This window comes from Mauremys reevesii, linkage group 7 (genome assembly GCF_016161935.1).
Source record: "Mauremys reevesii isolate NIE-2019 linkage group 7, ASM1616193v1, whole genome shotgun sequence".
Taxonomy (NCBI): Eukaryota; Metazoa; Chordata; order Testudines; family Geoemydidae; genus Mauremys; species Mauremys reevesii.
In genome coordinates this window covers 27,252,543-27,396,721 of record NC_052629.1, presented here as the reverse complement: position 1 = coordinate 27,396,721, position 144,179 = coordinate 27,252,543, and the positions used below count along the sequence as shown (strand labels likewise).

At 42.4% G+C, this 144,179-nt stretch overlaps 1 long non-coding RNA gene across 3 annotated transcripts; it reads right to left on the bottom strand.

Annotated features, from left to right (window-relative positions):
• Positions 1-36,604: 36,604 nt before the first annotated feature.
• LOC120409090 lies at positions 36,605-114,059 on the bottom strand. Of its 3 annotated transcripts, none has more exons than XR_005601116.1 (7): positions 114,021-114,059; positions 110,495-110,608; positions 96,898-96,941; positions 96,696-96,771; positions 83,367-83,530; positions 76,309-76,557; positions 36,605-36,985 (listed from the first exon to the last, which is right to left on the bottom strand). It is a non-coding gene; the product is annotated as an uncharacterized LOC120409090 (long non-coding RNA). The 3 variants fall into 3 exon arrangements; XR_005601115.1 differs by lacking the exon at positions 36,605-36,985 and adding an exon at positions 74,023-74,158; XR_005601117.1 differs by lacking the exons at positions 36,605-36,985; positions 83,367-83,530 and adding an exon at positions 74,023-74,158.
• Between the last annotated feature and the right edge of the window lie 30,120 nt (positions 114,060-144,179).

Here is a 144,179-nt window from a genome sequence, read left to right as displayed (position 1 = left end):
TGTTAAGTGAAACAAAGGCACAAGAAAGAATCTCACACTGTTTTTCCAAGAAACTGTAGGTAAAAAATTAGTGCAACAGTTAATCTGTAGCTGTAACGCATAAAGCACCAAGTTGTACTTGTTCATCAACAAGGTCCTTTTCCTAGTCTCTCCCCACCCCCCCATTTTCCTGACCTTGTTCTATGTGTGTGGTAAAAGTTACTCTTCTCTGAATCCATATATCACAGCTGCTGGCAATAACCACTTGACTAATGGTGAGCAAGGAGTCATACTTTCCCACAATGTACATATATGGAAAGCTGTTCGTACTGATATAGTACTATGACTCAATAGGGCATATGTCAACTCAAACTGTAGGAGCTGGGAATCTCAAAGAAAGGTTGAAAACAACCCTTCTGCCCAATGCCATTAAAAGAAAACACATGCTACTGGGTAAGAAATGTCTGTATTCTTCCAACAGGCATGTCCAGAGTTGGGAGTGCCAGATGTTTTCATCTGCTTTGATACAGAAGGAATAGGCAAGAATTTTATTTTATTTTTAGGCACATTCAGTAATATACAGAAGTAACATATTGCAAGCTCTTTTGTATTTGCTCCATGTTACAAGATATTGCACAGCCTATTGTTACCTAATTAAAATTAGCCATTTATTCTTTTTTTCTTAGAGGTCAAATACACAGCAGGTGTTTGGCACTTTAAATTGCCTTGATTTGTTTGAGCTCGCCACCTGGTGTCAAATTTACCATTATTCCCACTGCCATATGTGCTCACTGAGTAGCTGAGCTTAAACTCTGATGTTACATACCTGATTTCATCTGTAAGGGATCTTATTTCTTTTGCTGTCAGGGTACTTACACAACCTACTATGCAACAGTCAGATTTTGGTATTAAAATATTCATCTCAGTAAATGGTTTTCTATGAGGTTTTCCAAGTAAAATTTATTCTCAATGTTTTTGTACTCATTTTACTTATCTTTGCAAATAACAATATCGATCTAAAATATAAATAACCTATAATATGTAAACTACGTTTAAATTGAACTGAATAGGCCAATGTAAACCAGCAAAATTATGAAAACCTACGTGGCAACATTGAAGTCTATTGAACACTGGAACCCTCGTCTCCTGACCTTTTCAAAGCAGCCAAGAACAGCATGATGTATGTATTTTTAACGTTTATAAGGGAAGCAAGAGCACTGAGAGCTGCATTTGCATTTCAAAGCTGGAACCAATACAATCTACAGAGAAATCATAAAACAGAAGAAAAGAAGATGCCTTGGCACATGTGTGTTCTCTAAAACCATGCTACACCAAATGAAAAGAATGTTGACATTATACACCTCAACTCCTAGCCTGCCTGGATCAGGAGGAATGTTACTGTGGTTAACACTTAGCTTATATAGCTCTTTTCAACTAAAGATCTCAAAGTGTGTGTGTGGTGGGGGGGAGGCAGGCGGGGGTATTATTTTTGCCATTCTATAGAAGGGGAAGCTCAGACACAGAGGAGATTAAGTGACTTGCTCAAGGCACACAGTGAGCCAAGGGCAGAGGCAGGACTAGAACCCAGGTCTCATGATGAGCAGTCCAGTGCATTAAGCACTAGGATCCCTGAGAGTGCCTAAATAGCCAAAAGCCTGCCTTTAAGCACTGTTTTCCCGGTCATCCCTGTAACTTGCCAAACTGAATACAGTTGTGCAGACTTTGGAAGTCTGTATTACAGAGGCGTTACCAGATCAGTGCAGATTTATGCAGGTTTTCATTGCTTTAGATGCTCCTTCAATGTCTTTGGAATTCTTCAGATGTTTTGGCAGGCAGTTTGAAATGCAGAAGCCATAAGACAAGACACAGCCTGCTTTAGTTGTAGTGCTAGATATTGGGCCCTGCCAAGGCTACTTGGAGCCTCAAAGCTGCCCCAATACAGTGAATACCTCGGGTAGAGGCAACAGAGGGCATACCAGGGGCACGTTGGATTAACCCCTCAGGCTACTCTAATTTACACAGGGGCAGGACTGGCCCCTGGCAGCCCCAGGGATTCTGTGAGCACAAAGGCAGTGTTGAGTCCCGTGTGTGCCCCCTCTTGGGCCACATGGTCTGTAGAGCTGCCGGTCATTTTCCTTAGTGCTGTATCAGTATTCTATTATTAAGGTTGGTGAAAGGATGACTTATTTGAGTAGATGGAACTCCCTGCCTTACGAAATACCTCACTCTGGGCCAAATCTATTGCCAGTGAAGTATTCAGTCACTTGTCTTCAATGGAGACGCACCAGGAAGAATTTACTGAAGTTCAGAACTGGCAAAAATCCTTTACTTGCAGCTGGCTGTTCCAAGACACACACCTAGCTAAATAGCCAGGCAGGAGACCTACCCTTGATAGGGCATAATATAACCCACTAGTATCTGTGATCTTTCAGATTCTTACAGAAATAGCTGTTCGGCTCTTATGCTAATGTCTTGTTCTTAAAGGGCCCTCATTTCACTGCTAAAAAGCCAGGCGCACTGTTGCATTCCAGGCTGAGAAAGATATTCCAGGCTGTGTGCAAAGCACAGATGGGATAATTTCTTCTGATTAAAAACCAAGTCTCTGATTTTGTTCCAATTTTCTCTATCTTTCTCAGAAGAACTCAAAGGCCTTAATGATTTCTGGTCAGATAACCTAGCCATTTAGACAGATCCTCACTGAGCTGAAACAAAATTAGATTTTTATCCTCTGGAGCTCCATGTTACGGTCACAATAAAACTGTTGTACAAAAGAAAGAAACTAGCTACCCATTAAGCAATACATCTGTTACCAACATATGCTTACAGTCACTGGACCTCATTGTGGTCTGACATACACTAGTGTAACTGCACTGACTCAATGGAATTCTTTCCAGTTTACATTGTATCAGGTACTTTGTTATTTAAACACCACCTCAGGAAAAAAAAAAGTAATAATGGGCCAGATCCTCAGTCCTTTATGCTGGACTGGTGGCACAAAACAGACTAGTAGCCAACTTACACTGCTAAGGATTCCTATGGCATAGCCAACTCTATCCCATTCATCACTGTATACATATGGATGAAGGTAAGAACACTCTGGTGCACCAGCAATTCCCAGCTTCAAGAACATCCCCATGGGGCCGGTTAGTCAGTAGCATTTAAAGCAGGCTTCACTTGAACTCTCCAAGCTGCTTCTCAGACCAGATTGGTACTCAGTGATGAGGAGCAAGCAGATGCAAAAGTGGCTTACTGTGCCTTTTGTGAGCATCCCCACCCGAGCCACTCCTGAGAAACTGGTCCAATATAATGCAGAGGGGCTTTTTCCCAGTAGTTTAGACTGAAACTTTGGAAAGAAAGACTCTTGGCTATGTTTCCTCTTTGTTTATAAAGTATTTAATTTCTGTAAAAGTTTTCACAATTGCCCCAGAACATGTTACCAAACCCTGTATGTTAGAGGGCAAGCTGAAAGAATAACTAAAGTTATACTTTATTATAGTATATTACTCTAAAAATATTAGTATCAGCAGTATGGCAATAAATCGTTTAACAAGTATCCATTTCTGGCTGTTATGAGATAAGACTTTTACAAATTGTTTCATCTCGATTGACCTAAATAGAGCAGAAAATTACCATGACTACACTTACTTGAAATCATCCAGTGTGATCTGATTAAAGCAGGACATAAATTGATTCAAAGATAAAGAAAGGGCAGGGAAAACGAAGTGAGATTAACAGGAGAAGCAAATATTAAATAGGAAAGAAGGGCAAGATCCAGCCTGTCTCCAATGCTATATTAGAAAAATGCTGTAATAACAGTAGTGTAATAGCTGGAACTAGAATAGTTCTGCATAATTGTTATTACATATTAGGGATGAGGCTAGGCTGAAATATCTGTAACTCAGAATTACCATGTAGATAGCTAGAAGTCACTTGGCATACCAGTTAACTGACAAGAAGAGCTGTGCCAGCCTGCTAATTTTCCTTTCACAAGAATTTGATCCAAAGTGAAGTTTCTAATGGTGAACCCAGCTTTTAATTTCAGTGGTGGTGTTTTGCATTTACATTTCCCCACCTTTGCCTTCAACAGAAATTCTACCAGTCATGGAAACAGCTTTCTTGCCTTATGGAAATTGTTTCATTGTCATAGAAACTAACCAAATTGTGGAGACCGTCACAATTCTTATTTTGCTGGTTCTGCTACTGGTGAAAACATGATTTGTAAAACCTTGATAAAGAACTTTCAGGTCACTGTGGTATAATTGGGTAAAAATTATTCTTTCAGGATAGAAGGGAAAAACATGAGAAGAAGAGGAGATAGGAATAGACTGATGAGAAGAAATCGGTTTTCTAGTTTTTAATTGTGGACACAGACACCAAAATCACTAGAAAAAGTACTGTATGGCCCAGGGATGGGTTAAGTGACCCAATAGTTCATCTTCTCCAAAGAAGAATGGATTTTTAAAGGACTCCTGTAGCAACCCACTCTTAAAAGTGGCACACATTTGCAGATGGTGTGCTGCAGCACACCCACAGCTGTGTATTTCTCACAAACAGGTGTTTAATGTTGTTTTTCCAATTGGTCAGTCAAGTAGAATTTTTGTTGAGTCTGGAAATTCCCTGTTTGTTACAGAGGGAGAGCACTTCTCCTATTCGCAGCCTCTGAAGTGGAAATCAATGGCAAGCTTTTTCACCGTGGACCTAATGTACTGGGAAATGCTCCAGCAATGTGGACTGGTAACCAGAGAGAGCTGTACTATCCAGATGCTCATTTGCAGTTTGGCATCACAGAAGCGACATATTTGTTGCTAACATGGACAGTACCACAATCTCATTTCTGCTTGGGACTAGCACTAGGGTGTATTATAAAATCAGAAGCCAGGGCTAGCATCTATATTTTGCCATTCTCCCCACAAACAAAAATTCTTGTCCCATCTTCCACTTGCCAAAACCCCCAAACAAGTGAACTGACTCTCCTCCCACCATGGTCACACCCCATTATGCATTAATGTAAATGGACAGAACACTCCCAATTGTAAATAACAGTTTTAAAAACTGCTTGCAGGACCTATCTGTGAAAGTTTTACAGGGGTGGTGGTGGCGGGGCGGGGAGTGGTTTGTCCAGTTTTTTTAAACAGTCCCAAAGCAGGCTGGCCCTTGGAGGACTTAACAGGCCAGCTGAGCTAGGGAAAGGGACAGCAGGTTGAATACTTACATAGGCATTTCAGAAACCACACCCAGGTCTGCCATACAATAATACAGTCATGGTTGGCTTGTAGGCAGCCAAACCTAGTAGTCAGAGCCAGAGTCTGCATCATGAGGCACAAGTCAAGAGTTGGCTGGGTCAGGACACCGGGAAGTCAGAAGCAACAGAGAAACTGGAGATCAGAACCACGAGTCAGGGACCAGAGTAAGGCCGGATCAGGACACCAGGGGGTCAGAGGCAGGAGACAAACTGGGGATCAGAACCACAAGTCATACCAAGAGCCAAGCTGTCAGGATGCCAGGAAATTTGCTTTTCTCAGAGGGGCCCTCAGCTGGGAGAAACTGCCTGATTTTGACACACCTGCCCTGTTTCTACAAGGAGCACATGCTCCATTGCCTCCTTTTCATGAGGCCTATTACAGAATGACCATCTACTCCCTCAACATGTGATTCTTATCACTAGATTTTAGGGGTTGAGCGTGAAGTAATTTTGTCCTGTCTCTGTAATAATCCATACGCTTCTTCATATGGACTTGGGTTGATGCAGCAGGCAAAGGTTAAAGTCCAGCTGAGCTCTGCTTAGCCTAGGTGGGCAAAGTTAGTTTTAAGCCATGTGTATTCTCCCCTATCCTGGTATTACTCAAATTTATGTTCAGCAGGCCAAGGCCCTCAGGGCCATTCTATTTGCCAGGCATCACTGGAGTACAGCTGAAGGCACTTTTCCAGGGAGGGAATTGTTACAGGATGGCTAACCCTTTAAGAGGAGTTGGGCTCAGCCTCACCTGTGGGCTACCTCACAGCTGAGAGCAATCAAGTGATTATAAAAGCTAGCAAGTGGCTTAGTTGTGGGAGGAATGGCAAGAAGCAGCATTGATCATGTAGCAAATGGCGGGAGGGGAAATGGTCTCTGGATCCCAAGTCAGCAGACAAGACCAGGTTTATATGCAGAATTTATGTTGAACTGTTTTATTGTGTTGGAAGGATAAACTAAAGGAAAGGCTTGGCCGTAGTGTTAGTCCTTCCTGGGCTGGAGAAACAGGCCCACAATCTTACAGGAAGCCAAGCAAAGGAGTTGCTATAGCAGTCCTATGCTGCTCAATGATTTCTCTTTGCAGGGGAAAGCTTTCAGAAGACTGGGTTCACTGGCTTTGTGACTTCCAGATCAGCACCCATTTGAAATCCTATCAAGAAAGGCACCCTCACATCCATCAAACATGCCTGTCAGTCAACTCTGGATATTATTCTTGATTGAAATCTAGTACTTCATTGACTCCCTCATGATATTTGCAAAGTTGAAAAAGTGTATTGAGTACTGCAGCTACAGTTTGTTCACAGCTGATCCAAAATATCTGGTACAATGGCTTCCAAGGACCATTATTTGAAAGTAGCCATTGGGAATAAGTATCAAGACTAGCTGTCCCTTGATCACTTTATTGCAGTGGGAGAGATGTTCACGAGTAGCACGAATGAGATTACTTTCCTCATACCCTCTAGTGGATTTCAGATATAAATGCAGCTGCAGTCCAAATTATAATAATAGAGCAGTACATCATCACGTCACATTTTCACTTAGAACCTTTGAGGCATTAAAAAGTATTAAATAGACAACATCTGGCTCACTGGAGGCCAAAGGAAACAGCAACAGAGGCAGAGTGTCAGAGACACGGTGGATTTCAAAGCCTGTGTAACAGAAGATGCCTCATCATTACAGATCTTTTAAAAGATATTGTAATAGCAGATTAGAGCAGGGGTAACAAGGGCCACTCCGGTTTAACTCTGTGTGTGTGTGTGTGTGTGTGTGTGTATTTGCTAAACAAGGACAGCCACTCAAAAGCTTTTCTATGGGAGATGAAGGGTGTGTGTGTGTGTGTGGGAATCACTCTTATGAAGAAGTAAAAAATTATCAGCCACCAGTGAGCAAGGTAGAAATCTGGTCAACAATAAGGAATGTCTTCCAAAAAAAGGAGGGAGGAAAAGTCACAGAACCAAGGTGCCTTAGCACATGATTTTACAATGTCTTGCATCAAGAGATTAAAAACCCCTTCATCTATCATAAGAAGCTTTTTACTGCTACAACTTCCCTCTATCCTTGAATGGGACCAGAACGATAATTATGCCAATGCCACAGAAAGTTTCACAGCTGTGCTCCTCACCTAGACCAACTCTTTCAATTAACAATGCAAAAATATTCAGTAAACAATGGCCAGTAGATTCAGAAGAACACCACTAATGATAATAAATCAATATCAGGTGTCCTTTATTTGCACGTGACACTCCTCATAATTTAAGGAGGTTGTGTAGTTCATCGCTCTTATGTACGTTGTTTAGAGTGTATTATCTCAGTGGCAACAGAAGTATTTGACTGCACAGAGTGGCCATTTCCAGGACGTAATACAGAAGTTTGGCTTTCAGATAAACTTCACAAAATGGTTTCCCCACCTTTCTACATGACACCCATAGCTTCTATTATCATAACTGGACTAGTATTCTCTAATTTTAAGTTAGACAGGTGAAGCAGCAGGACCACCTCTTGTTACTATTACTATTCAATATGATTATTGAACCTTTGGGACCTTTGATAAGATGACAAAAAAATCTAAGACTTTGAAGTTAATAATATACAGCATAAGATTTCACTTCATGCTGATGAGCCTTATAGTTTACATTCCCAAACCAAGAAAATCAGTATATAAATAATGACAACATATGGAAAAAACAGTGTATGTTTAGGATATAAAATTAATCACACAAGATCAGACACTTACGTTGCCTCTCCACCTCTCCTTTGGGATTCATTTTCTATTTCAAACTGATACCATAGCTAGTAGATGGTATTAACCACCTTTATGCCATTTAGCGTTGTTGTTTACAATAGTATGGAACATAGAAAGATGGCAGAGCTGGCAAAAAGTGACTGTAAAGCTGCTGTAAGTCCCTGTTCTCTGGAGAAGACCCCTGATGCAGGGGATGGTGTTCACCAGCTCTGTCTCTCTCCCTCCAGAAGCCCACAGTGCTTCAAGAAACATTCTGGGAGTGCGGCAATTGTCACCAAGCAATTGCTTTCTCCTGGCTATTGCCCTACTGTTGGAGAAGTCCATAGGGGCTTTTGTAGCTGGGGAACAAATCTGGATGGCCAAACTGATGGTCCAGTAGCTCCAGGGTAGGGAGACATAGTGCCTTCCCTCCTGGGTCCCTTTGCTGGGCTCAGCACTGGTAGAGAGATGATTCTGAAGTGCACCCAGAAGCTCCAGCTAGTACTGAACCCAGCATCTGCCTTGTGAGTGGCATTCACTTGTATGACCACAAGACTTGCTAGTGCTCAAGTCTCTGCAGTGACTTCCTGCCTGCTTCTAGTGATATTCAAGGTGCTGGCAATGAACTTCAAAAGGCCTAAGTTTGGCTGAGACCATGATATGAAAGTCTCATATCATGACTCATTGGGGGAGTTCTGATGAGCTGGAGGCTCTTGCTACCTGTGATTAAGTCTGAATAGTGGCATATTTCTCTTTGTTGAGGGCTCCCAACTTTGGAATTCACTCCTGTTAGGAGCTGCCAGAATCCATGACTTGCAACTTTCAGAGTAAATATAAAGGCAATTTATTTTTGTTGGCAAATTTTTTAGGGGGGCGGAGGGAGGTTTGGGGGTGCTCAAACCACACTGAGCTATCCCTCCCCCCCATCTTGTTTCCCTTCCCTTTGTACCACAGGAAGCTGATTAGGGCAGAGAATCCATCCCTTTGATTAATGATCCACATTTATGATCTACTGGAAAAATCAAAGTTGGATAAAGACTCATGACTAAAGAGAACACATAGTACAGTAGAGTACTATTGTGGAGAGTCCAAAGCAGACAATGTGACATTGCATGTACAAGGTATGCATCTTAGCCTTTCTTCATTTTATCACCCTGTGTTCAAAGATTTTCCAGGGCAATGCAAAGAAATACACATGAGAAAATCCACCTCCATAATTGAAATACTTGTCATCAGTGTCCATGCCTATTCCTTGGTCTTTCTGTGGAGACTGAATTCTCCTCTGAACTCTATGGCTGGTCCTTTTTTCTATGACACCCATTACATGGATGATATAGGGATACTTGTACTCCCGGTTATCGGTCGTAACTGCTGTGTCTAAATAGAGAATCCCAGTCTCCAGGCTGTCAATTCAGTACCTTTATGAGATCTCTCTCACACATACTCTTACTCATTCCTCTGAAGAAAATATGTTGAGTACTCCTGTCTCACTTGTGTCCAGTTTGCCTTTCTATAGCCTCATCATGCGCTTTGATAGTCTATTCTGTTCATCATTAAGCTTTTCATGCTCTCTTCCACAATTGCTTTACCATTGAACCATGCTGCCTCTACTTTTCCCCTGACTGTTTATGTATATATTTTCCTTTACCCTAAATCCTGTTTGTTTTGTTTTCTTAATAGAAGTTCAATGACAAGCGTACGCAGGGGAGGATCTGACTGCAGCTGAACATCAGCAGATTTAGCATCTCAAACCATCCAATCAAATAGATGTAAAACAAAATTTACATTGCACGACTAAAAGCTTGTTGCTTGGCAAGGTTTGAGTTGAGAGAAAGACTAATCAGTGGAATGTTGCCCTGTGCTTTCCCACCATACTAGTTCATTTGTTTTGGCACTGACAATTTGTAAGAGGCTGGTTTATGGGTCTCTAGATCCAGCAGCTGCTGATCTACTACAGCACTTACATTAAAAAAGTTACTGGGAATGCATCCTAAAAAAACCTCTTCTGAAATTCCTTTGTTAGTTCTGCTGAATAGAGATTTAAAAAGTTGTATGGTGGATATTACTGTGTCCCCCATAATAAGGAATATACCTATCCTGACTGCCATGTTAAACTAAAAATCTGAATGTGCTAACTTTGCAGCTATTAATATTTCAGAAAAACAATTATTGGTTGTGCTGGGAATAATCAAATGTTCATGACTTTCAGGGTTGGCAATCCAAAAACCCAAGGGAAACAAAATATCAGGAACAAGTGCTTCCTTCAGGAAGCTAAATAATTTTGTCTTTTTTTTTATAAGGTGGTTTGCTGGATAAGCTTATAATAATGATTATTATATTTTACATGACTATAGTGCCTTTCAACCAGAAGGATCCACACTTGTAGACAGGCACTAAGTACATGCTTGTTAATATATTATTTAATAATATAATCATTTAACCTGCTGTTACATTGTAGCTACCCTTGGAAATAAAAAGTTGAAAAGTAAAGAATATTGGAGAACAGGAAACATGATTACCCAAATGAGAACTTGACCAGGATATAAAGGCTAAACATCTCTTCCCTTACAAAAAGGGCTATTGAGCGGTAAAGATCAGAGTTGTCAGGATTTCTCACCCAAACGATAGTGCCCATTAACATCATGATTGGGCCTAGGTTCAAGACTGACACCAAATGAAGAAACTCAACTCTTGAATCTCTAACATGGTTTTCTGACCCGAAACTTGCTTTGGAAATTTCCCATTCAAAAAAGGCCAAGGCAAAAGGCTGTTTAGCTTGTGAGATCTGATGTGGTAACAGCTTTAAGTGTTTTGGCTGTGGATGTAGGAAATTAAGGTTTATTAAGGAGAAAGGTGGGGGCATTTAGCCAATCTCAAATTGCTGTGGGGGACAAGAGAGAGAGAGAGAATTTGTTTTCTCAAGCTCTCTTGCTATCAGAATGAACAAGTGTTGGGAGAGTTACAGAGACTAAATTAGAATCCTGTGGCACCTTATAGACTAACAGACGTTTTTAACGTCTGTTAGTCTATAAGGTGCCACAGGATTCTTTGCTGCTTCTACAGAACCAGACTAACACGGCTACCCCTCTGATACAGAGACTAAATTGAAACTGGAAGCGGCATTTTGATAATATGGTGAAAGACAGCAAGATTTCCAGGAGAGCGAATCTTTGATGCAATAGAGACTGGGAAAAAATGGGTGAAATTCATCCCTGGTCTTCTACTGACTTTAGTGGAGAGAATCAAGAAGAGAATAAATATAGCAATGACATAGAATAGACTGGGTCAGAAGCACATATTGAAACAGGAAGAGACAGATAGAATGTGGAACAGCAAGTAAGAGATAAAGTGCGCCCTAAAGTGTCAATACACACTGCTTTGCATCCAAAATGATCTTGTGGTCTCCGTTCAGTTTCCACCAGACAAGTGAGCAAAAGCCACCAGTTGGCACTACTTCACAGCTTTCTTTTCAGTCTCCACAATGAAGCTAAGATCTGAATGAGAATGGAGACTGAACTATTCCCTCGTCCTCTCTGCAATCAGACAGCACAGAGAAATTTGCGCTATTGTTGTCTGTGCTGTATTTGTTTTGTGGATAAAGAGAAATTTCAGTGTATGGAGCTATCAGTCTAAAACCTTCCACAAGAATTACATTGATAGACAAGTAATAGGAAGAAAAAAAATGAAATAAGTCTGGTTTTGCTTTAAAAAACCATAAAAATCATCATTCATTTCCAAACATGTTGCTACATTCCTCTAACATAATTAGTTTTTGCTAGTAATAAATTCATTTTCTCATAAAAGAATGCTGTATGGTCAAATCTGGACAAAAATGTCCATTTTTTAAAAACAGGTTTAGTTAAAAAGCTGTTTTCCCCTAAAACAAATAGAAACTTTTTTTTTAAATTCCAGGAGCAAGCGTTTTCTAAACAAATGCATTTTTATCTTCTGAGTTTTCAGCCCAAACACTGGAGAGTTGCACATAGGAAGGTGAAAGAGAAATTAATAAACTGACCATAAAAATACTTCTTCCAGTTTAACTCTGCAAATTAAGAGAAGCTGAATTTTTGTGCTGTGTCATAATAAAAAAGGGCCAAAAATTCTGAGCTACTTCAATGTATTCATATCATGGCTTCAATAACAGTTTGGAAATGTATCAATATAGAATACAATCCTAAACCCAACGTACAAAGAAGACTAATTATTACAATATCCTCCCCAATTATTGCCCACTCACATAAGGAGTCCCTTTGATTTCACTAGGACTACTTGCATTGGTAATTCTTACTTACATCAGTAAGAGTTCATGATCAGATCCTTAGTTGTCAAAAATTAAGAGCAATTTGTTGCTTAAGTCTCACAGCTAAGGGTTGTACAGATTGTCAACTTCCCTTATATTACATTGAAAATAGTGGCATCTAAATCCTAGAAAGACTTTCAGAGAATGTACCTGGTCAAAGACATACATATATGTATGGAAGAGTTACAGAAGTGATAATGGGAGATAGTCAAGAATAAAAACTTGGTCGGTGTTTTCTCTCTCATAGGCCTACTTTTTTTTTAGATAATCATCATACTTAGAGAACTAAATTCTTGTTCTAGATAATGGTATCAAAAACTTCAGGGGGTTGTCTAACATTCAGTGCACTTCTTGAAAAGTCATTGCGCAGTTCTAAAATTTCAGTACACATCCACACTGGGTTGCCCACTGGCTACATTCTCTATCCAAGTTTTAGTTTCCAGTATTCTGAAACAGTTGGTTGTTTGGATGTATTAATATGAGACTACAATAAATAACTGCAATGGTGAATAGCAGTCTCATTTACAAAGTAAGGTTCCTAGCATGGAAAACATTATAAACCCTTGCAGATAGGGGCTGCAAGTCTTTACGTTAAGGTTTGTTAGTAAAGATGGTAATTGAAAGATGCCATTTAGTTGGAGCCGAAACATTTCATGGAGAAATATTGGTTTCTACAATATTTTTGTCAAAAAGAATTTTTTGGTCCATGACTCTCTGGTCACTCAGAGCGACACCCAGATTGAAGAGCTCAGGTTTTTAACCCAACCCCCACCTCCAGACAATTCAACAAATTCTATTTGCAAAGTTGTTTGAAAGGTTTTGTTTGCATTCCAGTACAGAACTAAAAACAAATGTTAAAAACTCAAATGTTGCCACAAAACAGAATTGTCATCCTCTGTCCAGCTCTATTTATTAAAACAGGAAGAAAATAATGACTACCTGGAGTGCGAATTAATATCTAATACATATGATCCCCATCACACACTTTTCTAGGAAAGGGATACTGCATGGTAGAGAGATCTGGGGTCTAATCTGAAGAGGTGCAGAGCACCCTTTACTCCCATTGAAATAAATTATAGTAGCTACTTAACAGCTCAAGATCAGGCCCTGGGATTAGCAGATGAATTCTGTTGGTTCCTTGTGGCGGGTCTTTTTACCCTAGAAAGAAAATGTAATCTTGGAGACTGTGATGGGTTCTCCCTGGGGAGCCACCAGGAACTTGGTTGCCACTGAGCCCTCTGACCCACCAGCCTGGGCTCCCACACACTGTGCTGCTGTGACAAGCTGCAAAGCCCTCCAAGCTTGCACTTTCACCAGCATTCACACAGAGAGGACCCCAGAACAGTACCGTCCTGCCTTAACCCCATATACTGGCCAGATTTGATGAACACCCTGTCCGCCTCTCCCTCATTATGAAGAGGAGCATGCACACTTGTGGTAACCAAGCTGAGATTTTCCCCAGACACCTTAGGGATTGTCTACACTGGCAATTTACAGTGCTGCAACTTTCTTGCTCAGGGGTGTGAAAAAACATCCCCCTGAGCACAGCAATTTCCAGTGTTGTGAAGCACCAGTGTAGACAGTGCACCAGTGCTGGGAGCCGCACTCCCGGCCCTGGGAGCTATGCCCCTCGTGGAGGTGGGTTTTTTAGAGCACTGGGAGAGCTCTCTCCCTGTGCTGCGCTGCATTCACACCAGGCACATTAAAGCACTGCCACAGCAGTGCGTTATCATTGCCAGTGTAGACTAGCCCTTAGTCAAACGCACACTGGTTTGGATTAAAACATAAAACAAGTTTATTAACTACAAAAGGATAGATTTTAAGTGATTATAAGTGATAGCAAATGGATCAAAGCAGATTGCCTAGTAAATAAAACTGCAAACTGATCTTAACATATTAGATAGGTAGGATATGAATTAACAAATTCTCACCCTGAGTGATAAACGGACTGGCAGATTCTTAAGGTATAAACTGCCCTGGCTTTGAAGATTGGGTTTTTCCCAGGTTTTCATATACTGGCTAGCAATCCCTTAGCCTTGGACCATCACTTCCCCCCGGTTCAGTCTTTATTTCTCAGGTGTCTTATTGTAGGGAGAGGTATCATCATGATGTCATTTCCCTCCTTTTATATATCTTCTTCCCACTTGCTGGAAAGCTCCTTTGCTATGACCTGGGTCAAACAGTTCCCATTGTGTAGTGCTATCTCTGAGAGGTTTCTATTGTACATAGTTCCTGGGATGATCCTTGTGCTTGTGTGCATTTCCTCAATAAGCTATTAACATCGTTTGGCCTTTTTACTGTTATACCTGAAAGGCTGCTTGTGGGTGTTTTCAACCTGACAACATGTTTGAGTAACACATACATAGCCAAACTTCATAATTTCACATACGAGGATAACACATGTAATCTGACAAGATATAATTTAGTAGATTAAGACTTTTAGAATGATACCTCACAAGACATACTTTGTACAAAACATATCCTAATTACATGACAGTGGTGAATATTGGGGTGCCAGAGAGTCACAGAGACTTCAAAGAAAAGTTCTGTAGCTGGGGTGGTACAGACTAAGGGGCTATTTTGGCTATAGCCTAATGACATAGAGAAAAGCTGAAGAAATGCCAAAGATCAGATGCTGGCCACATTCTTGCTAGGGACAAGATTAATGTTTGCTTTTTTTGCTGTATCCTTTTAACCGCTTCTTTCATTCTTCCTCTTCCAGTAAATAAATTGCTGTATCAGATAAACAAACTGACAGAAACCAAACCTAAAATAATATAACAATAATATCACATTCTTAAAATAGAAGTGTAACAGTTAAAAGAGAGCCTTCTGGTTTTGTAAAAATCGTTCACCACCATTCATGCTGAGGGACAAGGGTTATCACAAGTGTCACTGTTTATAACTTCTGAGTGGAAGAAATGTAGACTGTAGCCAAAAAAAAAAAGTGTATGAGTACATTTGACAGATTCATCCCCCCAGAGCAATCCCCTCCTGGCAAAGACCATCAGTGCAGCTTCTCTGTCTCATGCTTCTCCTCAGCAATTCAGCAGGTTGAACAGTAAATTAGCCCTCCAGCCAGGTCACGCTGAGAGTCTCACCCCATCTGGTGCAAGAACCTCTAAACTCACAAACAAAGGAATAGAAACTGTTCCCTCTTCCTGGGTTCAGTCCTAGGCGGACACTTCACCCCTCTACCCCCAGGCTCTGCAGCAGGGGCGGCTCTAGCCATTTCGCCACCCCAAGCACAGTGGCACGCCGCGGGGGGCGTTCTGCTGGTCGCTGATCCTGCGGCTCCGGTGGACCTCCCGCAGACGTGCCTGCGGAGGGTCCGCTCCCGTGGCTCTGGTGGACCTCCCGCAGGCGTGCCTGTGGATGCTCCACCGAAGCCACGGGATCAGCGGACCCTCCGCAGGCATGCCTGCAGGAGGTCCACCAGAGCCACCTGCCACCCTCCCGGTGACCGGCAGAGCGCCCCCCGCGGCATGCCGGCCCAAGCATGCACTTGGCATGCTGGGGCCTGGAGCCGCCCCTACTCTGCAGAGCTCTTTTCCTGTGCTGCTCAGTGCGCTCCCTTCCAGTACTCTCTTCCCAGAGGCCCAGCTCCTCCCAAGCTGCTGAACCCCAGGGATTCGTCCCTGGAGTCTTCTCTTCCCACAGTCCCCTTCATCCCCACTGTCCTGTCTCTTCCTGGCACTTACCTGCAGGCCCCTCTAGAGTGCTTTTCCATGCAATCAGAAAACTCTCAACTGCCTTTCTCCTAGGTCTTCCTTTAACTGAGCTCTCCCAGCCTTTCTAAGGAAAATCTGAATCCTTTCCAGGTAGACCTGATAATGGAGTTGCCCCTCCAGGTGCTAACAGGTGGGTTCATTAGGCTCTGAGACTCCCAATAACCCTTTTTCTGCCAGTGTGGGGTTTAAACACCTCACCATCACAGTACATAAATATTTGTTTCTTAATATTTTAGCTAAATTCTTGTTTATATTACGGTAGTGCCAACAGGGCCCAACTGAGAGTAGGGCCCCATTGTGGCAGGTGCTGTATAGACAGAATAAGGGAGAGTCTCTGTCCTGAGGACCTGGCAGTTTAAATTGACAAGCAGAGAAAGAGGAGGAGGGAAAGGGGAAAGTGAAGTGACTCGCTCTGCTGTTAAGCTGGAAACACAGCCTAGGCCTCAAGTCCCAGTCTGGTGCCCTATGCCCGCCCCAAGCTGTCGCTCAATCATTTTACTGGCTTTTCTGTATTGTGCACTTTTGTATTGTTTTCGTATCAGGGGATATACAATTTTTGTTGTCACACAGCTGCCCTACGTTGGGATAATCAGTGGTGAAGTATGGAATATTGGGGATCTGACCACTCCTGTATATCATCTCACTGAGTTCCCCAGATGCAGCTGAAGCCAGGAACCTCTTCTTTTAGAGTCTCCTCAACACTGAGCGGGCTCTTGAGAAACATTAATATAGCTTTTGGCTGCTTAATATTCCTCCCTGAGCTCTACTGGGCACAAAGGCCCACCCAGAAATGCTCATGAAGGGCACTATTATGCCTTGAAGGCACAGCCCCTAGAAAAGAACAGAGGGAATGCCTCCTGGAGCTCCTAGGTACATACTCTTTATAGGGTGCAGCTCATTCTCCCGGTGCAGCTGGCCAGGACTATCCCCAGCTCTGCTTTATAGCCTTGCTTCCTCCTGGCACACCTCTTTCGAAGTACTTTGAGAAATTCCTGCCTTGGCTGGCCCTTGTGCAGGCTGCGCAAGGTGGGGGACACTTCTTGCTCCCCCTTCCCTGCCACTGTACATCCTATTAAAGGCTAGGTAGAAAATTACCCTAAAGGGGGTTGTGTTGAGTAGGTCTGGCTGGGCCCTGTCTCTATCTGGATTGTCCCCCTCACCAAAACATTCTGGTTAAGGGGGTTTTCAGGGTTCCCTCCCCACTCTGAACTCTGGGGTACAGCTGTGGGGACCTGCATGAAAGACCCCCTAATCTTATATTCCACCAGCTTAGGTTAAAAACTTCCCCAAGGCACAAACAAATTCCTTTCCTTGTCCTTGGATGGTATTGCTGCCACCACCAAGTGATTTAAACAAACATTCAGGGAGGGGCCACTTGGAGCCCTATCCCTCCAAAAATATCCCCCCAAGCTCCTTCATCTCCTTTCCTGAGGAGGTTTGAGAATAAGATAATACCAACCAAATAGGCTAACAAGGTGAGCACAGACCAGACCCTTGGATTTTTAGGACACTAAAACCCAATCAGGTTCTTAAAAGAAGAACTTTATTATAAAAAAAAAAAAAGTAAAAGAAGCACCTCTGTAAAATCAGGCTGGAAGGTAATTTTACAGGGTAATAAAAAGACTTAAAATACAGAGGATTCCCCTCTAGGCTTAACTTTAAAGTTACAAAATAGGAATAAACCTCCCTCTTATCATAGGGAAAATTCACACACTAAAACAAAAGATAATCTAACGCATTTCCTTGCTATTACTTACAATTTCTGGAATTTTAGATGTATCATTTTAGTAGGAGCCGGATTACCTGCTTGGTCTCTCTCTGTCTCAAGAGAGAACACAAAGAGAGCACAAACAAAACCGTCCCCACCCCCCAGATTTGAAAGTATCTCCTTTCCTTATTGGTCCTTTTGGTCAGGTGCCAACCAGGTTATTTGAGCTTCTTAACCCCTTACAGGTAAAGGAGGAATTTTATGCTACCCTGAGCTGCATGTTTATGATAGTCATTGCAGAAAGGGTTTGATCACTTGTGCTCTTCCCTCCCTCCCTTTCAAGTGGTTCTAAGGATATCTGAAACCAGGAGAGACCTGGCAGCACTGATTTCCCCTACCTGGACTATTCCTCTGTGGGGGTGAGCTGGGCCCTTGATTTTATATTTATGTTTTAAATCACATTCCAATTAGAAAACACCTGTTCTAAAACGATCAAAGAGCCCAAGTGGCTGGGGAATGACCTGTATTGGCAGAATCATTTCCTATAGCTTAGTAGTTTGAGCAAAGGCATAAAATATTTGTAACCTTTTCTTGCCTAAAGAATTTCAGTGTCATGCTCTGATACTATTAAGTAGCATATGAAGTGTAATTTTCTAATAAGTTTTGTATTCCAGACCCTCAGTCCAATACCTTCCCAAAATGTTACAACTTCCAATTCCTGCCATGTACCCATAAAGGTGCCACAGTTAGGGCACCTCCTCTCTTCACATCCCTACTTGGGATATACCAAGTTTGCTAATCACTCCACCAGGGAAAGGAACAATCAGTCCTTGACTATCACCAACAATCCTTTTCACTAGCCAATAACGTACCAATACCCTTTCCTGGGGGTTTTTATACTTTATTTACACATACACTTTCCCATTAATATTCAGCCATAGAAACCAGGGATAAATTCTTAAATCCACAAGGGATTGGGATGCTTAAGTGTCCTCTCCCTTTCCTTGCCCAGTATTTTAGTTGGGGTTAAAACTCTAAATCTTGGACATATTTTACTTTGGGAGAGAAAAGATGTTTCTATTTGTATTGCAATACCTGTCCCATCTCTGCCAGAAGTATCACATTTTGGTTACTGTGGAGAGTGAAAAATACTTAATCTGCCTCGAGAGTCATTTATTTCTATTTTTAGAAGTACTTGAATTAGTTCTGTGTTGTGCAGCACACTTTACATGGCATTGTATTCGCATTTCCTAAATACAAGGCAAAGCTGATCCACTCCACATTCCTTGCTAATTTTAAACAGCTTCTTGATTGGCTAAGGGATGGAGGTGGGGGTCAGGGGAAATTTTAATTTATTAGTCTTTCACTTCTGAAGCCACTTGTTCAGATGTCTTGGGACACAAATGGAATCCCAAATGGGATACTCAGTTTGGATCCGGATGGATATTTAACTATCAGATTTTTCCACAATCAGCCATTTCTTCTCTGAAAAAGTCATTGTTGTGGGATATGAGGGGTGTTGGAGATCACCGGCACAGCTGTGTGAAGATTTAATGCTGCAACCCTGTGCTATACTTGGCTCTCCCTAGTCTCATCACCCAAACTAAGAACTAGGGCTGTCAAGTGATTAAATAAATTAATCCTGATTAATCGTGCAATTTAAAAAATTGTGATTAATTGTGCAATTAATCATGCTGTTAATAATAGCATACCATATATTTTTGGATGTTTTCTATATTTTCAAATATATTGATTTCAATTACAACACAGAATACAAAGTGTACAGTGTTCACTTTATATTTATTTTTTATTACAAATATTTGCACTGTAAAAAACAAATACTATTTTTCAATTCACCTAATACAAGTATTGTAGTACAATGTCTTTATCATGAAAGTTGACCTTGCAAATGTAGAATTATGTACAAAAAATAACTGCTTTCAAAAATAAAACAATGGAAAACTTTAGTGCCTATGAGTCCACTCAGTCCTACTTCTTGTTCAGCCAATTGCTCAGACAAACAAGTTTGGTTACAGTTACATGTGTCCATGCTGATGATGGGTTTTGCTTGATAACAATACAAAATAGTGCAGACCAATGCATGTTCATTTTCATCATCTGAGTCAGAGGCCACCAGCAGAAGGTTGATTTTTTTTTTTGGTGGTTCAGGTTCTGTAGTTTCCACATTGGAGTGTTGCTGTTTTAAGACTTCTGAAAGCATGCTCCACACCTCATCCCTCTCAGATTTTGGAAGGCACTTCAGATTCTTAAACCTTGGGTCGAGTGCTGTAGCTATCTTTAGAAATCTGACATTGGTACTTTCTTTGCGTTTTGTCAAATCTGCAGTGAAGGTATTCTTAAAGCAAACAACATGTGCTGGGTCATCATCTGAGACTGCTATAACATGAAATATGGCAGAATATTTGTAAAATAGACTAGGAAACATATAATTCTCCCCCACAGAATTCAGTCACAAATTTAATTAACACATTATTTTTAAAATGAGCATCATCAACATGGAAGCATGTCCTCTGGAGTGGGCCAAAGCATAAAGGAGCATTTGAATGTTTAGCTTATCTGGTACATAAATACCTTGCAATGCTGGCTACAAAAGTGCCATGCAAATGCCTGTTCTCACTTTCAGGTGACATTGTAAATTAGAAGCAGGCAGCATTATCTCCTGTAAATGTAAACAAACTTGTTTGCCTTAGAGGTTGGCTGAATAAGAAGTAGGACTGAGTGGACTTGTAGGCTCTAAAGTTTTAAATTGTTTTGTTTTGGATTGCAGTTATGTAACAAAAACTTTCTATACTTTTAAATTGCACTTTCACAATAAAGAGATTGCACTACTACAGTACTTATATGAGGTGAACTGAAAAAGACTATCTTTTATCATTTTACACTGAAAATATTTGTAATAAAAAATATAAAATGAGCACTATACACTTTGTATTCTGTGTTGTAACTGAAATAAATATATTTGAGAATGTAGAAAACATCCAAAAATATGTAGTACATTTCAGTTGGTAGTCTATTGTTTAATAGTGCGATTAAAACTGCAATTAATCGCAATTAATTTTTTTAATCACAATTAATTTTTTGAGTTAATCACATGAATAAACTGCAAGTAATCGACAGCCCTACTAAGAACACATGTATGATAAGCTCTGCCATTGGTTTGCAACATTTGGGTAGAGAATGTTTTTCACCATGTTGTGCTTTGCCCACTTTACAACACACTAATCCTAATTTCTCTCATATGATCCATTTTGGGTTATGCAATTTTTCCCAGTAGGAGTGGTCACAACAAATATTCTTGCCCAAATCCTCAAAAGCGGTTATGCTCCTAACTTGTATGGATTTTGATCAATCGAATGAAATCAAAGGAAGTTAGGATCTTAAATATCTTTGAGGATCTGGGCCTTTGTCTTTATAATCTATCAGAGCTGTGCTGCCCAGGGAACAGGACAGGGAGCAGATTACAATCTAGTCCCTGCTTCTTCCTTGCTCCAGGGGAAGAAAGCTGTACCAGCTGTTTATCTAGGTTACTTCCCAGTCCAAGAAGGATTAGTTGTGCTGGCTGACACAGGGCATGTATATAGGGTGGGGAGGTGCAGTCAAGATTCCTTCCACTTCCCACCTCTGCCTGTTCTCCCCTCATCCCCTGCATGGGAAGGGAGGTGACAGTTGGGCAACACGGGTAGTCCATGCAGGGGAGTAAAGTGTCCTTCCATTTCTTCATATAGTGTAAGACAAATCATGATTATTATTTGTACTGTGTTACCACTCAAAACCCCCTATTTTGATCAGGGTTCTATTGTGCCAGGCACCACACCCACCCACACCCACGCAGCAAATCAGTGTGAAATTTAGCAGGAATTAATTTAATTTAGAAAAATGGCCCTCAGTCAGAATATTCAAAACTTTTCTTTCAACTGTTTGCTCTGACTTGTTTCTGAACCATGCTGATTTTTTAAAATGCTCCTTTGTTTGGAGATTAAAACCATATGTTTATCTGATCGGTTGCAGAGTTTTTGTCCTTCAGTTTTCCAGAAACAGAGGGAAAAAGGTGGACATTATGTTTATGTGCCTGCTATTCAAAGATACAGACTTGTAATGAATATCAAGTGGCATGCATTTCAGGCTTCTTGGCATTTGGTTCAACCAAATTCATAAACTCAGTGCTGGAGAGACAGAAAAACATTACAACAAAAAGCAAACTGCGTGTAAAAGAATACAGTTTACAAATGTGGGAGTGGTTACCTGGTTATACTTGAAGAATTAATATGATTTTAAGCACATTTCTGTATTAGAAAGACTGATTTAATCTAAGACTGGAAAAGAATGTTTGTTCTGGTTTTCAGTTTTACTTACCTGCTGCCAAAATATTTTTTGGCTCAGCCTGTGAAACAACAAATTAATTCTCCCATAATCAGTAAATTTAAATAAAAAACTGCAGTTAAACATCTGTTGTATGAATCAGCCAAAGAAGTATACAGGCCATTCATTCAGTTTTAAACTAGACAGTTCTCTTTCTATAGTTTTGTTTTTTGGTACTGATGCAAAACTGGAAGTGATTTTGTCCAGTATCAAGGATGGGAGACGCTATTTTGAAAAGAGTGGTGCTCCGCCCCTACCAAAGTGAACACGCACTTACCGTGCAAGGGTGGGCTCATGCAGCTGGGAGTGGCCCCATGCCAATTCCAGAAGTACTAGTATTCTGGAGATGTAGCAGTGGCTACCCTACAGCAAAGTGAGTTTTGGAAAGACTCCAATCGTCTCCTTGTTACTAAAGTAAAACTCTGGAGCTCCAGCTCTGAAGAAGAGTGTTCTGAAATGGAATCAATGTCATAAAGATGTACAGCTGGAAGGAACCTTAAAAGGTCATTTAATTCAGCCCCCTTCACTGAGGCAAAACCAATTCTACCTAGACCATCCATAACAGGTGTTTGTCTAACCTGTACTTAAAATCCTCCATTGTTGGGAATTTGTGCAATCTCCCTAGGAAGCCTATTTTAGTGCTTAATTCTCCTTAAAAGTTTTTCCTAATATCTAACCAAAATCTCTCCTGCTGCAGATTAAGCCCATTATTTCTTGTCTTACCTTCAGTGAGCACAGAGAACAATCAGTTACCATCCTTGTTATAACAGCCCTTAACATATTTGAAAACTTATTAGGTCTCCCCTCAATCTTCTTTCCTCAAGACAAGACTAACTATGCAAAGTCATGCATCTGACCAAGTGGGTATTCACCCACGAAAGCTTATGCTCCAATATGTCTGTTAGTCTATAAGGTGCCACAGGACTCTTTGTCGCTTTATGCATGGGTCATTTTTTTTAACCTTTCCTCATAGGTCAGGTTTTCTAAACTTTTTAGCATTGTTTGTTGCTATCCTCTGGACTCTCTCCAATTTGTCCATATCTTTCTTAAAGTGTGGCATCCAGAACTGGAGACAGTTCTGCTGAGCAGAGCAGGGCAATTACCTCCCATGGCTGAATGTAGCCCCAGAACCTTTTTAGCAGAATGACTACCAATCAGTTATTCCCCATTTTGTAGTCGAGCATTTAATTTTTTTCTTCTTATGTGTAGTACTTTGCACTTGTCTTTACTGAATTTCATCTTGTTGATTTCAGACCCATTCTCCAATTTGTCAAGGTCATTTTGAAAGCTACTCCTGTCCTCCAAAGTCCTTGCAACACCCCTTCCTCCCGCAGCTTGGTGTCTTCCACAGTAAACCAGAAATGGGATGGAGGTGGGCAGTGGTGCTGGACAATTTTTAGAAGTGGGGGTGCTGAAAGACAGCCACCTCACCCTGTCAGCCCTCCCGCCCACGAGGCTGGGAGCAGGGCTGTGTCTCCAGGAGGGGGAGCCAGGCAGGGGTAAGGGGGCTGAGGCCACAACTGGGGGCGGGTGTGGGGCCAGGAGTGAAGCCCCGGACAGGAGTCAGCAGTTAAGACCCCATGTGTGGGGCCAAGAGCAGAGCCTGGGCTGGGTACAGGGCCCGGGTGTGGGGACCCAGGCATGGGGCCAGTGGCCGGGGCCCCAGGAGCAGAGCCCTGGGTGCAGGACTGGTGGGCCCCAGGAGTGGGGTTGGGGCTGGCATAGCCAGGACCCAAGCCCCAGGTGAGGTGAGGGGCTGGGGAGTGGAGTGCAGATGGAGGGCTGGGAGCACGGCATAGGCGTGGGCAACACCCCCCCAGGTTTTATGTGCAGAGCCAGCAGCTGGGGAGCAGGGCATGGGGCCGGTAGCCCCTCATAAAACCTGAGGGTGCTGCAGCATGCCCCTCCCCCTCGCACTCCTACTTCCTGCACCTATGGAGGTGGGAGGGGGGACTCTCTCTAAGACTTAATTTAATAGTGTCTGTCATTATAAATGCATTATCATCATTGCTCAAAAAAATAGCTTGTCATTTTCTTGCAGGAAAAAGGTTTCCTAGTTTCTACGTGTCTTAGGGTAGGTCTATACTTACCTGCCGGGTCGACGTGTAGCGTTCGACTTCTCGGAGTTCGAACTATCGTGTCTAATCTAGACGCGATAGTTCGAACTCCGAACGCGCTCCTGTCGACTCTGGAACTCCACCACCGCGAACGGCGGTGGCGGAGTCGACGGGGGAGCCGCGGACTTCGATCCTGCAGCGTCTGGACAGGTAAGAAGTTCGAATTAAGGTAGTTCGACTTCAGCTACGCTATTCGCGTAGCTGAAGTCGCGTACCTTAGTTCGACCCCCCACCCTAGTGTAGACCAGGCCTTATATGCAGTATTTTCAGTGTCAGTTCTCTTCTTGTAAGAGATTCTGATTGCTTCTATTGAATTTTACTATCTGTTTTTTGGTGGCCATTTAAACCCTCTCTGACTAATTGTTCTTGGGCGGGGGAGGGAGGTGTCTTATTGCTATTTGTGGGTGCTCTTTAGAATAATCGTGGGGTTTTGGTTTTGTGGGGAAGTTATGTGCTTGTGTAGCCCTCTGTACATAATTTACATAATAGTGCTCATTGTCTGGTGTTGCATAGCACTTTAGAAAAGAAAAAATGAAAGCTCAAAAGTTAGAGTGAATTATAGAAATTAATATGAAAACTTATTAACTTTGTTTTAAAGTTATTAACTAACATTGTTGCTGGTTAGATGAGAAGACTGATAGCCAAGACTACCACCAATGAGTTCAGGCTCTCTCACTAATTCGCTACGTGACCTTGGTCAAGTCACTTAACCACTGTATATGCCTCATTTTGTTCATAAGGAGTTACAATATTTAACTACAAAAACAATGAGGAGTCCCGTGGCACCTTAAAATGGTTTTTTTACCCACGAAAGCTGATGCCCAAATAAATCTGTTAGTCTTTAAGGTGCCACCAGACTCCTCGTTGTTTTTGTGGATACAGACTAACACGGCTACCCCCTGATCCTTGACAATATTTAACTACCTCACAGGGGAATGAGGTTTTATTTAGTATCTATAAAGTGCTTTGTAGAGCCACAGATAATGTTTTAGAGACGTGTACATTATCATTTTTACTCCATGCAAAGCAGAGGGAGAGAGGGAGATGCACAGTTCTAGAGGATAGTAGTGCCACTGAATGATAATATAGCTTATTGTCCCTTTAAAGCAATGGCTCTCAACCTTTCCAGACTACTGTGCCGTGTTCAGGAGTCTGATTTGTCTTGCATACCCCAAGTTTCACCTCACTTAAAAACTCCTTGCTTACAAAATCAGACATAAAGATACAGAAGTGTCACAGCCACGCTATTACTAAAAAATTGCTCACTTTCTCCTTATACCATATAATTACAAAACAAATCAACTGGAATATGATAATATACTTACATTTCAGTGTATAGCATATAGAAAAGTATAAACATGTCATATGAAATTTTAGTTTGTATTGATTCCACTAGTGTTTTTTTATGGAGCCTATTGTAAAACTAGGCAAATATCTAGATGAGTTGATGTGCCCCCTGGAAGACCTCTGTGTATCCCCAGGAGTACACGTACCCCTAGATGAGAACCACTGCTTTAAAGAAAGGGTGGCCAGGTTGCCCTCAGAAAAAAGAGGCACGATAAAGGGAAGGTAGAGGCTGACAAGACATGGCACTATGGATCTAGGAGAAAGACCTTGGCTGGGGAAAGTAATTTTTGGATGTGTTGTGCCCAAAGGTGTAGCCTGGCCCTGAGACCTGAAAAGTAGTAATAAATTAAAGGCATATAGCTACCATAAATTCTCTAGATCTATTGGGCAAAATCTCAGACCTATTGAAGTCAAAGGGATTCTTGTCAGTGACTTCAATGGGGCCAAGATTTGACCCCCTGAAGGCATCTGGACAGCTATATCCTAGCTATTGAAGGAAAGAGTTTCGTGCCTAGGACTGCACTGTTACAATGGGGGACAATAACTCTAAGAGTAGGGACCTGGAGTCAGTGGATCCTATCTAGGATGGAGTATAGCCTTTTGTAGCCTGGATGCCTGTCTTGTGACTGGGGCCAGGAAATGAAGATCATTCTTTTATCAGAATCCTCATGTCGTGCTCTTAATACAGGGACACCATCACTTCACAAGCTGCTACAGCTGAGGGCTAGATCTAGTTCCAAATGAAGTTAGGCAAAAACTCCAAATCAATTCAAAGGGAATTGGATCAGATCCCAACTAAATAACAGGCTTGTGTATCCTGAGGAGAAGATGCACTTTATTCTACTAGCATGAAAAATTACACCCAGGGGGAATTCTGCACCAAAAAATTAAAAATTCTGCACATGCTATTTTAAAATTTTGCAAATTTTATTTGTCAAAACAACACAATATAATCACTCCAGTTTCAATTACTTTGGTAATTTATTTCCAAATACCTGTTGACAAGTATGTCAACAATACAGACAACAGCAAAAAAAATTCCCCGAATACCCCTCATGCCAGAGAGCCATGGAGCCCCCCCCAGCCCCCCCTCCCCATAGAGCCCAGCTGTGGGACAGCTCCCAGACCCCCCTCCCCATAGAGCCCAGCTGTGGGGCAGCCCCTAGACCCCCTCCCCATAGAGCCCAGCTGTGGGGCAGCCCCCAGACAATAGCCCTCTCCTGCCCATGGAGGCCAGCCATGGAGAAACCCTTAGACACCAGCACCCCCAGAGTTTTTACTCCCCCCAATTTCTTTACTGTCCTGCCAGGGGACATGGTATGGTGTGGCCCCGCCCTTCCTCACCCTTTGCCCGAGTTGGCTGGTTCTCCCAGGCCCTCTCCCTTCCCTGGGAGAATGAGGATCAAAAGCCTCCAGCCCAGCCAACTCAGATATGAAAAACATGAAAGCAAATATAATTTGTTTGTAAAGATTTGAAGTATCGTATGCTAAGTTTTAGAATGTGTTACTACTGAAAGCAGTGGAACCAAACTTAAGAGGAGCCCTGTGTTTTTGCATTGTTAATACTTATGTGCTGTTGATCTATGTTAAACAAAAAATATAGTTTAATAGGAGCACTAAACAGACCCTACGTTTCAAATTGTTCTGTTCGCTGTGAAGTCTTTCAGTCCACACACAACCCAGATAGATTTTCAACATCTAATGTGGAATGAATTTGTCATTCTCTTGCAGTTTATTTATCGTGTGGATGCATGTGGTTAACTGAAAAACCTCCAGGCTGAAAGTGCCCGCACTCTTTGATGGTTCCAATCCTGCAGTGCAGTGAGTCAGTGCTTTTGTGAAAATTTTATAGGCTGAAGGCAACATGCTGAGTAGTCTGCATTTACTAAATTTTCTTGATAATAGGACAAAGATAGTAGCATTCTCCCAGTACCGTAGGGTTTTTTTCTCTTTGATGTAGAATATGAATAGTTTTGCAATTGCGTCAAGTAAGGGATTTCCTCCATCTTTTATTATATCCACTTCTATGTAGGCTCCCTCTGGAGTTTTCTTTCTTGTCATCCTTCTTACTGCTAATGCTACATCTTCTTTAGTACTTAGATTCTTTTCTTTGGCCACTTCACTCCCTCTCTTTCAGAAACTGCTTTTATAGAAGGTAAAGATATTTATTGACCCTCTCCTACATCTTCCCTTTACTATATTCTATGTAGTTTCGTACACATCCACACCACCCAGGGCCAAATTTTTCCTTTGGATGCACATGCAAAAACACTGTCGATAATTCATCAAAATACCAACTTAATTTATAAGTGTCCCCCCTTATTATTATTTGCATTATGGTAGTGCCTAGGAAACCTTGTCGTAGACCAGGATCCAATTGTCCCAGTTGCTGTGCAAGCAAACCAAAAAGGTGTCCCCTGCACCAAAGATTTCACCCCTTCTAATTCATAAATCACTTGCTCTCTTGATCTTGGATACAGGTGTGCTCTAGGTTTACTTATTCCTTCTCACCCCTCATCACATCCCCTAATACTGAAACGGAGCTGTAGGTTACAGTGTATTCTGGCAGATTCACCAAGTCCTTGTTGCAGAAAAAGAGCAGGGAAACTATGCCAAGATTTGACCCTGATTCACATTCACAAGTTTTGTATCAAAATACCAATATCTCCACAAAATACATTCACAGCAACGGATGATTACTGCACACATCCCAAAGGGCTGATCCCATGAGCTCTTGTGCATACTGGAGAATGAAGCACATTTGCAGATCTGCCACGCAGGATGAACAGGTGTGATTGCAAAAAGAGGATGGTACAGGGAAAGACCCACCATGCTCAATGCAGCAGGCTGGTACTGACACCTCTTATTGCCTATGTGGGGCAGCACCCAAAGAGGGAATGGTATTAGACCCTGAGTCACATTCACAAGTTTTCTATGAAAACACTAACGTTTTGGCTAGCAGGTGCCACCACACTGCTCCACTATTGAGCTCCCAGGATGGTGAGTAGCTCTATACAAGCCTGAAGAGCCCTCTCACCCATCCTAGTGGTATTAGTATTGCTATTTAACATTTATGGTGCCATAGCACCTAAACACCTCAACTAGTTTTAAGCCCCATTGTGCTTATGCACCTTTAATTTGACTCCCTTATGCATATGCATTATGGTTAAGGATACGATTTAGTCACAGATATTTTTAGTATAAGGCATGGACAGGTCACGGGCAATAAACAAAAATTCACAGTCCATGACTTATACTAAAAATACCCATGACTAAATCTTGGGGAGGGGGGTGCACGCTGGGGGGCTGCTGCTGGAGGGGGGTGCTGGGAGGGCACCTGGGGCCAGTCGGCCAGGGACCGCTGTCTGGGGCCACAGACCCAGGTTGCTCCAGCTGCCCCAAGACCACTGCCAGGGGCCACCGGAGCAGCAGTTGGTGTGGCTGTCCCCGGGGCTGCTCCAGCAGCAACTGGTCTGGCTGTCCCAGGGGCACCTGAGCAGCTAGCCCCAGAGCCAGCGGCTTGGCCAGCCCTGGGGTCAGCCACACTGGCCCCTGCAGAAGTCACAGAAAGTCACGGAATCCGTGACTTCCGCAACCTCCATGACAGACACGGAGCCTTAATTATGGTACAGTCTTTATGTACATGATCACATATTATTTTTTCCATAGGACCTTATTATGCTTGGTGCTGTACTATATAAATTAAATGTTAATACCTGCTTATAACTCCTTACAAGTTGAAAGACAAGATATAAGAGGTGGATGAAATCAACATAAAGGGATTTTAGCACAGATTAGCTGAATGCACAATTTATAGCAAATCACAAGCAGTTATCACAATAATGAGTCTTACACCTCTAAAAATGTTTGCTGAGACATGGCTGTCTTAAGCCATTCTTTTCTTTCCTGCCTATTTTCCCAGAGAGGCCCCTACTGAATTAAACCAAAATAGTCATACAGTAAACATCCTAATAACCTGGCCAACATGCAGCATTCATAAATTATCACAGGGCAGCTCCAAATCTGTCACAGAATCAGTTAACTTCAAGATGCTTCAGCCAGAAAGAAAGGAGTAAGACCCATATATAGATCACATCATGGTCAACTATACTATAGTGCCTGGAGCATGACTATCCAGAATGTTACTCAGATACAGCACCATTCTTTGATCAGAGGTGATGGTGTGTGTGTGTGCACGCACCATCATAATAATCTAGTCTGACCTGCACATTGCAGGCCACTAAACCTCACCCAGCCACTCCTGTAATAGATCCCTAATCTCTGGCTGAGTAACTGAAGTCCCCAAATCATGATTTAAAGACTTAAAGTTACACAGAATCCACCATTTACACTACTTTAAACCTGCAAGTGACCCGTGCCCCATGCTGTGGAAGAAGGTGAACACCCCGTACTCCCACAGGTCTTTGCCAATCTTTTCCACCCAGGGGGAAATTCCTTCCCGATTCCAAATACGGTGATCAGTTAGACTCTGAGTATGTGGGCGAGAACCGCCAGCCAGACACGTGTGCATCCTACCTATTTAGGAAACCATTGCAACATCCAGACAATTGCTAGACAAAACCCAATAGCACTGCAGTGACACGATTTATTTTGGTTTTGGATACATGTTGCCTGAAAATTCTCTCCCAGTGGTAGATACCCTAACTCCTAAATGTGTTGTATTACCAAAAAAGAAACATGATTCCATTTTCACTGTTCTATAGTCTATTAGCATTAAGAACCCTTATATACAGTCTTTATAGCTTACCTATTTCAGTTTGCTCCAGAGACCAGCCTGAAACTTGGAATGAAAGATTTTAGTTTGTGAGGGAATTTATGATTTATTAAAGAACAAAAAATGTTTGCTGGTTTCATATTCACTCTTGCACTAACATAAATCCTAAAAATATCTATTTTAAATAATTGAAATATATCAAATACTTTACAGTACAGTCTAATTGCTCCTGTTAAATAAAAAAAAATCAAAATGGCTACATGAAATTGATATGTACAGTCCCTGTTAGTGAGACAAAGGATGGTATTGTGTTTATGGCACTGGGCTTAGACTCCAGAGGATTGTTTTCAATGTTCAGCTCTGCCACAGACTTCCCGTGTCACCCTGGGGAAGTCACTTATAGCCTGATGCAAAATCCATTGAACTCATCAGGAGTCTTTCCATTAGGTTTGCAAATTTGGTTGGATGTATTCCTGGAGGTTTCATCACATGACATAATCTTTAATTAAAGATTAATCTTTAATTTTTGGAGACTCCAGGGCAATCCTGGAAGGATGGCAATCCTACTTTCCATTCACTTCTGTGGCTTTGGATCACTCTCTCTGCCTCACTTCTCCATCTGTAAAATAGAGAAAATATTTTCCTGTCTCCTAGAGGTGTTGTGAGAATAAATTTATGTGGAGGCACTCACAAACTACAGTTATGGGAAACATGTAAATACCTCTTTCTTCTCCCCCCCCCACAGAGGTTTGGGTGGACGAGAAAGAAAGGGAGTGTGTGCGTGTGTGTGCACATGCATGTGTGCTCAGAAGGACTAGTCATATAGGCTTAGGCTGCAGCACACAGAAAACAGTACACTAAATACACACACACACACACACTATATATATATATATATTAGAATGTTCTTCCCTTTCTAATTACTTCAAACCTAATGGACAAAAATGGATTAATTTTTTCAGACTTAGCGCAATCTGAATCTATTATTAATCAATCATGTTCAAATCTTTAATCATCAATCCCCCAAACATTCTAACTTTTAATATAATCATTGATGTCTATTTCATTTTTTAAAATAATAATGCATTGTCATATACTTATTCTTGTTTTTCTGTATTGGGGTGATTCTGTTCCAGCATAACATGTAAATACATTTTTTAAAAAATCTTTCTATCAGATAAATACTGTTGCTATTTTAAAATAATTTTTTAAATCTTTCCTTCCTCATTTAGGAGGCACATGAAACAAAAGTGTTAGGATCAAAAGCCTCAAGAATATACTCTATTTAAGTTTAACAGTATACTCTATGCGTTTAACAGTACATACTTGTACATTCACCAGGCAGGTGATAAAGAAAGAACAGTAAAAACCATAAAGCTTAACACTGGTCACCTCTAGTTTGCACTGTGCTATTAAATCTTCATTTACCTTTAGGTTCAGCCTTAATATGTAAAATAAAATCATGGAACAAACTGCTAAGATATTGAAATATCCAATCTGGTGATTAAAAGTCTAATAATCACTGCTCCTGATTAAATTATATTGTTGCTCAGTACTGGGGACCCATTTAAAGTGCTGTAGTCTGTAACCTCAGATTTGTTATTCAAGTTTTGAGAGAGTCACTTCAACGTATTTCTTGGCTTTCTGCAAAAGCTAGCATGCTTTTTCCTTTGTCTAGCATTATGGACTCTAATGGTTACTAGCTTAGCATTTCATTCATATTTGCAGCAAAATTGGTGAAGGATGGGTGGGTGATAAGAGCAAACTAATAAAGTGTTTTTTTTACTCTTACCAGTTCTATCCCTTCAAGAAGCAGTATTGGCTTTGTCATCCCCCCTCAGGGTCCTATAATGGAATATTTTTGGTTCGGTCTCCATTTTCAATATCCTCCAACTGGACTACTAAGATTGATGGCTAAACTGTTATTTCACTGCCCATATGATGATACAGGCTCCCCATCTAATTCTCCATGTGGGAATCCTTTCTTCTGCCAATATTAAATGGGCTCCTTGATTTTAGTCAATTTGTAATCTTGCTAACATTCTTGTTTCCCTCCTGCCATATTGTGGTATAATATATTTCATGTTTTTCTTGAACAATTTCAACTGTTTTAAGGTTACTGTGATGGGGTATACCTGCCTTGCACTGGGCTGGAAGGGGTTAACCCCATACTATGGACTGAGCAAGTCACTCCTCCTGTCCCGTACTGGGCAAATGCGCCAACTGGAACCACAGTATAAAAGGGAGCAGCTCAGCTCATTCTGCTCTGACCAGGGAGGAGAGAGAATGTGTGTTGCTCACTCCCGCCCAGGGGCTGTCAGAGCCCCAGAGGCCTGGCACACAGAGACCCAGGCAAATACCTGGTTGTCTGCAGAAGCCCACAAGGGGAAGGAGTTGTTGGGAACTTCACCTGCCAATTTCCCTGGAGAACCAGAGGAGCTGTGAACTATGGAGCAGGAAGACAGGGTAGGAAGTAGCCTAGGGGAACATTCACTGCAGGTAGGGCCCTTGGCTGGGACCGGTGGAGTAGGGAGGGCCCAGGCCCCCATACCCCAGCAGACAACCCACCCCTTCGTGGTGGCCCACACCTCTTTGGTCACTGGGCCCTACTGGCTGGTGCCAAAGGGCAGTCCAATTCATTCTGGCCATTGGGCCCTACTGCCTAGTGCTGAAGGGTGGTCCCATTAACTCTGGATGCTGGGCCATACTGTCTGGCATGGGCCGCAGGGACGTGCTGGCTGCCACTTCCCGCAGCTCCCCTTGGCCGGGAACTGCAAACCGCGGCCACTGGGAGCTGCGGATGGTCAATATAAACAAACTGTCTCGTAGCCCAACAGCAGATTACCCTGACAGGCCGTGTGTGGCCCACGGGCTGCAGGTTGCCTACCACTGGTCTACATTAAAGCGCTGCAGCAGGACAGCTGTGCTGCTGGAGCATTTTAAGTGTAGGCAAGCCCAGTGTTTAACTTCCTACTTATGGGTTTACTAGAGACTAAAATAGCCCCACAGCAACTTGTAAACAGTGCTTATTTCACAAATTACAGTGTCTCTACTTTTTTTAAAATTTCATGCCCTCATTCTCTCTCCTCCCAAATAAAGAAGTTTAAATTTAGATAATAGGATGAAACACGGCAAAATATTTTAAAAGACAAAGTTCAGACTGGTGTTCAAGTCACCCCACTGTGCTGCTGTCATAGTTATAAATTAAAGATAGGGTGCCACTCACTTTATAAATTCCCAGCCTCTTTTCATTTGCTACAACTTTAATGCTTAAATTTACCTTAGGCTTTCCTCCCAGATACTGTTTCTCCCTCTCCCTCCCTCCCGGTATCTATTTGAAAATAGTTCAAAGAGAACTAATCCACCAAGGAATTAGGAGAAAAAAATATGTCCTAGTAAAAAGAGATCTCAGTAAATGGGATTATCTATAAAAAGAGCTTTCACTTATTTCACTGTGTGGAAATGAGTCCCAAAAGATAAAAAAGCAAAGAGAAAAGGTTAAAAGATTTCTTTCTTGGTCTGTCTCCATGAAAACTGATGTTCTTCTTGCATACATACAAGTCCTTTTTTAAAAAGTGGCATGAAAACACAAGGTGACTATGCAAAAATAATGTTTCTAAAATCAGCTGTAGAATGAGATGTGCACATTTATGGATAATAGCATTAAATTCATAATTGTACTTTAAGAGGCATATATGTAAAATAGGTTTCCTGGATGACTCCTCTTCTTCGTAACTAAGAACAAGGGGCATCTAAGCCTACATGCCATGAGTAGGTGATGATAACTGAGACGATTATCTTGATCAGTACTGCAGTGGGTGAGCAGTCAGGATTACTGGGACTGGAGGACTGATCTGAGCCAAGAGAAAAATCCTTCTCCAAGGTCTACCACAACCTTAAGGATGTAAACCAAAGAGATGCTAGTTAAGATCTCAGATCTATCACCAACGAAAGATCAGATGGCCATGACCACAATGAGAAGGTTAATGCAAGCTCCACGAAGGGAGAAGATTGCAGACCGGGATTCAGATCTCTTTTCCAGAAGTGAATATCTCCTATCTGATATACTTAGTTTGCAGGCACCCCTGGCAATCCTGATATTACCTGAGGGCCCTACAGTGATTCTGTTTCTTATTTTTAAGTACCAGATAATAAACATGAAAAGCCTGGGCACAACTTGCCAAAACAAGCAGAGGAGTGACTTAGATAATCACAGTTGCAATTAGAGTTCATTTAAATGTATTGTTAATAATAATTTGTGTTGCAGTAGTGATTGGGAGCCCCATTCATGAACACAGACCCCTTTGTGCCAGGCGCTGTACAAACTGAACAAAAAATGGCCCCTTAATAGCTTACAGTACAAGTAAAGAGAATAAGACCTCTGCCTGAAAATTGGGATGACCACTTTTTCTTGTCAGGCCATCAAATTCGAAGTCTTGACTATCTGAGGACAAGTGATATTTTTTCTTTCCTATGGTGTAACTAAGATACATTAATGGTTGGGGACTCCATCATGGACATCCTTAATGTAAGGATGAATATGTGCACTGTTCCCAACAGGCATCATCTATAAGGGTACAGCTCACATTAAGTTAGTTGATTTCAACTGCTTGCTAGTATGTCAGCATGTGAAATTCAAGATCAGAAAACCCCAAAGCAATTGCAATATGTACTGTGCTGATTCTCAGTTAGAATTTTTCTGTTTAGCTGTGTATAGGCTATGGCTGTATTTTTAAGTGTTACTGTCATCGGATGAAATTATTTTGTAATTTGTCAAATTATTTATGAGTGCTACTGTTTGTTCAGATAATTGTTACCCTGAAGTGTATGCTTCCATCATAGTACCCCTCAGAAACCTACAATTATGTACCGTATGTATTTCAGAACAGTTGTTTTTTCCTCTCTATGCAGAAAATCAATTAGAGGTTCTCATTGTGCAGTAAATGTCAATTGTGCTAACATTCTGGAATCAGAAACAACATCTGTAACTATGGAAACCCTCCCGGCAAGAGTCATTTCAAGGATGAGTTATGACAACAGCTTTTTGTACCTTGTTTTCATAAATATATGAATTAAAACTGCTTACTTCCTGTATGCAAGCAAACTTTTACCTTTTCAGAGCTGCTGGTTCTTGAGGTATATTTTAAACATGGAGATACAGGCAAACTCTATTTTGCTGATTTAGTGTCTAAAGAATTAGTAGCATTATTTTGCATTCTCTTTATTACCTTTTAAGATCTTTGCTAAGACAAGGATCAGTGTGCTTTGGTTCAGGTGCTTTGGTACATGCTTTTCAGATGACTAATTATCTGTTTCTCCAACCTATCATCATGGTGTGGTTGTAACTTTTTTTTGTTACACTTTATAATTACATTTGAAAGACTCAATAGAATTTGAGGAACAAACTCAATCAAAACTCTGCGTAGGAGATATCATCATAGGGGACAAATGTAAGGCCTTTGCTTGATTTTTCTGCGTGTGTCACTCCTTGAGGTGCTGGAGTTGTATGGAACAGAACTTGGAACTATGAAACACAACTGGAAAAAGGAGTAGGGTCTCAGAGCTGGAGTTCCAGCCTAAGCAGAAACACCTACACTGCTTTTTAGCACCGTAGCATGAGCCTGAGCCGGTAGATGATGTAGGCTCAGACTCACTGCTGTGGGGTGTTTTTTTTTGGGGGGGGGAGCGGGGGGGAGTGACGGCAGTATAATGGTACCCTTACATCCATGTCCTTCCTGCCTTGTGTAGGGTAGTGCAGAAGGACTCTGTTATTGGTGGAGACTGTCACAGCCTCCATTAAATAAGGCATTGGTTCTGAAGGCAGCTTATGTGCAACCTTTGCTTAAGATACCATTGCTTAATTTTGACAGTCTTAAATCTTCTTTGTTTGAGTATGGTGATTGAGACGTTTGGGGTGACAACTCTTGCAGTAGGTAGCTTCCATGGACCTCCTTGACCCTTGTCATTCTGGCTATACATCTGGATATGGTACACAGACTAAACTTGTTGATTTGGTCAATGATCTTCTCCTAGGAATGGATAACAATTAGGTGCCAATGCAGATATTTCTAGATCTATTTATCGGCTGCCTTTGGTACTATTGATCTTCAGATGTTGACGACTCACCCACAGGTATATGCAGGAGTGAATGAGGCTGGACTTGATAAAGTCTAATTATGAAATAATGAGCTACATTTTTATTGACACAAAGAAAGCTACTGTGAACAGGCATTAAGAGTTTCAGAAATCTGAGCTCTGCCAGAATATGGAGAGCACAATAACAAGGAACAAGCTGAGATGAAATGACTTTAAGAGTAACTACATGCATTCTGCAGTTTCACCAGGGCTTGATATAAATGTTATTGAAGTGGGAATTTTCCACTGTCTTCTCCGGTAGGTGGATCCAATCCAATGTGGTAAACTGAACTACTTTATGATGTTTTAAACAATATTCATCAGAAGAAGTAAACAAAAAAATTCTCCAAAGTGTGAGATGATATATTTTCTCTTTTATCCAAATACCAGTATGGAATTAATAAACATTAATCTGTCTCAGCAGATTAAATTTGATTAACTAGAATATTGACAAATTACACTGTATGAATTATGTTTGATTTTTCTCCACCAACATTTGCAGATAAGTTCAACTGCTTTCCATAATCATGAATATTATAGAAACAGCAGTACTATACAGTGAATGAGTTAAGTCTTCAAAGCAGAGAGGTCATAATATCTAAAGATGGGGAAAAATAAAGACCATTAAAATAGATCTAGGGGACATTCTATCAAACAGTTTCAAAGTGAATTTCAAAAGCTTTATGCAGAAAAGGGTACAATAAAAACTACAATTGCCATTGAATACTATGTCCAGTTTTGGTGTCTGCACTGTAGGAAGAATGTGCTCACTGCAACCTTCCATGTGGGAGTAGAGGGGGTGGCCTTTCTCTGGCTAGCTGGAAGACTAGGGACATTGGACCTTCAGGGGCTCCCTTGCAACAGCTGTGGGCAGGAGAAAGTTTACAGGGATGAACAGGAAGCAGTTAGGGTCAGGTTAGGAGAAAGTTACTGCTCTGCTCTTCCTGCTGACTGGAAGAGGGTGGGGTAGGAGATAGTATTTATATCCTATGCAGCCCTGGAGAGGCCCCCCTTTTACTGGGGTTGGGCTGGCAGTAGCACCCACCCACGAACTTGGCAAAAGGACTGGATTCCCTCTTTACCTGCTGTGGGCATTACACTAGTTGCCCTTTCCCCTAGGGGTGAGGGAAGGAATTTTTCCTTCACCACCAGAATGACCAAGGCAAGGTGGGTTTTTTGCCTTCCTGACAGCTGGTCTGGGACTTGGCAGGGAGGAGTAGGGAGGGTTAGGTTATAATGTCACATCTTAATATGTAAAACATGTGGTGGATTTCCAGTGCGGATACTCAATATGGAAGGGATACAGTAATTGGAGAAAATGGATTAGAAAACAATTTGAAGGAAAGCAGCCCTTAAGGGAGCTTAGTAAATGGGGTTTGGGCTTTGACATCTCTTACAGCAAGGAGCCAACCTTTCTCCTTTTCCTAGCCCCTTTTAAGGGAGCTGAGGAAGGGGGTTTAGGGCTCTTACAGCTGAAGCCCTAGGAAACAGACCCCACTCCTTTTATAGCTCCCTTTCACCTCATAAGAGGGGAGGGTGGCAGGGTCCCAGCAGAGTGATAGCTGGCACCTGGTTGGGGATTATTTGGAAATGATTAAAGAAAAGATGATGACCTGCACTGTACAATTTGTTGCCAGGTACTCCCTGATATTTTAAATGAATAAAGTTGCAGCCTAATTTAACCACATCCATTGCCTCCTGTCTTTCACTGCAGGTTTTCCAGACCTCAAATAATGAAGAGACTTATGAAGGATATCTATTTAGTGTATCAAAGAGAAAGATCTGAGGTAACAATCATTGCCTATGACACCTACACAAGGAGACTATATCTGATACTAGAGGTATATTTTGAGTAGAAATGAACATATTAGATTCATATTAAGAAAAATAAACATCAGATATATTGATTATAAATAATAAAATCTGTGGTTCATGTATAATGACAAAAAATAAAGCTTTCAGACAAAGGCATAACCAGATCCAATGCCTGGAAGCTGAAGGCAGACAAGTTTAAACTGGCAGTTACATGCAAATTTTTAAAAGCAATGGAAATTAACCATTGGGATAACTTACTAAGGGATGTGATAAATTCGCCTTCACTTGAAGACTTCACAATCAAGATTTGATATTTTTTTAAAATATATGCTTTAGCTTAACTAAAAATTATGGCCTGCGTTACCCAGGAGATCAGATTAGATGATCATTATGGCTCTTGTGCTCTTAAATATGTGACTAAAAGAGGATGGAGTGAGTTGAGTATCTAGCCTCTGTTTGTAACTTCTGCTTTTAGGATACCTAGGCCAAATATTCCAGAGCCTTTTCCTGTTGCTGGAGTCTTCCACTGTGAAAGGCTACAGCTACAGTAACTCCTCACTTAAAGTCATCCCACTTAACGTCGTTTCGTTGTGATGTTGCTGATCAATTAGAGAACATGCTCGTTTAAAGTTGTGCAATGCTCCCTTATAACGTTGTTTGGCAGCCACCTGCTTTATCCACTGCTTGCAGAAAGAGCAGCCCATTGCAGCTAGCTGGTGGGGGCTTGGAACCAGGGTGGACCAGCAGCCCCCCTATCAGCTCCCTGCTCCCCTAAGTTCCCTGTGCGGCAGCTGCCCAGCAGGCTATCGATTGCTGGTAGTTCAGCTGTCCCTCCCCCATACTGTGGTGTGCTGCTCCTACCGTCTGCCTTGGAGCCACTCCTGGGAGCCTCCTGCTTGCTGTGTGGGGCGGGGAGGAAGAGGGGTGCTTATGTCAGGGTGTCCCTTTTCCCCGGTCCTGTACCCCTTCTCCACAGAGCAGACAGGGCTCAGTACAGAGGGAGCTTGATGACAGCAGCTGCTGTCTCAACTTGCTGATCTACTTTAAAAGGCAATGTACTTAGAGTGGGGTCAGCGTACTTAAAGGGGCAATGCACATACAGGGTTTATGTCTCTGTCTCTCTCTGCCATGCTGTCTCCCCTCCTTCCATTTGTGCTGCCTTGTAGAGTGTGAGGCTACATTAGCAATGTGTTAACCCTTGAGGGCTCAGCCGAATGCTAGTTAATCATTTAGCAGTAAGGCATTCCCCAGGAAATCTCTCATCCTCTGACTTCATAACCTCAACCAAGCTTCACAATCATCATTGCTGTGTACCAGTATTAAATTGTTTGTTTAAAACTTATACTCTGTATGTATATATGTGTGTGTGTGTGTGTGTGTGTGTGTGTGTGTGTATTAGTCATTTGTCTAGCAAAAAAAATTTCCCTGGAACCTAACCCCCCCACATTTACATTAATTCTCATGGGGAAATTGGATTTGATTAACATCGTTCTGCTTAAAGTAGCATTTTTCAGGAATATAACTACAATATTAAGCGAGGAGTTACTGTACAGGGAAGCAGCAGGACACTACACTACTAAGAATAGGAATATAGATGGGGAGGCACTGTTTGAGTGTAGAGAGATCTGTAGGGTACATAGCCATAGGGTCAAGGTGTATCTTTACTTGCCAGAGCAATGTCTCACCATTTACACAGCTATTTATAACTGTACTAGGAGGGCATGTAGTGTATGTACTCTATACACTGCCGCAAGGAGTGTGTAGTGTAGATGTACCCTTAGACATCCTGGCCAGATCCTCAACTGGTATAAATTGGTGTACTGCCATTGATTTTAATGGAGCTATGTCGATCTACATCAGCTCAAGATCACAGCCACTGTGAAACAACATGCTAAAATCTGGTTATAACACCTCGAGCTGCTATGATGTTCATTTAGCATACACAGCTAGCAAACTCACATTTTAGATTTCCATCCTGATTAGGCCACATGTCTCTGATGTACCCTTGTGACAGTAGGGGACAGTACAGAAATTTGTCTAATTTTGCATCTTATTGAATCAGAGTTGAGTATTCTATATTTCCAGTGATGATCAGGAAGCCCTATACAAACACACATGGCTCTCTTCACCCGAGTCCTCTTATGAACTCCTCTCCTGAAACCAGAATATATAGTATCTGGATAGGCTCCTCATACATGAGCAACTAGTCAACTCTCTCCCTTTAGCAGTAACTCATTTCCTTCAGGCCTATAAGGATGGAGGCTGCCATACTTTCTTTTCTACTCCATTCACCTATGTATGGTTCACATTATGTGCCTTCAGATATAAAACTGTAGTACATATTTTCTCACAATCAATATGGCAGCCAGCTCTCCTGGCTAAAGAAACTGTGTAAGTTTTATCTATATTATCATTTAACAAACAGACAGTCTTTTAGAACAAAAAAGTATACTTCATTAGTGTAGTGTGCTGAATCAAGGAAATTGAATTAAGGATTTGGAGGAGGTACCCTCATACAGCAGTGATATTGTCAACTCATTCTGGTCCCAATTTTTTTCTTAGTTATAATTTTTTCTGTAACAATATTGTGTGATACCGTAATTTTGCATCAGCCAGTGCTGCACTGTCTGCTTTGGTACAAAATACTGTGAGTAAAGTGATTTTGAAACTGATTTCTGATTCAACACCATTGACAGAGGCTTCTCTCAAAATCTGTAGTAATTTGGTGACACTATCTATCCTACAGAATAGGAAATAGGTCTAGATGGTAGATAGTTCTAGATATTTTCCATCTTTTATAAACTCAATAAGTAAAATACACAATTTGACACCATACTTAGCATCCAGGTATCAAAACCTAGACTTCCTCCAGTTATGTAAGAACAGCGCTATTGAGGTCAATGTAGCCAGTTTTCACCAATTGAGGGTCAAGTTGAAAACTGAAAGCATATAGGAAAGAAGTAGCGAACTGCAAATCCAAAAATCACACTGGTTACAATCCTGTAAGGCCCTATATGATGTACATTATATTTGATGGGAGGAAATTATTCTCAATAGAAACTTATTAAAGATGCAAAGCACTATATGTTTTATAAACCTTAAATACCTACCTCCCAGGGAAGTTGAAGGTTATCATCCCTATTTACATGTGTTGAAACCTACTCTCATGTACATATTGGCTAAATTAAAGACCTGCAAGAGATAAACTTCGTTGGGCAAAGCCTGATACCAACCAAGAAGTCATCATGCCTGCTTGAATTGGTTTCAACTTTTATTTTTTTAAAGATCTCTCAAGAACTAGCAGCTAGGCCACTCTGTGAATTAGTGTGGAAAATATCATCCTGGAACTAAGTGGATATGCCTGGTACTAAAAGCCAGAGATGTACTGAGGGGCTTTTGGGATACCCTCTGTTAAAATTCACCACCAAACCAAAGAGATCACTATGGGGTGTTCCCTGACTCTGAGATGGTTCACCACAGGGGTTGGAAACTTCTGGCATGAGGCTCGCCAGGGTAAGCACCCTGGTGGGCCGGGCCAGTTTGTTTACCTGCTGCATCAGCAGGTCCAGCCGATCGCGGCTCCCACTGGCCGCGGTTCGCCGTCCCAGGCCAATGGGGGCAGCGGGAAGCGGCGCGGACAAGGGATGTGCTGGCCTCCGTTTCCTGCCACCATGTGCCAGAGGTTGCTGCCCCCTGGTTCACCACTTTGAATATTGAGAAATTGTTTCTGGGGCCCATGAAAATACTTCTGAAAAGCAAATGCTTCGCTTTGAAATGTGCTAAACTGCCGCGGATATCAGGTATTTTCTAAACATTTCCCCAAGGTGGGTACCAAGTGTCAGGAATAAAGCAAACATTTCCAGCATATGCCCTTAATTTAAGTTTGTTTGCCAAGTATGGTTGCCTCCCTTTTTACTGTGATTATGAGAGAGTTTTAAATAGGAAATTAATAGATTTTCTACTCTCTCCTCACTCTAGCATGCATATCTTTGGCATACACAGTTTATTTTTGTAAGAGCCTGTGTTAAATTGTTGGCAGCATTTCATTGATTGTTTCCTGATAATATATAGAACAAAGCCAACTGACTCTGGCTTTAAAGCCACTTGCTTGTATACTCTAACAAACGTATGTTACTGATTTTGTTTACTTGCTTGCTTTCTAGTGCTCATTTAATTTTAAAGCCACTTACAGTTGCAATAATTTTTAAAATTTCTGTAAAAATCAGGCAAAAGAACAAATTATTAGACTTTAAGAAGTTAGCTGGAAAACCGCCCCCATCTTTCTTGAAAAATGATGCGTTTTCCCATACAAGCTATTATGGAATTAATTAGACAACAGAGCATAATTAATTTTCTAAGATACATTTGGACAAGTTTTAGGGCCTGGCCTTGACCAGGCCTCCATTTCTGTTGGTACAAATAATCGTGTATGCAATTTAAGTCACCTAGACATTTAAGTCCCTGAGTGCATTCATAAATCTGGGACCTAAATGTCTAAGGACTCTTCACTGCAGTTATCTGTGCCTCAATATACTCCCATAAAAATGGTGGCCCATAGATTTTAAAGTTTGAGAAAATATTACTAAATACTGCATATTTTCTTTAGTGAGTTTCAGATCTTAAATCAGGGGTCTGGCACATATGCAATTACAACCTCAATCTAGTTCAATGTGGTTGCAGTTACACAGCCAACTTTCATTCAAGAATCCCCCCATCCCCTTTTTTTGGGGGGTGGGGTGGGGGTGGAAGACAAGGACTAATTAAGCTTCACCACATTCCTGTGCAATAAGCTGATTAAATCTCTATTTTACAGATGGGGAAACTGAGGTATAGGAAAGTTAAAGGCCTGGTTTTCAGAGGTGCTGAGTGGCCACAAATTCACTGAAGGCCATGGGAGATGTGTGCACCAAACACCTCTGAAAATCAGTCACTGACTGGTCACAAGTCACAGAGGACATTGGTCATAGAGCCAGGAACACTGATGTCCACTCATGTGCTTAAACCATGAGATCATCCTGAACCTTAAATTTAGACATCTTTGGTTTCATACTATTGATGCCTTCATCTGGCATTTGTTGTTTTGGTCACAGCTGTCCTTACTACAGAAAAGCAGGCTTGCTCAGAACTGATTTCATGGGTTAATTTTCTTGAAGGGCTCCATTGCAAGAATTACTGTCAGACAGTCTGACTCCACTGGGATGGATTCAGCAGCTTGACATTAGGATTTTCTGAACAAAAGACAGTAATAGTCCCATCAGTCCTCTCAACAGAGCTGCACCTGGTACTGACATCTTGAATCAACTAGGTAACAACCAGATCCAATTCCTTTTCAATGCTATGCAGCTAAGTCAGCAGCCAAAAACTTTGGTGCTGGGTATATTTTAAATGCATTATCTGTCTTAGAGGAGGTAGAAGAGAAGTTCCTGAAATGTCTGATCATGGCCAAATTGACAGTGGATGGGTGTGCTAAAAAGGCAGCTTTGATTGAGAGCTGCAAGTGATATATGAAATAGCCCAAACTGTACAAGTTAGTGTCAGTAAAAGCTGATGATTTCAACTCAGTGGTCTTAGAGATTCACACAAATGCTATCTTGTTAATCTGCCATTTTTGGTAGCAACCTATCTGGCTACAGAACAGTGAAATTGCTCATCATGGAAAGGGAAAAGTATAGATAGTGGTAGCAAAACTGGTAAAAAAGAAAAAAAATACACCTGCAGGATTGATCTTAATATGGTGAAATAAAAATGAGAATGTTTGAGAACTAAGAATCACACAATTTGAAAAATCATCCTCAAGCAGGTCAAACAGTATGGTAGCTATTAAATTGTCTCTATTTTAAATTAGTTTGGCTAATGTTGTGACACTCTACACCCCAGGGAAGCACCCTGTAACCCCCATATTAATCCTTTGCATATAATTGTGATATTGAATATAAAGCATGCTTTGTAAGGTATCATGGGAAAGGTTATGACCTGCTGAAACCCACTGGTCCTTCTTAATATATATAATATGCATATGAAGTTATGAGAATTGTGTTGTACGATTGTCACTAAAGTATACTGTGGGTTTAGGAAGCGCCCAGATACTAGCTTCCCAAAGACAATAACGAGAGGGAAACCAATGCTTGGATGAGTGTTGAACAACCCATCAACAGCCATTGTCCAGCAAGGGAGCTACAATGCAATGATTCACTTGCACAAGGCCACACCAGGGGAATTGCTCAACCTTGCCTGGTGACTCAGCAATGCCCACCAGACATGCCTGGACTTGTGTTCTCTAAGCACATGGACTAAGGGTATAAAACAGAACACAGTATTGTGAGAGACAGTCCAGGCTGGAAAGATAAGGGGGCACAGTAGTCCCTGGTCACACTCCAGGGATCCCATCACAAATGTCATGAATATATGGCCTAGTGCAGTCGTCTCCAATCTTTTTATGCACAAGATCACTGTGACGTTATCTGGTTAAAATATGACCATATAGAGCATTGTTGCAACCATTGTTATACATTTGCAACAAATCTTGTATGAAGGTTGCCAAGTGAGGTGTCTATGAAAAGGTTATGATTTTCTGGTTATGATTATGCTATCTGCATGCACGTATCAGTTTTGTATTTGAAGTTATAAGTATTGGCTCTATACTGGCTCTATACCTGGATTTCAAATGTTGGCATCTGGGGTACTGCCCACAAGATAGCTAGCCAGCACATCTTGGAGGGACTATTCAAATTAAGTAGCTCATCAAGAAACACTTGGTTGACAATGGACCATAGGAGATGCCAATTTACACTGAGTGGACTGTCATGTAAACATACTGTCCAGAGTGTAGGTAATGGCTTCCTGCAACGACTGAGCGAAATTGGGCATGAACATCTGACTTGCCCATGTGACTCCAAACACCATCTTGTTGCTGTAATTTTCTGCAGTAAGAATAATGGGATGACCTCCACATGGCAAAAGCTATAAAAGGCCCTGGAAACACCTCCATTTTGTCTTCAATCCTGCTTCTTACCTGTGGAGGAACTTTGCTACAAACTGAAGCTCTGAAGAAAGGACTGAATGACCCATCCAAGCTATGGATGTACTCCAGAGACTTGACTTAAGCCAGCAGTTTATTACTGCTACAAGCCTGAACCAAGAACTTGCCATTACTGTATGTAATTGATTCCTTTAACCAATTTTAACTCTCACCTTTCTTACTTTCTTTCTATGAATAAACCTTTAGATTTTAGAAACTAAATGATTGGCATCAGTGTGATTTTTGGGTAAGATCTAAGTTATATATTGACCTGGGTGTGTGGCTGGTCCTTTGGGATCAGAAGAACCTATTATGTGATGAGACTAGTTGTAAAGAACCACTCATCTGTGAATCCAATGTTTTTGGTGGTGATATAAGAACTGAAATGCCTGAGGAAACTGCCTTCATGTTTTCTTGTTAGCCAGTGTGGTGAAACAGAAGTTTACTTTTGTTGCTGGTTTTGTATATCCTATGGGGCATTCACCATCAGTCTTGGGGTGTGTCTGCCCTATTTCTCAGCTGTTTGTCCTGAATTTGGCATCCTCAGTTGTGACTCACTGAGGCACGGTTACAATCACTTTTTGAATTAAAGTTCAACCCAGGATCTACCCTGCCCCTTCCTCAAGGACCTGCCCTGCTCATGCCATTCCTCCTCCCTCTATTGCTTGCTCTCTCCCACCCTCATTCACTTTCACTGGGCTGAGGCTGAGGGGTTCGGAGTGTAGGAAGGGGCTCTGGGCTGAGCCTGGGACAGGGGGTTGGGTTGCAGGAGCGGGTGAGAGGTGCAAGCTCTGGGAGGGATCTTGGGTGCATAAGGGGGCTCTGGGCTGGGGCAGAGTGTTGGGGTACAGGAGGGGGTTCAGGGGGTTGAGGCAGGGGGTTGGAGTGCAGGAGGGAGCTCCCTCCAGTGGCACTTACCTTGGGTGGCTCCTCGTTGGTGGCGCAGCGGGGCTAGGGCAGGCTTCCTGCGTGCCCTGGCCCGATGCTGCTCCCAGAAATGGCAATCACACCCCTGTGGCCCCTGGAGGGGGGGCACATGGCTCCTCGTGCTGCCCCTCTCTGCAGGCATCACTCCTGCAGCTCCCATTGGCCGGGAACGGGGAACTGTGGCCAATGGGAACTGCTGGGGCAGTGCTTGCAAGTAGGAGCAGCATAAGGTCACTTCTGGGAATGTCGCGGGGCCAGGGTAGGCAGAGAGCCTGCCTTAGCCCTGCTGCACTGCCAGACTTTTAGCGGCCGGAGATTGCGATCGACTGTCAGAGGCTCAAGGATCGACCAGTCGATCGGGATCTACCAGTTGGTGACCACAGGCCTAGTGTATGAATAGCCTTTCTGGAAATATCAAGAAGAGTAGGTGAGACAAAGAAAAAGTAAACAAAATAAGTTACTTTTTATGGCATACCTTAAATCAAGTCATTTCTCCAACACCCCTATCACCGCATCAATGAGGACAGCGGCACTCCATCCACAGGATGAAGAATTGAGAAACTAGTGAATCATTATAATTGTACATTAGCCTAGACCACTGGCCGCCAAATGGCCCCTTCCTCTCCATACCCTGCACTGATCTCCTTGGTTTTCAGACACCCTGTGCTAAATGAAAGGGGAGGAGAGGCTATAAACTTGAGAAGTGCTTATGGTAGAAAATGAAGGAGGATTCAGACATGATCACACAAATTCCTCCAAATCTATGCTGAAGCTGTATTACAAGCAATGAGGACCTATTAGCCTCCATTGAAGCTTCCAAATCATGCCCCGAGAGGGCTTTACATAGTCTAAAATCACTTCATCAATCTTGAGTGCCCACAGCTTGCATCAGAATCACCATATGAAGAGCTACCATATCAGTCCACTGAAACAATCACACATTTAGGAAGCCTATACCCACCAACTATAAAACCACCTGTATTCATGTAGTTCAGTACATTCATTCACTCATTCCTAAAGGAGATTTGATCCAAGACCTGTGAATCTGACCCATGCTCTTTCTGGCTCATAAAAGGAAGTTGTCAACAACTCGTTTTACTCCTGACTGAAATAGCCAATGCCTCATTCAGGGAAACATACAGAAATCTGACCAACACTGAAAAAACCCACCATGGGTAGAAAGCCACCTACCACCCAGCATCAAGCCTTCCATTCCTGAGCAAGCACATAGAGAAGCTAGCCAAAGGCCAACTTCAAGCTTATCTAATGGAAACGAATATCCTAGACCTGGCACAATTTGATTCAAACCAGGACATGTATCTGAAGCCACTTTCGTGGCACTGATGGATGATATCCTGATGTCAATGGACAAAAAACAAAACAAAACACTCCAATGCATGCACTTCTCCTCCAGGATGAAAGAACAAACCACATGCAACAATGTTAGTCACATTGCTTAATGAACTACTGGAAATTGCTCAGATAGTTTTATACCATAGTATCGAGAACCACTGAATACAAAGATTTTGCTCAAAAAAACCCAACCAACCAAAGGCAAGACCCGTGGAGGAGTTTACTGACTGCTTGGATATCGTGGACAGAAATGCACCCTTCAGGAAGTGATAAAGATTTAGTCCCAGTGGAAGTCATTTAAAAATGAATCAACACTGGGAGCAATCCACAATTTACTGTGTTTTCACTGGGAAGCACAAATGAAAACCACATCAGGCTACATAAATCACTGACAAAGGATAACCATATGGTTATGACTTAGGATTGGGATTCAGGAGATCTGGGTTCTATTCCCTCTGTGACTTTGAGCAAATAATTGATTGAAATTCCAGACCACTGAAGTTCATGGGAATTTTGCCATTGACTTCGAGATTTCACTCAACATCTGTCCATGATCCAATTCCCTCACTTGTAAAATGAAGGTAAGAATACCTACCTCTCTTGTAATGGTATTATATGGCTTACTTGATTCCTATTTTAGAGCACATTGAGAATACTGAGCATGAAGTATTATTAGTACAAGTCAGTTTGTCGGCTCAAGATGAAGTGAGGTTTATTGGATCAGATGCCATCCTATTATGGGAGAGTTCAAATTGAAGAGATTTTCTAAGTTGTCTATTATCAGAATCATAGGAGCAAGGCTGTATTAGTCATAACAGCTCTGAGTGTTAACCACACAAAAATTGGCATCTATTACAATTAATTTTCATTGCTATAGCTGAGACCTCTGGTTTGCTGCATCAGTTTAGCAGTGCATGTTCTGACATGGCTTACAGAATCATTAGGCAAAAGTTCCAGAGATCTTAGATGTACTTGTGGCACATTTAAGTGGGAAATTGAATTTTTTTTCCATGACAAAAAGAGATTAAAATTCTCTATATTATGACCAAACTTGTTTTACAAGCACCTCATGAGCAAATTAGTATTTTATATGTTTAATCCAAGAAAGGTCCCAGGACACAAAATTTTGCTTCTAGTTTTGAAACATTCACATTGCTTCCCTGAAAAACGAATTGATAGGTGTTTTTGTATTCAGGGTGCCACTTTAACTTCTTATGGAGGTAAGTTTTATACTCCTGAAACACAGCCAGTTGCTTACTAAGGAGTAAGCCAAACTCTATGGATCAAGGGATGCAAAACACACTATATGCACCTGCCCCTCAAATTCCACCCCTCAGCACACCACCTCCTGATAAATTAAAGTCTAGTGGGATTTACTGCACTAAGCAACATTTTCTCAGCTAACCCTGAAAAATTCACACAGTGCAGAATCAGGCCCAACCAATTCCTGTGTGTCCTTTCACTTCAAACAACAAGAACAAATTATAGTGACTTGTGATTTGAGAGACTGTTGGGCCTTTGCCAACTCAAATAGTGGAGGAGGAAACTGTGAAGATGTAAGGATCAGGGAAGCAGAACGTAAAGTAGACTGGTGTGATAGGAAGAGTGTGAGAGGCCTGTAAGATGGAGGAGGCAGCGTGGGAGGACAGGGAAGTTTAGAGAATATGGCCCACACACATATCATTAGGCTTTTCTATGAAGCAAGGCCCAGCGTGCAACGATGCTCAACAGCAGCAAGGCTGGATGGAACAGGAAGGGCAATATGAGACAATGCTCCTCACAAGTGTCTTCTTTATCAATATTTTAACAAGAGGCTCTGTAAGATGGTGCCGGAGAACCCTCTTAGAGACAGGATGAGGCATTGCAGGGGTTCTTCTGCTCTAGTTCCCTGTTATCTACCGTTCTGTTTCTGCAGTGATTTACAGCTTCTGTGGCCCAGACCCAGGGGCGGCTCCAGGCACCAGCGCTCCAAGCACGTGCCTGGGGCGGCAAGCCACGGGGGGCGCTCTGCCGGTCGCCGCTAGGGCGGCAGGCAGGGTGCCTTCGGCGGCTTGCCTGCGGAGGGTCCACTGGTCCTGCGGCTTCGATGGACCTCCTGCAGACGCCGTGCTTGGAGCGGCAAAATGTCTAGGGCTGCCCCTGCCCAGACCTCTAGCCAAATCACCTTTCAAGTTCAGTCCCCTTCCCAGATAACAGAAAAGTCCAAACAAAACAAATCCACAGTCTAATGGTTTTTATGCCAGACCTTTGGCCCCTACTTGGGACTCATCAGTCTTTGCCTCTTTTAGTCCCAAAGCTTGTGCATCCCGTCTTGCTGGGGCAGGAGATGGGAACCCAGGGCTTACCTCTCCTCTGGGTTCCAGGTGAGGGTCCCAATTTGAGGCAACTAAGGACTGCTTCTTACATTCTCTTGCTGCTTCCCTGAGCTGCTCTTACCATTTCTCTTCTTGTCAGCATCTCTCTCACAGAGCTGCAACCTCCACAAGTCCCACTTTGGAGTTCTGTCTCCTCATGTAGCTTCTATCCCAACCCACTACTGGCGAGCTTCCTCAAGGTCAGGTCCAAACTCCCTCACAGCACCCTGACTTCAGAGTCTCCTCACAGCTTGGCTTCAGGACTGCCTTTATAGATTCCCCCATCCTCCTCCTCCTCCACTGGACCTGATACTAAATTGGGCCTGACCACTCCCAGACCACCCCCAGATGTAACCCAATGAGTTAATTAAGCCCTATAACTCCTGCATGGGGCATACACCCCTATCACAGATTCCTATAAAACATTCCCTTTTGTCTGTGACAAGCTATCAGTAAAACCTCCTTTTATCTGGAATTTCCACTCTTTAGTATATTTGGGAATTCCAAGAGCAGATGGTGCTAGGTTAAACATCTATCTAAACATTTATACCAAATTCATCACCACAGTATCTGAGCACCTCACCTGTAGCTATGGCTAGCTAAAAAAAGAACTTACTATGGTGATTTTTAACTAGGCCAAATCCCAGATCTTCAATGCATTGTCTTGAAACCAGGCACATAAAAAAAAAAATAAGCATCATGAAGGTTGTTGCTGCACAGTCTCTGACTCCCTCTGTCTGCAACAAAATAAGCTATCCAGCCTTTATGCTTTATCAGATAAGAATCTCCCTTACCGCTAACTTTACAATCCACACAGTTCAGAGGGAACATTATTCTTCTCACAAAAGCCACATACTGTATAGATATAAGATGTCTCAGAAGTGACCTGTGCAAATAGAATCAAAAGTGATGTTCTAAGAACCTGAGCTCAGAGTTTACAAACGTAATTCCGTGGGTACAGATTCAGCCTCAAGGCTGTTAAGAAATCAAGTACTCAAGACTTAATACAGATGTGATAAACTATTCATAAATAATTGGACTGAATGTTTTCCCAAAGGTTTTGAAACAATTCTGTCACTACTGTATGTTTAATATAGAGATATGCCTATCTCATAGAACTGGAAGGGACCTTGAAAGGTCATCCAGTCCAGCCCCCTGCCTTCACTAGCAGGACCAAGTACTGATTTTGCCCCAGATTCCTAAGTGGCCCCCTCAAGGATTGAACTCACAACCCTGGGTTTAGCAGGCCAATGCTCAAACCACAGAGCTCTCTCTCCCCCCATCACTATTCAGCACAATACTTGCAGTTAGATACATAACAATGTACAGTAAGTGCTGTGTTTCAATGTCAGCATGCCTAGAATCAATGGTGCTTTAAAGGGGTATATCTGGATTCAAAGTAACCATCCGGAGTTAGAGTCAAATCCAGGACTCCACACATGGCTCATTCCATTATGTACAGGGGAGCGTCAAGCTGTTGAGGAGTGGGGACCATGGGGGAGTGGAATCTTTTCCCCTAAACACAACAGAAGGGTGTGGGATATCTACTCAGTGACTCCACGACCAGTACTACAGCCCATAGGCTCTGGTGGTAGCTGCTGGTTTAGGCCAGTGGATCCAGACAGTTGCAAGTCCACTGTCTGAACACTCCAGCCCTAATGCTCTCCCCTTTCAAGCTTTTCCAGGGATAGATGTCTTTAGAGCCGCACACAGGAGGCATTAAGTCCCCTATCATATAGCCACATCCCAGCCTTCCCCTAACCCTGCATTAGGGTAATCAGAGAGCAAATGTGAAAAATCAGGAGGGGGAGGGAAGGGGGTGTAATAGGAGTCTATATAAGAAAAAGACCCAAAAAACGGGACTGTCCCATAAAACCGGGAATCTGGTCATTCTACCACGCATAGTAGGTCCACTGTTTGGGGGATTTCTGAAGCACTACTGCAACCAGGAAGATTTCTCCCTAAGAATTGTGTTGATTTATGTTGCTTGAAAACCCATTTCTACATTACTGTGGTAGGTACAAAAGTATTTAAATCAGCGGGACAAAAGGACATTTTAAAGCTATTAATCAAAATTTAAAAAAAAACCCAAACAAACTGTGGTAATCAAAAGATACCATCATTTTACTGGAGAGGTCTGGAAGAAGTTAACTGGAGAGGTCTGGAAGAAGTATGAATTCAGTAAGTAATGAGAGGGAGTATGAATTCAGTGAGTAATGAGAGGAAAGCAGCTTAAAGCACAACCACCAGAGATTTATATAAGCAGGAGACAAGATTTACTGAAAGATACACATTTAAAACAAAATGAAGCCATGGGAGGAGGGGGAAAATAAATTCTGCTTTCATAACACATGGCAATTTCCAAACTACCCAGAGTAATCCCTGTCTAATCAAATTAATGAGTCTGAGCTCTGCAGTAAAATGCCTTATATGCAGAACATGCACACTGTATATTTAATACATTTGTTATGCCAGGGACACTGTATTAATAAAAACCCTGTAACTGGAAGCCAGTTGAATAAGCATGCAAAACAGTGTACATATACACTTGCTTGAAATCAACATGAGCTCTGGACGGAGTAAAGACTGCAGGATTAAACTTGTATTATGTGAGTAATTATTCAGGTTCAAGTAAAAATAAGCCCAGTTTTCAATTCACTGGCATAACAAAAATTTGCAAATGTGGCCAAATTCTCCTCTTCATCACATATATGAAACCCTGTTGACTTCACGGGAGCTGCAGAGGTATACTACAGAAGATGGTGGCTCAAGGCCTGCAAAATCGCAAAGTGATTTCTCCGTATTATCAACAGAGCACATTAGCCTGCTACACATAAAATATACTAAGGTAATCCCCCACCTTTACAACCAATAAGAAAAAGAGGAACAAATTACAAATCCAGTTCCCCTTCACCATGAATATCCCAGACCACTTAGCCAATTTGCATAAGTTCACATTTTGAAGGTTGTCATAACACAAAACTCACATTTTATTTAACAATAGAAAATCTCCTTTCTAGGCCCCCTAAACTGAAAATGGGAAAGAATGTAACCATGGACCAAAAGCCAGCTCTTCCGAGAACCAATTTTTCCCCCCTCAAATAGGCAAGAACAATTCCCACTGATTTGAATAGGAGTGCTGTGCTTATTATCCAAGGACAGAATTTGGCTCTATGTCCTTTGTAAGACAATATAACACTGGCACATGAAAAAAGAAATATTCGGTATAGTGGTGGTAACTAAAATATGGTTCCTTTTTTTTTTAAGTCAAGGTGGGTTTAAATCTAGTTCACCACAGACATTTACTCCTTGATTTTGAGATGAGTATGAGAATCACTAACCTAGAATACTTTATGATTTTTTCCAATGGTAATTTTAATTTTTGTCATTTCTGTGATGAATAATGCAAGGCCAGAGATCACACAAGTAAGAAGAGAGGTGGGGCAGGGGGAAGAAGGCACATTGCTGTGCTTGGAAATGTGCCACAAGATAAAATTTAATAAGCTGGTTCAAATTCAGATTCAAGTTGAGTTTCCTCTGCTCAGAAATGCTCTTAGTACTAAAATACCACTCTCTTTCCTTTAATAGGCATCAATTTGGACTCTGCTATTGCTACTAATTGTTACATTATCAAATAAATGTGATCTTTACCTTTCTCCCCATCCATTTCTTCCTAGATATGCTCATAGGCCTGTTACCAGATTTGCCTGTTACTTTGGGGTACTCTCATTTATTAGGGTTCCTCTTCTAGGAGAAGGGAGGAAACAGGTTTCTGTAATTCTATTAACATACTGCTTCTGTCAGTTGTGTTCTCATATGGAGCTGTACTTCTCCCTTATGCCAGTTCCCTCCCAACGGAGCTAATCTGAAGGACCCTGGTTCCCCAGGGTTGGGTTCCTCCTCCAGCCCCAGAATAGATGAACACATACACACACAAACGCACATTAACAGAGCATGTCTCAGAGGACCAGGTCAATTAGCACTCCCAAGCTGACTCCTTATATGTCCCTGGACTCAGCAGGCTGGGCTGGACAGCACTTCCAAGCTGCCATTCTCATATATCACGGGCACCACACTGAATAGAGTATGCCTGAGCAGGCTGGGTTAAGCTGCCACCCTCCTATGCCACAGGTTCAGCATGGCCCTATCCCCACTTTCACGTTACAATTGTTCTGGTAGTAATGCACCTGATGAGCAAACCCCCAGGATTTTTGGGCTCTGCAGGGATCTTTAGCTTAGGTAAGAGGAGCATTGCTGCAGAGCAAATGGGGAAGCCAAGAACATATGAGAGAGAGAGAGAGAGAGAGAAGCAACCAGCTTAACCTTAAAAGCTATTTATTGCCAGGTAATAACCATACAAGGAAAGCCAAACAAATGAAACAGTTACAATATTAAATCTAGCTTAAATTTGATTACAAAAGTCAGGTTTAGAAAACTATAACTGATCCCACAAGTCAGGGTTAGAAAGCTGTATCTAGAGTAGGAAAAAAAAAAACCAGAGAAAGTTGGGTTCCCAACACTCCTTGAAGCTTGAATTGGTCGGGGTTCCCAGGTGGTGGTGGTGGTGGTGGTAGCTGAGGGTCTGGAGTGCTGGACACAGGCACTCCAGACCTTCCACCCCGAGCATGATCAGTCAATGGAACTGATGTAGATTTTTGATCTAGGGGTTTTGGTAGGGAAACAACATTAGTTCAAGGGAAAACACTAGATTTGTTTATGGCTAAACTGATGGCTCAAGGGAGTATACGATAGTTATTTTGTTCAGGCTAGACAATAGGAACTGATCATTCCTGGCTATGGGCAGTGTTCCTTCGAGGGAGCTCACAATGCAATTAGGCAGCTTCAATATTTTGGATACCAATAAAAGGATTTATTACTTGAATTGATCTGATAACTGCTGAGCTGGGTCTGTGCAGGTGTGGGTTCATTAACATCTGGAGAAGAGATCCCCCATCATGCAGTGCTTCTCTGGTCCCAGAGTTCAGTGCAGTTCTTGCCTTGGAATCTCTGTTCTTCATTCTGTATGCTAATAGGGATGCCTCCCTGTCCCATCTTTGATGCAAATGAGGCTAGGGGAGTTTCATTAATCCTGTCACCAATGTCCAGAGGGGTTCAGGTTTGTCTCCCACTGCCTTTTCTTTGCTTTTGTAAGTTTTTCTTCTGATTGATTTTTGGTTCAAGCAGAGGCAGGGGAGGGGGGGAAGAGGGGTCCTTCGTGAGTCAGACAGGCTGGATACTGCACTCTGGTTCCCCAAGAACACAAAACTGATAGGTAACAGGCCTTCCTTGAGAAAAGGTTTACACATCACTGCTGCAGAGTGTCCAGAAAGATTTGCATCTCAGCCATTCCCATTTTATTCTATCCTGGTTTGCCAACACATGTGCAGACGTTTACAAAAGCTTGCAATTGATTGATGATAATTAAGCTGTCAGACATCACTGTGAGGGGCAACCAAGAACTGAAGCAATGACAAATGGACCTGTTTACACTGCCTGCTATTTTTCTTTGAGCCAACGATCTGGTGCAGGTGACGTGCTCAACAGCCCCTAAATGAAATGATGGATACAGCTGCTAGTGGTGACAGTTTTGTGGCATGAGGAGAAATTAAGGTTGAAGAGGGAAGTTTAACAGCACCAACTAATGGCAAAAAGCCACTAGCTGGAGCATATAATATAAAGCGGTGTCCTCAGGACTGATGCTTTGTTATGAAATACGACAGTTTAAATATTCAAACAAAATTTAATAGTGGCCAGTTTGGCTGGAAAACGGGTGAGATAAAACAATCCTCTATACATTGCCTGTCTGGAAAAAATAGACTGAATTTTTCTTTTATGTTCTCGCCCCCTACCCCTTTGCTTATTCCTCCATTTTAAATAAGATTCTACTATCTACTTTAGAATGGTTATCATTTTGATTTCTAGTGGCATTTCAAGTTTTAAAGAGACATTTGCAAGATAAAATTGGGATTTAAAAATCCTTACCTGTATGATTAAAAACATCCTAGAGTATTAAGACTGAAATTATTTAAAAAATCTGATGCACATTTTGCAATTTATGCTTGTTGCACTTCACTCCTCATGGACTGTGGAACTTGACTGATTATTTTCACTTTACCATTCTCATGCATTACCCTACAGTAATATTACAAAATACTGTTAACGTTAAAAAAAAATTTCCATAAAGAGTGAGGACTGAATTACTAGTCTGTCGCTTTAACTGAATTTAGACCGAAGCTCCATTAGACTGCAAACTTAAATGAAAATTAAATCCATAACAAAAAATAAATCCCAAATTAACAGTTTGACAATGAAACCTTCCTCAGACCCAGAAAAAGAATAAAACAGGATTTCTTAGTGAGAAAAGAAATTGTCTAGAAAAACTGTGGGGAAAGATGAAAGTTGAAGCAAAGGAAGTCAGATGTCATGGTGGAAGCGGAGACACCCCTTCTGTGGGAATGCTCCAGAGATGGTGTGTTGCTACCAGAAAGACTGGAAATTCAAGTGACCAAAAGGAGAATCTGAGTATCTCCTTGGGTTTGTAAAAAAAAAAAAAAAAAAAAACCAAGTTGCATTTTAAAGTAGCATTAAAAAAATAAGGTATAAAGAGTGAATGAGTGCAATAAAAAGGTAAAAATATTATTCTCCAATACATTTATGATAACTGTGAATCGCTAGGAAGAACATCAATGTTTAGAGAGCAAATATCCCCAAAGAAACCCAAAGTAATTGCAAATTCAGAACATGAAACTTGACAATTTCCTCTAGAAAACTGGGTGTGAGTCCACCAAATAATATTGCTGATTTCAGCTAGTCACTACAGGCTGGCCACCTGTAAGAGAGCACAAGTAGGACTTCACCATAAGTTCTGTTTCAATGAATTCCCTGAATTTAAAATAATTTCTTCTTTAAACTGCTGCAAGGTGTCTTTTGAGTAGCTGGATTGTGGGCAAAGAATTTCAATACATGATAATTTAACTAATGTTTAGCATTCTTCATGGTTTTTTATTTGGGATTACTCAGATATGGGACACGTGGCATAAGTACATTTGGAGTAATGTGAAACAGAAGGTTAGCAAACACTCCAGAACATGGGTAGTTAGTCCGAGTTATTAGAGAGCAGCCTCATCTGTAAAAGTAGCATGAATCATCAGATGTGTAGTTAAGATACATAAGTGGCTTTACAAAATGGCACCAACAAACATGGCATTTTTATATGTTGTGAATGTGTGGAGTTCTCTTGTAGAATTTTCCCAAGAATATGATGGAACACAGAGTCACCAACAGATCCTCCGGAGAATTCTGATCTTCTCCCTATTCATTATAAGATGGGTTTTTTAAAAAAAGAAATCTACATATATTTATGAAATTACAAGCATTTTCTATTTTCACTTGTGGCTTTAAAATCAGGGGTAGCACAGAGTTTTAAACGGATTGCTCTAAGTACCCTCCTTTTTGGGTGGGCAGGGAGACAATAAAACTCAATTACTTTTGAGCTAAAAGTTATACAATGGATTTATAACCCAGTACAAATTACTATAAGAGACTGTTATAAAGACATTCTAGGTTAGTAATAGCAGTTGGATTTCCATTCCAGAATCCAGGGCATGTGGTTCACAGCTAAACACTTACCAAAGATCCATGAAAAGAGTGCAGTTCTTATTAATTTGTTCACAACTCAACATTTCTTACACAAATTTCAGATGTCAGATTGGATTACTTGCAAAGTGTTTGCTGCGAGTATTCCTTTCCTTATGGATATTCAGGGTTCAATATCTATGTCGTCTGCCTGGCCACCTAAGTCACTTGGTATTGTTTCTGCTCTCTAAATGGATGACCAAACCTTTAACAACTATTTCTGTTTCCATCGGAAATAAGTCTGCTCTGTGAGTAAGTGGATCTCAACTCTCTTCACTTCACGGGGATGAATGTTTGGGAAAAGCAAACAAGAACAGAGGGGCAAAAACTGTCAAAAAAACCCAGTATTTAGAAGTCACTGTGATGTGAGTAATTTTTCTTTCTACTCGCTCTGCTAGTGTCTGTAAACCATGACAGTGTCATTTCAAACTAGCCATCTGTCATTGGCTCTAATGTAACTGATGTTTGTGTGACATTACTAACGGTCAGTGAGAATCCCTGAAACGATGCATTCTGTAGCCAAGTATTGATATTTGATGCTTGCCTGAGTGTAATGTTAAATACACACCCATGAAATAAAGTCATTCATTTACATCTGACACAGAGTTAGCTTTAACGATTAAGCTGCAGTTCCTATTCCCAAGTAAATATATTAGCACAACATGAGCTGGCACAATAGACCATTAGGCTTATAGACCCACTGGGATCTATTTGTTGGTGCCACTCTTCTAAACTTGCTTTCCCTGTGTTACTGACTATAAGTATTTGCTTTCCCTAAGTTCAGACTGCCTTCTCTTTCCCACCCTTGAATGGATGTTCACAGATGAACCTGCATTGAGGTGGTTAGGGATATGATGTGCTGACTCATTTTCCCTGAGGTAGCATCAGCCTAGGGAGTATGGAGGCAAAGTATCACATTACTAGAGACTGACGTCAGCAGAAAGAGGGGTCCCACCCTGGAAACAGTGTCATTCACATGAGTTCACTTGGTGTGAGTGTCCTGTAGTAAATCTAATATGGGAATCTTAGTGGAGTAGACATCACTCTCCAGCCTCATGGGCTCCTCATCAGAGGTAACAGGGCTGCTGACAAGTCTGATTTGGAGCCTGCCATGCTTCTTGTATTGAGAGACTTTAATACATACCCATTGTGATGGCTAACACACTGTCCTGGGTTTTTACAACCATCCTGACAATCAGAGGTTGGTTTCCCCTCTCCCTCTAAGTTTATGGCGCGTGACTTTCGGTGAATGAAAATGTGATTTCAGGTCTTTTTTTTTTTTTAAAGCTGCCTCCTGTGTTGCACCTGCAAATTTGCAAATGCAATTAATGAAATGCCATAACAGCAGTCTTTCTAGAGTATTATGGCACTGCTGCTTCTGGCTAGCACCAGGATAGACAAGGCTGTGAGACAATGACAAGTTAATTTTGAAGAAGACAAGTAAACTTTTTCTGTCTTCAAAAAAGGTTTATTTCAAACCTTAGGAAATGCCTCAGATCAGTTCTCAACTTCTGCAAACCACTTTGTCTAGCTAATTATTAATAAGCAAGAATCCTAGAGTAAAAGGCACATAGCACAAACATATTCTTCCTATGTAGTGTAATGTGAAGCCAATTCACATGATATTATTTTTTCCAACTAGTGAGTTCATTTAAGGGCCTAATCTTCTTCTGGGAGTAATTGACTATATTTGGTCTTTATACTATGGCTGAACTTCAATAACAGAACCAGTCATCTTTAAGGATTGTGCTATGGTTGCACTGTAGTACCTGTTTAAGCACTGTGTAGTTTTCTAAGACAGTATTAGTTGCTAAGTACTAGGGCAGGGGTAGGCAACCTATGGCACGGGTGCCGAAGGCGGCACGCGAACTGATTTTCAGTGGCATTCACACTGCTCAGGTTCTGGCCACCGGTCCGGGGGGTCTGCATTTTAATTTAATTTTAAATGAAGCTTCTTAAGGTTTTTAAAAACCTTATTTACTTTACATGCAACAATAGTTTAGTTATATATTATAGACTTATAGAAAGAGATCTTCTAAAAACATTAAAATGTATTACTGGCACGCGAAACCTTAAATTAGAGTGAATAAATAGACTCGGCACACCACTTCTGAAAGGTTGCCGACCCCTGTACTAGGGTATTCAACTTTTCTGCACAAATTAAAATAATTTGGGACAGACCACCTATCGTCTAAATTAGGGCCAATGGGAAAATCCTATTAAATGATATGCTAATTTGATCATACATGATATTACCTTACAGCAGATTGTGATAGCAATAGACTGTTATACATTCAGGCTAATATAACTGTTTATCAAATAGTGCATTTAAATTTATTTTCAAAACCTGTCTTCAAACAAATGGTGATTCTCAAAATTTATTCTTTTCTCAGAATGGATCAGACATTTGAAAAATAATTTTTTGTGAACATTTTGTGGTGATTATTCAGTACTCTAATTTCAAGCTAGCTCAATTGTTCACGTAGGTCACATGATAGGTTTATGTGCCCTGATTGGATGATTTTAACTTTTATGACTGGTCTATGTTCACGGCCAGCTCGGGTGCGACTCTACAGTGCACTAACTTGCCATGTGGCTTCTGCTACCTCACACTGAAAGTGCCATAGTGCTCTTTGACCTTGCAAACAGGAGTACACTAAAGAACACTATAGCACTTTTAGCGTATGTTATCACAGCAGCAGGGTCCACATGGACAGTTAGTGTGCAGCATGCACGTGTGTTGTAGATTCACACCCAACCCAAAGGAGCCATTGCGCTACTTGGGAATGACCAGAACCCAACGGTCAGCTATGCCCTTATGTGCCTTTTTCCCAGGAATAAGGCAGACACAGTGGGGAGGGCCAGGATCTCATCCCCAATTTTGCTTGACCTAATAGGAGTCACTGAACCACTGGCTGAAAGAAATGCAAGTAGTTTAAGAGCCCAGAAAATAAACAGCAAGTTAGTAGTCTTTTTTCCTGTTACAAAGGAAAAATATTGGCAGAACCATCAGAGCCTGATCTACTGCACAGCATTATCACTGCTACTATAGATGTGTGTATTAGTACCTTCTGGACCAGAGGTGGGCAAACCACATCCGGCCTGTGGGACCCTCCTGCCCGGCCCTTGAGCTCCTGGCCCAGGAGGCTACCCCCCCCCCCCTCCCTTTCCCCCCCCCCCCACAGCCTCAGCCTCTGCCACCACCGGGCGCTCTGGGTGGGTGGCGGGGCTGCGAGCTTCAGGCAGCACAGCTGCAGAGCAGCTACCCAGTGCTCTATGCTGCGCGGTGGGGGGGGCATGGCTGGGCTCAGCCGGGCGGCGGCACTGGCAGCTACTGGTGCTCCAGCAGCGCGGTAAGAGGGGGGGGTTGATATAGGGACAGGGGGAGGGGGGGGGGGTGGGGGGGGTGTGTGGTGTGTTAGGGGTTGGGGAAGAGAGGAGAGAGGAACAGGAGGGTTGAGGGGGGGGGGGGGGGGGGGGGAGGGGAGAGGAGAGGGGAGGGGAGGGGGGGGAGGGGGGGGGCAGGGGCAGGGGGGCGGGGGGTGTGGGCGGGGTGGGGCGGGGGGGGGGGGGGGTGGGTGGGGTGCGGGGGGTGGGGGGGTGTTGGGGGGGGGGGCCGGGGGCCAGGAGGTGTGGGTGGTGTGTGTGTGTGGGGAGGGGGGGATGGGAGGGGATGGGGGATGGGGGAGGGGGATGGAGTTGGTTGGGGGGCTGGGGGGGGGGGGGGGGGATGGGGGGGGGGGCCCATGACTAACTCCTCCATGCACTCCCCCAGGAACTTTTAAGGCTTATTTTTTATTAACCATTTTTCCTTCATCTCTGCAGTAACACAGGTCAGGGTGGGGTGAAGGCACAGGCATTTAGCAGTTCTCAATTCCAATTTCAGAACAAACTCTAAATAGTATTTGCATGTAATTACAAATTTGAGAACTTCTAGCAGTCAGTGGATGCTGTGAAACCACGCAGTGCTGGCTGCTACTGGCTGTGTATCCGAGGCTAATCCCTGACAGTCTTGCGCAAGGAGAGACGAGGGTCTGAACTGTCACAAATATTTATCCAGCAATGTGCCTGTGTACAAATTCCATAGTCAGCAAAGGCAGAAAGGGCTTAACAGTCTGCCCTGGAGACAAGACCAAAATCAGCGTTGCCTTGCAATGCCTGTCAGGAGATTCAAGTCTATCAGCTGTAGTAAGCCATCCAGAAGTATCAGGGGTGGGGGGAGGAAGGTGGCTTCATCAGGGAGCTGCCATGACCATAAGATGAGGAATCTCTTACAAGTTCAGAAGGAGCTGGGTTCAGGGTTCATGAAGCCAGATGATGACAGCCAGCTAGTGAGTGTGGGAAAACTAGCCAGGGTTCTGAAGAGGAGAGAATGTCTGGGAACAAAACTCTATGTATTTTTCCCTCTGAATCAAGCACACAGACTTCTGGTCATTCAGTGACTATAAGAGACTCCATTCCAAACCATTGGTGTCCAACTATTAATTAGAGTGCACTGATTTAGACATGGCCCTACCAACCAATACATCAAACGTAATTTTATTTGGGTAGGGGAAGGTAATTTAAGAGAAGAGGGGGGCGGAGAAGTGTTTAGAAGACTGAATGGGGTTATAAACAGATTGTTTGAAAGATACTGAACATATGATACTGTTGGTTTTAAAAGTTTTGTAAGTTCGTGCTATAGAAAATGACACACTATAACACACTAAAAGAGACTCAAATAGCACTCAAGTTGTTAGCATGCATTAAATACTTTAGAAAAAGGTTAGACAAATAATCAGGTGATTTTGAATATTTAAGTTACTTTTTATTAAACAGTGAAAGCCACCACCATTTCAGGATGTCTTTGTAAATAATTAGGATATGTATAATCTAAACATTGTTAATTTTGCTCAGAATGCCTTTGCCTTTCTTTGCATCACTATAAACTGTTTTACTGTGTGAGAACTACAATAATAAAAACACAACCCAGTTTACTCATTTTATGGGTCAGTGTAACTCAACCTGGATCCAAATGCAGGTTCAATTCCCTACGAATGATTTGCGGGGAGGGGAGGGGAGAACAGGGCCCGGGTGCACGCGTACGCACACACGCACACACACACACACACCCTCACCCTCTGACTCTTACTCCCAGATCTGGTGCAGCATTGGGGAAAATAACATTCATCACGTTACATTAATCCAAACTGTCAACTGCTTCTTTCACAGTATTTTATAATGTTAAAGATTATATTGCAGTACAGGTAGATATCCTAAATATCCCGGTCAGCATTTGCTCTTTCATATAGTACTGCATAGAATAACTAGCAGAGATAGTCCCTACACAAGATCTCAAAGGCAGTCTGTATATTGCTATTACACAACTGGTGCATAAAATATTCCTATTCCACTGCTATGGAATATAATACAAAAACTTGGCAGCAGGTTCCTATCTTTAAAACAGGATAATCAAGCAAGATAACTAAGTGCCTACAATTTTTTTCTGCATTGGAGAGGTCTTTCCAGTGAGTCTGCCTGCTTCACCTCATTATGTGGTGTACACAATTTCTATAAAAAGATTAGAATAGCTACAAAACCACTCTAAATATAGAAAGTGGATTAAGCTCCCAACATTCAGCCTTTCCATCTAGGATTACCAAATTACTGCACTCATTTGCAGAATGCCCATTTGCGATAGGTCCTTACAACTCACTCCCCTTGATCCCAACAATTAAGTAATGGGGAGCGACCAAAACAAACTGGAATTGAAACAGTTAATACTTGCTGTATGGAGTCTTGGAAAGGAAATTTAAGACGAGACTTAATCATGATCTCTAGTTATCTTCTCCCTGTGTAGGTATCACATACCAGAGGATTCTTTAATTTAGCTGATAAAAGCATAATAAGATCCGGCAGTTGGAAGTTGAAGTCAGCAAAGATTAAAGTAGAAGTGAGAGGGCGTCAGGCCAGATTAAGCAAAACTCCTTACTGCCCTTGAAGTTTAGGCAGGTTTTGCAGATTTAGGGTTTTGTTACTGCAATTCTCCAATTAATCTGTTGACCACAAAGGAGATGCAAAGAAGCCAAGCGGGTTGCCCTCAAACTATTAGTAGCATCCATGATTACGTGTGTGCTCTCAACATGCACAATATGTCAGCAACTCTTCTATGCACAGTCTCAGTGACTCTGACTCATTGCTATCTCCAAGTGACCAGAGGGAATCCTCTGGGCCAAACCCTATCCAGTTGGTCAGATCACAATAAATCATTAACGAACTGAAATTGTTCACAGGACGAAGTCCAAAGCAAATATATTCTTCTTATACAAAAGAATGCCTCCATATAAGAATGATCGCTCCATACATATATCATAATCACTAATACTACCACTATCCATAGACACAGGAATGTTAAACCAGCTCTTTAGTCCTCATAGTTCTCTGCTGAGAGGGCATGGTATTTGAAGGCTTAGGTAAAATGTCACTTTAGAAATGACTTATTAGCAGGTAAAATACTCAGCGCATGGTACATGTCAAAGAAGGAAAATCTGTTTCCTTATCAAGAGAATCGTTTTACCTAAAATCAGAGTGAAATACACGTGGAGACTTGATACTTGCATCTGCTGCTAAGCTGATTCTGATCACACTCTTCCCTCCCAGGCCTAGGTGTGTCCTCAGGAAGCTGCATTTTCTACATTTACTGAGCAGGAATCTTCCTAGCACATGCAATGGAGCATGCATTTTATTACAAATGCTGGCACATTTTATCAGGATTCAGCAGAAGATGGATGCTATCGTATGGATGCTGCAAAACTGCAGCTTCATCTTGGCTAAGAGTGTGGTCAGTATCTTCCCTTGTTCTGTATTATATGACCTTTCACCAGGCATAGCTGGGCTGAGACAGAATTAAAAGAAAACAAAACAAACAAACAAAAAAACGGGGACAAGCACTGTCCCCTTAAATATAACGGAACTGAAAGAATAAAAGAAATAATTTTAATTACCACTAAGCAGATGTATTAAACACCAGGAACCTACTCATGATAGTCTTAGCAGAGACATCTCATGAGTGATCCATCATGACTGTGCCCTAGCTATCTGTGATAACGCCTTGATGGTCAGACAGACAGATTCCAAGGCCAGAAAAGACTAGTGTGATCATTTAGTCTGACTTCCTGTGTAACACAGGCCACAGCACTTCCTCACAATACTTCCTTTTGAATGACAGCATAACTTATACCTTATAACATATATAACAAGAACATTAATGCTGTGGTTCAATTTCACGTTCCTGTAAATTAATGGACCACAGCAGTGTGCGTTCAGATCTTCCCTCTCCTGCACTGCTCACTCCCCATCACATTAAAAGACAACAATTTAACTTGATCGGCTGTGAAGTGAACTGTAATGATAACGCCTTGAAAAATAGGTTTAGCATGTTGCTATAGTGTTTGTGCACAATTTGGCCATGGCAGGAACTGGTAGACAGGATGTATAAGGGGAGTCTTTTTGGCAGCTCCGTAGTGTTGCCGGTTTGATTGTCTGTCAAGCTATCTAGGTAACTGACAGTCTATAAATTTTTTAAGTAGGTCAGCTTCCATTTCAACCTCACCCCAAGTCCTCCAGCAATAGAAGTTATTGAGAAGGAAGATCTTTCACATTCAGTTTAATTCTCGTTATCCTGGGCATTATTTCCTCTTATACACAGTATCTTGAAATATTAATTTTCTTCTTAATCTTAAGATATTTAAGAAGAGTTTCCAGTCGAATCAATTAAATTGCATAGCACATTGAACACATACATTTCTCAGTAATGTAAATCTGAATTTGTATTTAAAGATCTTTTGTTAAAATCCAGAGAATTTATATAGTAGATACTTATACAATAAAGCTGCACTACACACACAGGCTCCAACAGAGTATTTCAGACTTAATTGTTGTAAAGCCCTGAAATCACAAAATGGAAGCTGAGCTAAGAACATAATTTTATTAAAACAAGCCTGCTTTTCCTCATATTCAGAGGTTAAAACTTAGCTTTATGCCACTTGGGATTGATAGCGCAGACATCTCTCTCTCCACTTAAGACCTGCCTCCCGCCATCCAGTCCCACATCTCAGCCTGCCTTGCTGCCATCTCTTCATGGATGTCCACCTGGTAACTAAAACTCCATGTGATCAAATCTGAGTTTTTGATTCTCCCTGACCTCCACAAGCCCAGTGTTCCTATCACTGGATGACACCACCATTTTCCCTGTCATTTTTTTACTTCCTCACACATCTTGGCCATATCTAAGTCTTTTAGGTACATCATATTTCAAAAGGTTTAGCCTTTAGGCCAGAGGTGGGCAAACTACTGTCCGCGGGCCACATCCGGCCTGCAGGACCGTCCTGCCCAGCCCCCGAGCTCCTGCCCCGGGAGGCTTGCCCCCGTCCTCTCCCCTGCTGTCTCCCCTCCCCTGCAGCCTCAGCTCGCTCTGCTGCTGGTGCAATGTTCTGGGAGGCAGGGCTGCGAGTTCCTGGGGCAGCACAGCTGCAGAGCACGGCCTGGCCCAGTGCTGTGTGTTGCATGATGGTGGCGACATGGCCCAGCTCCAGCACCACCAGCCACTGTGCTCCAAGCAGCGCGGTAAAGGGGCCAGGGAGTGTGTGTGTGTGTGGGGGGGGTTGGATAGAGGGCAGGGGAGTTCTGGGTAGTGGTCAGGGGGCAGGGGTATGGATAGGGGTTGGGGTGGTCATGGAAACAGGGGGGTTGAATGGGGGCAGGGGTCCCGGGGGGCAGTCAGGAATGAGAGGAGGGGTTGGATGGGGCGGTGGGAGGCAGTCAGGGGCAGGGGTTCTGGGGGCAGTCAGGGAACAGACAGAAGGGGTGGTTGAATGGGGCAGGGACCCTTGGGGGGCTATCAGGAATGAGAGGAGGGGTTGGATGGGGTGGCGGGAGTCCGGGGGCGGTCAAAGGACAGGGAGCAGGGGTGTGTGGATGGGGCAGGAGTCACAGAGGGGCTGTCAGGGAACAGGCGGGTTGGAAGGGCAGGAGTTTGGGGGTGGGGGGCAGATCAGAGGTGGGAGCCAGGCCATGACCCCCTCCCCTAACCAGCCCTCCATACAATTTACAAAACCCGATGTGGCCCTCGAGCCAAAAAGTTTGCCTGCCCCTGCTTTAGGCTCTTGTTCAGGCTCACGTAGTCTTATACCCTGACTACTCTAATCTCCTTCTCTTTGGCCAGCTATATCAATCCCCTCAAGCCCATTCAAAATGCTGCTGCTAGGGTCATCTTCCTGGCTCATTGCTTTAACTACATGAACCACCTCTTCAAGTCTCTCCACTGGCTCCCCCTCCTCCAGTGCCTCAAACACAAGTGCCTTGGTTTTGCCTTTAAGGTCCTTCATCATTTAGTCCTATCCTATGTATCAGATCTACTAGTTTACTAAGCATTCAGCATTCCTTTATTCTGCAAGGAAATCCAGCCCTGATCACCTGCCTGTTCCCTAAAGTATCATAGTACTACTTCAGTGCTTTCTCCCATGAAAAGGACAAACCCTGTCACTATTGATAAATCTGTCATGCAATCCTCCTTTAAATCCTTCCTTAAAGCCTCTCTCTGCTGTGATGTCTACAGATCACTCCCATCTGGCAGGGGTTAGACAAATTGATACTTCTGCTTTGCTGCTAAATTCTTTTTGGTTTATTGTTTTCTCAGCCACTCCATCCAGATCCACTTTACTGGTCTGTTTTATACACCTGTTGTTGCTGTTTGAAGTGTAGACCATGAACTTTCTGGGGCAGGGACTGTCCCTTTTGTTGCATGACTATGCAGTGCAATGGGGCCCCTAGGTGCTACCATAATACAAGTAATAATACTGATTTACACTTTTGTATATTAACCCTATAACCCTGTCTGAGTTCAAAATACACCTGATGCCTCCCCTCTCCATAATTTCTGCTCGACAGCCTTTGTTTAACTACTTAACTTGCTACAATTTCTCCTTATCATCCCTTCAGCTGGATCTGCATAGATGGTACAATATCCCATTACTACTATTTTTTTTAAAAGATGAATATCCTACCCTATTATATTTCCTTCAACTTCTTCGCAGAATACTCCCTGCCCAGTATAGGAATGAGTTAGAATAGTTACATCGTTCATTGATTTGGCCAAGCAAAACACCAGAGCAGTTTACTGATCCTGCAGAAAGTCAAACGTAGTAGAGGCAACAGTGTCCGGAGCTTTTCCATTTGGACAGCGCTTCAGTGTGTACGGGGGTTAGATTCATTACAATGAAGCAAAAGGTGAAAGTCTGTTATGGCAGATCTTTGGAACTTCCCATTGTTACCCACTTAACCTCTCCAATTTAATATATAGTGGATTCATATAATATGAGGATTCATCCAAATAGATGAATATTTCTTACTGCAGGGAGTTCTGATGTCTAGTCATCAGTACTCAGCGATGTCTGATTAATTCCCTCAAACATGCCATGTAGGAGCCAGTTATTCCTTTAACTCCCATCTATGAGGACTTCTGGCCAGCAAGATTTAAATTCAAAAGTGGGAGCATAATAGCTTGTAGCCCAAATTTTTCCCCCCCTTGACTTGGAAATGGTGAGCTATAGCCAGTTTCAGGACAAACATCTGCTTCCATCTGAAGATTTCCATATGTATTTGCAAACAAAGGGGGGTAGATTGTATTGAAAGTGAGAGCCAGGCCTCAAAATCAGAGAAGAAGGTGGAGAGGGAGGAGGCTAGTGGGCAATAGAAGATAGTAACAAAGAGAGAAGAGTCAGATGAAATGTGAGAGAAGCGGGAGCATGGAAGGACTTGTATGCAACAGTAATGGGAGAAACAAAGCCCAATCTCCCCACTATATTCATTTAGGGCAAACTGAAACAGGGAATGGGGTGATAATGTAAATGTAACCCTCTTGGGGTTCACAGAGCATGGCCCCTTTAAATCTTTTTCCTGGGGAGGGGAAGGGGCAGGAATGCAGATTACTCCAGAAGGAGGAAGTGCTGTTGGGGGGTGGCAGAGCAGGGAGAGAGAGCGGGGAGCACGACAGGGGTGTGTGTCTGGAGCTCGAGACAGAAGGGCTGCAGCACGCATGCCCTCACAGAATGAAGCAGCCAAGAACCTGCCCAAACCCTGGGAGGGACAGAGCACCCAGTCAGGGACACCCCAGGACAGGAGCCAGGAGGAGCACTGTGCCAGGGAAGAATCACCTGAGAAGGACAAACCAGAGCTGGATGCAGTATCACTGCTGCCCAGAGCTGTATAGGGCCATGAGTCCTGGGGCTTGTGACTTTGCATTGGGAATAAGGAGGGAGGCTGTTAGCTAGTTAAGTGAGGAGGTTGTTGCTCTGTGTGGCTTTGCAGAGAACGGCAGAAGAGGGCACCAGAGGGGTTTGCTGGGGAAAGTTTACTGGTGTAGAAGATGATCAGGAGCACCGAAGACTCGCCCCTGTGCACTGTTCCAGTCCAGGACTCTTGAACTCTGTGTGCAGACATGTTGCTTGGTGTCTGCCCTTTCAGATAGTGAAACCGCTGGGCTTGTGGGGCCTTTTGTTGAATGCAGCCTTGTTTTACCACTTCCCTATTATTTTTCTCCTTTTATCCCTCTGTAAATAAATATTTCCCTTTCCTATATTCATTGTACTCTGCTGGTGTGTGTGTATTCACTCAGAACAGGTGCCCCTGGGATGGAAGGGACTTTCCCTGCTGCAGTCCTGTGTGCACCTTCTCTTGGGCAGAGCTGCCTGCAGAGCAGACTCTATCTTGGCCATGATGGCACCTCAGATAACACCACAGGAGGGATGATGAATGTCATTGAGGTCTATCTTGGTCAGTTACTTGAGAGGTACGAGGTTGCGTAACAGCGGAAGATGGCCACCCCTGAGCTTGGGCTTATCTCATTATAAAAGTAGAGATCAGCTACAAAATTCAGATCCTTACTCCTAGAGAAGAAGTGGGGTCTTGTGTTTGAGATACTGGATTAGGATGCTAGAGATCTGGGTTCTATCCTTGGCTCTGCCACAGACTTCCCGTGTAGCCTTGGACAAATCACATTCTCTCTGTACCTCACTTCCCACTCTAGAAAATAGGGAAAATATTACTTCACTGCCAACAAGGATGCTCTGAGACTAAATTCAAACTATTTTCCTAATGAGCAGTATGGAAAAATCTGAAGACAAATAAAAGGGAAAACAGGTTCTAGCCTTGATTCAGACACTACTCATACCATTTTGAGGTGTTTGGTTCCCGGGTTTTTGTTTGGTCTCATCTCTAGATACAGCCATTCAGACAGAATCTCAAAAGACACACTAGAGATGCAAAATTAGAGTCAATAATGTTTAATAAAGTCAGCAGTCTGACTGGCAGAACATAACCCTGTACTGTTTTTCTTTTTATTGTTAAACGGCAAGGAGGACCATTGAATAAAATTAACTTATTATCATTCCTATACATTTTCTACTGAACTTTTTTGAAGTAGTTTTTAGATAATCTAAGATTATCCTTACATTTAATCCTTTTGATAAGAACTGAGGATGCTGAGGGTTGCATTGCATAAGATAGATCTTGAAAAATGTATATTGGTGTCTAATAAAATAGGTTTTATAGGAAAGAGAAACTTAATGGGTAATCTAGTCAACAATCTACTATATGACCTAGGAAACTCTCTCCTACACAACTTGTTTTTTTATGTTTCATTTATATGTATACACACAACTAGATCTTTAGATCTAGGAAACTTTTTGGACCATTTCAGATTAACAGATCCAAAACCAAATTTTAAAGTGAAACATGAGTACTGTACCTGCTTTTAAGATAGTTCTTGTCTTTGCAAGAGTGCCACCTACAGTACTTAACAGGCACTGCAGAAACAATCCAGGGCTTCCTAGTGCTTCTATCAACCATTTAAATTTCTCTTTGGTATAAAACACTTTTCATAAGTGGATTGAACACTTTGCTTATGAATATTTTTAAGTATGATTGGGAAAGAGGTAGTTAAAATACTAGTTGCTTTTATATATTTTAAATAGCTATGTGATATGTTATTCTTGTGTGGCTATGATTTATGTTCATATCAGTTGCATTCTGATCATAGTAACAAAAATAATCCTACAGCCAGTCAGGCAACACACACACACGTACATGCACTCTAAGGTGAGCATATCAACAGTTTTGTGATTAAGCATGGGCTTTTTTGACGGATTCTGTCTTTAGCCTCCACAAAGCTGCCTGTCTAAAAGAAGTTCCTATAATTGTCTTTATTGGCTACAGACATTTCATTTCAGCATGGGGGAGACTGGATGGCTTAGGGAGCTGTTGATGGGATGGAAGGAGGAGAGCTCTTCTGTCTAGGTAACTTGGATTGAATACTTTACAGGCCAGAAGTGATGGAGAGTGGTCAATAGGCAGCCATTTCTTAGTGGACAGGTTTCAACAGTACTGAAATTGGCACCACATTGGCATCTTCTGCAGAGGGGCCAAGGATTGATGGGGCTTTAGATGGGCCTTCACTCATACCTTTAGGAAGGCAGGATGGAAGCACGCTGACAACAAGGTGGAGGGAAGCGACTGCATCCAGTTCTGTCAAAGTGGCACTAATCATGAATACTAACTTGCCTTACTCTCCATTTTAATTCATGCCCAATCTCACAAGCTACAAACATGGCCTTGCCACTGCAGTTTCTTATACAAATGTCTGTTTCCTAGGTGTTCCATGTCTCACTGAAATCTCCTTCTCCAAGAACATGGAGGAGACCTAGATCAGTCAAATACAGGTGGGGGAAAAAAAGTTTTGGAGGATTATTATGGACAATGTTATCTGAATAGTCTCTGAATGTTGTGTTCAAATCACTTGGGTCTGCAAAGATTCTTGAGATGAATATTTTGAGAGCCAGGTTTCTGGTATCTCCTGCTTTGTTCCATTGGAGATATTATAAGAACAACTATTCTTCTGGTCCCAGACAGAATAGGGAAGTATAGTGAAAATAAAAACACTATCTTGGTTTCTCATTCATGTGAAGAACTTCCCATATGTAATAAATGTTAGTAGAAAGAGTAGACTGGGTCTGTGGAATTTTTAAGATTGTATTGTAGGCCCTGCAATGAATTATCTTATTTCCCAACTGCAAATTCCTTTGAATATAGCTGTTCATATTTATCTACAGAGACTTTACTAGCTCATCTGGTTAAAATACCAGACCTGTCTACAAGCTGAGCCTTTAAAAGAAAGAAAAAAAATATCACAAAAGCAGACAACTGCACTTAAGGCCTGATTCAATTCCAATCAATGGGGGCTGGGTTGGGCCACAAGTGCAAGAAGGAAGTGGGGAAACAGGAGAGTTTAAATTTAATCTATTCCACATTTTGTAAATCAGGTTTACAAACCAGGACCTAATATCACTTGCAATACAATAGTGACAATAGCGCAGGTGTTACACCTTGCCCAGCAGTAATACAGTTCCCTAGTCCAGATAAACTATTTGGCTTTACAGCTTATCCACTCAGGACTAGAGTACTATCTCCTAAAATGGGAGCCTGTTCAATGATCTCTTAATTAGCTCTATTTTTTCCTGTTGTTCAGACTAATTAGAACTACAAGGCAATTTCTCTCCCATTCATTTTAAAGGGAGTCTTGATTTATGTAATGAAGACCACAGACCTCCTGCTAGTGAGAAAAGAGTTTTTTGCAGCATGCACAAAAGCACAACTTAATTTGTTACAATTAACATCTTCTCCTTCACCCTAAAACCTTTGCAATAATCTAGCCAGAAAGCTGAGCAAGAGGCAACTGTGACAGTCAGTTCTTCCTATAGCTAGTGAGCAGCTGAGTCTATTGCTCACATCTGGTCCAACATTTGTTCTAATACTAACTAGCTATTCAGTTTGACCACATTTTATCCTTTTCTATTCTCCTTTAAAAAGAAAAGGACATAAAGTGGTTGTTTTGCTCAAATCCATGTTTGAGGGAGCAGCTGTTTGTCAGGAAAAAACAGTGATATCCATGTGGGAGCACATGTATTTTTACTATTCATGCCAGAAGTGCTTTTACCTGTTTTTAATGTTTCAGTCATTCAATCAGGGAGCAGAGACAATACTGCCTGACTAAGGAGACCAATCACATGTTGTGAGAAGTCCAAGACATACTGAATGGAAATAGAGTTTGCAAACAATCCACAGGTTGAAATGTTCATGTAAATTGGTTCAAGCAACTAAAAATGTTATTTGTAAGAGTCAAGTGTGAGCATTTTTGTAAAGGGTGCTAAGTGCAACAAAAATAAGCCTACAAATAGGACTGCAGGCTGGGAAATTGTTGCTTTATTCAACTACCTCACAAAAGTGTGTGTGTGGGGGGAAGGTTGTCCTTAGGGAAGTTGAGAAGGGGTGGAGTACAGCTCATCTCATAATACCCAGTTATCCCTATCATGACCAGCGTACTACAACCATGAATTATGAACATGTTAGAAAGTTCTCACCATCAAAAACAATACTGGAAAAATTTTCACCTCCCATTTGAGGCGTCTAAATGAGTGGTGTGACTGTCAAGAATGCTCAGCACCCAATACCTTCAGTAGTTTTCAGTGAGAATTACTGGGTCCTGAACTCCTTTGAAAAATCTAGCCCCATTGCATTTAGGGATCTAAATGGGATGTGAAACCCAGATCTGCAAAGGTATTTAGCTGCCTAACTCTCATTGTTGGAGTTAGACACCTAAATGCCTTTGAGGAGCTGAGCCTAAATTACTTTGAAAATCTGGCCCCTAAGCTGTATTTGCAGCACAGTGCTGCTAGGTAAAGCACAAACTCTTCAATACACAAGTCTCAGAATGCTGCTAGCTTTATTGTGAATAGTCATCATGGCCCAAATCCACATAGGTATTTTGGCTTCTAACTTCCATTGATTTCACTGCAAGTTAGGAGCCTATACCTTTGTGGATCTGGGCCCATGGTGTTTAAATCAAGGTATCATAGTGCAAAAAAAGTTTGTGATGTCTTCTGGCTACCCCAGCCTCCCAGTGACAACCCCTTAGGAACTAGAAGTTATTCTTGGGTTTTCAGTACAACAGCCCTAACGTAACCAGACCTGCTTCTTCATGGCCCCTTCATAGGTATGACCCCGTGAAGCCTATCTTGTCCCCACAATGCTTGGTTCAAAGCCTTTCTAAAAACTTTTCCCTAGAAGATACTTTAATCCTTGATGCCTTTGATGTTCATGCTATGATGCCTCGTTGGTCAGTTACCAGCCATACTAGATTTAAATCCATTGGGTACAGACCTGGGGCACTCACATCACACACTGTTCCAACTAGGTGTCCCTGTCTTTGTTTCTCTAGAAACTCAGATAGAGAAGCCAAGATTAAGAACAAATGGATGTACTACTCTTCCTCTCACAGCATGATCACATGCTGACAGCTGCAGGTTTGCAACAGCAGCACCAGAGATACTAACTCCACCACTGTTCAAAACACATTTACTCCTTGTTGGTTTAGTTAAATAACAGTTGTGCCAGTTGAAGGTAAGGAACAACGAGATAGTGATGGCATACACACATTGTTTTATTAAAGGCTTTAAATCTGATGTTCTGAGGTTGGTAATGGTAACTACTCATCTATAAATCAGTTAAGAAAAATCAGGACTCTAGATTATACTCATCTGGGAATTTATTATCCAGATCAGGGGTGGCCAACAGGAGCCTGAGAAGGAGCCAGAATTTACCAATTGTACATTGTCAAAGAGACACAGTAATACTTCAGCAGTCCCCCCCTTAAATCCCCCCCCACTGATCAGCACCTCCCCCTCCCTCCACGCACCTCCTGATCAGCTGTTCTGTGGCACACAGGAGGCTCTGCGAGGGCATGGCAGGCACAGGGGAGGGGGTTGGAGTCGGGGGCCTGTGGCAGAACCAGGGGTTGAGCAGTGAGCCCCCCACCCCACTTTGGAAAGTTGGTACCTGTTGCTCCAGCACCGACTCCGGGGCTGGAGCTACAGGTGCCTATACAAGGAGTTGCATATTAACTTCTGAAGAGCTGCATGTGGCTCCGGAGCCACAGGTTGGCCAGTGCTGATCCAGATGCTGGTAATGGAAACAGCTGACTCTTCCCCAACTGGTCTATTCAGAATGAATTACTATGAACCAAATTCTGCCCTTAGGTACACATGCAAAACTTCCTGAGATGTGTAAGGGAGTTAACTGGGTTGGAGGATAGTTACTCTCAAGGAAAAAGAAACTCCTCTCTGAGAACTTCTCTCAAACCATCTTTTGAAAAAAATGCAACAATGAAAGGAAATGGGAACTATGCACAAGTCCAAGGGCAGAGTTTAGTGCTGTGTTTTGTTTTATTTACAAGCTCAAGAATGAACATTTCTAGTAAAAACTGTTCCGTTTCTTCTTTCCTTCCTCTTTACTGCAATTTAACTAGGCAATTAACCAAATACTTCTCATGTCCAATTTGGGCTCAATCCAACTCCCCTTGAAATCCAAAACAGCCTTTCTATTGACTTTAATCAGGCCTTTAATTTTGCTAATTGAACTGCTTGTCTAGATTTCACTCTCTTACTTGAGTGAGGGAACAAAAATGAATTATTCACAGCAATGTTGATAATTATGGATGTTGCTCTATTTCTGATTCAGGACTAAAAACATCACTCAGTTCCTAAGACAGACAGGATTTTCTGACCAGCTGCCCTGAAGCATCAATTCTAGCTGTAGCTTAGCACTATGTTTTGGCTTTTGATTTAGTTCTGGGTCATCTTACTCCACTGGAATCCACCAGATGCCTCCAGCAGCCACAATTTCAAAAACAGAATGAAACTTAACAAGGAATACATTTTACACCTGCATGATGCTCTAGCACTGCCTCAGGTGCTGAGTGGGAACATTAGGGAAGCCAAAACAGAACAGAATCCCCTCCCCACATTTTACAATGAAAATACTTTAGAAGACAGGCCCATGCTCTGACAGGCCTCTTCTCCTCAATGGTGCAACTATCCCACTCCCAAAACAAACTCTAATATGGTTCTATTTCTTCCCTCTGTAGGATTAAAATGTAAATGGGAGATCCCACCCCAGTGTATATAAAGGACCCAACCTGAGAGTCCTGTTTTAGGGACCAGCCAGGCTGGCCACATCTCTTATTAAACTGACTAGAGCTTTTTTCCTAAACATTGGCCACATCTTTCTTCTGGCATCTGGACCCAGTAGATTAATTAGTCCCAGCTGCATATACTCTCCAGACACTTAACCTGTCTGATCCAGTTACAGATCCCCACAATTGTAACTGGGAGAGGAGGTTTGGGGACTGGGTTCTGTGGGTACCCTCAGCCCATCTACTTAAGGGCCCCTCATGGCCAGATAGGTAGAATATCCTCTCAAAAGGCCAGAAGAATATTCCCCCCCTCCAAAGAGTAGACTATTAGTATTGTAGGTGCACAGTAATACTGTGTGTGAACCTCAGAAGGTTAACAGCTGAAATGCTGAAACAGGGAATATGAAGGTGGGCATAATTGGAATTAAAGGAATTTTCATGACTGTTTTGCCTCTTCACTAAACAAAAAAACTCACTGTAAAATTACAGTCAATAGTAACAGTGAGCTAGGATTCTTTCCACAGAGGAAACCCCAGCATTTGCTTTTTAGAAACTGGTAACTTGAGGTTAGAGTGAGCAACATTTCTTCCCTTTGCTTCCCTCTCCTCCAACAAAAAAATTGTTTTATATTTGTGAGAATTTTTCCCCCCACATGGCACAACACATTTGTTTTATCCATATTACAAAAACTTAGATTATTTTCTACAGCAGCTGTTGTAAAAGGATGACTCAAGTGTAACAAAAATAAGTCTACTCACAGGACTGCAGGCTGGGAACTTGCTTCTTTACTGAACTCCAAAACAACAGAGTGGGGAAGAAAACTCCTACTGACTTATCAGGAACGAAGGGGATGGAATAAGGCTCCATCCCATAATACTCAGATTAACATCTTGATGTCTCCTTTAGTACAGCAGTGGTTTTAAAACTGTAATCCATGGATTGCTGGTGGCCTGTGGAGAGCTGATTGGTCACATGGTACTGGGTTTCTAGTGAGAGAATCAGAACAGCTATGACAGAAGAGGAAACAAAAATATAGACAGTGGGATTGATTAACCTTTTTTCCCCTGAAACACTTGTTGAATCAAAGACAGATACTGCCCCTATTACCTCTTAATGTGTAAGCAAATGCTGTAATTGCTTCAGGAGTGTTACACAATTGCATTTGCAGCCACACAAACTAAGAGAGATGAGATGGTTATTATTAGACTATGGTTCATATTTTGAATATAGGAGCCCCTGTTTCTAGAGCAGAGAGTGGTGGGATAAGGATGCTTACCTTTTTAAGTGTTTTGAGATCTACTTATGAAAAGCCTAATATAAAGAGCTAAGTATAACAACAACAACAAAGCACCAAAGCAGAACTGGGCTCAGGAAAAAAAGTAGCAATTATATGCAACTTGCAGGCTGCATGACTTATCTAGTATAAACTAACTCAAATGTGGACAAAATGTGTCTGTTTTTCTCTTAGGAATCCCAGTTTACCTTCACCCTTTATCTTAGTGCACAGATATAGTTATTAGATCATTTTTATGGAATGTTTCACAACAGCAACATTTTAATGAATTGCAGAATTAAACATTTACCAAGTTTTTTCAAATAAATGATTAATTACCACTCAACACATCCATCACATTTATTAGCTGACTTATTTAAGAATAGTTTTTCATAACTGGCCAACTGAAAAAGGCTGACGTTATGTTTTGTTTCTTGTTTGACTGCTTCTAGTAAATACATTAGTTATAACACACAAGGATAGGCATTTAAAAGTTTTTTCACACTATTTTTTCCACAGTTTTAATTTTTCAATTTTTGAGACACTACATAGAAAGCTAGATTCTCTGCACTGAGAACAATGCAAGATCAGAGAATTCTTCACCAAGTATTTAGGAAAATATATTTCTCCATCTGAAAAACGCCTGGGAAACTTAGAAAAGATTCAATTTAACAAGATCATCATGAGGGGATTTTTGATAAGTTTACTATTATGAATATTCAACAGCAAGATTCGAGTGATCTTCAGGCTTCTCTCATGCACCTCAAACACTATTGCTAATTTACATTTTTCATTGAAGGATTTGATTCCTTTGCATTTATCCAAACTTAGCAGACTTGAAAAGTAGAGCTGATCAGAAAATGCAATTTCCATCTCCCGGGAAATTCTGAGATTTTGAAATCTGTTTTCATTCCAAACCAGAACAAAAAGTTGAAATCTCAAAACTTCCCGTGGAATAGACATTTTAAAAAAAGTTAATTTGGAAACATCAAAATGTTTCATTTTGATAATGTTGATATATATACACATACCCTACAGTATAAGAGTTGAAATAAAATGAAAAGGAAATAAAATGAGTCAAAATGATTCATTTCTCCACACCTAAAATTGACACATTCCCCTGAAACATTTAGCTTTTGAATAAACTGCATTTTCCAATGGAAAACTGTTCCATCAAAAAAATAAAAACAAATAAAAAAATTGACCATCCCTATTGAAAGGTTGGGGGGGGGGTATGGAAGGAGTGCAAGCATATGCAGCAATTAAGTTGTTGTCAACCTAATATGCCCTTTCCCTTTAATACAGTTGGAGTGACGGGTATTCTAAATGCTCTAAATATTGACCCAGAGTAAAGCTATCAGATAACACAGATAAGGTCATCCTTTGTCATTAAGGACAAGCTATTGAACATTTAAAATCAGTATTGCAGCTTCTTCTGAGAGAAGAGTATGAAATTAAAAAAAAACAACAGCATTTCACTTGCAGGAAGGCTGCTAACATGCATTGTGATAAAATTCTGTCAATTAAAGCCATTCGGTTCCTGCATCTCATAATCTCTCTCAAATTAGGATTTTCTCCTAAGGACTCTCCCTAGTTCTGTCATGTACTGTAGCTCGACACTATGATAATACAGTTACGACATGAAAATGGAAAATAAAAGAAATTGAGCTTATGGCTCGGAAGAGAAGAGTTATTACCAACTGATACTAAAACTGACAACTTCTGTTTCACTACAGCCCAATTCTGACTTCAGTGAGAGGTTTGCTCAATTAACAGTTGCAGAATTTGGCCCTTAGATTGTAAATTTCTTGAGACAGAGACTGTATCTTACTTTATATTCTGTACAGCATCATGCATGCCCTTGGTACTCCAAATAATAAACAACGATTTTTAAAATTTGCTAGGTAGATCCATGTATTTGAGAGCTGAAGCAGGATAGGGTGGTTGTAAAATATCTGATCTGCTTGTTGTCCAGTTTTGCCAGCCTTTGGAAAATGATCTGGCTTTCAGAATTAGAACTGGAGTCATTTCCCATTTTTGCTGTTCTTCTTCCACTTACTTGCACTCTGTCGTTATGTCTTTAGGAGAGGAGTGGATTTTCTCCCCACTTTTATATGTCATTCTTTTCTCCCACTTTATGATACTTTAGATGTGGGGGAGCAGTTTACAATTGGAAACATTCACATTTTTAAAAACAAATACTAGAAACATTCTATTTTTAGAAAGCAGAAATGGTGAGGTATTTATATCAGTCCAACTATTTTCAAAGTGATGAGGTGGGATAATAGAGGTGGAAAAATCAGGTTATACCACAGTAAATCTGTTCGCTTCCCTCCACCCTTAGGATTCCCCTAAGCAAACCAAGTTCTCTCTGTTGCTCAGATAGGCTTACATCAGCCTGTTTTTCATATCATCCACCTAGGATCCAATGTCCTGAGGTCTGTAGACCCTTGGGAGCCACCTGTATCCCCAATGCCTCCTAAATAGAATCACAGAAATTTGAGAAAGACAAGATTTCTGATAGAATTTTCTGAGCATGTGTAATATCTTCTTTTAAACAGTGACAAATTTATCTTTTCTTATTTCTCCACTACAGGGAGTTTTTTGCGCCTTGCTCTGAAGCATCTGTTCCTGGTCACCCTAAAGAGAAGATTGGACTAGATTGACCACTGGTCTGATGCAGTCTGACAACTGCTATGTTCCTATGTGTAGCATAGGCAAGAAGATTAATGTTCCAATCATGGACTAACGACCTGCCACATCAGTTCTTAGTCACAGGAGTGAAAAACAACCTTCAGATTAGATACATTTTTTTGTGTAGCTAAATCAAAAGTAGCCTAATGGGGTTTGATTACTCTCTTTTCCTTTTAATTTTTTAACATATTAAAAACCTCATCCGCTCCTCCCCCTCCTCCCCAGGAAAAGCAAAAAACAAGAATAAAACCCCCAAACTTGCTCACATTAGAATAAATGCTGTGATATCTTCTAGGTACAGCGTGCAGAGAATTTTATGACAAACTCATATGGGGCTTTTAAAAGAGGTTTTACAACAAAGCTACTGCAGACCATTTAGCTGATGAGTAATGCTACAACAATATGCACTGTACTCATTTGGGATATGGGCCTCTCCTGGATGGAATTAGATCTGCTCATATGTATGTATAGGAGGCTCCCTCTTCTGGGTAAGCTAGCAGAGCTGTTGCCTTTAACTCACTGATTGGAAGGAAGCCAAATTCAGCTCCTATATTCAGTGAGGATGTTTAGAACTTCTGTTCCTTTTACAATGGTCTCTCTTGGGCAGGGACTTTATTTCTTTACTGTCTGTAAAACTCTAAGCACCAAAAATATGATATAATAAATACCATGATCATTAGCTATATTTATTACCTGTAAAAATGTGGTGCCATGACTATTAATTGTTACAACTAAAAAAAAAGAAAAGAAAGGACACAGGTTCCTGTTCTGAACAACTTCAGCAATGGGGTTGGGGTGGGGAACAAGCCAACCAGCACAAAGTATGTGTAGGAAAGTGTAATATTGGGAAGGATACTGCTTTCCTATTTATTTATATGATTCTACATATACTGTATATTGCACTTTAAGGCAGGATTGTTCACGCAGTGTAAAATAACTAGAATATGCTGTATGCAGTGCTTAATTTGTGTCAGGGCTTGCCAGAGCCGAGCCCCAGCACCTCTAGGCTTCGCAGTTCATAGCCCCAGCACCTGTGGGCTTACCTGCCTCAGTTATGAATGTAAAGAAAATGAGCAATTTATTTATTCATTTGAGCCCTGGCACTTCTTTCATTACAAATTAAGTACTGGATATACGCTTCCTTACTTATTTGGGGACTACCGTATTTTCCGGCGTATACGACGACTGGGCGTATAAGACGACCCCCTAATTTTTCACTTAAAACATAGGTTTTGGCCTATACTCGCCGTATAAGACTACCCCCCCTTCCGAGGCTGAAGGACCCACCACCGAAGACCCGGTAGGGAAGCATCCAGTGAGTACACTCCCCACCCACGTCCTGCCCCCCCTCAGAAACCACAAGCCATAACCCCCCCTGCCCTGCTCCTTGTCCCCTGACCACTCCTTCCCAAGACCCCCAACCCTAACTCCCCCCCAGGACCCCAACTCCTGCCAAACTTGCCCCGCTCCCTGTCCCCTGACTGCCCCGACTCCATCCACCACCATCCCAACAGACCCCAGGAACTCCCACGCGGCGCCGACCCAACCCCCCCCTCCCCATCCTCTGTCTGCCCCCCCAGAACCTCTGCCCGATCCAACCTCTCCTCCCCCGCCCCAGTCCCAGCCCTGGCCTCTTACCCCTGCCGGGGGCCAGGGTCGGAGCCGCAGTCGCGGGGCCCGACTCCCCAATAACTAATCATGCCTGAGGGCAGAATGCTTTCCAGAGCTTTATGTACCACAGTATAGAAGCTGTGAAAGGTACTCTAAACTGAGCTCCACTGTCCAAAGACTTGTAAATGTTGCTTAGTACATCTAGTTCACAGAGTAACATTTAGTTATGTTTTAACAATACATTTCTCGTTGAAATATTTTCCCTTCCCTGCTTTAATCCTTTCCCCTATTTGAACTGAAGCCTTTTCTAAACAGAATGGCATTTGGCAGTGGAAAATTACAATGGAGAGTTCTTAGTACAGAGGAACACAGTACGGAACAGCAGAGCATAAGGCCTTAAACAACATTTGGTGGAATGTGTTGCAACATTACTGGAAATTAAAAGATTGCTATCATTGTGACTCAACAAAATGTGATCATCACAGGACACTGACCCTGCCCTCAGTTCCTGTACACAACTCTGTACAGTCAAAGCCTCATATTTACTATGTGACAGTAGTAAAAATGCTATCACCAGTCCGTGGGCTTGATGCTCATAATTGCTGAGATGCTGAGATCTTTGCAATGGTGCATTTTAAAGCTAGTTCTTAATATACTCCATGCAATATATAGGCATCTAATAATTACAAATCACACTCTCAGATGTTTACTAGCAGCCTGATCTTCTCTTTCTGAATATGCAAGCAGAAGGAACACAGACGGGTGCAAGGAAGAACCAGACCAGTGGCTCCATAGCATAATGCACCCCTGAGAACCTCCAGTCCAGATCCATGAACCTGTTATTCTGCAGCAGCACTAGCAACTCAAGTGTGTATGCATCCAAGATGCTAGGAATGTATTCAGGCTGGCTAGTCCCTCCCATCACTTGCATTGCCACATCTACACTCAGGGCCGGCTCCAGGGTTTTTGCCGCCCCAAGCGGCGGGGGGGAAGCCTCGATCGCTTTTTTTCCCCCACACACACTGCTTTCTTCTTCGGCGGCAATTCGGAGGCAGGTCCTTCCCTCCAAGAGGGACCCACTGCCAAATTGCCGCCAAAGAGCCCTTCCCCTTGGCTGCCCCTTGCTAAGCTGGTGCCTGGAGCCAGCCCTGTCTACACTTTATTTTTAGCTCATTAGCACAATCAGAGCTAGCACAGGATTGTCTCCTCTAACTGGAAATCACACCCCTAGCTCAAAGCGTAGACATACCCTAAGTGGGTGGACATGGTCTGAAAAAGGTTAGTGGTGGCTTCCCCAGGCCCGACTGCGTATCTACCACAATCCTTGCAGACTATGCCAGATTCCCAGTCTCTCACTCTCACTGTCTAGCTCAAGCAGCAGCAGAAGAATGTGGATCTGGTGGGCCTGGGTTGAACCCCTGCTGATGAGATGAGCTTGGATGGGTCTCAGTTCCAGCTCTCTTTCACAAACCCACTGCCACACTTTGCACTAAGTGGCTGACTCAGCACAGAGACTAAGAAATGCCTGGGCCTGAAAAGTGAACTGCCCCTGTTGTCCTAGAATATGTTCCCCTGCCCCAAACCATAGCTTGATGGCAAGGCAGTGTGTGAGGAAAACTTGTCCTACTGCCTCTTAGATAAACATAGAGCCTTCACGCACCAAAGCGTCTAGCCAATGCCTTTCACCAACAGTAAACCTACAGTTTGTTTTTAAGATGAAGATGTAAATATGAAGATTTATCTCATTGAATATCACACATGGAGCGTCACAAAAATTGGCATCTATGTGTCTGAGGGTTTACACTGCTGCCCATCATTGTAGTATGAGTGTCTTCCATATAAAATCAATAGCAAGGTCCCTAGTGGAATGCGTGGAGTTTCTGGTACTTCTCCTTTGGGGTAAAAACTCTGCTTGGGGGTAGGGTTTTTGTTTTTCATTGTTTGGGTCGGGGTGGGGGAGTGTTGGTCAAGACTTTTGTTAGGAACAGGTGTCAGTTATTCTATGTACTTTTATATATCTTGTACAGCACCAATAACTCCCATAGTGCCAGGTTTGCACATGACCAGATGGGATCTTAGGAGTCTGAAATATATTTTGGAAGTCAAATAAATTTATCAGTACTGAAAAAACAAAATGCAACCTTCTGGTAGGGTTCCCACCCTACCCCTTAAAGGCTGCATATGACAGATGGTTATGAGGTGCCATTCAACTCAAAATTCAGACATCATGCTAGTCACCTTTTTGGGACTCAGAAGGAATTTTCTCCTCACTCCTAACTTTGCCTGGGTCAGATGGGGTTTTCTTCACCTTCCTCTCAGAAGCCCAGGGTATGTTAGAGTGTAAAATCCATGTTAAGCAGGTACTCAGTGCAGGTAATCAATCAACAAAGGGTCCCAGTTCCCTGAAAAATCAGAATTGGAAGTGGATTAGGAGAAGGCATCACCTAAAGAAGGTGGGAAATGGGGATGGGGCTCTTAATGACTGGTACAGCATGGAGACAGCCCCTCCCCGTACAGCCTTCGTAACACTCAGAAGAGGGAGGGCAGAGAAGTCCCAGTGATGGTGCTGCAACTGGATTAACAGGTGGAGGGAGGCCGGGAGCAGGGCTCACAGTAGCTCTCCATCCAGTGGAATATATTACAGTGGGAAGGATTATCTGCCTGGTGAGTTACTGGTGGATTATTCCCAGATATTTCTTAATTGGGGTGACCAGATGTCCCGATTTTATAGGGACAGTCCTGATTTTTGGGGTCTTTTTCTTATATAGGCTCCTATTACCCCTCACCCCAATCCCGATTTTTCACATTTGCTGTCTGGTCACCCTATTCTTAATACAGTTGTGGCCTAGATAAAGCACATTCAAGATGTCTTGTCTTTCTTCCTGCAGTGTTCAGAACAATGTGTGTTTACTTTGTAGGGTCAGAACTTTTTGATGTTACACACAGTGATGGCAAAACAATATACTGAAACCGAGTCACTCATTATCTGAAGTAGCTGATGACATTTCCGATTCAGCATGTAATCTTTCTGGTTCACTAAAGGATATATCTTATTCACCAGGAAAAATATCTCCAGTATCTAAATAGGGGGCTTATGGAAACTGATTTACTGGGTGATGAATTTCACAGCTTCTCTAACCATACTGTAAACGCTTCTGGGCAGGGAGCTCAGTCTTTATTTATTATTCTGTCTGTAAATCACAATGCACACCAAGGGTGCTATGTATAACAGTATATATCATAGCACAGTTGGTAAAATATCTATTGTAGTTCAGTAAGTGGTATATCTGATTCAGCAGTTTATTAATATTCTTCAGAGTCCAGTTTTTTTCAGTAAGTGAATTGAAACCATTTCACTATGCAGCACATCAAATTCACTGTGCAGTGTAGCAGTGGATTGTATACATTTTATAAGAAATCTGCATTTATGTGCTGTGTAAAATATGTAAAAAATGTATTTTGAACTATGTGGCATTTCATAGAAAGAATCTGAAAAATCCAGAACACTCAGTTATGTTTTCTCTAACATATGGCAGTATATAAACATCAGAATGCTGTCATCATGTAAATGAGAAAGAGCAAGATAATAGAATGGAAGATTTCACAACTGTTAAAGATCAGAGGACATTTCTCTACGACATCCGTTATCAACCTGAACAGATGTCAAGAGAGATGAAGCAAAAAGGCAATCTGATAGTGTGATTAATTTTTTTCAAAAGTACAAAAACAACTATTGCATTAAAGACAGCTAAAAATACACACTACCATCTCAACATTGCTTTTTCAAGTGTGTGCAATTGCTGGAGTTGCCACAGGAATGTCATGTGATTATGAGGGGAGGGATCCAGGAGACAATAACTTTGTTAAAATATGGTTCACACTGTTTTGAACCCTTGATCTAGGAAGAAGCAAGCTTGATATGTAAAGTGTTCAGGCTTCAGCTATTATTTTTATTATCTTTATAGTGGTAGCACTCAGGATTGGCACCTCATTGTGCACGGCACTGTACTCTCTCTCTCTCTCTCTCTCCCTCTCTCTCTCACACACACGCACACACTGAAGAGTTTACAATCTAAATAGAAATGCTCCATTTATGTCATTGACAGAGCCCCCGCTGACTTCAGTGGGGCCATGATTTCACTCAATGAGAGCAAAAGGACATATTGCTCCCATTTTACACATGGGAAACTGAGGCACTGCAAGATTAAATGACTTACCCAAAATTACAGGGAAGTCTGTGACACAGCCAGAAATGTATGCCGAGTCTGAGTCCAGTGTGTTATCCACAGGAGTATTTTCCCTTCATATAAGATTGAGCTATTTCTCTGAAGAATATTTTCAACGAATGTATTGTAGAGAGCACTTTTTAAAATCCATACATTAACTTGAACAATTATTTCATTTCAGCGGACTCTGAAAATAAACAACTTCTCTGGTTTGACACAGAATTTTGAGCCCTCTTGTGGTACATTACTTTGGCTTGTAAGAAAGTGAAGGAAGTGGTTATTTTTAAAAAGCGAGTATGAATGGGAAACAATAATGGGCATACATTGTCAACATAGAAGATCTTCCCATTGTCATAAATGCTCTTGCTTTCTGAAACACAGTCAAACACAGCTATACAAAGTAACATGAAAATCATCAGAAAAATGCATTCATTGGTAAGTTTACTTTGAGCTATCCTGGGCAATAGAAACAAAGAGCTTGTTTTCTTCCTGTGCCTTGCCATCAACTGCTCTTTTTTGAGGGGTGCGCTTTAGGAATCCTGGTGATTATTTCTACCCTTGAGTGGATGGTTCATGATCATTTCCCAGTGACCATAAGGAAATCAGATCAATCTATCATATTTATTTCTGGTGGGTGTTATTATTTTAACAAAATACATTTTTGTGAAAGTTGAATCTTTCTGAAAGGACGCATATGGTCCAGATAACAGAGCCAACTCACTGTATGGCCATTTAGATTTGCTGCATCATTAAATGGTATTACAGTGCTTACACACATTTCATTTGTAGGAGCCATTGGGATTTCTCAGAGCTAGAAATCTGTAATGCATCGTCACAGTTGAGATGTGCGTGTCTGGTTTCATAAGCTGCAGCTTGCAAAACTGCTCATCCTGTTGCAGCATGATGCACATTTTGTGTTTCTTTATGTAACTTAAATTGGAACTAGGCCACCAGCTGGGGTTGGCCTTCTAACAAACCTAGATAGCTTAATTATAGTTTCCAGTGAACAAGTTTCAGAGACTCTTCAGATGATACTGACAGCTTTGGAAGCACTGAGATGGCACAGTACTAGAGATGCCCTTTTCTTTTTCACAGTGCAAATGAAATGCTCAGTCTACAAAAATTGATGGTCCAGGATCCCATGAAACTACAATGAAAAACTGTCACTAAAAAGCCATCACTGTAGCTCAGAATTCTAAAGGTCTGAAGCAGAACTATACAAACTGAGGGGTGGTATTAATGTCTTACTATCTGATTATGGTCTCACAGATGGTAAGAAAATTCCTTAAGGCCTAATTCTGCTCCCCTTACTCATCTTTAATATTTTACTACAGAAGTAGTTTGAATAAAGTTACCTTTTGCATTATTTTGGTGTACTTCATTTCTGTTCCACGGGCTGGGGTGGGAGAGTGGAGGGAAATAGGGTAATTGGGAGATGAGTGGTTTGACAGAAGAAAGAGGCAATGCTCTGGGCTGTCAAAGCTGTTACTGAAGGGTGGACAGGACCATTATAGGATTATGTTGGGAAGACTAAGCAAACCTGTAGCTGCAACACATGCATTTTCTGTTCAGCCTCTCATTGCAAATGTGCAGAGTGACCTGGAACAGGATAAAATGCTAGTGAGATTTGCTTAAGCTAATATAATCAGAAAGGTGGTGTGAGTGTTGTGTGCACTGCTGACAGAAGTTGTGTGCGTGGATGTGAGAGGTTTACAGGCACATTGAACATTGCAATTGTGGTTGTATTGCCAAAATGCTCCAATATAGCTCATCCATGTGTCTTTGAAGGCTGATAATTAGTAGTTCCACTTCCTAGGTCTTTGAGATCATTCCGTTCTTCATTCAGCAATGTATTAAACTCAGGAACAGCAAAGTGGCTGTTACCTTTCTAGTGCATGAAGCCAATCTTTTCATGTGGTAAGAGGGCTTTTATTTTAATGAGCACTTAGCTGAGGCAGGCTTGTCCCAACTTAGTCAAAACCAAAGTCTGTCATTATAAATAAAAAAAGATCTTTACTAACGTCTATATTTTATGAACATGCAGAAATTTATATTTTTAGTTCTTTTTTGAACTTCTCAGTGAAAGTTCATCAGAACTGTTTTCTGTATAATCATGTAGGCCACATGAATGTAAAAATTACTTTCACTCCTTTTTAATCAATGCTATAGTGATCTGAAAATTACAACCATCTGTCATGTTGCTCCCACAGACACATGAAATCACACAACACATGAGTTTGTCCTCTACTAAAAATGATCTATGCAAGGGAAGCAGCTTTAGATTTAAAATAGTTCATCACTCTTCCTGTGAAATGCTTTAATGTTTGATTATGTATTTCTCGATATTCCAAAAAAAGACTCATGTGACTATATCTTTAATGACCAAAAAAAGCTTTTTATAAGATATGATTTTCTCAAAAAACAGGTAACATTGTTTGATTTTTTAAACAACATGTAAAGATGGCTCAAGCAGAGTGGTAGGTATATGGCAGGACTGTAGGGCTAGATCTTGGTGGTTTTTAGGCACCTAACTCCTATTGATTTCAATGGAAATTTGGAACCTAAATATCTTTGAGAATCTGGTACATAGTCCCTTATGCTCCCACAGAGTCTTGCTTTTAATTATCCCATCTACTCTGAAGCATTTGTGTCAGCTTGACTCATGCCTGGACGACAAGCAGCTCCCAGCACACACTATCAAACTATTTCATAGACTGGGACACACCATATAATGGTGATGAGCCTGTTGTAATGTACATAGTACCATTCGCCACAGAACCTTGTCTCTAGTCCCAGACACACATGCTTCACAGAAATATTTAGGCTTAGTATACATTTAAGCCTATAAGGTGGATAGAAAGCTGGCTAGATCGTCGGGCTCAACGGGTAGCGATCAATGGCTCCATGTCTAGTTGGCAGCCAGTATAAAGCGGAGCGTCCCAAGGGTCAGTCCTGGGGCTGGTTTTGTTCAATATCTTCATTAATGATCTGGAGGATGGCATGGACTGCACCCTCAGCAACTTTGCACATGACACTAAACTGGGAGGAGTGGTACATACGCTAGAGGGTAGGGATAGCATACAGAGGGACCTAGACAAATTAGAGGATTGGGCCAAAAGAAATCTGATGAGGTTCAACAAGGACAAGTGCAGAGTCCTGCACTTAGGACGGAAGAATCCCGTGCACTGCTACAGACTAGGGACTGAATGGCTAGGCAGCAGTTCTGCAGAAAAGGACCTAGGAGTTACAGTGGATGAGAAGCTGGATATGAGTCTACAGTGTGCCCTTGTTGCCAAGAAGGCTAACAGCATTTTTGGCTGTATAAGTAGGGACATTGCCAGCGGATCGAGGGACGTGATCATTCCCCTCTATTCAACATTGGTGAGGCCTCATCTGGAGTACTGTGTCCAGTTTTGGGCACGACACTACAAGGAGTATGTGGAAAAATTGGAAAGAGTCCAGCGGAGGGCAACAAAAATGATTAGGGGGCTGGAGCACATGACTTATGAGGAGAGGCTGAGGGAACTGGGATTATTTAGTCTGCAGAAGAGAAGAATGAAGGGGGATTTGATATCTGCTTTCAACTACCTGAAAGGGGGTTCCAAAGAAGATGGATCTAGACTTGTCAGTGATAGCAGATGACAGAACAAGGAGTAATGGTCTCAAGTTGCAGTGGGGGAGGTTTAGGTTGGATATTAGGAAAAACTTTTTCACTAGGATTTTTCACTAGGAGGATGGTGAAGCACTGGAATGGGTTACCTAGGGAGGTGGTGGAATCTCCATCCTTAGAGGTTTTTAAGGTCAGGCTTGACAAAGCCCTGGCTGGGATGATTTAGTTGGGGATTGGTCCTGCTTTGAGCAGAGAGTTGGATTAGATGACCTCCTGAGGTCTCTTCCAATCCTGATATTCTATGAGTCTATGATTTGTTTTATGTAAAGCATCTTAAGGTGTCTTCTTTCTCTATTGATCTGAGTTTACCATACAAACATCTTCCATCTTGTTTCTCATTTCACATTCTTTTGGGTTCATTCCTGTCTCTTCAGCAACAATTTTGGCTCTACTGAACACACTCAGTTTAGTACTACCAGCAATATCGTTCTAGGCAACCTTCCTGCTATGAACACTGAGGGCATGCTAGTTTGAGACTGCATGGTAGGAAATTTAGCTAAAATCCTAAGTGAGAGTTCAACAAGCAAAAGGAGTAGATAGCTACCAAATCACACCAGCCTGCTGAAGTTTAGCTAGTGACACAGCAACAAAGTCCATGTTTTGTTATTGAATGGAGCCCCTATGCTGAAGACAAAAGTTTATTAGCATTTGTAGATAGAGACTTTTGTGTAAGTATAGAAACTTGATTAACTTTAGTCTTCAGTGAAACGGGCAGCTTAGAATTAGATGTTTTAAAACTATTTAGTTACCTATATTTTGTTACTATCTTGTTGAATGTTTTACCTCTTACCACCTGCATGGATCTGTTTGAATAATACACTCTATCTTTTAAATGTAGAATATTTTTATATTTTATGCAAAGCTTCTCTGCATCATTGCATTTTATTGATGGATGAGACTGGTAACACAATGAAGCTGGTGCAAAGCTTACTGCCGTACTCTTCTGTAAAGTCAAATTGCTTCTCTTTCCTTCAGTCATACATCCTTGGTCATTATTAGGTTAGTGATTTAACAGGAGGATATTTTCTGCCTCCAACATCACTACATTTAGACTCTTGAAAAATGGAGGCTTAAAACAGCCCTTTGCTGCTTCGATTTCAGGAGAACGTTCTCATTTCACCACATGCTCTTGAGAGTCAAGTGGAAGCAAACTGCAGGGAATTACACTTAGATGCCATGATCAAGCTCTTGCCTTTTGTGTGGCTAGCTGCCCACACACTACTTTGAAACAGATTCCTATAAAGCTGTAAAGAAAGAGTTCTGAAAGGGCAGAAAAGAATGAGTTGGAAGCTTCACTTTCCGAATGCTTTTAGATGCTTGTCTGTCACATCAGGCAAAAATTCTATATAGTTCAGGAGCTGTAATGAAGTCTGCCATCCCTTCCAAATCCGTCCAGGCCAGGTAAAGATTTGTGTGATTGCACAGCAACACAAGTTGTATTTTGTTAGTCTGTGAGCTAGGGGACAGTACAAGTACAGTATTTGTTACTGGTTAGAGGGAGCCAGGTGTGGATGGCATCTTTGCAGACACACAGATAACACAGACCCTGTCCCAAGTAACTTCAGACCAACAACATACACAGGATAATGCAATAATACTTGGCACTTCTATAGTGCCTTTTACCTCATGGCCGCAGAGTACTTTGCAAAGGTAAAGTGTGCTCTCCATTTTACTGATGAGGAAGCTGAGGGTAAGTGACTTGCTCAAGGCCACACAGGGTATGTCTATGCAGCTCACAGCAATGATTCGCCGAGCCCAGGTCGACAGACTTGGACTTCTGGGGCTCACAGTAGAGTGCTAAAAATAGCTGGGTATATGGTGGCTCAGGCTGTAGCTTGGGCTATGAGCCTGTGGGAGGAGGGGGGGGGCTGCAGACCCCAAGCTGCAGCCTAAGCCACAACTTAAGAATGCAGTCTACACAGCTGTTTTTAGCATGGTAGTGTGAGCCCAAGTCTGTGGGTCTAGGTTCAGAGTCCCGCTGCAGGCTGCCACTGGCTGTCTAGATGTATCCACAGATGCAGCAAGGCAACTCCAGACTGACCCCCAGACTCCTCTGGTCATCAAAAAACACTGTTTGCTTGGAACAAAAACACAAGAGGAAGATGGGCATGGGCATGAGAGATCAATACCAGGTATCTTCATGGGACATGTGAGAGCACTTGTTGGAGTGGTGCAGAAACCTGAAGGTGAACAGGGTGCTTGAACTTGATGCAGTAAAACATGACAGAAGACCTATGAAAGGACTCAGGGGCAATATGGCTGGAGCAGCAGTTTGGATCATCTGGAGAAGGGGAACACAGAAAATGCAGCAAACAAGGGCTGACCAAAGCGGAAGGCCTAGATTTTAGCATGTGAGCTGGAGAGGAAATCTTTTAAAAGCAATATTATTACTACTTCTTCCATAGGACGTAGCAAGAGTCGGGATGTATGGTATGAGAGAGGTGACAAAGATAGTATGAAGTTTGTGAACCTGGAAAAATGGAACCAGCAACAGGTGTAGGGAAGGGAGGGAGAGGAAGATTTTAGTTTCTCTTGAATTCAGTGGCTTGTCTGACATTTCTCAGACATAGTTTTAATATTCTGACATCCCAGGAGAAAAGTGACTAACTCCAGAGCTGAGCACTTTCCCTGCCTTTAGAATGACATGCTACATCATATAAAGCCATTTGCCTCATTTTTGTAATTTCCCTTGGCATCTTTAGAAGCTTTTATTTTGCTTTCAGACAGGAAATGAGCCTGTGGCAGAAGTCATGCTCAGATATAAGATGATGCATGCACACTTTTGGAAACAGGTTATGCAACCCATGTCTACTTCTGCAACTGCTAATCATGTAATAACTCATCTTGATTGTTCATATGCTATTTTGCACTATGGATTTAATTGAATTTACAGTATATTATACGTTAAAGGGTAAAATTTCAACATGAAAAGAAGCCTTTTTTCTTCTTGTCCATCAGTTTTCAAACTAATGACAGAAATGGCGGGAGTTCACCTTTTCTCCTTTCTAATAACCCACTATTCATTTCCCACTATCAGACAATATCTTAAACTGGACATAAAGAAACACTTTATTTCCTCCAGCTAGCCTGTTCTAAAGTTAGAGACTATAATTTAAGAGTTGTCTCCTGCCCAGGTACAATTTCTATTCTTCCCACAATCCAATGGTAATATTCAAACACTGAGAAACATCCCAGATTTCTGTTGCAACATTCAGCTCCTCCTGTGTGTCTGTCTCCCTCTGCTCTCGTGTATGTGTTTCCGTTATTTTAGCATTTGCAAGGATTCAAATTAAACACTCAGTTGATCATTTAATTCATAGTCACTCTCCCCTTTCCTATGTAAAGCTAATGGTTTCCTAATATGAAATACTAAACTTTCAAGAGATTTTGTCTTCTCTAATGCACTCAGTCTTAATAATGTCTAATGCATTTCATGCAGTGTTGTTGTAGTCGTGTTTGTCCCAGGATATTAGAGTGACAAGGTGGATGAGGTAATATCTTTTATCAGACCAACTTCTGTGTAAGCTCAAAAGCTTGAATCTCTCACCAGCAGAAGTTGATGCAATAAAATATATGACCTCATCCATCTTGTTTATCTAATCAGTTTCAGAGTACAAACCGAAGCTTCCAAGATTCTCCTATCAATATGTTCTGTAAGGTAATCCACTGTAAGGAATGTTTGGTAAGAGTGAACTGCTATCTGCAGCATCAGGGGCTAGATGTAAAACAACCCATTTTATTCATAGCAGACATGCAACAGTGGGTAAAATTCCCGGATTCAGTGAAATAAATTTCTTCTCATTCATAAATCAGCATAAGTGTTCACCCTTCTGAGTATTTAAGAGCAAGAAATCTCTACCATCTGAATCTTGTCTACACTCTGTATCCCAGAAACTCCTGTGTAGTTTAAGATCATAAGCCCGAATCTATCTGCCAGGTGTCTGTATTTATGTCCTAAGCTTGCTCCAACAGACCCCCTTCATAACAGGTTCCAGCTGGCTAGTATGAAATAGATTTTCCTTCCTTGGATCTTTATCCCCCAATATTTCTAATGGGCACTTAGCCTGAACCACCCTTTCATGATATGAGAGCTCATTAACTTAGTATTCCATCATGTCGCATGCACTGTCCTTTACAATAAAAAACAATAAACTACGTTACCATGAAGGTCACAGTTACAATATTAAACAAGTAATCAAGAGTTAAGTTTCCAACAGCAAAGGTAACTCAGCTGCATGACACATACTGGCAGCTGTGGTGCTATTCCTGGTTGAAGTGGAGTGTTTTATTTTTAGTTGTTAAATATGTAACTAAACATTTGTTTACTTTTTGAAATGTAAAACATAAAATATACACACATGTGAAACGCAGCCAGAGACACCACTAGCCAGGGGTGAAAGCGGGCTGCTATGGGCCGGTATGGTATACCGGTAAGAAGCCGGTCCTGGCCTATACCCAGCCACCATTAAACCGCTGATGGGGGCGGAGGGGGCAAAAGGAGGAGCTTCCCCAGGGCTGGCGATTTAAAAGGGCCCAGGGCTCCTGGCCATTCCTTCCACAGCAGTGGCCGGAGCCCCAGGCCCTTTTAAATCACCACTGGAGCCCCAGGTGGCGTGGGCCAGGCAGCGCGGATGGGCTGCCTAGGGGAGGCTGACCCCCAGCCCCACCCCTCCTGGGGGCCTGGAGCTGGGCCCCCGTACCAGTAAGTATTTAATATTACTTTCACCCCGTGTCTAGCCCTTCCCACTAAAGCTTCTAGCAGCACAAACTTGGACCCTGGTCAACAGGGAAGCCTAAGGGCAACAGCTTTCCTTGGCCCTTTCAAGGAGTTGAAAGCACCAGCAGCAACATAGGGCTGGGTCTCCTTCCACTAATGAGACCCCGGACTATAAGCAGCCACAGACAGTAACAACCATTGTCCACTTTCTCCACATGGTCCAAGCTGTTACTGATCACCAGCACCAGGTCCTGGGGCTTTAACTGTAAGGGAAGGGACTAGTACGCAGGATGTTCTCAGATGTCCTCTTTGCATCCTGCTCTGAAGGCTGCTGCTGTTACTACCAGCTCTGGTACCTTTTGCTATATTATCCTGGAAGCTTGTCCCTACTTGTCAATGTTTTTCTCATGCTTTCAATGACTAGCTGGAGGTTTGTAAAGTTGGGTTACCATCTTTTTGGTACTTTCTAATTTTAGACAGCATTAGGAATATCAAATACCATGAAGAACTTTGTTCCTGTTTCCAAGTCAGTTCAGACATATACTGCAAGACATGCCATAAGTCAATGGCAGGCCGCAGGGATGTGCTGGCTGCCGCTTCCTGCAGCTCCCATTGGCCGGGAATGGTGAACCGCAGCCGTGCTTGCAAATGGTCAACATCAGCACAATGTCTCATGGCCCACAATCAGATTACCCTGATGGGCCACAGGTTGCCCACCACTGCCATACGTCTTCTGGGAAAGCCAGTAATTGTGAGATTTCCAGGCTAATTTTGAAGATGCAAGAAATCTGGATAGGATGGATAAATTTGCAAATGTAGGGGTGCTTACATGAGCCTCTAATCCTTTTGAATGTCACACATCACTTCCTTTAATGATATAGATACAGTATCTGATAAGATTTAACTACAGTACATGTCCCAAAAAGAATGTGAAAACAAACCTATAATGTAAAACCAAACAAATAATTTTTAAAAAGGAAACCAAAAAAGCAAACAAAGAGATAGATATCTTTCACTGCCTGTAACGTTGCTTGGAAAGTCAGGTAGCCAAGTGGTTGGGGCACCTGACTTACTTCCATGGTTGAGGTGCCTCAGTCTTTTAGGTGGTGGGGTGGGGGACCTGGGCCCTCCCTCTCCACCGGGTCCCAGCCCAGTGCCCTGTGTTAGTCAACCCCTGAACAGGGAGTCCTCCCATTACGGAGTCTAAATCCACTGCCCTAGGCTACATCCTACCACTGTCCCTTCAGTTTGGGGTATGGCCCCCATAGGCCAAGTGGCTATGGTGGCTTATCTCTAGTAGTGCTCTCTTGTGGACCTTGCAAGGTGCCCTGCTGCAGTCCCAGGCTCCTTTGAGCAGGGCACCTGTAAGTTTAGTGAGGCCGAACACCGCAATGTCTCTGGGCTTCAGTCACTTAGGGTTCATCTACACTACCCACTGGATCGGCGGGTAGCCATCAATCTATCGTGTGTAGCGTAGACGCGATAAATCAATCCCTGATCGCTCTCCCGTCAACTGCTGCTCCAGCTCGGGGAGAGGCGGAAGCAAAGTCGATGGAAGCGGCGGCCATCGATCCCACACCGTGAGGACACGAAGTAAGTGATTCTAAGTCGATCTAAGATACGTCGACTTCAGCTACGCTATTCTCGTAGCTGAAGTTGCATATCTTAGATCGATCCCCCCCATATCTTAGATCGATCCGCCCCCGCAGTTGCTAGAGGCTCCTAGGTCTGCTCCACAGTCTCCCTTGGCTAAGGAGGGAGGCAGCTAGCTCCTGCCTCTTTGCTGGTCAGTCCTCAAGTGTGTTAGGCTCTCTCCTTTTCTCCCCCCTCCAGGCCTTGCATTGGCTGCAGGTATGATGGGGTGGGGCTACTAGGCCCAAAGGCTCTCTTTAACCCCTACTGTACTGGCAGGCAGTTTCTCTGTTTCATCACACCGCCATTCACTCCCACTACTTGCCCTGAACATGTGCATGATCTGATCTGCTGAATAAACCCCAAAGGACTGGCATGGTAGGTGGCTCTGTGACTGGTCAGTGTATTCATAAGAAATGCCAGTCTACCCCATTAGAGTTTAATTGAAAATGAAGGGGCTAACATATTTAGCATGTAGTGTCTCTATCCCTACCTGACAAAAGTCATATGATCAGCCAATTAGAGCCCCATTAATTTGGACTACAACAATATAAAAATCTTTCCTCAGCTGACTGAGATTTCTTAGCGGTGTGGAATTTGTGGAGAAGAGCCCACTTGTTGGGGTACAGTCCAAAGACTTTCTAATCCATCAGTCAAATTATTATTTTAGAGTCAGAAACATCCCCACTGTTACAGTCTGAAACTGCTGGAAGCAGGATAGCCTTTGGAAAGGAACCTGTAGAGCCTGGAAGATTTACTTTTGTATTTAATCTGTATTTTGACAGACGTTCAAACACATATTGCAAACTCCCTAGGACTGCAGCATGGGGAAGAGGCAGAATAGCCACGGTTGGAATTTAAATGACAGACCCTGAAGGGGAGGCACTATATTAACTTAGCCGAAACTCCTGTTACAAGGCTTTGATCAACAGAGATCCTTGCACAGATCTGGCAAGCCTGGCAGAGGCCCAGTGCTGTATCTAGCAGACAAAAGCTCTCTTGTTCACATAGCTATCTCCAACAGCTCTAAAGGTCAAGGTGTGCTTATCTAAATAGCACCATCTTTCCATTGTGTACATATTACAGAGCTCTATTCTTTTAAAAATCTTAACCATTTACATAGTCATTAACATATTACATTGAAAATCACTTCCCTTTATTTGCAAATTAGACCCGTGCACTGAAAAGGACATGATAGGTAACCATGTTAGTGTAAATCCTGTATTTTTGCACTATGTTCCCTTTCCCGCTATTTATTTCAAAGTCATATGTACTTAGAAAATATTCTATTTCCTTCTTATACAAAGTTGGTTGGTACTTACTAACTGCACCTTTGTTTTCTTTAACTTCAATCGTTGAGAGCTGATATGGAGAGGGATGTTTCTGAAAACAATGTACCTGCAGAATTTAAGGAGAGTACTGTACTGTCAGCTGATTTTGTGGCATACTGCTCACCATGCACACACACAGACTCTAAATAATCAAACCTGTTTGCTCATACAGAGGCGCCTTCGAAGGACTTACAGTTTCAGGTCTTTGTCTTCAAATCAATGGCTGCGACAAGATGTCTATAAATTGAAGGAACAAACACTAGGTAATTCATTAATTATTGCCTTCACAATTCTTTGCGGCAGGATTATTCATGTCCCAGGCTGGCTTAAATGATTGTTTGTGGTTTTGTATTCAGTTGTTTGTTTGGCTCAATCATACTTTATCTCTGCCTCAAATCCTATGTAGAACACACAACTGCCATTGACTGTATTTCAGTTCATATAAAGTCAGACTATAGTCGCTGGTATTTGGTGTCTACTACATGATGCACCCAATAACAGTGTATTGATTGTTAGCAGGTAATGTATGCTGGACACATAGTTTTACCCTCTGCTGTATGATCTATTTCTTATTAAATTGTGCTGTAGTAATAAGTGTTACAAATTCAGCCTCTGCTGAGCAGAGCAGCTAGTGGGAAGATATTAAATGTACTTTTAGTTTCTCCAAGTTAACCAAATAGTAATGATGTGTCTTTATTTGACTTAAAAGAAAATTGTTGAGAATTTCAAGTCCAAAATTTATTTATTTATTTTAATTATTTCTACTGTGGTAGCACCTAGGGACTGCTTTACAGATGTGTAACAGGCTGTGTTCTGAGTGATCCCAAGTAGAAAGTTACAGAGAATCAGCTAAAGGTGTGAAGTCAATGTACATAATTTAAAGTGCATTAAAGCCATTTAGAGCATCCTTCACTTTCCTGAGTGTCCCCATGTCGACAAGCACAAAGAAGTGGTTCCTGCCCTGAAGAGATTACAATCTAAGGCCGGCCTACACTACAACGTTAGGTTACCATAAGCCACCTTGCATTGACCTAGTGCATAAGTCTGCACTTAAATTTGTCTCCCACTGGTGTGAGTGCCAATTACACGGACATAGTAACACCAGCTCCCTGAGCAGCACTGAGCCACGGGGTGATGTATGGAAGTCAATGCAGGGTGAGCTTAGACACTGCATTACCTCTGTTGAGCCGAACAGCAGTCATCTCACACTGCCCAAAACTAACCGCTCTGGTCAAAATTGTTAACTCCACTGCCCAGGGGTCACGCTTACCAGAAGCCCTCCCTCCCCCAAGCCCCTTCAAAATCCCTGTGAGTTTTTTAAATGCCTTTTCCTGGTTGTCCAGCTTGGTGAGTACACCTCTATCTGCTCTCTGTTGTTGTGCATGACTGCCTAGCTGACCATGCCGTCTACACTCTCCAGATATACTCCTGCCTGTAGTAGACAGGAGATATTGGACCTCCTGGGCCTGTTGGGAGAAGAAGCTGTACAGACACAGCTCTGAGCCAGCCATGGAAACATCAACATCTACAAACAGATTGTTTGGGGGATGCAAGAGGAGGGGTACAACAGGAACCAGCAGTAGTGTTATGTGAAAGCTAAGGAACTGTGGCAGACATACCAGAAGGCCAGGGAGGCCAACAATCGACCTGCTGCCAAGCTGCAAACCTGCCACTTTTACAGAGAACTACATGCCATACTTGGCAGAGATCTCACCACCACTCTGCATCTACCATGGATATCTCTAAGGGGCTCAAGTCACAAGCCCCTGAGGTGAACAGCAAGGAGGAGCAGGTGAATGAGAAACACTAGTAGTAGTTCTATGGGTGACCTGCACCTGGTGGGGTAGTCTAGCTGTACTCTGAGCCAGGACCTGTTTTTGACTCCACCGCAGTCTAGCCAGTCTTAGCAGTTGAGCACGAGTGAGCCTGGTGCAGTGGAAGGAACCTCGGATAAGCGTACAAATAAAGTTTCCCATTACAGTTATGGTAGCCCCAACTTAGCAGGACACAGCTATTGACTTTTCATTAATTTACTGGTACTACAAAAGGTAGCAGTACAACAAAGAGGTAGACTTGCTAGGTGCTTTTCATTCCCCTCTAGAGTTAGGCAGGGGTCGGGGGGCCATATGGAGTCCCTTGAATCCTCCTGAGAGATCTCAATGAAACTTCCATGCAGGTACACCGCAATCCTCTCCTGAAGTTTTCTAGGGATGTCTGCCTTATTTCTTCCTCTTCAGTAGGACGCTTTCCCACACCAGTCACTGAACTTCGGCAGGCACCATTGCGGTAAACAGGATAGCGGCATATGGGCCTGGGCAACTTTCAGACTCCAATAACAGCCATGCTCTCTCCACCTTTGTTATCCTCAGGGAGTGAGATATCAGCTAAAACCACCACCACCACCTGTGGAAAACGGTGCCAGTATTCTATACTCAGTTTTATGCCACTGAGCAATTCCTTCCTTGTTTCCCTCATCCCTGGTGGGTCTTACTCACCATGGTTTGAGCTGAGAGTGGCACAGGGCAGACGTATTAATAATTCTCTTAACACTTTTGGGGAGCAAGGGAAGGGGGGAGTTCTGAACCTTAAGTTTTACTTTCCATACCTACTGTACTAACAATAGTACCTCTGTGTTTTAATCTGTAGCTATGACTGTTGTAGCCTTGAGGGATACCCTGTCCACACCAGCAGAATGATGGAGCCAGACAAGGAGGAGGAAAAAAAATAGATGTGGGATGACAGCTTTTGCGAGATCCTACCAACCAGTGCTGCATTAGACCTTCACCAGAGGGCCTGGCGGGTGAATGTTGCAGACTGTACAGAGGAGGAAAGAGCAGACTGAAGAAAGGTGCAGGAAAAGGAAAGGGAGATGCACAAGGACATAATGGGACTTCTCTGTCAGCAAACTCAGATGATGTGGACTCTTGTGGACCACAGGGTCAACCATCCTGGGCTTGAGTCCCATTGCAGTTGGTGGAGAACTGCAGTATAGTGCCTTCCTATACCACCCCAACCCCCAACTGACATTCCATATGGCCTCAGGGCCTGCACACCACCCCTACCACTCCACCCAGCATGGACAACCACAGCTTCACACACTGACTTGTGAGAACCACAGTTGATGTATGTGTAGCTACAATGGACCTCAGTGTTCCTTCCTCTTGTTTATCTATTCACTTCCTAAATTATTTTAAGTTAAAATGTATTTACTTTTAAATTCTTCAGATTTTTGGAGCTGTTTTTGTAAGTGAATAAGACTTGTTTTGAAAGTTATTCATTGCTATTAGTTTACCAGGCATGGATGTTGATAGCGGTCATGGGAAATTGAAAATAGGTACAAAAATTATGGGATTGAGATTATGGGATTGAGAACATTGCATTATGGGAAGTTGACTTCTTCTTCCAGTCACTCCTGCACAAGTTCCTTCTGCCCCACCCTGTATTGCCAAAACAGGGGTCGGTTGCATACTGGGACACCTACCCACAATGGACCACACTGTGCATTGACACAAGCGCTCCTGGGGAGTACCTGCAACACTGATACAAAGAGCCAAGTATGCACACGCACAAGCGATATATTAACTGCAGTGGCTGTATGCCGAGGTAATTTACGCTGGCAAAGCTTTGTAGTGTAGACACGGCCTTTGTATAAGAGACAATTGGTGAATACAAACCTTGTGCTCACCTGATCTGTAACAGTGAGATATTACTGATCACCAGAAGCAGCAGCGAGTGCAGCACACCAGCTGCCCCCCAGTGTTGACACACCTTCATCTTTATAATCTGAGGAGGCCTGTCCTCAGGGTTCTAAGTATCCGTTTGTTTTCCTATCCACCATTCTATCACTGAGAAATAGCAATAGTGATGAGAACAGCAACAATAGTCACTACATTACACCCTGTGTATTCTGCCCCTGCAAAGGCTGCCATCCAGCCCACAGAAAGAGAACCTGTCTGCTAGCTAATCCAAGACATGTGCTGACATCACTGATCACAGGGAGAAAAGCCAGGATGTAAATCAGCTACAACAAACAAGGTCACTGTTGGCTTGTCGCTCATGAGAGAGCAGGGGTTTTGAGAGGGATTAATGTTTTGCCAAATGGCAAAGGACATGGAATGAAATAAGAAAAAGAACAAGATGGCTCCTGACAGCGTGTCTGTAACAAACAAACAATGAGGAATTTGCTTTGTGTGTGAAGTGTAATTCTCATTAACATAACACTGTACCAGGAACAGTTCCCCCCTAGTCCTGAATCAAATTAGAGGAATCAGCTGAAAGGTCTTTCAACAACAAATACAGAAGCAACACACAGAAATGGAAAATAAATTCTTTGAAATGTTGCAGTGTTGAGATGGGCAGGAAAAAGCTGTTCCATATTCAATAACATGAAGGCAGTCTCTTTATGTACTGGTAGGAACTACCATATACTTTCTGAATAAGTGACTTATTTCAGATGAAGGGGGCGGGGGGAACCCAAGAAAAAACAGAAGTAAAGTCTCCAGGAGAGAGCCCATTGTATGTGTCTTCTTAGCATAGGCTGGAGCCACTGGAGAAGAAAATGGTTGCTATTATTACACACGGGCACAGTAATTAAAACTGTAAAGGTGTGAAATACAGAAAACAAAAGGATGCAATTTTCTAGCCATGCTCTACATGGATCACATTTAAACACACCCCTCACTCTGCTAATTCAGCTTAGTCTGATGTTCCAGGCTGGGGAACTACTCAGTCTTTAGCATCTGGGTTCAGGGCCCTATCTTTCCACAGGCACTCAGAGCCAGATTTTCAAAGGTATTTAGGTACCTAAAGATGCAGATTGGTGCCTAATGGGATTTTCAAAACATGGGGATTTAGGCTGGTTTAACTACATTGCTCAAGGGTGTGGATTTTTCACACCCCTGAGTGAAGTAGCTGCATCAATCTAATTTTCTGGCCCTAGACCATGGGTAGACAACCTATGGCATGCATGCCAAAGGCGGCATGCGAGCTGATTTTCAGTGGCATTTTTAAAACCTTATTTACTTTACATACAACAGTAGTTTAGTTATATATTATAGACTTATAGAAAGAGATCTTCTAAACACGTTAACATGTATTACCGGCACGTGAAACCTTAAATTAGAGTGAATAAATGAAAACTCTCTGAAAGGTTGCCGACCCCTGCCCTAGACTCTAATTGACTTCCATAAGTCCGAGCTACTGAAGAACTGCCATGTGGTGACAAAGACCTGCCAAAAGCCCTTACGTAGAGAGGCAAGAGGCTGTGGAGCTCTCCCCTAGCAGCCAGGAGAGGGAAAGGCAGGAAAGCATGCTTTGTATTAGCCAATTCCTGCCTCCCAGCAGCTAGGAACCCTTTTAAATGGAGAGAGGACAGAAACTCTCTGAAGTGCCATAGGAAACAAAGAATTCTGGGATGTGGGGGCTGTTGGAAGAAAAAGTGCCTACATATAAAGTAGCAGAAAGAGAATGGCTGAAATATTATCTGTGGCACAGCTGAAAATAAGATGAAAGAGCCTTCATTAGTACCTCCATTTAGTGAAAATATGAGCTCCTGAAAAACATTAGGCCCCATAAGAAAGTCTGAGTGAATTAATCACATTTCTTCCGGAAGTCTGGTAATGCTGCTGTATTAAAAAAACAAAAACAAACAAAACCTGTCCCCCATAATCTGAATCCCCAGAGTCTTGAGTTTCCTAATTTTGTGCATGAAGCCATGGCATGGTTACTCTGCAGAACTAGGGCTGTTCTGAGAAATAAGCCGTCATCTACTGTGTATGGATATGAAGTGAATGGGCTGAGATCTCCTTTTCCCATCTGTATTTTTCTTCTCTTCTTTTATTTCTATTTCCGAGTAGAGACCTACATTAAAAAGGAAACGACTCACAATTCTTTAGCCCTTCCAATTCTAACAATGAACACAATGTGCATTTACCTTCACCCTAACTGTAAAATGGCATTATTGAACCAGATACTACTGTGTACGTGAACATTCTATTTTCACAGGTAAAATAAAGCAACTAACAATTTGAACCACCACAAGGTGGCACAATTCTATAACATTGCATTTCTTCACTATCAAAGTAGAAGTTTTAGGGGCTGTTGTTATGTTTATCACATTCATCTCATATGACTATTGCAGTGACAAAAATATTTCATTGATATGTAACCAAACCAACCTCGCAGCAAAGCTTTTTGATGGAACAGGGCACATCCTGGTTCTCTGTAGAAAAGCCATTAAGCAAGGAATTTTAGTCAGTCCAAACTAAAGCTAATGAGACTTGGCTAGCAACAAAAACAGGAACTCCAAGAAAAGTTTATCAGTGGGGTAACAAGGATAAAATGTTGCCCAGCTCCATTATTGTCAATGTACTTTTTTTTCCCCCCTGTTAACAACGCCTTGTACAAATGAACATGGCAAAAGAGATCTTGATATTCAGGATTTGAGCAGTCATATTGTTGATTCTTGGTATAATCCTGGGAGTTTCCAGTCCTTCAGTGACTAGTACAGGGGAAATTTTATGGGAAATGCGTGATGGAACTGGGAGAATTTGTTTTTGCAAGGCACGTGGGAGGGGAAGGTCTGCTGCTGCTGACTGCTGCTTCCTCTATTATTCTTTGGGAATTTTCTACAAGTGCCACACAACTGCCATCTCTGCACATTCTCACACCAATTCACCAGCCCTGGACTATACCACTGCTATCTTTTTCTGTAACCTCCATCTCAAATGCATCCCCCTAAAAGCAACATGGGCTGACCATGAAACTTGAGGCCTAGTCAATATAGGTCCAGATCAGACAGCTTCCATGAAAGCTTCCTTTTTCATCTTATGAGACCGCCCACGTTTTAGTGGACTTGCCCAATGTAAATTTAGACCAATGAAGAGCCATCCCCTATCCCTCTTAGAGCTGTGGTAGCACATAAGCTCAGCTCCTGTGGCTAAGTGAATTCTCTTCTCTGGGCCTGTGGATACTCCTGCCCAGAGCAACTTTCTGATAACTTTCTGATGAATAGGGAATTGACAAGGCAGAAAGAAGTGAACAACTGAGAGATGGGGGGAAAAAACCCAAGAAACGGATAAAAAATGAAAGCCAAAAAAAATACAGAGACAAGCAGCAAGACAAGACAAGAAAAAAAGCAGAACATACAAGAACAGGAGAGAGCAGGGAAATGGAAAAAAGGAGACATGGCAGCATGTGTGCTGGGGAGTGGCAGGATGAGCTGTTGAGGAAAGAGGGAGGAGAGGTTGCCCAGTTGCTTACTTTTCATAAAAGGCTAGGGCTCAAGATTGTAGGGAAACACAATGAAAACATCAAGAAATATTCAAAACACAACAGTACAGAAAACTGGCTTCCAAGAAGTGGAATAAATGCTCCCAACAAATATCCACATTTATTTACTATTCCATGACCCTATATAGCACTGCAAGCTTCCCATAAAGTCTTAGAGAAAGGGGCTTGTATGAACTGCATGTGGAATTAGAAATTAAATCCAAAGAGAACTATTTCCTTATTAAAAGTTACATGAATTAGCATTCTGGCTACAGTTCAGTGGCTTTCACAGCCTTCCTTATCAATGTTCCTCTGTCCACTCTGTTATATAAAGTGAGAGCTGTACAGCTGTTTTGCTACATAAAAGAGGAAGGAGACAGGAATGTAAGAAAGGTGAGATGTGTTGATATAAAGCACTCAGAAATCTCAATACTATGGTAATCAATATGTAGCAGAGGGAAAAATGAGAGTGGAAATGTAGATAAGGTATTATTCGCTCTTCACCTCTGTATTTCTTCTTAAGGCCTTAACAATGAGTTTCACATAGTGTATGAGAACTTCTCTATCTGGTGCTTTAATTCACACCAGCGCGGTATACATTTTGTCTACACTCGCATGTCATGCACTAACTGGTCTGTATGGATTCTTCTGGTGCATACTAAGAGTTCCCTAAATTACAGGGCACACCAGAAGGGTCCACACAGGCCAGTTAGTGTGTGACATGCGAGTGTGGACAAAGATGTACACCTCTCTGGTGTGGACTAAAGCACTGTGGCAATAAGCCCTCAGAGAATACGGGGTGGAGGGTTAGATTAGCCTTTTATCACTATACAATCATCAGGGCCAGCTCCAGGCACCAGCTCAGCAAGCAGGTGCTTTGGGCGGCTAAGGGGAAGGGGCGGCACGTCTGGCTCTTCGGCAGCAAATCGGCGGCTGGTGCCTCGGTCCCTCTTGGAGGGAAGGACCTGCCGCCGAATTGCTGCCGAAGAAGAAAGCGGCGCGGTGGAGCTGCTGCCAATCATGAACTTTTTCCCCCTCTTCCCCGCCGCTTCAGGCGGCAAAAACCCTGGAGCCGGCCCTGACAATCATGAACAGTGGGTTGGGCAGCCTCCTTCTAAACATTTGTGTATATACGAGCCCACTTCAGTTTGATACTATTGTTAGTCTCACTCTGAACACAGTTTAGCAGCTTATTGTTAACCCGAAACAGCTATTTAGTGCTGGATCTTCCACAGGGTGCTGGGTGACTGTCCAGAATGCTCAAGAATACCCTGAAGGCACATTGCCTAGGATGAGAGTTGAGGGCCCTCAGCACCTCCCAGGGTTGCACTGCTAGACAGGTGCTTAAATTCAAATGCTGACTAAGACGTACCATAAAATATGAAAAACCAATTATTTCATATATTTCAGTGTGTACCTATATACCCACAAAGTGAGCATCATTAAAATGTTGATATTTACTTGTTGCTCTAGTTAACATTTCTGCTGTGTTTGCAGTATTTACAGAGTACTGTATATCTTTATTTCACCATGGAATAAACCTGCATCTACTTGAGGTCTTTGGCCTCCATACCTGCACTGCACCCGCTCCTCCATCCCAACCACTGAACACCTTCCAGCAGCTTCCTAGCAGCCCAACTTTTAAATAAAAATAACCCTCCACAAAAATGTTTTCTTTACCCTTCACAGGTACGCATCCTCTAAAAGCAGGGACTAAAAATTACAGTGGTCAAGGGAACCCCATGCATAGGAACCCTATGGTTCCTCCCCATAGGGGTAGAGTTCCAATGGGTAGGGCACTTGGAACTAAGGTTAAGGGTCCTATGGGTAGAGTACTTGGAGCTAGGGTTAGGGTTCCTATGGGTAGGGTTCCATACCATAAGATTAGAGTTCTTATGGGAAGGGCACTTGGAGCTAGGGTTTGGGTTCCTATGGATAGGACACATGGAGCCTGGGGTTAGCGTTCCCCACCATAAGGTTTGGGCTCCTATGAGTAGGCCACTCGGAGCTAGGTTTAGGGTTGGGGTTCCCATGTGTAGGACTCTTGGAACTAGGATTAGTGTTTCTATGGAAAGGGCAGTTGGAACTAGGGTAAGAGATCCTAAGATAGGGCTTCCTGCTCTAGGATTTGGGTTCCGAGGGTTGGATTCCTATGGGGAGGTCTCCCTGCCCTAGGGTCAGGGTTCCTATGATTAGGGCTCCCCTCCCTAGCATTAAGGTTCCCATGGGTAGGGCTCTTGGAGCTAGCATTAGGGTCCCCATGGGTAGGGGTCCCTGCCATAGATTTAGTATTCCTGTGGGCAGGGTACTTCAAGCTAGGGTTAAGTGTTCCTCTGGGTAGAGCTCCTAGGGTTAGGATTTCTATGGGCACGGCCCTTCGAGTTACAGTTAGGTTTCCTATGGGTAGGGTACTTGGAGCTAGGATTAGGGTTCCTATTGTTTGGGCTCTTTATGAGCACTCTCTATTGTTAGTGCCCTATGAGTAGGGCACTTGGAGCTAGGGTTAGGATTCCTATGGGTATGGTTTGGGCCAACACAGAACTTTCCAGATGGAAGAATATGAAAAATAGCACCTAGGAAAATATTGAACTCTCCAGGGCATTAGTAAAAAATACTAAACTCTCCCCATATAGGAAGCACTGTCCTGTGGCTAAGACCCACAAGTGAGTATCATGTTGGGGTTCATTTTCTGGCTCTGTCCTATGCTCACATCAGGATTTTGGACATGCCAATTAACTTCATTGATCTACAGATTCCCCATCTGTTAAATGGAGATAATAGCATGATTCTTCTTTTGTTAATGTTTATAAAATGCTTTGAGGTCTTCACAGAAGGGGCTAGAGAAGTTCAAAGTATTATTTATAATAATTCCCAGAATAGCTTACCTTTAAATAGATGGCATAAACAAACTACAGGCTGGAATGTGAGAGGGTCAAGGTAGGTGTCATGATCAGGACATGGGCAGTCTGACTAGTGGCCAGAGCAGGAGTCAGGCCAGGTCAGACACCAGGAGGTCAGAGTCCAAGACAGGCCAGAGGGCAAAACCAAGAGTCAGGCAAGATCAGGTTACCAGGAGATCACAGTCAGGCAGTGGGAGCAGATATTGCAGGGCAGGCAGCCCTAAATACAGAGAACCAAGTTGCATTGACAACTTCCTGTTATGTGCTTGGTTTAAATAGAAACTGGGAAGCAATCGCGACCTCCAGTTTTCTGCCAATCAGCTCCCAGGACTGTAGTCCTCTTCCACAGTTCAGCTTCTATTTTGACACCCATTAGCAGGTCACTGGGTGTGAGATTAGCACTTACTAGCCCCTAAGAATCCCGGGCACCGGCGTTCAAGGCCTACAGTCCCTGAAAGTAGGTGAGGTAATAGCTTTTATTGTACCAACCTCTGTTGGTGGAAGGCGCAAGCTTTCAAACCCCACAGAGTTCTTCTTCAGGTTTGGGGAAAGAAACCAGTGTCTCCCACAACATGTGTTAACCCCTTCGGATTAATAATCCGTCCATACAATATCAGACAATCTGACACTCTATTTTTCTTTTTCAGACTTGAAGCAAAGCTCTGTGAAGCTCAATAGCTTGTACCTTCGACCAATACCACCTCTGCAAACAGAATGGAATGGGATGTTCATAAAGACTTTATTACCATAATTCTGGGTTGCCCTTCAGAAATTGCCCATGCCTTTAATGCTCATGAGTAATGCAGCCATCCCAGGCTGCCGTCAATAAAACCTTTATAACACCCTATGCTGTCATATATTCTCTCTGTGTTTGCATATACATAAATGAATCATTTCCCTTTCCTCCCTCCCAATTCAATGACTGCCAGTTTGGGGGGGGGAGGTGGAATATAGCAGCTATTTAATAGCATACAGCAAGATACAGAATTAACATTACAAGAGGGAAATGATTCTTTTTTAATAGAATGTTTCACAAAATGTTAGGAGAAGGAATTACAGAAGTACAAGTTGCATTCAGTTTCTTAACATGAACTTCATTGTTGCATCTCAGATTGGCCTGGTAAGCTGGGCTTTGAAATACTGCATTTGTTCCCCCCCAAAACACACACTATTGTTCCAAAAATGACTTTGAAAGATTTTAGTCAACAAAAGTTCAAAATATGAACTTGGGCATGAAGTTCTCTGGATTCTGAGGCCTCAACACATTACCCAGCCTTCAGTTATATGCCACCTACATCTAGAATTATGGATTTGAATGTCCTCATAAGAGTTCAGCAGGGTCAGGCTGCGATAAACCCAGGGTCCTGCAGGGTGTAGTGTTCAGATATGTCCAGAGTGGGTGGGAGTGAGCCTCCGCACCTGGCTAGACAGACCCATGCTAGCAGGGCTCAAGCTAGCAAGCTAAAAATAGCAGTGTGAATGTTGTGGCTTGAGCAGCATTTTGGGTTTTCAGGCCCATCCGACCCCCTGGCTCTGAACTTGGGTGGTTAGTCCGAGTCTTCACTGGAGCCACAATGCTAGCATGCTAGCTCAAGCTCTCCTAGTACATCTGTCTACCCAGGCTGGGAGGCTTGCAGTGTAAACATACTGTTAGTGACTCAGAGCCAGGCAGTGTAAGCTATCCAGGGCCCTGTGCTAGGGTGGTGCTGAGCCATACCAGCCCATAGGGAGCTCCAGGAGGGATTGTACCTTTTTGATGCCAAGGAGAAGTGTAAATGCTGAACCATTCTTCAGGGCAGAGTAGTATATCCCTGACCACCTCTGCTGGCTAGAGCAGTAAGGCGTTTGTGCTCTCAAGGGTACTAGGAAGGGCTCTTAAGTGCAGGGACCATGACTGTCTCACACTATAGGGGAGGTGTAAAGAGAGGAAGTTCCTTGCCCCCTGCTCTTCCTTGCACACTACTACAAAGATCAGGCACAACTCTGGTGAAACTGCTCCCTCTGAATCAGCTACTGGTGTCCAGGCATAGGTGGTTGCTTTCTTTTGGATCATACTTAAAGGCCTGATGATTTGCAGGGATTACAGAGCCTATCTGCTAACATAGGGGTAGTCACTCTTATGTCTTGCCTGCAGTACATTTGGGCAACTAGATAGTATGTCTTATTTTTGTCTGGTACTGTTGCTAAGTGGTGTTTAATGGCTGTTGCCTTCCACCCACATGGGTCTTTATTTCACTGAGGGATAAAATAATTTCTGACTAATTTAAAATAGGTTTTCACAGACTGTGGAGCTTTTCAGGATCCTTGGGTTAAAGTTGCTTTATAAATGTCACATATTGCTCTGAAATAAATAGTCCACCAGATGCTGAACCAAATCATATACACTATACCACAGTGGAGGTCCTTAAACACTTGCCAGTTTTAATCCAAGGTAAACAAATATCGTTAACTCATCACATCAGTACTCTTCAGTTGTATTTCCTTATACTCACAGTAGGAAATAACATGATTCCTGCACATTGAAGTGATCAAACTGCTAGTCTTTTTTCTCTACTGGTAAGGCAACTAGCAAGTCTCTAAGACCCATCACTGCATCAGAGCTCTGGGAAATACATCACTGATCTGTTATCGGAAAAATGAACTCTGATCTTCTCCTTAGACCCAAGACTTTAGAATTTCAGTGCAAGTGGATCTGTTTGTCCTGGTACAGTATGAGAAACTATCACCAGCTGTTGCAGAGCAACAAGACTGCATTGTGACAGACACTTGCGGATCAATACGCTGAATTACAACAACAAAACGTAAGAAGCAGTTAAACAAAGAATTATTTCCATCCACGGCTTCTGGCAAAATCATAACTCAATTGTGTTTTATGAGGTCACAAGAAACCCTCCAAAGGAATATTCCCATGAGTGTCACAGCAGGCTATCATTTATTATTCCACTATGAGTGACTTGGCTGTATACAAATGTCACATCCTCATCAAGAAGAACAACTCAATGGTCTAATAAAAGATATTACCTCACCCACCTTATCGCTCTAAGATGATGGGGCCAACACTGCATATATCTTCATCAAAATCTGTCTTCTGGAATTACTCACTATTAACTTGAGTGTTTTTACCCCTTTCACCAGAAGTGAAAATAAGTTTTCAGTGGGAAAAAATAGCTTTTTGGTCTTGTAATCATAATTTGCACATTGTCACTGGGAGGGAGCTAAAAGCAAGAGCTACAATTCACTTCATGTTGTTTTGAGTGGAATATTAACCAGTGCTTACCAGAGGCAACTGTCCAAATGCAGACCATCTGACCTGATTTAGCTGTCATATATCCATCACAGGTACTTTATAGGCATCTAGCACCCCATCGTTTTGGCAAGAGAAGGGTGTTTTGTGGGTCTCGGGAGAAGAAATAGAGGAAACCATAAACTGAAAATATAGTTCAACCCACAGCATTTGTTTTTATAAATGCTTCTGCTTGTACTCCACTAGTGAGTATAGTACATTAGCTTTTGTCCAGGTGAGAGAATAGATGGCATAGATGATATAAAAGATAGATGGGGAAAAGGAGCAAGACATAGAAAGGAAAAATACGATAGACATAGTTTCAGTGTCTGCTTTACCTCCATTCTACAGATATCTCATTCTTCAGGAAATGGGATGCAGCACGGGGCAGAGGCATTCACTTCAGTGGGCTTTGGACCAGGCCCCTAATTTTTTTCATTTCCTCTGCAAGCCTGGGGTAGGTAAAAGAGGCCTGTTACCTTTGCTATGTTAGGCCTCACCAGCAAAGCTGATTAGGCTCCCCATAGAGGGATATTTAATCTCTAGGTTTCCCCCTCCCAACTCCCGTATTCTTCTGTAATCTGGTATTCAAACATGTTGCATAATAAGCAGCCTCCCTATCCCCCAGGCGCTTTGGGTTCATCCTGATAAAGCATTGTTATACTTCCCCATTGTAAAAAAAATTCTGTTTTGGAATAATGAGTTGGTGGGAAATGCCTTTATTATAGTCAAAGGTTTCTAAAAAAAATCATTTTAGAGTTGAGCAGAAGCATCAGAAATTTCAACTTTTGAGATTTTTAATTCCCCCAAAACATAATCTACAAGCATCTGAAGGGAAGTGTCTTATAAGGGAATTAGCAGCTCTCACTGTAGCATTGTTAGAGCAACACTAATAATCAAATTAAACATAAAAATCCAATATCAGACAATCTTTCCAAATCATCACTGGGTATGGTACTGTACTAGTTTTGTTCACTTATGCCAAAAGGCCACTAGAGGGCTGTGTTACATCTATCAATTCAGATGAAACTTTGTCAAGCAAACAGGCCCTGTTCCCAAAAACACTCAGCCATCATGTGCCTTTGCACTCAGGCTATGCAAATTTTTGTAATAACCTTGTGGTTATTATAGATCCTATGACACTTTTGGCAAAAGTTGGGGGCCTACAGAGCCATGTAGAATTTTCCTGAGGGAACTTATAACTGGTAGTGTCGCCACCTATCCAGGTTTTCCCAGCATTATTCCTTTTTTTTTTTTTTTTTTGAGGTAGCTGCCCTGGGAAATCAATGACAGTGCTCAGTGCACACTACCAGCTGTCAAGTTTTATGGGCTCAGGATCATTCCAGATATCCTTTTTTTTTTTTTTGTACCTCAGAGGTAGCAACCCTAATAATCTGGGGAAATGCCCCTAACTTGGTTTCTTCCCAATTTGAAATACAGGCCATATTTACCAAAGTTTGGAGGGAAACCATACAAAACTCAGTCATTCTGCATGGTTTCAGATTGCTACAAGGCAAAACACAGCAGTTTGGCCTCTTTCTCTTTGGACTTTGAAGCTTGTATTACAGCTGGTTGAAAAAAATTGAATTTTTTTGACAAAAAGCATGGATAAGTGAAAAAATCCTCCCAGTTTCTGGACCAGCTCTAGCTTGTCTGTACTTGAAACTGAAAGCAAGGAACACCACAGAGCAAGAATGGGATTTTCAGGGATCTTTTACAAACACACTGCTGAATTTCACACAGGTCCAGTGGTAACACTGGTATGGTGTCCTGGCCAATTTGCTTCTTAGGTCATTGCGTTCTGCCTCCCTAATTCCCTCCCAATTTCAATTGGATATTTTATTCCTCAATTTACCCTAATCTACTGTGCCTTCTACTCCATAAGTGGCTTCATTTTAGGAATAGGTAATGTAATCCCTTCACCGTGACTGCAAGAAGATCTTACAGACATGTTGCCATATGTTTGGAAGTGCAGTGCTCCCCATTTTCCCTGAAACAGTGGTCACATTCCCAAAGGCCCAGCCATCCTGTGTGGAGTGCAGTTTGTACCCACAATTCATCCACAGGTGCAAGTCAGAGTATTTGTGCTTTAGTTACATAGTTGTGGTGCAAATCAGGCAGTTAGAGGTGGAAGTACTTTGATTTGCACCTGCAATTCATATCTACAGGTTCAAAATCCAAGAACAAAACTTGCAAACACAAACGCCACTGCAATCAGAGAGCTAGGCCAGTTTTGGAAAATGTTAGCTCTGTGAAAAATCTAGTCTAGCATTTGCAGTTTAATTATCTCTGCAGTGGGTGTTTCTAGCTACATCCACTAGACATTTTTCTGTTAGGTTCATGGTTTGATACACATTGACATATGCAGCTTATTTCTGCAGTACATACTTTTTTGTGCCTTTTAGCCTTTTCTGTACATTGTTATTACAAGGGGTGCCATGCTTGGAATCTCACAGAAGGCTTTTATAATTGTTAATGATTGAAATGTATTAGTGCATTAGACACTGCAGCCAAATTAACACCGTCTCTTCATTCTCTCCTCTGGCTCTTTTTCATTCACCACTGCATGCAGGGCTGGCTCTAGGTTTTTTGCCGCCCCAAGCAAAAAAAAATTTGGCTGCCCCCCCGTCCCAGTCTCCCCCCACATACCTCCGTGCTGCCCCAGCCCTGGGCTCGCTCTTCCCACCCCACCCACACCCCCTGCCGCCCCAGCGCTGGGCTCTCTCCTCTCCCCCCACCTGAACCCTCCTTCCGTCGCAGCCCAGGGTCACTGGTAACTCACTCCCAGGGCGGGTCATTCAGCAGGAATTTTGGACGTGCACAAAACACAGACAGGATTGGTTCCCATATGGTTACAAAGCTGCATTAAAGTGGAACAATTTTCAGCTTGTGTGATTGGAGGATATCTGGATGCATATTATGAGACTGTCCTCCATAAATGAGGAAAAGTTGAGGTGCCTTTATTATTCTTTTGTTCCACTCTTTCTTTCTATGGGGAATTTGCCAATGCAATGTCAGTGTCTTCCTTTTAAACAAACAAACAAAAAAGCAATGGCTGTTGAAAATAACAATTCCAGTCCTAATAACCACTGGGGAAGCATTTCTTGCTCAATTTTATCCTACAAAAATTTTTCTACAGCAAGTTACAGTGGATCAGTATATTTGATTTGGGAGAAATGAAGTAACAGCTGCCCAAACTGAGCTTGAGCACTCCTGAATTTTGAGGTGTACAAATCTGGAAGGCAGGTGCTGGGTGTGTGTTTGGGGGCGGGGACTGTGGTCTCCACGGGGGAGCACGGCAGCATGTATGCAGCAGCGTGTTTGGGTCTGAGTGGCACGGTAAGGAGGCTGGGGGGTTGGAGAAGGGGTAGAGGGTTCGGGGGGGGCAGTCAAGGGACAGGGAGCGGGGTTGGATGGGGCGGAGGTTCGAGGGCAGTCAGGGGCAGGGAGAAGGGCGGGTTTGATGGGTCAGGGGTTTGGGGGCAGTCAGTGGTTAGATAGGCATGGGAGTCCCAGGGGTTTGTCAGGGGACAGGTAGGGGTGGGGTCCTAGGGAAGCTGTGGGGGTCTCAGGAGGGGCAGTTGAGGACAAGAAGGGAGGCTTAGATAGGGGTGGGGCCCCAAGGGGCAGGGGTCCCGGGACGGGGCAATCAGGGGACAAGGACCAGCGGCACTTAGATAGGGGGTGGGGTTCTGGGGGGCAGTTAGGGGCAAGAGTCGTGGGAGGGGGTGATCAGGGGACAGGGAGGGGGGGGAGTTGGATGGGTTGAGGTTTCTGTGGGGGGCAGTTGGAGGGAGTGGATGGTGGGGCTTCCCTCCCCATGGAGTGCCCTGTTTTTTTAATGTTAAAATATGGTCTCCTTACCATTCACAGCACGCTGCTGCATGAGGTCCCCCTCCTTCCTTTCCAGTTGGTAGTGGCCAAGGAATGCTGGGAAATGTAGTTCTTCCCTGCTCCAGGGCTGGCTCTATAGGCAGGGAGCTAACCAAGGAACTACAGCTCTCAGAGCCCCCTGTTGGTTCTCAGCTCCCATGCTAGATCCCTGCCGCCCCTGCAAATGGGCTGCCCCAAGCAGGTGCTTGCTTTGCTGGTGCCTAGAGCCGCCCCTGACTGCATGCTGTGCAAACCAGCAGCATCTGGCCCTAGATCATCACCCACTGCAAGGAAGATCCTCTGTGGCATAGAGCTAGCACAGAGGCTCTTAACATCAGCCCCACTCCCTGCTCTCAGCATAGCAGGGTAAGGTCCTGTGGTCAGAGCAAAGGGAGCAATGCATGGCCTGGAGGCCACGGCTGCAGGTTTAGCCTCTGGGGGTGGCTTTACATGTGGTGTAAATTTAACAGCCTTTAGGTTCTAACATCTGCCAGGGGACTGTCCCTGCACACCATGGGCCCAGGATTAAGGGGAGTGCAATGGTGAGCTTTCCTCCTTCCTGACTTGCACCGTGGGCAGCTTGTCTGTACAGCAGGATCTGACCCTCTGTCTTTATTTCTTTGAGATCCCATCCTAGGTTATAGATGTGGCCCTTTTCCCTCTCTCATGTCTCCTTCGCTCCTTTCTCCTACTCATCCTCATCTCTCCCCCTCTATTTCACATTCTCCTTCCCATCCCTCCTCTACACTCTTTCACTCATGTGTTCCCAGATCTTGAGCTGGCAGCTGGCATTCGTGGCTTCATGTTTCACACTTCCTGCCATGCTATGTGCCAGAAACACCACACCATCTTTGGTCCTGTGTGCCTGAGTTGCTGAGGGCTGCTTCCCTCTGCAGTCCAAAGAGCTGACTGCAAAGGCAGGCTGAGGGAGAGGCAGGCTGAGGAGGCCCTAAAACAACTTCAGCATGGTAGCTCAGAAACCAGCCTCAGATTCCCCTCGGCCCTGCTCAAGCAGGGGGGAGAGTTAATCTCATGATAGGGTGAAGAAAAGTTAAAGGAGTCACATGTTCCCCTAACACACAGTACCCCCAATGGCACAGGGAGTACAGACAATGACTTCATTCACTGCTAGCTGTGCAGTATTACAGCAGCATGACTGTGCTCCTATAACAACCAATTCAATACCCTTATGACTCAGGTATTCTCCTATCAGGGCTCACAGCAGTCTGTTATTCATCTAGCTTGGAAACTGACTTGCTTCAGTGACGAATTCCCTTTCACAGTTATTTTAGCTGCTTAGGATGTATGAAAATCCAGACAAAGTCATGTCATGTGGCCTCCCTCAGATGTTGTGGATGGATGCCAATCAGAAACACTCAACAGCTCTGAAAAAGCATTGATGGTAGGTGCCTTAAAGTGCAATAAGGACATTGACTGTAGGCCGCAGATTAAGACAGATACAAGCTGCCGGAAGAGGACAGTTGGCTATTACTAAAAGGTTTTACATGCCCAGAACTTTTTTCAAATTGCTGGGGGAGATGACAGTACCCTAGATGGGGGAGAAGTGAGAACATAGCTGTGCTCTGATTACAGGACAAGAGGCTATTAGGAAAAACTTTTTCACTAGGAGGGTGGTGAAGCACTGGAATGGGTTACCTAGGGAGGTGGTGGAATCTCCTTCCTTAGAGGTTTTTAAGGTCAGGCTTGACAAAACCCTGGCTGGGATGATTTAGTTGGGGATTGGTCCTGCTTTGAGCAGGGGGTTGGACTAGATGACCTCCTGAGGTCCCTTCCAACCCTGATATTCTATGATGGAATTTGGGAATACATTTAATGAAGAACACCATTATTTAAAATCTCCAGGGCCTATTACACACCACATTAATTCAAATCAATGGGAGATGGATTGTTTAGAGCTGCTGAAGAAAAAAAAAATCAGACCCTAAGAGTCCTGGGGCCCTGTTGTTTCCTCCCAAATATAGAGTTTATGGGAGAAAAAAAAAGAATGAATGTTTCTTTGCAGCTATACAAAAACGCAGGCACCAGATGCTAAAGGGGAGTGACTTGCTGGCCCTGAAGTGTGCCAAGGGTTTAAGGTGGCTGTCAGTCACCAAAAAGAATACAGGAGTAGTGTGGAGTGCAGTCCTGCTGCAACTCCTCTTAGGGGATCTGCAGCAGCCTGTGGATCTCTGGGGTACCTATCTGTGCAAGCACATAACTGCCCTGCCAGACTATCTCTGGGCAACCAAAATCACGATGAGTAGAAAGCTCTGTGTAACTCATGCTTCTACACCCAGCATGAATTTCTACCTATATTATCGTGTTTTCCTAGGGGAATAATGCTGCACAGAGAGGTCATGCTCTGACTGCTCTTTCTTTGCCTGGGCAAGTCCCACCCATGGAATCCCAACTTCATGGAAGGAAGGGGAGGGACAAAGTGGGGTTTCATCGGTTTTTGAATGCAGATTAATTTATACATGACTTACAGCATGTTAAGCCCAACAAACATACTGTATGTGCCACTCTCTAGTTCTAGTCTTACAGCACTGCAGGAACCCAGTGATGATGGAAATTGAGATTTACTGCAACTTAATGGAGTCCCATTATTTGACTGTCTAACACGTGGTGGAGATCTAATATTGAACGGCACCAGGCTGTAGTTCATTTCTGCAGTGTGGGATCTAGTAATAAAAACTCATCTAAATCTGTACTTCATATGGCTAGACTCTGTCCTTACCTATACACCAGTAGTGTAAGCAAAACCAAGGCCAAGCACACTCTGACTATTCCCAGCTAGTATATGGGCCCTAGGGGACCATACCCAGCTGGCACGGTTTAGAACAGCTCCCACACTGCTCTAAACTGCAACTGGCTCATTCACTGGCCCCCTCCTCTGCTGTGCCAAGCGCATTCAGGATGCAGTAGAAAATTTAGTCCATGCTCTATAAAATAAATAAAGAATTAAAACAACTTATGTCATGCACACAAAATCGCAATATCAGAGTGTGCTTGAAAAACTCTAATCTCCTGCTCCATAAGAACATATGTGCTCATTTCCAGGGAGCTCCTATGCATTTTACTTGAAAAAAGAAAGAGCTGTATGTTATTAATCATACATTTTAGGTTTCTTTATAATCCAAGAATGAGACAAAGTCAATACAAAGGGGGTGTGGTGCAGGTGTTTAGTATAGGTGACTATTTATTAGGACACAGATTCACCTCAAAATATATCTTGAGCAAAGGTGCTTTTGTTTAAGCTATGTGGAAACAATTGAATAGCAACATAGGAACTGCCAGACTGGATCAGACCTGAGGATCATCCAGTCCAGGATCCTGTCTTTGGCAGTGGCCAGCACCAGACGCTTCAGAGGCAGGTTCCAGAACTACATAGGAGTGAGCTGTGGGATGCTCTGTCTCATTATGATGGGATTATTCAATTTGTTAATAAAAAAAAAGAGTAGCAATTGAATTATCACGAGCCAGATTTTGTTTCACTCATGTTATCTGAAAAGTACAAAGTACATTTTTAAAGAAAGACGCTTATCAACATATTATGGGCACTCGCCTAACTGCCAGCTGCAACCTGTATTGGGCTGCTAAGAACAAACTCTCCAAACTCAGACCCTCCCATGCATCAATACATTTCTTTTATTTATAGTTAGCAAATGTTTGCAGCAGAAATAAAGGAACAGAGTTTGCAGAGATAAAGAAAGTGACTCATACTACAACAAATTTTCCTGCATATCTTCAAGGTGAACTGCAAAGGAAAAAATCTACCATTTACTTCTCCTTTAGGAAATATAAAGGCATCCTCAGAATGGTTTCTTTTAATCTTCTGCTATTTTTTCTATTGTTATAAATATCAGGTTTTTCTGGACTTATCTATTTTTGCTGGAGAACTCTTTGGAGGACTGAGGGAATATTGATAACACAAGCAAACACTTATTACTTTACCAGTCCTCAGTAAAGGAGTGAGGGGAAAGTTTGGTGAGTCTTAGGCCATGTCTGCATTAAGGAACTGATCCCTTCATAGTGGACTGTGTGATAAAACTGGTTTAAGTATTAAGAGGTACATTGTGTCCCCTTTGCCATGCTGATTTGTGATCTGAATCGTTGCTGTTTTGCTCTTCATGCCAAAACATTTTTATTGCACTAGTACCTGTCCTACCATGGCTCCCAAGAGCAGTAGATTCTGAATAGCCGCAGGTTCACCATGGGACTGTAATAAGGGAAGTATTTGAATTACCTATGCTATCACCCTACCCACCTTCATCTACACCAAAACTGAAACAGTTGAGATTGAAACAGCTTTTAAGCCAAATGATATCAATATCTGACATGCACATTAAGTGTTGGGAGCACTTCTGGCTGTTGATACAAAGTGCTTAACGAGCATTCTAGAAAGAACAAAACCAGTAATTTTCTCTAATTCAGACAATGCTTCACACCACTAACAGATTTTTTCCTTTGCAGTTCACTTCTAATGCAGTTTTTTGGTAGGAGAACAGCATTGTGCCTCATCTGTTGTTACCACATACAGGAGAAGTCTGAATCCATCTGGAAATGTAGGTCTAATATTTGCAAAGTTGTCAAAGCTGCACTTTAAGGGCCCACCGAGAATTCCCATTGGGTGCCGTAGTACTTCTATAGCAATTTCACATGTAACCCTTCTGCCCCTCTGAGTTGGCAGCAACAAGGGCCGGGTTCAGTATCCAGGGGTTCTGTTTCAATAACACAATGCAAAACCAGCTCGAGCCCCCACCCAGTGACCTGGGACAATTACATACCACCACCCCCCCAGGCGCCTCTAGGAGGCAATACATCCCCTCTCGCAAGCACAGAGTCTGAGTGTAGCAAAATCCTTTTAATAAAGGAGGGAAACAATGCGGCATTATGTTGAGGAAACACCACAAACAGGTTTCATAACACAAACCATGAGCAAAAGACCCACCTCCAAGTAAGTTTTGGCAGTGTCCTTTTCCCCTCAGGGTCTTAAGTCCAATCACCCCAAAGTCCAACAACCCAAAAGTCTCTGTCCCTGGTCAGTGCCACCCCAGAGTTGAAAAGTTTATCTGCAGAGTTTTACCCCACAAGCCTGGGTGGAAATGGTGGAGGGGCACACAGGGTCTTAAGGGGCACCTTACGTGGTCGGAGGCCGACTGCCCTGCCTCTCCGTGGAGTTCTGCTCAGCCTTCACCACAAACGGTTCCACTCCACCAGCCGTTCCGCTCCTCCAGCCGTCCCATGAGCTGCTCCAGCTGTCCCTGCAAACTGCTCCGCTCCGCTCACTGTTCCTTGGGCCGCTCCAACCGTCTTGCAAACTGCTCCGCTCTGCCAGCCACTTAGCGATATATCTTCAGGCTCCCCCACTAGTTAACACAGCACTCAGTGATCTCAGCTCAGTAATTTTAGCTCTTTTAGTGATTTCAGCTTGTAGTAGAGGAGCCTCAGTGCTGGTGCACCATTGGCTCAAAGTGAATTCAGCTCAGCAGCCTCTAGCTAGACTCCTAATGGAATCAAAGTTAGCTCTGCTATTCAACAGTGGAAAGAGGAGAAGACGATGCAATTGGTGTTCCAAGCCCTCAAAAAGGGGCCCATACCATCAGGTACACATACCTCCCCCAACCTCTCTCAATTCACTGGGTTTTGGAACCCATGTCCCTTGTCTAGCGAGTGCTACTTAGTTGATGGTGAGACCCTCTGTCATAAAACAGTTTCATAGTCCTTCATTCACATAATCAGGGTAACAACACTTTATTCCTCCTGCCCCAATAACAGAGAAATTGCGGATCCCACAGCTGTCAAAGTGACCGTTTTGGGCTGCCGTGGGCTCATACTAGGCGGGGTGGGTGTGTCAATGCAAACAAGATCAGCCCCTGAAGTTCTTTTCCACACCTGCCATAATTCACCACCAGATGTCAGGGTAGAGCTCATCCTGACTCTGCTTACACACACCATCCCCTTACATGGCCCCTGGGGAAAAGGGACCTGGGCAGGATATCCATAGGCCTGATAATCCCTGGCTGCTGAAATGACCTCACAGCACCTCTAATTTAAACATTCAGGATATACTGAATTAAACCAGGGGCTGGACCAGCCTCCAGATGGTTTTGGGATAATGGGAATGCAAAGGTGACATTAATGTTCCTGGGTCCTACACTGAGTACAGCTTAGCCAGAGCAGCACATCTGGGATGTGAATTCCTCTTAACGACAAGAATTTAAAAAAGAGGAGGAGAGGGGCTGCCATCACAATAAAGTAATATAATTAAGCTAAAGAAGTCCATGCAATTGATGATGATGTAGATCCTGATGAGGCTAAAGCTATTTGGATAATTCTTTGAACAGTTTGTTTCTTTAGAACAGATGACATATTTGATAGTCAATGGACTGCTTGTGTATCTGGTATTTTATATGCCGAGATGCAACGTGAGCACTCTTTCATCTTGGCTTTGAATCCCGAGGAATCCCGCCCCCACACACATTTGCCACTATAGTGTTTTAGAAAATAAGAATGGACATACTGGATCAGATCAATGGTCCATCTAGCCCAGTATCCTGTCTTCTGAGAGTGGCTGGTGCCAGATTCTTCACTGGAAATGAACAGAACAGGGCAATTATTGAGTGATACATCTCCTGTCATCCAAGCCCAGCTTCTGGCAGTCAGAGATTTAAGGACACCCAGAGCATGGGGTATCATTCCTGATCATCCTGGCTAAGAGTCATTGATGTATCTATCCTCCATGAACTTAACTAATTCTTTTTTGATCCCTGTTATAGTTTTAACCTTCACAACATCCCCTAGCAAAAAGAGTTCCACAGGTTGACTGTGCACTGGGTAAAGTAGTACTTCCTTATGTTTGTTTTAAACCTGCTGTCTATTAATTTCATTGGGTGACCCTGGGTTTTGTATTGTGTGATGTGTAAATAACGCTTCTCTATTGACCCCTGCTTCTTCTGTTACATGAAGGGGTAAATAATGCTTCCTTATTCACTTTCTCCACACCATTCATGATTTTATAGACCTCTATGATATTCCGTTTTAGTTGTCTCTCCTCAAATGGAAGCTGTTCCATACCTTGTTCCTTTCTCTGTGCCTTTTCCAGTTCTAAGATGTCTTTTTTTGAGATGGTGTGACCAGAACTCTATACGGTATTGAAGGTGTGGGCATACCATGGATTTAATATAGTGGCATCATATTATTTTCTGTCTTATTATCTATCCCTTTCCAAACAGTTCCTAACATGCTGTTAACTTTTTGGACTGCCTCTGCACATTGTGGCTAGCTCTCTGAGAACATTTGCTCAATGAATCCAAGGTCTCTTCCTTGAGTGTTAGCAGCTAATTTAAACCCCATCATTTTAGTGGACTTCTTGCTGAGTTCTCTTTTTCTTGGAAGTTTCTAATGTTTCTAACACCTGTAACACTTTCCTGCTTTACTTTACTATAAGTTACTATAGGATTGGAAATTTATTTAAATTTATAAAAATTTAACAGAAAAATGGTGAAAGGTGCTTGCTATTTCTAAAAATACAGCATGATGTAATTTCATTATTCCCTTTATATAATCTAGCAGGATAGATTATGCTGAGGAATAGTTCCATTTTATCGACAGCTGCTGACTTTCCCAAAGTTCTTCCATTTTCTCATGAAAGCTGAGATATAAGGTGCAAGGGCCATGAGGTATTTAGTGTCCTTTACCATTGATAGGAATAGTAATCTTGTGGTCAAACTCCCCCCATGCAATGCTTTCAAAATATCTCTCTGAAAGTCTAAGAAATCTTGTAATCAATTATGACTGGTATTGTCAGTATTCTGTATTTAACTGAAATTGTCCTTGTATTAAAGGAAGACTGAACATTTGCAGCTAACAGTCCATGAGACGAGTGCAGGAAGTTTGGGTTCTGTGAATCACACTCAAGGGAACATAACCACTTGCTGAGAAACAGGCCAAATCTTCTGATCCAATATTTTCCAGTTCTTCAAAACATTTTGATTTGTTCTCTTAATAGAAAAGATAGTCAAGACAGCAGCACTTCAGCCTGACTATTACTCCAAATGTACACCACATCCTGTACTCAGACGATGTTCCTGTGCTGCCGCCTACACAATGAAATGGGAAGACAGTCAACATGTGCATACGGCCCTATGTGCACTGCTCCTTTGGGTGTGTTCCAACTGTAGCAAAGTGGGTAAGAAGCTACTTGAGGGTGTTCCCAGAGCAATGACAGTGTGCTCTTCCCGCTGACTGGCTATTGCACAAGAGAGTGCCTCAGGCCTGATTCACCCCACACCAGTTCTTCATATAAAGTCTTAGCAGACAGTTTACACTTTCAGCCAATGCAATGATTACTTCTCCTCCCGCACCTCCTGCCCCCATCCAACAGAGCATCCAACAGAGCAATGACATTTTGTTTCCCGGGAACTCTCCTTAGATGAATCACATCTGCCAAGAATTTGGATTTTACTTTTTGAGTGTACAACAGCCCTTACTTGGGCAAAGTTGATGGACTTCAACTGGAGTTGTGCCTTAGGAAGAACTGAATGAAGAACTGAGGTTACACGTACAGTTTAAAAGAGATAGTGTTATGGGAGCAAAGTCTCAGCTGGTGTAAATTGGCTAGCTCTATTGAAGTCAATGCAAGTCCCCAGACTTCTGCAGAGCACTGAAGTCAATTGATCTATGCTGATTTACACTAACTAAATATCTCACCAATTGTATTTTGAAAAGGTGGATAATTTTGGTCCAGGGAAGAGGAACAAAGAACTCCAGCTCACAGATGCTGTTAGCTGGCTGCCTGAAAGGTGATGCTCAGAGGTCAAGAGGGATAAATAGATGCAGGGGTGGGGAAACCCTCAACTCCATCTTTTCCTGCCTGTTACTTATCCTGTTATTACAACAAACAGCACAATATAGCAGGGACTGCAAATCACCTTCTTCATATTCCTCTCTGTGTACTGACTGGGAAGGGATTTTTGTGTGTCATAGTGGAGTTACTGCAGCAACTGAAAGCAGTGATACTTGTCCTCCCACGATACAACAGTGTACACAGAACACCCACTCATACCACCCAGATGTGAGATTCAGATCCGTTATGTCTTACTTTCTCCATGAGCAGTGCCACTGGCTGTCCAAACAAATGGCAAGCGGAAGGGCAAATGCTGCTGTTGCTTCTGTAGAAGACGGGCGACATGAATTTACAAGAGTTTGCACTGGCAGCAAGGGAAGGACTGGTCGATCACATTCTCAATTAACTGCACAGCGTTCAAATAAGAGGAAGGGTGGGAATGTGCCAGCAATGCCCCTCTGCCATGTACATTGGCCAAACCGGACAGTCTCTATGCAAAAGAATAAATGGACACAAATCTGACATCAGGAATCATAACATTCAAAAACCAGTGGGAGAACACTTCAACCTCTCTAACCACTCAGTGACAGACTTGAAGGTGGCAATTTTGCAACAAAAACTTCAAAAACAGACTCCAAAGAGAAACTGCTGAACTCAAATTAATATGCAAATTAGATACAATTAACACTGGCCTAAACAGAGACTGGGAATGGTTGGGTCATTACACTAATTGAATCTATTTCCCTATGTTAAGTTCTCCTAACACCTTCTATGGGCCATCTTAATTATCACTTCAAAAAGTTTTTTTTCCTCCTGCTGATGATAGCTCATCTCAATTGATTAGACTCTTCCTGTTGGTATGCATACTTCCACCTTTTCATGTTCTCTGTATGTATAAATATCTCCTGTCTGTGTGTTCCATTCTATGCATCTGAAGAAGTGAGCTGTAGCTCACGAAAGCTCATGCTAAAATAAATTTGTTAGTCTTTAAGGTGCCACAAGTACTCCTGTTCTTTTTGCGGATACAGACTAACACGGCTGCTACTCTGAAACCTGTGATGAGAACACATGTCTGGCCGTGGTTTTGAAAGTGTCCTCAACCCTGCTTACACATTCAGACCTCCAATTTTGGGTGTTCATGTTTTCTGACATATCTAATCTCAGCGCTGTGTGTGAAAATAGCACGTGTATGCACACTGATCTTGTTATTCTGAATATTTTGGCACCTAAAATGTTCATGTCCAATGTCATCAACATGAAAAATTATAAGCACAGATTTAAAGGCCTTTTTGATAATCTGCCTTGATAAGGTTCTGCTTTCTAAAGTCGCTTATTCTGTGCAAAGTTAATGACCAGCCAGACTGAATGCTTTTCTAATGCCTAAGCCCAAACAGCAGGTGTGGGTGGCCTCAAGGTAATATTTACCAACATTCAGACTGTAGGAAAATAGCTTTATTTGAGCATGAGGGAGCGAGGGAGGGAGTCTTAGGGCTTGTTTACACTACAGACAATACAGTTGCGTCTCTAGGTTAACCTAAATTTTAGATGCAGACCAGCCCTATCTCTGGCTTTTCATGAGGCTTCCCACCATCCAGGAATATTCAAGCACAAAAATCAGTGTTTCCTAACTCCTGAGAATTGTACAACTGGATCAGCCTAATGCTAATTAACATCATTGCATTTTCTTAAGCAAATGCCTTTGAAAACCAGTTTCGCTTACCCACACTGCCCCCTGGGAACCAGGTGGGATGGATTCTATCTATTGTGACAAAATTCCTCCTCTACCTTGGTGAGTCCTGTGCTTATTGGCGGATTTGCTCACCTCAGTGATCTTCCCCTCTGGTGGAACCCACAGTCTGGGTCAACTCCTCCTGTGTCTGATCAGGAGTTGGGAGGTTTGGGGGGAACCCGGGCCCACCCTCTACTCCAGGTTCCAGCCCAGGGCCCTGTGGACTGCAGCTGTCTAGAGTGCCTCCTGTAACAGCTGCATGACAGCTACAACTCCCTGGGCTACTTCCCCATGGCCTCCTTCAAACACCTTCTTTATCCTCACCACAAGACCTTCCTCCTGGTGTCTGATAATGCTTGTACGCCTCAATCCTCCAGCAGTACACTCTCAGCTCCTTGCGCCTCTTGCTCCCAGCTCCTCACACACACCAAACTCACTGACTAACTGGGAGGCTTTTAACTAGTTCCAGCCAGCCCTTGATTGGCTTCAGGTGGCCCAATCAATGTAGCTATCTCCACTGCCTTCTAGAAAGATCTTAATTGGCCCCAGGTGTCTTGATTAACCTGGAGCAACTGCCATTTGGTTACCATGGTACTAGGGATTTGGTTAGCCTGGGGCTAACATACCTGTTCCTTACTACTTTTCTGTAACCATCTGGCCTTGCCCCATCACACTATCTATCTATGATATTTTAAGGTGCTAATCACAGTAGGATCTAAGCACAGATACGTCAAAACCAGGTAGCCACCATGGTTGCCAAAGCAGTAGTGTACCCTGTCAGTCAGAATCAAGTTTAAGGCTGGACACCAAGGCTATGTCTCCTTGGGCCTTTTTTCCCTTAAAAATTTCCACTATTGCAGCAGGGCTAAATGACATAGTTGGTGGTGAAAACACCTGCATCAGGTCTATACGAGTGCTTCCATGGGTACAGGGCTACTCATTGGTAATAAAGGGTAAAAAAAATTGCTAGTGTGGGTGACTCCCATCTCAACTGTCAGCCAGTACAGAGCTTCAACAGTAAGATAAAACACTGAGGACAAACATTGTCCCAGTGCAGTTTATGATTGGTCCTGAGGGTACAACTTAAATGGTCTAGTCAGATACCTCAAGGAAGTCTTGTGCCTGCTTAGAGGTTCTGATTCCATGCATACAAACCCAGAGTTATTTGTTGAGGTTTTGAGAGTATACAAGGCAGGTTGGGTTACCCCAAACTGCCTGTGGTGTTTCTGTGACACCTCCGCCTGCCTGTATACTCACAGAAAAGCATGTGAATAAGTTTATTTGTGAATAGCCTCACTGTCATATGCTTAAGTGTTAGCAGGATTGTGCCTCTAGGTAGGGATGGGTGTAAATACCGTAAGCCTCCCGGATTCAGATTAGTTACATACCTTATCTAAGTTGCCTCCAAACCTTTTGCATCTGCTGGAGTCATGTAAGAAAAGGCTTCCTCCTTCTCAGATGTCCAGTGGTTCCAAGCAGGATGCAAACACCATGAGAACAGTCTTTCTTGTAATAATGTGCTATTTCTGATTGAACCTAGATAGAGAGACATGCAAGAATGAAAAACAAAGGGATAAAGTATTCTAGCCTCTTTAGACCTCAAAACAATGTTTGGATTTCAGTTTGGGGGGCAGCTCCTTTTTGAACCCTTTAAAAAAAATCAAAAAGCCACTCAAGGGTTAAAAGAAAATACAACAAAGCCACAATACATAGTGTGCAAATATTTGTTATGGTGACATTTCAACAAGGAAATCCTTTTCACTCTGTAGTGCAGGAAACAGGCCTCCTGCAGAATAAGCAAATGCAATGAATGCAGACAGAATATTTCGCAACAGGAATATGTTTTTCTTTCTCCTTAAGGGCTCATCAGCCTGGCGCAGTGGGAGATGCCCAGGGCTGAAATGAGACACTTACCAGCACGATTTATCCTGTGTGGAGTAGAATTGTAAAGAGTTGTGCCTTAATGCATTAGCTGTGTAATGAGTTTTACTGAAGCATTATTAACTTGCAGGATAATCACAATTCTGACTGCATCATTGTCTACTTCACACATTTGGGCCTGGAGGAAAAGCTCAGTCCTCAGAGGTTTCAGCTACAGATGTTGCCAATAAGAATATGGATTGTTCTCTCTGGCATTTTTTTTTTCTGTTACTGTGTGATGTGTTTGCATAACTGGAGATATGGCACCGGTCTTTGTTACTGGAATTATTAGCTATTTTCCTTAGAAAGGCGCCCTCTATGAATTATGCGGTATGGCTAATCAGCTTGGCAGCAATAATGTTGCTGCTCTGCACAATTGCCTTTATCATTCTGCTATATGCAGTGTAGTTGTAGCCATGTCAGTCTACATGGCTACAACTACAATGTTGTAGTTAGAGAGACAATGTGGGCGAGGTAATATATTTCACTGGACCAGCTGCTGACTTTCCCATCTTCACCCCCACCTTGTAAACACATACTCAATATTATGTTTCCTCTGTGCTATAAAATGTTGCCCCACACAGCTGATTCCAAAGGCAAAGGCCTTTTTTCCAGGCAGTTTTTGCATTCACTTAGTAAATACTAACACAAACAAGCCAATGATTTGCAAAAGAAGGCTATCAGGCTCCTTCCCAGTGTAAGAATTTAGGGGTTCACATATGGAACAGAAAACTGGTTCATCTAGGCCCAGATTTAGATCTGACTTAAACCTGGTTGTGTAAACCAGGAGCTATTCCACTGATAGACTTGATGGACTTACATCAGTGTTAAACCAGTGTAAGAAAGACTGGAATTTGGCCCCTTGTTTGATGCCCTGTCTTTGACAATGGCCAGTGCCAGATGTCTTAAAAGAAGGCGTGAGATCCTCACAAAACACCTAACACAGCATTACTATGATATAGAAGAAATTTCTTTCTGACCGCTCTGGGGAATTAGCATGTGCCCCGAAGCATGAGGGTTGGTAGCAATGATCATTATTATTTTAGCTACTATAACTGAAGATGCCATTCTTTTCCTATAAATGTTTAATCTTTTTTTTTGTGAAGTACTAAGTCAAGTGTAAGCCATTCAAACAACCACAAACCTCCATTTGGATTGCTATAATACTAGTTCTGTTAGTATGCTTTAGAGAGGACAGTGGAAGAAGCTAATATTAAATTCTCAGGAAACAATCATCTTCTCACAGTTAATTTAGAAATTCTGCATTGTGAATAGAGCTGAGCAGACTCGACATTGCAAATACATCACAATACAAATGTATCCTTTTTCTGTTTGTGAATCACTGCCAGATCAATTCTGTAGTTACTATTCATAAATATGTGCCAAATAAGGTGATGAACAATTTTCACACAACAGGTTGTTCATGAACGGTTGGTTCATTTACACTACTTGGTGTTCATTGTCAATGGCGCATGAGCAGTCACCTAAGTGCTGAGAATATGGCAATGTTTCTGGACTAGTGGATAAGACAATGGAGACTGAGTTAAGAGACTGAGTTCTGTTCCTCACTCCTCCACTGATCAGCTTGGACAAACCAATTCACTTTTTGTGCCTCAGTTTCCCAATACTTATTATCTGTTGTAAAGCACTTTGAGATCTACAGGTGAAAAATGCTACGTAAGAGCTAAGTATTCTTCTTTTCTGTGCTGTGCAAATGTAACTTTGAACCTTCAACGAACACATGATGAATAATGAATGGAGATAGCAGGAAAATGGAATTTTCATCCTGGGGGAAATTCCGTCATTTTGACATTTGCTTTTCTCTCAGATCACAATGAAAAGAAGAAATACAGAAAAGTTCCCAAACATTTCAATTAAGAAATATCTAAACAAACAATTTTGACATTTTGAAACAGAATAAAATACAAAATGTTGATTTGGAACAAAACATTTCATTTCAAAATGCTGCTTCCTGGAATATAAAAATTTAGTAAGCACTATATTTTCCAGTGAAAACACTTTACAATGGAAAATTTGCAACTGGTTTTAATAATGAATAAACTACAGCAAACAGATAATCTGGCTTATTCACAAATATCCTGTCTGCATATGAAGAAAGGCCATTTCTTACACATTTTTGTAAACAAAAAACCATTCAGAAGAAATTAATTATAAAGACTTTTGAAGGTTATCAAACCAAAAACTATTTGGAATTCAAATGGATGTTCACAAATACTGTTTGTGTCATATTTGATCAGATCTTACTGTGAACTTAATCTGAATGGATCATGAACACCTGAAACTGGTGGTTCATAATAACCCCAGGATCCTAAACATGGATGGGCTTGTCTACAAAAGACTGCACTTCAGTTACCAGACTTGCAGACTTTCAAGTTCTGTCTCATCTTCCCAGAAAAAAGGAGGTGCTAAAAGGTTTTAATGAGCTCCAGCTATTAAAGACTCTTCTGTCTTGCAGCTCTTGCTGAGGGAAGTGGGGAAATAATGGAGTGGAGGGTGGGACTGAGAGAGATCAGAGTGTGCAATGTGCATTGTGTAAAAGATAGTTGGAGAAGAGGATTATATATTCAAAATAAGAGACATATGCAGCAACAGGTCCAGATTAATGCACCTTCCCCACAGTGATTAAGAAAGTTCCCACAATGGAGGACCTCCTGAACCAAAATCCTTCAGTCAAACATCCCAAATTTAGGAGATATCCAATATGTAGTGGGTTTAGACTTATGAGGTAGGTGCCTTTACATTTTGGAAACCTTTACTGAACTTCAGGTGTTTTGCTTGTGAATGTATCTGGGCTCCAGTCGCTGTTACTTCACACTGGTGCTGTTTGCCCAACATGTTTAAAGTATTTGGTGCTTTGTAAGAAGTAAAAAGGTTTTAACAAAACATTTAATAGGTTGGTTATAGACAAGGTGTCTGCTTTTGGGTTTTAACTGCTAAACAAACACCCCGATTAATCAATAAATAAAAATGAAATTGGTATTTATCCAATAGACACTGGAAAAATAGTGAGAATGGTTACTCAGTTTGTCCAGTCCAGTTTGTTTATATGATAACATGCAGGCTACCTCTTTAGGTACCTAAAGAAGATAAAGACAAGGGTTATCACCCAGAAGATTGCTGACACATCCTGGGGACATGATGCATGCACGCTTTGAACGTCTGCCCTGGTCTTGTCAACAGTGAAGCATTGAACACCAGTTTGGTGCAACAGCTCCCACACCAATCTTGTTGACACTGAAATCAATGCCACCCTCAGGATTGTTAGCGATTCTCTCGGGTCTATGCCAATGCTGTAGCTTCCAGTTTTGGTGGGCATCACACCAGCCAACATCAGGCAAGATACTGCCCAGGAGTACAACAAAATCCTGGCTGCCTGCTGATACACCAAGATCTCAACTCAGGCCACCCTCCTGACTCAAATCCAAGAAGCCTTTCTGGATCCACATGTCAATGCTACAGGCCAACAGAAAGGATACCAGCACTCACTGGCTGCTCATGACATCCCAAACGAAGACCTGATTAAGAGCCAATGAAAGAAGTCCTGGGAGTCTGCCTTTCATGGACAACTGTCCTGTTCATGCTTACAGTGGTGGCACAAGGAGGAATCCACCTAGCAACCCCAGAAGCATTAGAATGGCTTTTGACTCTCAAGATTCAGTAATAATCCCAGCCTCTTGCTTTTAAAATGCCATACAAAAGACAACAACTAACATGGGGTTGAGTACAGTTTGAAACAGTATTATGTGTACATACAAAGAGAAAGCCCTGAAACACCCTGGTGTTTACCTAGAACTCAAAACTTGCTAAAAATACCCCTCCCCCCATTAAATTAATGTCCCCCCAAAACACAAGCTCTAGTTGTAGTTTTAATAGCAGTAATATAGAAGCATTGACTGCCAGGTGCAAACATCCCCAACGGCTGGTGATAGAATACTAGACGAGGATGGATGGCTCTGAGTTACTATAGAGAATTCTTTGGATCAGGAAGGAATTTTCCTCAGGTCAGATTGGCAGAGACCCTGGGGGGTTTCGCCTTCCTCCACAGCATGGGGCATGAGACACTTGCAGATTTCAACTAGAGTAAATGGTGGAGTCTCTGCAACATGAAGTTTTTCAATAACTCAGTCAGAAGTTATAGGCCTTTTACAGGAGTGGGTGGGTGAGGTTCTGTGGCCTGAAATGTGCAGAAAGTCAGATTAGATGATCATGATGGTCCCTTCTGGCCTTAAATTCTATGAGTTTGTGAGGTGAATTTATAGATAAACTAGCAGCGATGTCCATCCTGGAATGCTCAATCTCACAGTGGATAGGCAGATGGGTTCCTTGTCTTTAAGGGCCCTGGCTCCAAGTACAGTGGTTCCACACTCACTCTCTTTTTGTAGTTTCACTGTTTATTTTATTTTTTTCGGTGTGTTTTCCCCCTTTTTAATGTTTTTATTCTTTTTTGCTCCCCCTATCCTAGTATTCCCTATACTCTACCCATCCCCATCTGCTGCTGGATCTCTACCCCTCCAGGTACCCAAGTATGGCAGCTTCTAATACTAACATGTAAAGCAGGGCAAAGAAAGGAGAAACAGTGCAACCAGAGTCATAGAGATTGTATAAGTCACTTGGGGCCCACCCTACTGCTCTTACGCATGTGAGAGCTCCATTGAATAAAGGACTGCCCATGTGAATCAGTGATACAGAATCAAGTCCCGGATTAGCAGATGGAACAGGAAGATCAGTATCAACAAGTGTAAATAAGTTAGTCTGGGAGTTAGGTTATTGTGGAAAACTCATCTAGCCAGATCATGGCAGCATAAAGAGATAAGACACTGAGGGCATGGCTACACTTGCAGATGTAGAGCACTGTGAATTACAGCCGCCTTCGTAGAGCACAGTATGGAAAGCGCTACAGTCTGTCCCCACTGACAGCTTCAAGCGCACTGGCATGGCCCCATTTGCGGCACTTGCAGCGGCACTGGGAGTGGTGCATTATGGGCAGCTATCCCAACAAGTGACTGCAATGTGCTTTTCAAATTGGGTGGGGTGGGGTGGAGTGTGACAGGGAGTGTGTTGTGTATGGGGGGGGAGAGAGAGTGAGTTTTTGGGGTGCTGGGAGTGTCTCAGCATGCTGTCTTGTAAGTTCAGACTCCTTCCCCTCACCCGCCTATCTCTCACTCACTCAAAGCAAACAGTAAATGTTTGCTTTTTCCTCGGAGCTGATAAGCAGCCGGCTTCTCCAAAACGGAGCTTTGAAAGGGCATTTCTGCATTCCTGCAGCCGATTTCACAACAATGACAAGAGTGGCCACTTGACTTAAGGGGATTATGGGACGTTTCGAGAGGCTGATCACAACGCAGTAACACAACACCTTGTTCACACTGGCGCTGCAGCACTCCAGCGGGGGCGCAGCAAACATTATTCCACTCGCCGAGGTGGAGTACCAGCCGCGCTGTAGCTGCAGAGTCAGAGCGCTCTATGTGCCTTGCCAGTGTGGACAGGGAGTGAGCTTGGGCACCCGGGGCTGCTTTACTGCGCTGTAACTCGCAAGTGTAGCCAAGGCCTAAGTTGCATTAACAGTGGGGTGGGACATCAGTGCATAGACAAGCTATTGCACGGAAGTCAGTGCTGGACAGGAAAGCAAAAGAGAAGCCAGGTTTGAAAAAGAAGTCATAAGGGAAACTGGGCATATTCTTATTGATAGAAAGGAGGTTTTGAGGTTGAAGTTTTCAAAATTTGAATCTGTTGTATTCATTTAGCTGTTTTGGTTAAGGAACGAAAGTGCTTTAAAACAAATAACAAAACTGTACTCTCTCCTGGAGATGTGAAGCATATAATCACTGTACCAGTGTTACAGATGGACAGAGACACAGAAGTTAAGAAACTTGCCAGAGTCTGGTGAACCCTGATTTTGATATGTTGTGTCACCATCATCAATGCCAACTCTGCCCACACTTCTGGCTTGGCAGACAAGTAGCAGGAGGGATCTGGCTATATGGAGGAGTGATTGGTTTACTCCTTTGCCCCTCTTAGGCCAGCCATTCAGCTCAGGGAGCTCATGCCAGGCATGCAGGTTGAGGGAGAAAACCAGGAAAAATAGATTGTCATAGATTCTTACTCCCCATCCTAGATGAGAGAGGGGAAGTGGCCATTCAGGTTTCAGCCTTGTGTCACCCTCCAACAATTGTGCTGATACCCTTCAACAAAGCAACGGAAGTGAAGATATAACATCCCTGCTATTTCAAATATCAAAGCACTGCAGCCTTGTTCTGCTTCTTAATGCACCCTAACGCCCCAGCGAGGTGCAAAAGTAAACGTGTTGAGTGTTCATCACAGCTGATCTTTAACAACAGGCAAAAGGTTTTAAAACAAAACAAAAAGGCTTATCTGGGCTGTAACAAAAATTAACCCCTCACATAGCTTAGCCTGGCTGCCATCCCTGCCTAGCTCCCTACCATGCCTTTCCCATCTGCTTAGGAGTGGCCTGCTTTTAAAGAGCTTTTTCCGTATGTGATTTCTTGATGCTGAGCATCTAGAGCTCACACTGGAGTCAATGGGAGTTACAGATGTCCAGAGCCCTTTTACATCAAGTCATTAAGTTCCTTGGTGGGGAGGGATCGCTCAGTGGTTTGAGCACTGGCCTACTAAACCCAGGCTTGTGAGTTTAATCCTTAAGGGGGCCACTTTGGGAACTGGGGTAAAAATCTGTCTGGGGATTAGTCCTGTTTTGAGCAGGGGGTTGGACTAAATGACCTCCTGAGGTCCCTTCCAACCCTAATTTTCTATGATTCTACCCCAGAGGTGTTTTCTGGTTCCAGGGTAAGCCCTCTGCACCTTGTCACAGCTTGGTATTTCCCAGCATTTATCAGCTTGGCTCTGAGCTGCTCAAACAGCAATGCTGAAGTTATCAGCTGAAAACTGTGCAGTGTCATTATGCTTATGGGTCCTTATCATGCAATCTAGCTTTGGGCAAGCAGAGGCCTGATTTATCCCCACCCAGCTAGTTTTTAAACCAGCATGGCAAGTTTTTTAAGTTTTCCTCAAAATGAGCTCATCTGGTCTCCTGAGTAAATAATATGGTATGACTGTCTGATTTTGCTTTTCTTCTTAAATTGCCTCATCCCCCACAACCAGGGAAACAAGAAAGTTAGAACAAAAAATCCCTAAACAAACCACCAACAAAAACTCTGGTTACACTTGCATTGAGGGTCAGAACAAATCTCAACTTATTGACTTCATCTGAACGGGGTTTTTCAGTTATACATTTGACAGAGCTGGTTTTGTAATCACATTGTTGGCTTTAAATCAGCAGTTTTGTTCTTTCTGAAGTAGAACAACAGTCTTTCCAATCACCAAGTCTCCGTTCAGCCTTTGTACAGCTCTGGAGGAAGGTGGTGCAAAGCCACCCTGGCTTCATTCCAATCTTTGGACTGCCAGATGCCAGGCCAGTGTGCAATGAGATGTAGACCAGCCTGAAGACTGCTCCATCTTGTGCTAGCAGCTCACAGCCCTGGCTGGTCATTCCAGCAGCTGGGGATCACTGGGACATAGGAATAGCCCAACCAGTGTCCCTTTCATGCTAGTCATGCCCCTGTACAGAGCAGAAAGGGGGATGGTGTAAGAGCAACTGTCCCAGGTCTACACCACCTGTGCAAGAAGAATTCTCAAGGGGCCATTTCAGTGGGTTATTAGATGCTTTCCACCATCAGAGTGGAATCTGTTGCTCAATTTTTAAATGTGGTAATGTCAGCTTGGTAGAGGGGTGTTTGTTGTTCCTTGGTCATTCCAAGGAAAGAACAAAAGGTGCCACGAGCTTGGGCTTCCATCCACAGATCATTAGGCTGCAAGTAGTCAGGTCAGACCTTAAAGACTGAAATGCTACGCAGGAAGGAGATAACCCGAGTGCACCAATTTCAGGCTATTCCTAGGCACATGAGGAGCAAAGGGGGCAGACACCATTCATTTTCAGTTTGCAAAACTTTAATCTACAACTTGTGAATCCACAAAAGAATACCATTTCTACCAGTAAGCACAATTTTTTTGCATTAAATAATGGTGAACTCCCACCCACAAAGCATGATCTTATATTTACCATATGTACCAGAGGTGAGAAGTCACTATTTTCACAGAAAAGAATTTGTAGAAGTGAAAAGCATTTTTGTTGTTTTGGCTGCGGCGGGGGAATGAAAAAAATCAAGATATGTAAGGTGCATCTGAACAACACTAAGGGCCATTTGCTTGGAAACTTTCCAAACAATAAATATTTGTTTGTACTAAAAACACTGTTTAAAAAGAAAAGCCATACACATTCTTCAACACTGGAAATGTTTGCTGTGCATATCTAGTTCAACTGATAGGCTCAAAATGCTGCAGCAAGCTCTATATGCATATGTTCTTATCAGAAAGTCCTAGAATCAGAGCACTCCAGTAATCTACTATGGTGGTCTCAGAGGCATGGAATATATACATTTGTTATCCATAAACCAATATGTGAGTATTATGATGGCGTCCGTATGATAATCCTAGACTGCAAAAGGAAGATCCAACTCTAAACTACTATGTTTCTTGAACTTGAGCACAGGCCTGACATTTTCACCTTCTGCAGTTTCAGAATCACCTCTGAAGTGACTGGATTATTTCAGATACTGTCATTATGGGCACCCTAGAAATACCATGATATCAGAGAATTGTCAGAGGTTTGGGTCAAGGAGCACCCCACCTTTGTGTTCTTCTTCAAATCATAGCCGAACCTTTCAGGTCTTCAGCGCTGGGCTGAAAGTTTCCCAGGAACAGCTTTCCTTGTTGCATTTTGGCCACTCCCTTCCAATCTTGGCTGTCACCAGGTAATTGAGGTATGTTTGGAAAGGAAAATAACTGCAGGAAAAATTAACTGAACTATCTTAAACCTCAGTAAAGTTTCTGTTTTGTGCCAAGCTTTGAGTCAGCGAGCGTTTTAGCCGAACAGGCTTGGTTCTTCCCTTATTGTTTCACCCAAAGGAGATTATTTCAGTCACCGGACTTGAACACAGAAGGAGTTCAGATTACTATGTACACGTAGACGTTACAAGATAAAGAGTAGCCAAGCCGTGCAGGAAAACTGAGGAGATTCTTTCAGAGGATAACTGATACATCTTAATTGACTAGAATACCCAGATTCCTCAAAGATGGGGTCTCCACAAATTAATAAAAAAGAATAAAAACAACAGTAAAATAATAGCAATGCTAAAAATATCAGGATTTGAAACTGAATTCAAGGGAATCTTAAATATAGGGTAACTTTTTAAAAAATCAAATAGGAAATACTGGCCACAACCTTTAAAACAAAAAAATTAGATGAGCTGCTTTTTCTTGCATATGAAATCTTTATTATATCTTGCTTTCTTGGGTGCCTCAAACAGCTCTGAGCCATCTAATCTCCATCAGACAAGTTAACATTATTGAGTTTCCTGAAGAAAAGTGTGGAGGATGAGATATAAATCTAGGCATCAGCTTCATATAATAATCCACAAACATAGAAGCAAAGGATGGAGGGCTGAAAAACCACATCAACAATGAAAAGTTCGAGGTCACCACAGAGCTTGCTAGGCAACCTGGTAACTCAGGTACAAAACTGAAAAAGTAATTAGCATACATGATGCATTTGTATGTAAGGACATTTAAATGGAGGATACACAGCAAAGCACTTTCTGTCTCAGATCACTTAGACATTTTCCTTGTAGATCTCCAGCTTGACAAGTCTTGCCACAACACTGAATTGTAAAATTTCCTTCAATTCAAGGTAGAATCTAGCAAAACACTCCATTATACAGTAGAATGCAAAATCTAGCAAAGTGTCCCAATCGACTGCATTCAGCATCAGCTTATATTCTTGTCAAAAAGGGGATGCTCAAAAGGTCAATGAGTATATGGGATTGTGTAGTACCCTATCTAAATGTTCACTTTTGGGTACCTAGTACTATGTAACTGAAAGGAGATGATGTCTCCTTAGACTGTAAATTCTTTAGACCAGAAAACATTTTGACACTCTCTGTGTGTACATTGGAAGCAGCAAAGAATCCTGTGGCACCTTATAGACTAACAGACGTTTTGCAGCATGAGCTTTCGTGGGTGAATACCCACTTCTTTGGATGCAAGCAGAGTTGATGTGCAACAGAGTTTTATGTGCAACTGAACTGCTTGCATCCGAAGAAGTGGGTATTCACCCACGAAAGCTCATGCTGCAAAACGTCTGTTAGTCTATAAGGTGCCACAGGATTCTTTGCTGCTTCCACAGAACCAGACTAACACGGCTACCCCTCTGATACTTGTGTGTACATTGGTCAGCACAATGAAGCAAAAACGTTGGAAGTGCGAGACTGTAATATTAATGCAGGCCTCTATGACCTGATCTAGAGATACAGTAGTACAATGTTATAACAAGAACCAATGACTAGAAGTTGATGCTAAATAATTCAGACTGGATATAAGGCATACATTTTTAACAGTGAGGTAACTAATCATCGGTTAATCAAAGGTTTTAGTGGATTCTCCATCACTGCTAATTTTTAAATCAAGATTGGGTCTTCTCTGTGAGCGCTCTAATTCAAACAGGAATTATTTTGGGGAAAGTTCTGAGGCCTGTGTTATACAGGAGGTCAGACTAGATTATAACAATACTCCTTTCTGGCCTTAAAATGTATGACTATGACAAGAATATACAGACTTTTTATGTGCAACTCAACTTGCATATAAATATGTCTGAAACCTGATTTTACTATCTGTCACAAGGTAAACCTAACGTAGCCAGAAAGCAATCAAATGTTTGTTCTACAGAAAACATTGTTCTATGGCAGGTGTCCTGGATGTATCATAATTAGCTGTTTTCTGGGTTGGGAAACTATCTTTGGAGCCAAATGCAATGTCTCTGTGTGACTCAGCAGGAAGTGCTACTCATTTACTGAATGGTGTCATTGACCTTTGTTTTGCTGCAATACTTCTGTGATAGGTTCCAGTGTTACCACCCAACATGACCAAAGTATGTTCCTCAAAGGAGCCTATATTTTAGGAATACTATACATCAATCTAGTGTCTGCTACAAGGACTAGAATCTGAAACTGAATGGTAGAATGGGTTTAGATTACTGTGCCCTGGTACTTCATTGTAGAGGTCTGGCATTTTTTATCTTCTATTAGCAACAGGTACAGTATTTTATGTGCTTCATTGTGCAACTAAGAAGCCTACAATAATTGTCTATAATCACGTCAATATCACTGGGTGCTGATCTGGGATTTGGTTTATAAAGGGTTAGGAAGGAGGGTCTGGAGGATAAGAACAACAATGTGTCTGAAAAGACAAAGGAAAAATGTTTTGACTGATTTACCAGTCTCACATCCTGTGCGCTAAGGACACTTTGTGAAACACTGGCAGAGACAGCACATACTGTACAATAGTAGCTACCACATATATAAAGCTTGCTGTAGCTTTACAAAGACACATAATCAGAGAGTTTCTGGTTCAATGCCAAGGGTCATGGTCATTCTGTAGTTTTAAAAATAAATTACAAAAAGACCTGATGCAAGAATTTGTGCCTAATACGTCTGCAGCAGTCAGAGTCCCAAAGAAAGAAAGCAACTGGCTGTAGCAGTTCCAAGAGACTGACAGGCACTGCTCAGAAGGGCTTTTTTATTTCTGCCTTTCACTTTTATCCCTGCTCAGACCAGCCACAACAAGCCAGACCCACTAAACATGTTTCTGTAGAGAAGAACTGACTTAGACCCTCACGTGGAAATGGTTCCCAGGGATTAGGTAACCCTAAAAGTAAAGGAATCCTCTAGCTACTCATTTATCATACAATAGTTTTAACAAAATGTATGCTTTCCATCAGGGAGAATCCATGCCTGCTCTGGGATCCCCATTTGAAGTTGCCATTATTATACCATACAAATGACAAAAAGCAAATATTAATTATTGAATTATGCTTTAGGAGAGACATTATAGGATGCTATTACTGCTTTTCCTTTCAGGAAGAGAAATGATTGCTTCATGTAATAACTAGTCCCTTGTGGTTCCTTTGTGCATTTCCATTTACTGCCATTGCTGGAAAATCACTGGCTTCACAGGAGAACTATTTGCTTTGACATTGTTGTATGGCTGCCTGCAATAGTAAATCAATATACTGGGAATTCTTATTTCAGTAGGTTGTAATGTAGTCCTGAGCTGTTGAGCATAATGCATTAATTTGGTTTCAGTGGGCTTGAAAATACCATTCTCACCCTGCTTGCCTTTGGAAACCCTGGCTAAACCAATTCTCCTAGGCCTAGTTAGTTAAAATCCATAAGGCCAGTATCCTTTCCTCAAGGCTGACTTAAGGGGCAGATGAGCATAGTTCATGCAACAGCACTTTATCTGTTTGTAAGGGTGTAATAAAAAATAATGGTTGCTATATAGCTACATTGATGCACAGACTTGACTGTAGCCCTCTCTGCCTCATCTTTCAGATGTCATTTGTCTTCTTAGGTTGTAAGATCCTCAGGGAAGAGACACTGTATTTGCATAGCTCAATTGGTTCCCAATCCTGATTGGGGCTTCTGGATGCTACTGGAATATAAATATGAAAGAATTATAATTATACAGCACTGCAGGGCATGGGAGCTTTCTGGAAAAAACACACCCCTGAGTGCAGCAAGTTTCAGCACTGTAAAGCGCCATTGTAGCTATGCCCCTCGTGGAGGTGGGTTTTTTAGAGTGCTAGGAGAGCTCTCTCCCAGCGCTGTGCCACGACCACACAAGGCATGTTAAAGCACTGCCGTGGCAGCGCTTTAGCATTGCCAGTGTAGACTAGCCCTTAATTAGAGGAAACATGGAGACAGTGGCCAAGAGATCCAGAACTGAAATGAATCAGAGCTTGCAAAAAGAGTTTGTATCTCTGCCACTGCCACTTGAAGAGATTGCTGCCTGCAGGAAATGGGCTTGAGAGAGGGATCTGTGAGCAGAGTTAGAGACTCCAGATATTTAAAAAAGCCAAAAGGTAAAACCTTCCTTAATGGTGGAGGTTTCAGCTTATAGGGATCGATATCAGGTCTAGACATGTTCATCTGAGGAGAATGATTATCTTTTTGATAGTGCCCAAAGACACCAACCAGGATCACAGCCATGTTGTGCAACACACCATACAAATGGTGTGTGAGACAGCATCTGCCCAAAAAGCTAACAGTCTAAGAGATGTATTGTTTCTGGATGCATTGGGTTACACAGGATGACTGACAAAACTTGTGTTAAACACAGTATTGCCAACCCAAGTGTTCAAAAATCATGAGACTGGTCCCCAAAATTATGAGACTGGCCCAAATAAAAAAATGAGATTAAAAAAATACACTGAGGGTTTTTAATGTCTTCTGGTTTTAAAGCCTTTGGGATGCACAGGTCACTTACTTTTTTTTAAATGAAAGCTTGAGATCCCTAAATAGTCACATGACTTCAGAAGCTAAGGCTTTAAATGAACCACAAAATATTGTGAGACTTGCAATAAAACTGCAAGAGTTGGCAACACTGTAAACACTGCATGAGCAATTGCTGCTTTTGAATTGGGGGAGAGAAGAGAATGAATAAAATAAGCAAAGGCACAGGAGTTCAGAGGGTTCCTAGGGAAAATTCAGATTGGTGTAATTGAAGGCTTAGGCTAAGGTAAAGTGAGTAAAGCCCTATATGGTGGTGTAATAAACAGAGACACAAACAAAACAGCAGTTGATTCGAAACTCCTGCACAGAGCAAACTGCAACACTACTGTTTTCAGAGATCTGCCATCTGGAATCACAAGATACTACATCATTTTTAAGAAGACATAGTTAGAACTAACCCTGTATTAACTCACACAAGGAAGCTCTGAATTAGAAGAGACCATGTTATTCCTGATTCTCGAAAATAGTTCCCTTCATGCATGTTTTTGTTTCTAGTGAGAATTAAAATAAGTAGATGTTGCCGCATGTGGAGCAAGACATCCTTTGCCCTTCTGTTCACACTGTTCTGTTCTTTGCCTGGATCAGAAATAAACTGGGGTACATTTCTCCCTATCAAGGAAACCAATCCAGAGTACTTGCCTCTTCTTTTTCAGGCAGGTTTCTTCAAGGAGACCCTGCTGATGGAAAAATTCACAGAGGAAAATGCAGAGGACAAACACCCCTCATCCCTCGTTGCTTTAGTATCTAGTGGTAGCAAGATGAGTTGCTTATGAGAAGCAGTTATAATTAGCATGTTAATGTGTGGCTTCACTCATTTTTCCGCTGAGCATTCTTTTTCTAAGAGTGAGAGGCAGAGTGAATAAATGCCTAGAGTTGATCACATAGATATCTATACATATATCTATCTATATAAAACATTCTCAGTTCCAATTTGCAGCTGGAAGACCAGGGAAGAGAGCGATGATTCATGTACTCCCCATGCCCTCCTACTTCCTCACCTGAGTGATTTTTTGAGGAAAACACCTTTCTTCCCCAAAGAGACAACATGGCAGAGGTGTTTGGGATGGGAATCTGGGCTGAGCCACTTTCCCCATAGATACTGGGAGTAGTCGAGGGGTGTGCATGGATAGGGGCAAATCCTCATCCCCCCTTCAAGCATAGAGGAGAGATGGGAAGGAGCCCTTAAGACTAGAGCTGGTGATAATTTTTTGGGGCGGGGGGAGAATTTTTACTTTTCAGACAAAAATAAAAAATTTGCATTTGGAAATGCTGCTGCATTGCCTCACAGGAATTGTAGCTCTGGTGCTTCTGCGCTTCCCTATTCTCCTTTATGAGCCACGCTAGACTCCATCTCCCACGATGCAGCACAGTCTCCCCTCTGGCTGAATTGCTGCCATTCATCATGAAAGTCCCATTTCCATTGTGCATCTTGGGAGATGTAGTCCAGCTGTGGAACCTGGCCTATAGAGAGAAATGGGGGCACGAGGCACTTGAATTATAAATCCTGTGACACTCTGCAGTGGCATGGCTGAACTGAAATTTTGGGATTTCAACCAAAAGTTTTTCAGATGATGATTTTTTTTGACAAAATATCAAACATTTCCATAGAAACCAAACACTTTTTGAGAAAAATTTAATTTTGTTGAAAACCATATTTTCCATGAAAAAAACATTTTGATGGAAAAATTTTGACCAACCCTACTTGTGACCTTTCCTAGTCTCGGGGGGAGGAGAGCAGAAGGATGAAACATCCACTTCCCTCATCCCACCAAAACAAAATGAATAATAGCAGAGTGGAAGACATCACTGCTGGGAACTCAGTGGCAGAGTTCCCAGTCTTGAATGCTGAGCTTCTGCTCCCTGCTGCTACTGCTGCAGAGCTGGGGGGTGGGGAGGAGGCCTCCCCAAGTTTCCTTGCCAGCAACCCTTTGATCTGCTGCTCAGGAGGGAAGAGGAGATGGGCGTGAGACTCTCCTCCCATAGAAGGTGCTGGGGTTAGGGGGTTGTCTCCACAACTTACTTTACTTTCTCAACCAAGAGCACACAGCCATATTGAACATCCTTATTTGTAGAAACATCAGCCCTTAAACAACTCCCAGCCGTGACATCCACATATCAATTTGCTCAGCATTGCTCCTCAAAGTTCTTCCTGGTAGAGGCAGTATTTCAAAGGTGGTGACAAAAAATGACAGGCCTCCTAGTGTTTTAAGCAAATATAGGCAGGCCAAATCCTACCCCTAGAAAGTCCAAAAGAAGCTTAACTACTGAGAACTGCTGCACGGCGTGAAGTGTGAGAGAAAGCAGTGAAAAACCTGTGCATGGGAATTCCACAACCTTGTCTTATGCTACAGAGGTCTCTGACAGATCTCTACAGTTTATCATGGAGGGGGCAGGGGCGCCATTTCAGATTTGGGGGGACATGGGGCAACTTTAACCATGATTCCAATGGCTATTTAAGCAACTGAAAACTCTAGGGTTTTTTTTCCAGATAACTTAGAAATTAGCTGATAGGAGCCCTGTATCTAATTCCTACATAAAAAAGAGGATTTAATAAATATTAGACCCACTCAGCTCTAATACTAACATGTTGTCACTTAAGTGTCATGTCACTTAAGTAACACTAGTTAGGTTTAAAATTTTAATGTATATTCTTTGTTACTAACTCTTGAATACAACAATTGAAACAATTGTAGAAAAATCTAGATGACTTTCTATCACTTTTTTGCAGTTCACCGAGCTTGGAATAGATCATTGAACTTTGGAAACATCCTACTAGGGCAAGAGCCCATGAGTTTATACTGAACCTACGTGGGGCTCTAGAGGTGTTACCTCCCTACAAATAATAGATTAGAAACTAACCTTAAACAGGAGTGAAACTGACACTTTCAAGCCACTTTCACAGTATTGCCAATCCCAAATGTTCAAAAATCATGAATCAGGTTCACCAAAAATCATGAGATTGGCTTTAAAATCATGAGATTATGTAAAAATAACAGATTTGGGGTTCTTTTTATTTGCCTTCTACTTTTTGAGGCTTTATGGTACACTGGGGTCACATTTTGACACTTTCTCCACAGCCACGAGGACTAGAAGCTTAATTTTTCTTTTAAGAATGAAGGCTGAAATCATCACATATCCATGTGACCCCAGGAGCCGGGGCTTTGGGAAAACAATAATTATCATGAGATTCATGACAAAATCATAAGAGTTGGCAACACTGCTTTCACTTCTGTTTAAAGGCTAGTTACTTTCCAGAAGACTCTTAAACACAACAGTACAGCGATCTTCTAGTCCTTAATCAACTAAAACTTCTATTGCCATCAGTGCCTCCACTCAGATATAAACATCACAGTGAACATGTGATAACATGTGTGATCAATAACTATACACTTCATACTCAAATATCTGAGCCATCTTATCCAGAGTTACACACCTTATATGCATTGACTCAGGGACTGGATTTTCTGACATATTCTGAACAGTGCTGAGCACACAGATGGTGCCCAATGACTAATGCAAATCATGACAATAATCATTGACTTTATGGACTCTGTGGATGCAATTTCTGTTCTATATTCTGGAATTGGCCTGAATACAGCTGAAACCCTGAGAATTTGAGGCATAAATACATCTGATACTTTATCATTCCTTCCTTTTCTCAAACTCAGAACAAAAAATGACTGAACAAAATGGTATTCAGTTAAAATGTAAAATTGCATTGCTGTACAACCCAGCATGGGGCAGAACCTGCCACCTCTTGGGAGTTAAGTGATCTCCTCACATCTGGCTCTCATTCTCCATCCTTCCTAACCTCTGTGCTGTTTTTCAGGCTGTCAACCATGACATCCATCCTGGGACCATCTGCTGGAGTCTCAGAGAATTGGCCACCTTGGTTTTGCTCCCATCTATCAGAGTCCTCTTTTTTTTTGAAGCATGCAGCAGATAGAGAAAGGGAGAGGCTGATCTGCTGGATAGGGAACTAGCCCTGAAAGACCTGGGTTCTTCTCCCCCCTTGGACTTCCTCTCTGACCCCAGGCCAATGCTTTAAGGACAGAATTTCAAAGGCTTTGAGGCACCCAAAGATGCAGCTAGATATCTATTGGGATTTACAAAGCACCAAACCTTCTAAGTGCATTTGAAAATCTCACTAGGTGACTAAATACCTTTGAAAATCTGGCCTTTAATCAGTGTGTGCCTCAGTGCCCCATCTG